Source organism: Indicator indicator, chromosome 3, assembly GCF_027791375.1.
Source record: "Indicator indicator isolate 239-I01 chromosome 3, UM_Iind_1.1, whole genome shotgun sequence".
Lineage (NCBI taxonomy): Eukaryota > Metazoa > Chordata > Aves > Piciformes > Indicatoridae > Indicator > Indicator indicator.
The window spans coordinates 852,899-996,217 of record NC_072012.1 but is presented as its reverse complement, the minus strand read 5'-3'; the positions used below and the strand labels follow the sequence as shown (position 1 = coordinate 996,217).

General features: G+C 47.4%; 2 protein-coding genes across 2 annotated transcripts; one reads left to right on the top strand and one right to left on the bottom strand.

Moving 5' to 3' along the window:
• The first annotated feature begins 1,026 nt into the window (after positions 1 to 1,026).
• Positions 1,027 to 2,444, top strand: MYF5 (myogenic factor 5). The gene is made up of 3 exons (XM_054399831.1): positions 1,027 to 1,533; positions 2,022 to 2,097; positions 2,251 to 2,444. Exons 1-3 carry the CDS (start codon positions 1,027 to 1,029, stop codon positions 2,442 to 2,444), a joined length of 777 nt encoding a protein of 258 aa, XP_054255806.1.
• A 30,061-nt stretch (positions 2,445 to 32,505) lies between these two features.
• Positions 32,506 to 106,577, bottom strand: LIN7A (lin-7 homolog A, crumbs cell polarity complex component). Its single transcript, XM_054399812.1, has 6 exons — positions 106,298 to 106,577; positions 78,893 to 79,011; positions 51,472 to 51,543; positions 47,495 to 47,704; positions 35,409 to 35,620; positions 32,506 to 32,548 (listed from the first exon to the last, which is right to left on the bottom strand). Exons 1-6 carry the CDS (start codon positions 106,575 to 106,577, stop codon positions 32,506 to 32,508), a joined length of 936 nt encoding a protein of 311 aa, XP_054255787.1.
• Positions 106,578 to 143,319: the final 36,742 nt, after the last annotated feature.

Sequence of the window (143,319 nt, the reverse complement as noted above, 5' to 3'; positions counted from 1 at the left end):
GCAAAGCTTTTGTCCCCGGCTTGTGTAAAGTTACTTAGGGATTGTGGGGTTAGAAATTTTACACTTCCAGGAGGGGTTTGTTGCACTGGCAGCTGGGACGCATCTGTAACGGTACAAGTTTGCCTGAAAGCAGAAAATTAGCAAGCCCAAAGCAGTGCTTGACTGTTGTGTCTCTAGCAGGACCGGGTCACACGAACAGGACAAAGAATGGGAAGGGGATTTGTGTGGGAGCAAACACACACGCTTTTCTTTTGTGACTGCCTTTCCCTGCGATGGGATCCGATAGCACTAAAAACTGGGTCTCCCCACTCCTTACCTTTCCTTGCCACACATAGCTGTGCATTTTTGTCCCCCGGTTTGTAAATCTAAAGGGTTAGTGACACAGCTTTAATCGCAGGACTCAAGATAAATTAACAAATATTAAGTCTGCAAAGAGGAATAAATCGTTTGAGGCTAGACCTGGACCATGGGCCACGGGGAACAAAGCTACACAAGTAGACGCTGTAGATGCTGTGCGGGACTCTTACGGTAAACCCCCACAGAGAGAGCTGGCGTCCCTCCCGCTGCAGCGTGCGATGGGAGATGGGGAGAGAGGGACAAGGAACGACTCTGCAGGAAATGTCAGTGGGCCATGCGTATCTGCTGCCTCTCTTTCTCTTTTCATACCTAAACTGCAAATTCCCGGATTTGGTTTAAACTTAGGAGATATCTCAGTCAGTTCTGGGAAGGTCGTTCATAAGAGATTTGCCCAGCTCAAAGCTCTCTAAAAGAGCGATGCGGAGCAATTTGTCTCCTGGGGACTGGAAGGGGTTTGCCCAGACAGCCCCCGGCAGGGGATGTGGTGGGATATGCTAATAAAGAGTGGCCGCTGCGGACCAGCCTCCCTTTACATGTGTATATAAGGGCCTCCTGCATCAGCCAAAGGACACTTCATCTCAGGTCGCTAATTACTGGGGAAATTGCCCCAGAGCGCTACGGAGCGCCTCGCCGAGAGCCGGTGGCTGCACTGACGCCTCCGCTACAGGGATGGAGGTGATGGACAGCTGCCAGTTCTCTCCGTCCGAGCTCTTCTATGACAGCTCCTGCCTCTCCTCCCCGGAGGGTGAGTTCCCCGAGGATTTTGAGCCCAGGGATTTGCCTCCTTTCGGAGGCCCCGAGCCCCCCGAGCCCGCCTGCTCCGAGGAAGAGGAGCATGTCCGAGCTCCCACCGGACACCACCAGGCTGGCCACTGCCTCATGTGGGCTTGCAAAGCCTGCAAGAGAAAATCTACCACAATGGACCGTCGAAAGGCGGCCACCATGAGGGAGAGGAGGAGGCTGAAGAAAGTGAACCAGGCTTTTGAGACCCTGAAGAGATGCACCACTGCCAACCCCAACCAAAGACTCCCCAAAGTAGAGATCTTGAGAAACGCCATCAGATACATCGAGAGCCTCCAGGAGCTCTTGAGGGAACAGGTAGAAAACTACTATCACCTGCCAGGACAGAGCTGTTCCGAACCGACCAGCCCCACTTCTAGCTGCTCAGATGGGATGGTAAGAGAGGGGCAGCAGCAATGGTGTTGTGGGGGAATCCAGGAAGGCCCGGGGCAGGTCCATCCCGACGTCGTGGGACCGGTGCCATGGGTGTGGGATGGGCCGAAAACAATCGGACCTCAGGGAAAGGTGGATGGTTTGCTTTTAACCAGGCCCCTTTCCAGATCTAATGCTGGATGTGCACATGGGCTTTCGGGGAACGCGTGGGGGAACGGTAACGCTGCCAGTGGGCATCCAGCAAGCACCCCGGCCCCCGGGGGCTCGCCTTCCCACTCCACTCAGCTTAGCGCGGTGCAGCAGAGGGGTTAGGTGTGGAACTGGGGGGAGAAGGGGAGATGGGGAAAGGTCTGCCTATCAGGCAGTCTGCCCGCAGCGTTGCCGCTCGTTCCTTGCCGGGCTTTAAGGCCCTTTCCATCCGGGGAGAAAATTCCACTGGCCCCGAGATGGGAATGGCCGTGCCTACACCTTCTCCCCTCGCTGTCTTGCAGGCCGACTGCGGCAGCCCCGTCTGGTCGGCGAGAGGCAGCAGCTTCGACGCCGTTTACTGCTCCGACATAGCCCACGGTAAGCTCGGTCCGCCAGCAGACCAGGGCGGGGGGGTGGAGGAGGGGTCCGAGGGGGCCGCCCTGCTCTCCTGGGCACTCGGGGGATGCAGCGCAGGGCCCCGCTGTAACGCGCTGCCCTCCTCGCCCCCGTCCATCCCCTCCCCGGCCGCAGGGTATGCCACCGAGCAGACCAGCGCCTTGTCCAGCCTGGACTGCCTCTCAAGCATCGTGGACCGCCTCTCTCCGGCGGAGGAGCCGGGCTTGCCCCGTCGCGACGCCGACTCCCTCTCGTCTAGCGCCAGCATCGACTCGGGGCCGGGTACGCCTGGGACACCGCCTCCCCGACGGACCTACCAGGCGCTATGAGAGGCCCGAGGGGGCCAGCACCTCACGCCTGCCACCGCCTCCGGGGCCGCCGTGCTCCCGCCGGGGCCGCCGGGGCCGCCTTCCTCGCTCAGCCGCATCCTGTAAACGTTTCTCGGGGCGAGAGGGGCGGCCCCAGCGCCGCTTGTCCTGCCGCTTCCCTCCGGGGCTCGGGTCAAAGCGCCCCGTCTGGCCCTTCCTGGGACCCCCCGCCCCGGCCCAGGGCAGACAGACCCTGGGGCTCGGGACGAGCGCTCCCCTGACACCCCGCTGCAAATAAAGCGTGCTGTGAGAGAGCTGTCTGGCCTGCTGCTTCTTTAAAGGCATTTCCTGGTATTGCGGAGTGCAGCGAGACCCTGCTGCCGGCTGTCCGCCAGCGTCCGTGTTCAGCCGCAGCCCAGGCGAGGGCACTCCTGACCTCTGCGTGCGTGGGGACCTGCCTCCTCACGACCGTCTTGGGAGCGTCTTGCTGGGCTGGGGTCTGGGAGCTTGTTTCTCCCATCACCAGTGGGTATTACTCCGAGCCGGCTCATGAAGGAGCAAAACCGTGGAGGGTCCATTCCTCTCCTGCTGTGGGAGTGGTTTACTTTATTTTCTGCAAGAGTGAAATATTTTGTCGCTATTTTTCTTTCCTGTTCCTGCCTTTCACCCCAGGAAAGCCTTTGTTTCTTCCCCTGAGCATGAAGACTGAAGATGTATTTAGGACTTGGTCCTAAATTTGCATGGTGACTCCTCTGTAAAAAAAAAAAAAAGAAGCACGATCTTGCTCTGGTATCCTGCCAGGGAATTGTACTCTGTCACTCCCAATGCTCTGGCAAAACAAATTTAGTAAAGTTAGTAAGAACAAACCACAAGTATCTCTGTCACAATCCAGGAGGAGCATTTCACAATATCCATTAAGCAACAGGCATCTGTTTGCTCCTAAAGCCTTCAGTCCCACCAGTCAGGATGAAAATTCATTCCTCTTATTGACATGGGTCTAGAAATAGCTGGGTGAAGCCTTCAGGAGTTTCAGAGTTAAAAAGTTTTTCCAAGTCTTTCCACCATGAAAAATGTCCATCTCTTTGCACTGCTTTAACTGTAATCCAAAACGTTTCTATCCCCCTCCTCCCTTAAAAAAGGCAGAGATAGGGCCCTTCAGTGCATCCAGAAATGTCCCCTGTGTTAAGCATTCTGACTGGACAGGGATATGCACCTCACTGGCATGGAATGAAGATGCATTTGTCACTTGTGTTTATGTTGTTAGCACTGGGTGGCCAAGCGACCTGGAAGTGATATTTCACCTCTGATAAATCTTTCACTTGAACCCAACCCAGTGTCGTCATGCCACCAAAAGTTACCACCTGATTGCTCTTTGGCAGTGTCTAGGAGTTGTGGATGAAGGAAATGTTCTCCAGGCATGGCCCTATCCTGGCAGCACCCTGAGGGGCCACATGCCCCATGAAGGGCTGCAGGGGGATATTGAGGTGGCACCTAACTGCTCCTCTATCTGGGCAGCAGGCGGCTTGCCCACTCCTGTGCAGCCACTTCCCTCAAAATCCCTTTCTGCCCTTGCTGTGTAATTTTGAGGTAAGATTTTTTTCTTTCCCACAGAATAATTCATGAGAAGGACTTTCCTGAACTGTCTGTATGTATAGGTAGGTCCCAAGTAATCACTGAGGAGAAAAAGTGGTTTGAAAACCAGAGGTACAAGTGAGGTAACCACTTCCTGAGCCTTTCTGTTCATAAAAATCCCTGTGCAAGACTGTGGAATATCACTGCTTTTGTTCATGATCTCTCACACCTTGCTGCAGTGCTCGCTCCTCTCCACTAAAAAATCTCTTCCCAAGGATGCTGGTCATGGCCAGCTGATGATTTTAAATGATGGTTTGAAATGAGCTAAGCAGGAGAACTTTCAGCATTTTGCTCTGCTGCTTTGTGCTGACCTTGGCAAGGGATCGCCAGCGAAGTATGCAGAGCAACACCAGCAAATCACATGTTGGTAATGTACACCTCTCTTTGGCTGGCAGACATTTTAAGAGCTGCAAAAAGGTCAATACGTCTGAGAAGTGGCTTTTCAGAGAGTGGGAAGAAGTGTGCCATCTGTGGCATGTTTGTCTGCAGTCGCCTCAGTCCTACTAGACTCCATTAGAGTCTAAGGGTTTCGCTGTGCATGCCGAGGAAACAAACAAAAGTTAATTAAAGGACCTCTGTAAGCAAAGCTCCTGTGAGCTGAAACATGCCTGTAGTCCTCAGAAGAAGTGGAAGTTAACACCTTTAGCTCATGGGTTGGGAAGAATAAGATGCAACAGGCTGTTGTTTTGGGAGGCACAGCGTTAGGGTCAGATTTTGCATATTCAGTCATAAGTGTGACTGAAAAGACAGATTTGCATTCTATGCAAATCACGTTCATTTAAGGAAGGCTGTGCCCACAGATACCTGAGATGATGGTCTAGAAAACCTGAGCTCCACCTCCCTCAACTCCTGCTACCTGTGGCTGAGTGCTGTAGGCTCTTCAATGTCATGCAGGGATCATGTGGGCAGGCAGGCAGGTGGAGGGGTGCCTCATAGTGTCATAATTAAACACAGAAGTTGCAAGTTTTCTCTCACTCACTGCAATGAAAGGCATAATTCTGTGCAATTAACTCACTCCCCTCCCTCCACCCCCCCAATTAAGTTTTGTTTTAATTTTACCTCTGAAAATTCATGCTTTCTTGGCTTAGATTCTGATCGATGGAGGTAGCTGTGCTTTGTGTGTGTGTGTGTGTGTGTGCTTGTGAAGAGCTTCTTGTGTCTCTTTTCTTTTGTTGAGAAACCAAGCAGACATTTTCAGTGAAATGCATATTTTCATCTCAGATCAAAGGGCCCACTGTACATGACAAAAATAACCTAAGGACCTAGCAAATGTCTCTTAAATACAGCATCTGCTTGTCCTGTGTTTGTATTTCTGAGCTGCTGGTGTGGAAAAACACTTGTTTCTCCTGTAGGAAACAACACCTCTTTCTTCTCCTGGGCTAAAGCTTAAAAATGATAAGCCTTTAGTCATTAATTGTTGTAGAATGAAGGGGTCTGGACTCACACTGCTCATCAAAACGTGCCCAGGTACACTCCAAATTCATGGCTGTGTCTGGGGGGAATTTCAGTATCTTTGCCTTCCCAGGTCAGCCTGCTTGTCAGGACCAGTCAGACTTAACCACAGCAGGCAACTGATTTTTCCCCACTCTAGACCTCTTCCCTCCCCTCACCTTCCTCTGTGGAGCCCTTGACTCGCTCATCACTTCTCCTTACTCCTCTCAGCCAGTCCTTGGGGTCCCACAGGAGAATCCACAGCTGGCCAGCTGATGATTGCTGACCTTTGGCAGGTACTGACTTGTGTATCAGTCTTACAGCTGGCCACAACTGCATCCCTGGCAGCTAAAGACCTAATGAGCTTGGTCAGCTGGAGACTGGGCTGGGATCCTGCTAGCTAATTTGACCCTGTTTGAGTGATAGAGGAGTTCACCCCCGAATATAAAGGGGTGAGTGGTGCATCTGTCCACGTGTTGCCCTGGGACATCAAGGCCAGGCTCCTCCTGCAGCCAACTGGCTTAGTGGAATAAGTGAAAAAAGAGGCTTTTTGTTTGATTGGTTGGTTGGTTTTGTTTTTTTGTTTTGTTGGGGGTTTTTTGTTTGTTTTGTTTTGGTTTTTTTTTGTTTTGTTTTGTTTTGGTTTGGTTTTTTTTGTTTTGGTTTGGTTTGGTTTGGTTTTTTTGTGCTGTATTTGAGTTTCCTGTTGAGTATTAGCTTAGGCTTCACTGGTGGCCTTCTTTGCCCTGACTATGTCATACAGCTTTCTCCATTCAGCTCAAGAGATGCACCCATCCACCAGAGCAGGGCTGAACTCAGGGAGTCTCAAACACAGCATGATGCATTTCCTCTTCATTCAGCAAGTACCCCACTTTTCTTCCTCCAGAAGATAATGCATCCTGGATGCTCATGGACCTCATGCTAAATCCTCTGTACTATGGAGTATCACAGTACCACAGTACATTAGAAGTTGGAAGGGACCTCCAGAGATCATCAGGTTCAACCCCCCTGCCAGAACAGCATCACCCAGGGGAGTCTGCACAGGAATGCAGCCAGGTGGGGTTTGAATGGGTCCAGAGAAGGAGACTCCACAACCTCTCTGGGCAGCCTGTTCCAGGGCTCTCTCACCCTCACTCCAAAGAAGTTTCTCCTTATCTTGAGCTGAAACCTTCTTTGTTCAAGTTTGTCTCCATTGTTCCTTGGCTTATTCCTGTGCACCACCCAAAAGAGCCTGGCCCCCTCCCCCCTCAGCTCTTGAGAGACATTGATCAGATCCCCTCTCAGCCTTCTCTTCTCCAGACTAAACAGCCCCAGGGCTCTCAGTCTCTCTTCACAGGGGAGATGCTCAAGTCCCCTAAGCATCCTCCTGGCTCTCCCTTGGACTCCTTCCAGCAGGTCTCTGTCTCTCTTGACCTGGGGAGCCCCAAACTGGACACAGGATTGCAGCTGTGGTCTGAGCAGGGCAGAGCAGAGGGGGAGAAGAACCTCCCTAGCCCTGCTGGCCACAATTTTCTTGCTGCACCCCATGTGCATAAAAAACCCAGGTGCTTTTTCAAAGGTCTTCTGCTTTCTGCTCACCAGACCAGCTGATAGTCACCTTCCAGTCCTGGTGTCATTTGGAGCATTAGTAAGACTGAGGAACTGCCTGTCAGTCTGATGGAAGATGCTGGTGGCTGTGGAGCCAAAGGCATTGCTCACCTTGAATAAGGTGGTAATGGGCATGGTCTCTTCCAGCCTAAACAATTCTATGGTTCTATGATATATGGGGGTCAGCAAACTCCTTGAGAAGTCAGAATGGTAGCCAAGTGTCTGCTTTAAACCAAGTGCATCTGAATCTGATACTTTCTGAGCAGCCCTTAAACTTGGAGTAGTAGTAGAAGAATAAATGTGTGATTTTTCTCTTTATTTCTAGGAATATATGCTTCTGAACTGATTTTATATTCTGCTTTTAAAATCCTTTTAACATGTTTGCTGAGCAAAAATTAAATCTTACAAAGAAGACCTAAAAGATTTACTTCTGATTTTCTTTTTTTTCTTTTTTTTTTCTTTTGAAGTGCCAAATCCTACTGCTTGGAGTGGGACTCAGTTACATAGCAGGAACTCAGGAACCCAGCACAGTTCTGGCTGTAATGTGAAACTCAAGGCTTATAATACATTACAGGGTGCCAAACTGTGGATTAAATCAAGTTTGAATTCAAGTCCATTGCTATAAGTGGTTTGATTCTAGATAATATATTAAATTAATAAATACCTACTTAATTAATGACAAGCAAACACTGACTATAACTTCAGCCACACTTGTGTATATCTCAGGGCAAAGACCTTGTTAGCAAAGGCATCACTGCTCCAGTTATAAAGTCCATTTCCAAAATTATTTGAAGCATTTGATCTTGCTGAAATCTTCTCCTGCTCCTCTCATGTCTGTATTTTAAGAAGCTGTACATGGAGGGTGTTTTGAGCTTCATTATTTCACCAACATGAAAAAATAATAGATTGTTTGTCTTCCTGTCCACTTTGTGACTCTTTCAAGAATCATAGAATGGTCCAGGCCAGAAGGGACCTCCAAAGCTCATCCAGTCCAACCTCTTGCAGTCAGCAGGGACATCCCCAACTAGATCAGGCTGCCCAGGGCCTCCTCCAGCCTCACCTTCAATATCTCCAGGGAAGAAGCCTCAACCACCTCCCTGGGAAACCTCTTCCAGTGTTCCACCACCCTCATAGTGAAGAACTTGTTCCTCACATCCAATCTCAATCTGCTCTGCTCTAGTTTGAAGCCATTGTCCCTCATCCTGTCCCTGCAGCCCTCTGCAGTCTCTCTGCAGCCTTCCTGTAGCCCCCTTCAGGTACTGGCAGGCTGCTCTTAGGTCTCCCTGCAGCCTTCTCTTCTCCACGCTGAACACCCCCAGCTCCCTCAGCCTGCCCTCATAGCAGAGCTGCTCCAACCCCCGATCATTTTCATGTCCTTCCTCTGGCCCCTCTCCATCAGCTCCATGTCCTTCCTGTGTTGAGGGCTCCAGAGCTGCACACAGCACTCCAGGTGAGGTCTCAGGAGAGAAAAAGTGGAAAGACAAATGGTGTTTCTGTTTTGAGAAGTATTTATTTCCACACTTGCTCTTTTGGAGCATGTTCCCATTGAGCTAATAGTGCAATTCTCAATCTTCCTGCCCATGTGCTTTGAAAAAACAGAGGAGCAAACATTTCAGCTGGCCATGCTAAGTATACATAACAAAGCATAGATATGAAATCCCTCCCCTCAAATTCAAGTCTTGTGTGTAGATCTGTGGCAAATGCCTTTACAAACATAATTCTTTTTTAGATTGAAATGAATTATCTCTGTGACCTGAAAAGGTTGCTTTAAAACATCAAAAACCCTGAGAGGCTGCTGGAGTAGAGTCTGTCAGGTATCTGGGTGTAACAGTGTGAGAGCTGAAATCCCCATCCCACACAGACAATGACCAGGCTAGCTCAGTCTGGAAGCAAATGCAAGCTGTATTTACAAGAAAAACTACAATCTATGATGAAATGCAGTGAATATGTATAAATAGACACTATTCACGACAGTTACAAATAGGTACAATCAACAGAAAAGCACAACCAAGCTCCCTTTGGGCCCTCCAAAAGAGGGGGGGGGGGATGCTTCTTTTTCCTCCCCCACCCAGAACAGGCAAAAGGGAAGAGAGCCAAGAAGCAGAGAGGCTGTTAGACTTAGCTTGCCAAGGTCAGTGTCTTATCTTCAGCCAGAAGAAGCAGACAAAAGCCCAGCAAGCAAGCTGAGACTGCCCAACTCCCCAACCTTGTTTTGAGTAGTGATTCTTAAATATTTCTCTCTCTCTCCAGCCAGAAGGAATCCCCCCAGACTCCACTGGCAGAAGACAGACAGCCAAGAGAGGTTGTTAGACTTAGCTTGTCAAGGTCAGTGTCTTATCTTCAGCCGGAAAAGAATCAGCAGCAGCCAGACAGAAGCCCAGCAAGCAAGCTGAGACTGCCCAACTCCCCAACCTTGTTTTGAGTAGAGATTCTTAAACATTTCTACCTCCCCAATGGAAGTGTTTAGAACAATCATTGTTTTGCCTTCTTACACCCAATAGTGACTTATTTACATCCTTTCACTTTCTCTGCTCCAACTTTGTGAGAAGAAAAATTAAAGACAGTCTTAAAACCATCACAGTGGGAGATGGGTGTCTTTGCTCTGGTTGTCTTCTCTCTTTTGTTGGGTAGTATTACATTGTTAGTAGGAGCAGGTGACCAAACTCCCTTCTGCCCTGAGTGTCCACATGTCAAAGACTGCCATTGTGATCCTATGACTCATAAATTTCATTAAAGCTCTGTCTCAGATTAGCAGCTAGGGGTCCTTCAGGCCTCTTTTATTCTCAGGTGTCTATAACATTGTGAACTCCTAAATGTGAACTGTTTGCTGCAAAGCTTCTGCAAAGAACAGAGCACCATGCTGCTGGGTGCAGGACTTCAGTAGTGAAGAGTTGAGCAGCACCTAAGCATAGTAAAATTTGAGATTTTAATCTCCACATAACTAAATGGAGAGGTTTGAATGGAGTGTATGAATCCACTGTCACTTTCCTTGCCAAACTCTGAGACTGTTTGGTCATGGTGTCGTGTTGGAGTTCACTCCTGCCATGCAACTGGCCAAAGAGGACACATCCTATGCAAGGGTCTCATGCAGTGGGAAGGGAGACAGCCTGGTAATCTGAAACTGGAAATATGAGTGGCCTAACACCCAGGCTGGGGGACAGTTGCTATCATGTGTAATGGGAATTCCCCTTGGAATTCCAAAGGCTCACAGGATGTTAGGGGTTGGAAGGGACCTCCAGAGATCATGGAGTCCAAACCTCTGCCACAGCAGCATCATAGAATCCAGCACAGGTCACACAGGAATGCATCCAGATGGAGCTGGAAAGTCTCCAGAGAAGGAGACTCCACAACCTCTCTGGGCAGCCTGTTCCAGTGCTCTGTCACCCTCCCAGTGAAGAAGTTCCTCCTCATGTTGAGGTGGAACCTCCTGGGCTGGAGTTTCTATCCATTGCCCCTTGTTCTATCCCAGGGTGCAAGTGAGCAGAGCCTGTCCCTATCCCTTCCTTCCTGACCCCCAGCCCTCAGATATTGATAAACATTTTTTAGATCCCCTCTCAGTCTTCTCCTCTCCAGACTAAACAGCCCCAGGGCTCTCAACCTGTTGAGATAGGAGAAAGGGCTCCTGCCAAGGGCAGGAAGGTAAGCTGGGAGGGCAGGTGTCACAATCAGCTACTTAGTATGGAGTAAAGGGATGGTGATTCTGGGCAGCTGGCAGAAAGACATCTTCCATGCTGTGCATGAAGCAGTAGGGGAAAAAAAAAAGAGTAAACAAGGGCTGAGACAGCTGTATCCCACCAGTGCCTGAAATGCACATTTTTCACAGGGTGTAGATTTCTCACATATTTATCTCCTGGGTGAATTACAACAATGACAGATCTTTGGAATATGAAGCTTGTGATTTTTGAACTCCCTGAGATGTAAGGCAGTGAAAGCTTCTTTCAGATAGCTTCTCCTGAAACTGGACTTCTCAAGCAGAAGTGGTCTGCACTGAGGGGTGTCCTGACCATGTCTGCATGCCACAACCCATGTCCCCAACTCTCTCTTTTTGTGGAGAAAAAGGCTGTGAGGGAAAAAAAAGTAAATTACTTTTGGTAAAATCTTTTTGGTAAAAAAATTTTGTTAAAAAAATCTTTCAGTGCATAGGCTTGCTTTAATACATTGTTTCAGCAGCAGGGAGTGATAGGACTGGGGGGAATGGATCAAAACTAGAAATGGGGAGATTCAGATTGGATGTTAGGAAGAAATTCTTCCCCATGAGGGTGGTGAGACACTGGAAGAGGTTCCCCAGGAGGTGGTGGAAGCCTCATCCCTGGAGGTTTTTGCAGCCAGGCTGGATGTGGCTGTGAGCAACCTGCTGTAGTGTGAGGTGTCCCTATTCATGGCAGGGCGTTTGGAACTGGATGATCCTTGAGGTCCCTTCCAACCCTGACAATTCTGTGATTCTTCCTTACATTCCAATTTATAAACTTGATATCCTTGTTTTTGTTACTGCTTTTTGTTCTCCATGTTTCCCTTCCCAAGGCACTTGGCTACATGAATAAGCTTTTGGATCTAATATGTCTGGAAGCAAATGTTTATCTTCATCTTTTAATCAGCAATAGTGTATTGCAAAGTACAGCTAGACCAGGAGTTTGCTCTTGCTGCAAGACCACTGACAAACCCCTGGAGTTTCACCAGAAAGAGATTTGGGCCAGAAGGCCTAGAATATAGTTACAATAGATTTCATTTTCTCATGCCCCAGAAACAGTCTGTTTATGTGCCAAGCTGTAAAGTGATATTCATGATGAGTGAAGCCTGAACAGTGCTAAAATATCCAGAACCTCTGCTCCAAATACTCTGGTATCTGAAACTGTTCTTTCCCTTCCAAAAGGAGGGGGCCACTGCTGCTGAGGGTAAACAAGGGCAGGGACACAGCTTTAGTACTCAAGCTGAAATAAAGACTAGCCTGAGGCTTAACTGCACAGAGCAATGGCACAGAGTCAACTTGGAGGCCTGTGGCCAGTGGTGCTCCCCAGGGATCAGTACTGGGTCCAGTTTTGTTCAATATCTTTATCAATGACCTGGCTGAGGGCATTGAGAGTACCCTCAACAAGTTCTGATGATACAAAAATGGGGGGGGGCTGACACCTCTCAGGCTGTGCTGCCATCCAGTGTGACCTGGACAGGCTGAGAGCTGGCTGCAGGCAAACCTCATGAAGGTCAATAAGGACAAGCGCAGGGTCCTGCATCTGGGGAGGAATAAACAGCAGGCACCAGGACAGGATTGAGACTGCCCTGCTGGAAAGCAGCTCCACAGAGAAAGACCTTGGAGTGCTGGTGGACAGCAAGTTCTGCATGGGACAGCAATGTGCTCTTGTGGCCAAGAGAGCCAATGGGATTCTGGGGTGCAGCAAGAAAGGTGTCCAGCAGGGCTAGGGAAGTTCTTCTACCTCTCTTCTCTGCCCTGCTGAGACCACACCTCCAATTCTGTGTCCAGTTTTGGGCTCCCCAGGTCAAGAGAGACAGAGATCTGGTGGAGAGAGTCCAAGGGAGAGCCAGGAGGATGCTTAGGGGACTTGAGCATCTCCCCTGTGAAGAGAGACTGAGAGCCCTGGGGCTGTTTAGTCTGGAGAAGAGAAGGCTGAGAGGGGATCTGATCAATGCCTCTCAAGAGCTGAGGGGTGGGTGTCAAGTGGACGGGGCCAGGCTCTTTTGGGTGGTGAACAGGAATAAGCCAAGGAACAATGGAGACAAATTTGAACAGAGAAGGTTTCAGCTCGACATGAGGAGAAACTTCTTTGGAGTGAGGATGACAGAGCCCTGGAGCAGGCTGCCCAGGGGGGTTGTGGAGTCTCCTTCTCTGGAGACTTTCAGACCCCACTTGGCATCATTCCTGTGCAGACTCCCCTGGGTGCTCCTGCTCTGGCAGGGGGGTTGGACCTGATGATCTCTGGAGGTCCCTTCCAACCTCTAATGTCCTGTGATACTGTGATACTCTGAGCCTGCTGTCCCAGCCCTGAAGGATGCCCAGAGCTCTCTCTCACAGCAAGCTCCACCTTCCTGCTCCTGTGGCAGAATCCTCCCAGACTGATCCTTTCATGCTCAGCCATTCTTGGGAGATTTGCTGCAATCCTCCATAAAATCAAAACCAGAAAAATGGTGATGAGTTGTGGTTTGGTTTTGTTGTTTCATGGGGAGTCCTGTGGATAGTTGTTTTCCATTACAATTGTAATGGATGCAGCGGTTCACACATCTTGCAGGGTTCTGAAGAACTTACATTCTGTTCACACACTGTGGAATATCAACTGCAATGATGTTTTCTGATTTATTTGGCTGTGATTTCCAGAAGCAGGAGCTTGCAGTTTCATTTGCAGTAACTGCCAGCGGTGTCCCCAATGTGGCAAAGAAGGCCAATGGCATCCTGGCCTGTATCAGCAATAGTGTGGCCAGCAGGAGCAGGGAAGTCATTCTGCCCTGTGCTCAGCACTGGTTAGACCACACCTTGAGTCCTTGTCCAGTTCTGGGCCCCTCAATTTAAGAAGGACATTGAGATACTTGAAGGTGTCCACAGAAGGGCAATGAGGCTGGGGAGGGGTCTGGAGCACAGCCCTGTGAGGAGAGGCTGAGGGAGCTGGGGGTGTTTAGCCTGGAGAAGGGGAGGCTCAGGGGAGACCTCATTGCTGTCTGCAACTACCTGAAGGGAGGTTGTAGCCAGGTGGGGGTTGGTCTCTTCTCCCAGGCAACCAGCACCAGAACAAGAGGACACAATCTCAAGCTTCACCAGGGGAGGTTTAGGCTGGAGGTGAGGAGAAAGTTCTTCCCAGAAAGAGTAATTGGCCATTGGAATGTGCTGCCCAGGGAGGTGGTGGAGTCACCATCCCTGGAGGTGTTCAAAAAAAGCTTGGCTGTGGCACTTGGAGCCATGGTTTAGTTGTCATGAGGTCTTAGGTATTAGGTAACAGGTTGGACTTGATGATCTCTGAGGTCTTTTCCAACCTGGTTGATTCTATGATTTTCAGCCTGGTTGATTCTGTGATTCTGTGCCTTTGTGACTCTGTCTGTGACTCTGTGATTCTGTGACTCTGACTGTGACTCTGTGCCTCTGTGACTGATTCTGTGACTCTGAATCTGTGATTCTGTGACTCTGTGATTTTGTGCCTTTATGATTCGGATTCTGTGACTCTGACTCTGTGCCTCTGTGACTCTGAGTCTGTGACTCTGTGACTCTGTGACTCTCTGTGACTCTGACTCTGTGACTCTGTGACTCTGACTCTGTGACTCTGTGACTCTGAGTCTGTGACTCTGTGACTCTCTGTGACTCTGTGACTCTGAGTCTGTGACTCTGTGACTCTGACTCTGTGCCTCTGTGACTCTGAGTCTGTGACTCTGTGACTCTGAACTCTGTGACTCTGTGACTCTGAGTCTGTGACTCTCTGTGACTCTGACTCTGTGACTCTGTGACTCTGAGTCTGTGACTCTGTGACTCTGTGACTCTGAGTCTGTGACTCTGTGACTGATTTTGTGACTCTGTGACTCTGAGTCTGTGACTCTGTGACTCTCTGTGACTCTGACTCTGTGACTCTGTGACTCTGTGACTCTGACTCTGTGACTCTGTGACTCTGACTCTCTGTGACTCTGATTCTGTGACTCTGTGACTCTGAGTCTGTGACTGTGACTGAGTCTGTGACTCTGTGACTCTGTGACTCTGATTCTGTGACTCTGACTCTGAGTCTGTGACTCTGTGACTCCGATTCTGTGACTCTCTGACTCTGACTCTGAGCCTGTGACTCTGACTCTGACTCTGTGACTCTGAGTCTGTGACTCTGTGACTCTGAGTTCGTGACTGTGACTGTGGTTCTGTGACTCTGTGACTCTGAGTGTGACTCTGTGACTCTGACTCTCTGTGACTCTGATTCTGTGACTCTGTGACTCTGTGACTCTGAGTCTGTGACTGTGACTGAGTCTGTGACTCTGTGATTCTGTGACTCTGTGACTCTGATTCTGTGACTCTGATTCTGTGACTCTGTGACTCTGATTCTGTGACTCTGACTGATTCTGTGACTCTGTGGCTCTGAGTCTGTGACTCTGACTCTGAATCTGTGACTCTGACTCTGTGACTCTGAGTCTGTGACTCTGACTCTGAGTCTGTGACTCTGTGACTGAGTCTGTGAGTCTGTGACTCTCTGTGACTCTGCCTCTGTGACTCTGTGACTGATTTTGTGACTCTGTGACTCTGAGTCTGTGACTCTGACTCTGAGTCTGTGACTCTGACTCTGAGTCTGTGACTGTGACTCTCTGTGACTCTGACTCTGTGCCTCTGTGACTCTGTGACTGATTCTGTGACTCTGTGACTCTGAGTCTGTGACTCTGTGACTCTCTGTGACTCTGACTCTGTGCCTCTGTGATTCTGTGAATTGCAGTGAGGTTTTTTTTTGGTTGGTTGGTTGGTTTTTTGGGTGGTCTTGAATGCCAATCAGCTCTTACTGAATACCAAGCTAGGTAGCAAATGCAAGGAATTCTTGAAGAGCTCTTGCTCTAGAGTCTAACATTAAAGACAAATCAAATTAAAAATTACCCACCTGTGTAGTTAAAAACAGAACACAGTGAGAAAATGTTGCTGAGCATATACCAAAGGCATTCACTTTTAAAAATCAATACTCATTAAAGAGAAATCAGTGTGTAGGAGATCTTAGAATAAAATGCAATCAAATTTGGTTTTCCATCCATCTGACCCAGAGGAAATGCTTATGCACAGGCACACTTCTTATGGGCAAGTCTGAACAAGTTCAAGGTCTTAAAAAGAAAGGCAAGGAAGTCCTGCTTTATGATAGAGGGGAAGGGAGAAAAACTGCATGCAAGCATTGCCAGATTATTTATGTAAGGTGACATAGGGCTGCTTTGTTTGGAGATTGGTCATCCTTTGCTTAATTGAGTCTTCAGCCCTCCAATTCATTTTTATTATGTATAATCCTGGCATGTCAGATGTAGATGTCCACAGGGCCTCTGACAAAGCCTTTCCACAATAGTTTTATCATCCAGCTGCTGCAGGAAATTGTTCTGGAAAGCTCAGGAACTTCACTAGAGAATTTCGAGGTTCATAGCAGACTGTAGCTCTGCAAGGGTGAGGGTCTGCATTTTTCAGCCACCTGAAGAGCTTTGTTGGGTTCTGAACTTGAAGGCTGATTGATCAACAGGTGTGAACAACATCCACAACTCTTCTTGCTCTGATTCCAGGAAGAAATATGCTTGACAAATCTCAGTATCACAGTACCACAGGACATTAGAGGTTGGAAGGGACCTCCAGAGATCATCAGGTCCAACCCCCCTGCCAGAGCAGCATCACCCAGGGGAGTCTGCACAGGAATGCATCCAGCTGGGGTTTGAAAATCTCCAGAGAAGGAGACTCCACAACCCCCCTGGGCAGCCTGCTCCAGGGCTCTGTCATCCTCACTTTAAAGAAGTTTCTCCTCGTGTTGGGCTGAAACCTTCTCTGTTCAAGTTTGTCTCCACTGACCTTGGCTTATTCCTGTGCACCACCCAAAAGAGCCTGGCCCCCTCCACTTGACACCCACCCCTCAGCTCTTGAGAGGCATTGATCAGATCCCCTCTCAGCCTTCTCTTCTCCAGACTAAACAGCCCCAGGGCTCTCAGGCTCTCTTCACAGGGGAGATGCTCAAGTCCCCTAAGCATCCTCCTGGCTCTCCCTTGGACTCTCTCCAGCAGGTCTCTGTCTCTCTTGACCTGGGGAGCCCCACACTGGACACAGGATTGCAGGTGTGGGCAGAGCAGAGGGGCAGCAGAACCTCTCTAGCCCTGCTGGCCACACTTTTCTTGCTGCAGCCCAGGCTGCCATTGGCTCTCTTGGCCACAAGAGCACATTGCTGTCCCATGCAGAACTTGCTGCCCACCAGCACTCCAAGGTCTTTCTCTGTGGAGCTGCTTTGCATCAGGGCAGCCTCTAACCTGTCCTGGTGCCTGTTGTTATTCCTCCCCAGATGCAGGACCCTGCACTTGTCCTTATTGAACTCCATGAGGTTTGCCTTATATTTTGTATTATGAATGCTTTTCAGTTTCTCTTTGTTTTTTTTCTTCAGGAAAAACAAGAGAAAAGCAGTGGTTAATCTGGATGAAGATGGGGGTTATCTGGGAACTCCCTGTGCTGCAGGAATTACAGCAGCAAATGAGCATTGCTCTAACATGAAACAGTCCTGGAGGTTATCAGAGTTGTGTGTTGTATAACATAAGGTTGCTGAGGTGCTTCACACAGGTGGTCTTCCCTGCTGTCACCCTGTAGCCAGCATGTAGCTAGGATGGGGGCTTCAGGTTGCAGCATTTCAGTCTGTTGGGAATTCTGCTGTTGTGCCTCTGAAAATATCCCAGGAGACCTCCAAAATCCTGTGGATCACAGATCACAGAATTAGCCAGGTTGGAAAAGACCTTTGAGGTCATCAAGTCAAACCTATCACTCAACACCTTCTAACCAACTAACCCATGACACTGAGTGCCTCATCCAGTCTTATTTTAAACACTTCCAGGGATGGTGACTCCACCACCTCCCTGGGCAGCACATTCCAATGGCCAATCTCTCTGTCTATGAAGAATTTCTTCCTCACATCCAGGCTCAATGCAGTTCTAAGATGATAAGCTCCATCATGAGGATTCATGCAGTGGGGTTTTCTGCCCAGATAGTTAAACATTTTCTGAAGGCCTGCATACTCAGGCTGTGAGCTGACATCAGTGTTGCTGAGCATGGCAGACTGACACACCTGGGCTGTAACTTAGAGCTGGAAGAGGGGAGAAAGGCTTCTGGATTAATTTTGACAGTGTAATTCTCCCATTGTAATTAAATGAAGTGAAGCGATTAGTCAGAGAATGATGGGGGAAGGTGTGGGGGGGAGAGGGAATAACCACAAAATCAACAACCCATAGAATCATAGACCCATAGACTCACAGAATGGTCCAGGCCAGAAGGGACCTCCAAAGCTCATCCAGTCTGACCTCCCTGCACTCAGCAGGGACATCCCCAACTAGATCAGGCTGCCCAGGGCCTCTTCCAGCCTCACCTTCAGTATCTCTAGTGAAGGAGCCTCAACCACCTCCCTGGGAAACCTCTTCCAGTGTTCCACCACCCTCATAATGAAGAATTCGTTCCTCACATCCAATCTCAATCTGCTCTGCTCTAGTTTGAAGCCATTGTCCCTCGTCCTGTCCCTGCAGGCCTTTGCAAACAGTCTCTCTGCAGCCTTCCTGTAGCCCCCTTCAGGTCCTGGCAGGCTGCTGTTAGGTCTCCCTGCAGCCTTCTCGTCTCCAGGCTGAACACCCCCAGCTCCCTCAGCCTGTCCTCATAGCAGAGCTGCTCCAACCCCCTGAGCATTCTCATGGCCCTCCCTGGCCCCTCTCCATCAGCTCCATGTCCTTCCTGTGTTGAGGGCTCCAGAGCTGCACACAGCACTCCAGGTGAGGTCTCAGCAGAGCAAAGTGGCAGAATCACCTCTCTGGCTCTGCTGGCAATGCTGCTTTGGATGCAGCCCAGGCTGTGATTTGCCTTCTGTGTTGCAAGCTCACCCTGCCTGCTCCTGTCCAGCTTCTCATCCATCAGCACCCCCAAGTCCGTTTCCTCAGGGCTGCTTTCTAACATCTCATCCCCCAGGCTCATCCCCCAACCAAACAGCTGTAGAGTGAAAAGTGGAATTTCTAAGCATAGCAGTGGTCCATCAGGAGGCATAATGCACCAAGACTTCTGTAATCAATTAAACAGCACCCAGACAGAAGAGTACTGTCATATGTTTTCTTTTTGTCTTAACAGAGTTTCCTACCTTCCAGTGACAGCTTACACTGAACCAGAGAGTGTCAGGGGATGGAAAGGACCTCGAAGGCTCATCCAGTCCAACCCCCCGGCCAGAGCAGGAGCACCTAGAGCAGGTCACACAGGAACACATCCAGGCAGCTCTTGAATATCTCTAGAGAGGGAGACTCCACAACCCCCCTGGGCAGCCTGTTCCAGGGTTCTGTCACCCTCCCAGGGAAAAAAAATTTCCTCCTGTTTGCATGGAATTTCGTATGCCTCACAACTTGCATGAGATTTCACTCCCCTTGGCTTCTCCAGAGGAGGCTGCTGCCTGCAGCTGAGGCTTTTTTGAGTGCAGGAGAGTCCAAGGGAGAGCTACAAGGATACTGAAGGGACTGGAGCACTGCCTGGGGAGAAGAGGCTGAGAGCCCTGGGGTGGTTAGTTTGGAGAGGAGAAGACTGAGAGGGGATTTAATCAATGTTTATCAATATCTGTGGGCTGAGGGTCAAGAGGGAGGGGACAGGCTCTGCTCACTTGCACCCTGGGATAGGCCAAGGGGCAATGGATAGAAACTTCTGCCCAGGAGGTTCCACCCCAACATGAGGAGGAACTTCTTCACTGGGAGGGTGACAGAGCACTGGAACAGGCTGCCCAGAGAGGTTGTGGAGTCTCCTTCCCTGGAGACTTTCAAGCCCCATCTGGATGCATTCCTGACCTGTGCTGGATTCTATGGTCCTGCTGTGGCAGAGGGGTTGGACTTGATGATCTCTGGAGGTCCCTTCCAACCCCTTCCATCCTGTGAGCTGAGCAATCCTTTTTCCAATGGGATTACTCTTTTTATGAAGCTCTCTGTGTGTGTGCTGGAGAAAGCAATTTATTTTGTCACTAACATGGGATAAAGCATCATTATGCTTCCAAGCTGTCCCTGGGGAATATTTGGAAATGGGAATCTATTTTGGGCCTGGTAGTCATTCTAGTCATGGCAAAAGGGTTTCAAATATGGATAAAAGCAAATAAGGAAGTACAGGCTAAGGTCTGGATTTTTTACTTATTTTTAGTTTACTTCAAAAGTTCTGAAATTTAAGGGACAGGTTTTCTAAAGGAGGAAAGATTTGCAAAGAAAAAGAAAAAAAAAAGAAATGAAAAATCAGTTTCTCTAAGAGGGAAAATTTTCCATCTGTGCCTTTCAAGCCCAGGTCAGCTGTACTATTTAAAGCACTGAAATCTACAGGAGTTAAGCACTTTTCAAAATCCTGCCACAGGCAAAGGCTCAAATTCCTCACTGGGATTAGGTGTTTAAAGAGACTTGAGAATCAGGCTCCAGAGCCATGAAGGGGAGGGTGAGGCACCCCCCAGTGCCAAGAGTTTTGTCTGGCTTTCCAGAAAGCTGCAAATGAGGGACATTCAAAACATAGAGTATGCAAAGCTGTGCTCTGCCAAGCAGCAAGAAGTGTGGCCAGCAGGGCAAGGGAGGTGATTCTCCCCCTCTACTCAGCTCTGGTGAGACCCCACTGGAGTACTGTGTCCAGTTCTGGAGCCTCTATTACAAGAGGGATATGGACATGCTGGAAGGTGTCCAGAGAAGGGCCATGAGGATGAGCAGAGGGCTGGAGCACCTCTCCCATGAGGACAGACTGAAAGAGTTGGGGCTGTTCAGTCTGGAGAAAAGAAGGCTCCAAGGTGACCTTATTGTGGTGAGAGCCTGGAATGGGTTGTCCAGGGAGGTGGTTGAGGCCCCATCCCTGGAGGTGTTTAAGGCCAGGCTGGATGAGGCTCTGGCCAGCCTGCTGTAGTGTGAGGTGTCCCTGGCCATGGCAGGGGGGTTGGAACTGGATGATCCTTGTGGTCCCTTCCAACCCTGACTGATTCTATGATTCTGTGATTCTACGATTCTATCTTGATGAGGAACAAGTCTTACTTAAAGCTTTTGATCTGGGTTGGCACCTGGTGTCTTCACCAGCCAAGTCCAGCTGGAGAGCTGTAACCAATGGAGTCCCCCAGGAATCAGTGTTGGGTCTGGTTCTGTTTAACATCTTCATCAATGACACTGATGAGGACACACACAGACAGACAGAACCTGCTCAGCAAGTTTGCTGAAGATACCAAACTGGGAGGCTTGGCTGAGACTCCTGAAGGCTGTGAGGCCATTCAGTGAGACTTGGGCAGGCTGAGAGCTGGGCAGAGAGGAACCTAATGAGGTTCAACAAGGATGAGTGTAGAGTCCTGCACCTGGGCAGGAAGAATAAACTGCAGCAGGACAGGTTGGGAGGGGATCTGCTGGAGAGCAGCCCCAAGGAGAAGGACCTGGGAGTGCTGGTGGGCAACAAGTTCTGCATGGGACAGCAATGTGCCCTGGGGGCCAAGAAGGCCAATGGGGTCCTGGGGGGCATTCAGAGGAGTGTGTCCAGCAGACCCAGGGAGGTTCTCCTCCCCCTCTACTGTGCCCTGGGGAGACCTCACCTGGAATATTGCATCCAGTTCTGGGTTCCCCAGTTCAGGAGGGAGAGAGATCTGCTGGAGAGAGCCCAAGGAATGCTGAAGGGACTAGAGCCCTGCCTGGGGAGGAGAGGCTGAGTGCCCTGGGGCTGTTTAGTCTGGAGAGGAGAAGACTGAGAGGGGATTTAATAAATGTTTATCAATATCTGAGGGCTGAAGGTGAAGAGGGAGGGGACAGGCTCTGCTTGGTTGTGCCCTGGGATAGGCCAAGGGGCAAAGGATAGAAACTGCAGCACAGGAGGTTCCACCTCAACATGAGGAGGAACTTCTTCACTGGGAAGGTCCCAGAGCACTGGAACAGGCTGCCCAGAGAGGTTGTGGAGTTTCCTTCTCTGGAGACTTTCAAGATCCATCTGAATGTGTTCCTGTGTGACCTGTGCTGGATTCTCTGGTCCTGCTCTGGCAGGGGGTTGGACTCTATGATCTCTGGAGGTCCCTTCCAACCCCTGACATCCTGGATTCTGTGATCTTCCTCCAGTCAAGATTTTTCTTTCCTGTGCCTGAGCCCTGAATTTCATGGTCTAAGCAGGAATAAAGAGATGATGATAAGGTGGAATAGGCTATCACTGACAGCACTCAGTCAGTGCCCTTTTCTGCCTGAGCAGGATCACCTAGAGCAGATCACACAGGAACACATCCAGGCAGCTCTTGAATATCTCCAGAGAGGGAGACTCCATGACCCCCCTGGGCAGCCTCTTCCAGTGTTCTGTCACCCTTACAGGGAAAAAAAATTTCCTCCTGTTTCCATGGAACTTCCTATGTCTCAGCTTCCACCACTGCCCCTTGTGCTGGCATTGGGCATCACCCAGCAGAGCCTGGCTCCAGCCTCTGGGCACTCCCCCTGCACATCTTTAGCACCAGCAATGAGGTCACCTCTCAGGCTCCTCCTCTCCAAGCTACAGAGCCCTCAGCTCCTTCAGATTCTTCTCATAAGGAAGATGTTCCAGTTCCTTAATCATCTTTGTGGCTCTGTGCTGGACTCTCTCAAGCAGTTCCCTGAGGTCCTTCCTGGACTGAGGGGCCCAGAACTGGACACAATTCTCCAGATGTGGCCTCAGCAGGGCAGAGTAGAGGGGGAGGAGAACCTCTCTTGACCTACTGACCACAGCCCTTCTAACCCACCCCAGGATGCCATTGGCCTTCTTGGCCACCAGAGCACATTGCTGGCTCATGGTCAACCTCCCACCCACCAGGACCCCCAGGGCCTTTTCTCCTTCACTGCTCTCCAATAGGTCATTCCCCAGTTTCTACTGCTCCATGGGGTTGTTCTTTCCTAGGTGCAAGATTTTCCCCTTGTCCTTGTTGACTTTCATTCCATTTCTCCCTGCCCAGCTCTCAGCCTGTCTCAGTCTGGCTGAATGGCAGCACAACCTCTCTGTTAGGTTACTGAGATCACTCAGCTGCACAGGACAGCGTTGCTGGAACAGGCTATAACGACTGCGGAGCACCCTGGGATCCTACGGCACAGCAAGGAGTGGATTCCCCCCTGCCATGCTCAAGTGGTTGCTGGCTTGGATACCCTCAGAATAAATGTGTGTATGGGCAGACCCTCGTGGGATCACACTGAAGGCTGCAGCAATGGCCAGGTGGATTTCTTTTGTCTTCTCTCTATACCATAAGCAGGACAACTCTCTACATGCCTGTACTTTTCTGGCACCACTGTCAGGTTTATTTATTTATTTGATCCTGTGCCTAACTGATGAGAGGGCTTAAAGAGGTGGCAGTGCCAGTACCAGATTTCTGGGCTTTTGTTGCAGGATGTTGCAGGATGCCAAAGCAGCAAGGTCTGTCTTGCAGTACCCAGCATGCCTTGACTTGTTTCTCCTGCCTGTCTCTGCTCCTCTCTTCCCCCAAAGACAAAGAGAAAACAAACCAAACCATGTTTGAGAAGTCTAGCCTGCCTTAATCAATCCATCTGCTACTACTGATGCATGACAGAAAGCCAGGCTGCTGCCTATGCTTTTCAGAAGCTGTGCGGATGTGGAGTGGTAGGAAATGCACAAAGCAATTTTCCATCTGGATTAATGAATGTGGATGCTGTCCTCATGCATTTAAGCTAAGCCTTTTTTGGTTTCCTGTTGCTTCCCAGTCTTCTCAATTGCAAATGATGCTGACACCCCAGATTGTACTACCTCTTCAGATTGGGTCACCTCCACACTCCTACTTGGAAATGTTTGGCTTCATCAGATTAAACTGTCCTTGACTCTCATCCTCACATTCTCCAGGGCTTTGTTCTGCAAGTATGGTTTAGCTAGTCATGAGGTGCTGGGTGATAGGTTGGGCTTGATGATCTCTGAGATCTCTTTCAACCTTGTTAATTCTGCGATTCTATTAGGAATTATGCTGGAGTAATTTCATGATGTGATCCACTCTAGCTAGGAAATGTCTGCATCTACAAGGAACCTCCCAGGCAAAAGTCAACCCCAGAAGTGACAGAAATATTTGAAACAGCAACAAAACAAAAAATAAACACCAAACAACCAACAAAACAAACAAACATCAGCCAACAAAACAAACAAACACCAAACAACCAACAAAACAAACAAACCAACCACCCACAAACAAATAAGCAAAACCACAGAAACAAAACCAAAACCAAACCCTAAACCTGGCTGTTTAGATTGTGGTTTAAAACTGCAAACAGGGAATCAGTTAATAAGGGACTGAAGGAATTACTTAAAGCACAGGAACATTTTTAAAGGTGGCAAATTAAAGGGCAAAGTGTTAAACCCCACCCTTGGACCCAGATGGTCCTGAGAGCTTGGCTTGCTGCAGTCCATTGCATTGTAATGCAGTGATTTAAGAATTGATATTTGTAACTTGACCCCAGCACTGATAAAGCTGTGGTCATCTGGAAATTGCCATCCCTCCACAGAAGCACAGAATCACAGATCACAGAATGTTAGGGACTGGAAGGGCCCTCCAAAGCTCATCCAGTCCAACCCCACTGCCAGAGCAGGATCACCTAGAGCAGGTCACACAGGAACACATCCAGAAAGGTTCTGAATATCTCCAGACAGGGAGACTCCACAACCCCCCTGGGCAGCCTCTTCCAGTCTTCTGTCACCCTCACAGGGAAAAAATTCTTCCTTCTGTTTCCAGGGAACTTCCTATGGCTCAACTTCCACCACTGCCCCTTGTGCTGGCATTGGGCATCACCCAGCAGAGCCTGGCTCCAGCCTCTGGGCACTCCCCCTGCACATCTTTAGCACCAGCAATGAGGTCACCTCTCAGGCTCCTCCTCTCCAAGCTACAGAGCCCTCAGCTCCCTCAGCCTCTCCTCATAAGGAAGATGTTCCTCTCCCTTCATCAGTTGCCATGCTGGAGGGAATGGATGCCATCCAGAAGGACTCTGGCAGGCTTGAGTGGTGGACCCATGCCAACCTCATGAAGCTCAACAAAGCCAACTACAAGGTTCTGTACCTAGGTCAGGGCAACCCCAACAACAAACACAGACTGGGTGGAGAATTAGTTGAGAGCAGTCCTGAGGAAAATGACTTGGGGTGATGGTTGATGAGAAGCTCAACATGAGCTGGCAATGTGCACTTGAAGCCCCAAAAGCCAACTGAGTCCTGGGCTGCATCAAGAGAAGTGTGGCCAGCAGGGCCTGGGAGGTGATTCTCCCCCTCTGCTCCACTCTGCTGAGACCCCACCTGGAGCTCTGTGTCTAACTCTGGAGCCTCCAATAACCCCAGGTCAGAGGTCTGCTGAGCAGCTTTTCAATCACTCTCCACCAAGCCTTTAGCACTGCATGGGGGTGTTGCAGCTCAAGTGCAGGACTCAGCACCTGGCCTTGTTTGAGCCGATAGGATTGGCCTCAGCCCACCCAAGGCAGCCTGTCCCAGGGGTCCCTCTGCAGAGCCTTCCTACCCTGCAGCAGATCAGCACTCCCACCTAATTTGGTGTCCTCTGCAAATTTCCTGAGGGTGCTCTCAATCTCCCCGGAGTCAGGATCATTGATAAAGATATCAAACAGGAGTGGCTCCAGCACTGAGCCCTGGGGAACACCATTCATGATCAGCAGCCAACTGGATTGAACTCCATTCCCTGCCATCTCTGACCCTGACCACCCAGCCTATGTTTGATGCAGCAGCAGAGTGTACACTCCTGCAGGCTTAGGAGAGCCAATCTCCCCATGAGGATGCTGTGGGGAACAGCAGCAAAGCTTTACTGAAATCTGGGTGAACAACATCCACAGCCTTTCCCTCATCCACCAAGCAGGTTACACAGTCATAGGAGGAGATGAGGTTTGTTAAGCAGGACCTGCCCTTCATGAACCCATGCTGGCTGGGACTGATCACCTGGTTGTCCTTTAAATGGCATGTGACTGCACTCAGCATGCTTTGTCCCATGACCTTCCCTGGCACCCAGGTCAGAATGACTGGGCTGTAGTACCCTGGATCCTCCTTCCAGGCTCTCTCCATCCTTCCTGTAGCCCCCTTTAGGTACTGGCAGGTTGTTATTAGGTCTCCCTGGAGTCTCCTCGTCTCCAGGCTGAACACCCCCAGCTCCCTCAGTCTGTCTTCATAGCAGAGCTGCTCCAATCCCCTGATAATTTTTGTGGCCCTCCCCTGGACTCTCTCCATCAGCTCCATGTCCTTCCTGTGTGGAAGGCTCCAGAGCTGCACACAGTCCTCCAGGTGAGGTCTCAGCAGAGCAAAGTGGCAGAATCACCTCTCTGGCTCTGCTGGCAATGCTGCTTTGGATGCAGCCCAGGCTGTGATTTGCCTTCTGTGCTGCAAGCTCACCCTGCCTGCTCCTGTCCAGCTTCTCATCCATCAGCACCCCCAAGTCCTTTTCCTCAGGGCTGCTTTCTATCCCCTCCTCCCTCAGGCTGTATTGATAGTGAGGATTGTTCAGCCCAGGTGCAGAACCCTGCGTTTGCTCTTGTTGAACCTCATGAGGTTCACCTGATTCCACGTCTGCACTTGTCCAGGTCCCTCTGGATGCCATCCTGTCCCTCTGGTGTATCAACAGCACCACCCAGCTTGCTGTCATCTGCACACTGCTGATGGTGGACTCGATCCCTTCAGCAAGGCATGGAGATGTGCTTCATGCTTCATTTACTTCAGCATGATTTGTTCCATGACCTTCCCTGGCACCCAGGACAGAATGACTGGGCTGTCGTACCCTGAATCCTCCTTCCAGCTCTTCTTGTAGAGGGACAACATATTTGCTAATCTCCAGCTGGGACCTCCATGGTTAGCCAGGGCTGCTGGTAAGTCATGAAGAGTGGCTTGGTGAGAGCACATCAACAACTGCTTCAGCACTCTTGTGTGTAACACATCTGGCCCCATAGACTTGTATGTCTAAGTGTTCAGCAGGGGACTCTTCCTTTCCTCTTGGATTACGGAGGCATCTCCCTCTGTTCCCCATCTCTGCCTTCCAGCTAGAGGGCCTGGCTTCCCAGGAAACAACTGGGAGAGCCTGATGTTAAAGACTGAGGCAAAGGCAGCATGAAGTACCTCAGCCTTTTCCTCATCCTTACTCATTATGCTATACACAATATATGCATGTTCAGAAGAAACTCAGTCTTGAGTGGAGTAAGTAGCAACAGCCTTGAGTAGATCATCTGAACCTCCTCTAGTTTTTGTCCAGGGGGGTTCTTGTCCTGTTTATAAATTGCAAATACCTGTAAATATTGTACATTTTGTACATATTCACCGCATTCCATATTCTAGATTGTAGTTTTGCTTGTAAATAGAGCTTCAGTTGCTTCCAGCTGAGCTGGTCTGGAAATTTTGTGTTGGGGGGAATTTCAACTCTGCACACAAATGCCTTCCAGGCAGGTCACACAGGAACACATCCAGATGGGGCTGGAAAGTCTCCAGAGGAGACTCCACAACCTTTCTGGGCAGTCTGGTCCAGTGCTCTGGGACCCTCTTAGTGAAGAAATTCCTCCTCATGTTGAGGTGGAACCTCCTGTGCTGGAGTTTCTATCCACTGCCCCTTGTTCTATCCCAGGGTGCAAGTGAGCAGAGCCTGTTCCCTCCCTCCTGACCCCCAGCCTTCACATATTGGTAAACATTGATTAAATCTCCTCTCAGTCTTCTGCAGACTAAACACCCCCAGGGCTCTCAGCCTCTCCTCCCCAGGCAGTGCTCCAGTGCCTTCAGCATCCTTGTAGCCCTACCTGGGACTTTCTCCGGCAGATCCCTGTCCCTCTTGACCTGGGGAGACCAAACCTCTCCATTCACTGTAAAATGTGTGGAGATCTGCTGAGGGAGCAGCAACACACCTGCCTGTGCCTGCTTCTCAGTGCCAGCAGAGAGCGAGCTGCGCAGCGGCGTCGGTACAGGAAGGAGCAGCCAGAGGTGCTATGAGCATCGCTTCACACCAGGCGTCCCCCTCAGCGTTTTTGTTCCAGGGAAAGCTGCGCCGTACCGCTGCCCAGCTCCGTGCCGCTGCCCAGCTCCGTGTCTCTGCCCAGCTCCGTGTCTCTGCCCAGCTCCGTGCCGCTGCTCAGCTCCGTGCCGCTGCCAAGCTCCGTGCCGCTGCCCAGCTCCGTGCCGCTGCCCAGCTCCGTGTCGCTGCTCAGCTCTGTGCCTCTGCTCAGCTCCGTGTCGCTTCCCAGATCATGCCCAGCTCCGTGTCTCTGCCCAGCTCCGTGTCGCTGCCCAGCTCCGTGCCGCTGCCCAGCTCCGTGCCACTTCCCAGCTCCGTGCCACTTCCCAGCTCCGTGCCTCTGCCCAGCTCCGTGCCGCTTCCCAGGCACAGCTGAACGCCGCCGGATGCGCAGTGGAGCTGCAGACTTACCGTGCAGACGAAGGAAACAAAGCTAACATCTTCTGGAGCTAACTGTAGTGGTTTGAACCCTAAGTAGTGGCTTGCCCCCAGGCACCACATTTTTACTTCTGGTATGTAAATACCTGCAGCGATGGTGACTCCACTTCCCCGAGCAGCCAGTTCCAGTGCTTTAAAACCCATTCTGGGAAGAAATTCTTTCCTAATATCCATTTTTCCCCCCTCATATCCAACCTAAACCTTCCCTGGCACAACTTGAAGCTGTTCCCTCTTGTCCTATCATCTGTTAGTTGGGAGAACACATCAATGCTCACCTCTTGACAACCTCCTTTCAGGTAGTTGTAGAGAGCAATGAGGTCTTCTCTTGGCCATCTCTTCTCCAGACTAAACAATTCCCCTCAGCTGCTCCTCATAAGACTTGCTCCTAGACCCTTCACCAGCTTCATTGCCCTTCCCTGGACATGCTCCAGCACCTCAGTGTTTTTCTTGTAGTAAGGGGCCCATGACTGAACACAGTAGGTGAGGTGTGGCCTCACCAGTGCTGAGTACAGGAACATGATCACTTCCCTACTCCTGCTGGCCGCACTATTTCTGATGCAAGCCAGGATGCTGTTGGCCTTCTTGGCCCCCTGGGTACACTGCTGGCTCATATTTAGCCAGCTGTCCACCAAATACTGCCAGTTCCTTTCCCAGTGGGCATCTCCCCATCCACTTTTCCTCAAGTTCGTAGCACTGTATGGAGTTGTTGTGACCCAAGTGTAAGACCAGGCAAGTGGCCTTGTAGAACCTATTTGGTGCAATATGAAACAGTGGAGACAAATCTTGCATTCTCTGTGTACCCATGACAAATTATTGTTTCAAGATTTATCTACTGTTTTTCTACCCCTTCGATGTATTAATTTATTTTTTCCTTGTATTCCTCATGAGTTAAATTATTTTCTGTGGGGTCAAAAGAAAGCTGGCAATGGCAGCCATGAAAGGGCAGCTCGTGGATATGGGAGTGCAAGTGAAGTAGCAAAGCACTCCAGAAGCTAGAACTGGCAGAGCCTAAACACCATAGCTGACTGAGGAGATTGCATGTGGTCAAGAAATGTCACTGCTCAGCTAAGAAGTAACTCCTGTGAAAGAAAAGGAGGGCAACACTGGTGGAGGGTGTCCAGAGAAGGGCCATGAGGATGATCAGGGGGCTGGAGCTGCTCTGCTCTGGAGACAGACTGAGAGTTGGGGTTCTTCAGTCTGGAGAAGAGAAGGCTCTGAGGAGACCTTCTTGTGGCCTTCCAGGATCTGAACAGGGCTACAAGAAAGCTGAGGAGAGACTTTCGGGGGTGTCAGGGAGTGATAGGACTGAGGGGAATTAATCCAAGATAGAGGAGGGGACAGTTAGATTAGACGTTAGGAAGAAGTTCTTCCCCATGAGGGTGGTGAGACACTGGCACAGGTTGCCCAGGGAGGTGGTGGAAGCCTCATCCCTGGAGGTTTTTGCAGCCAGGCTGGATGTGACTGTGAGCAACCTGCTGTAGTGTGAGGTGTCCCTGCCCATGGCAGCGGGGTTGGAACTGGATGATCCTTGAGGTCCCTTCCAACCCTGACAATTCTATGATTCTATGATTTAGGGACCCAGATTATGCTGTGATTAAGCGGCTGGATGTTTTATTGATCAGTAAAGGGCATGAAAAGTGACCCTTACAAAGCTGCTTCTTCCTGCTTCCTCTTCCACCACTTCATTAACATTTGTGCTTTACTTACACTTTTCTTTCATCTTATTGTTAAATGTTGTCAAAGACTAGAATGTTAATTTTTAGGATGTATAAATGATTTATGAATAATAATCATGGAATCATAGAATCAGTCAGGGTTGGAAGGGACCACAAGAATCATCCAGTGCCAACCCCCCTGCCATGGGCAGGGACACCTCACACTACAGCAGGCTGGCCAGAGCCTCATCCAGCCTGGCCTTAAACACCTCCAGGGATGGGGCCTCAACCACCTCCCTGGACAACCCATTCCAGGCTCTCACCACTCTCATGGGGAAGAACTTCCTCATGTCCAACCTGAATCTCCCCACTTCCAGCTTTATTCCATTCTCCCCAGTCCTGTCACTCCCTGACACCCTCAAAAGTCCCTCCCCAGCTTTCTTGTAGCCCTCTTCAGATCCTGGAAGGCCACAAGAAGGTCACCTTGGAGCCTTCTCTTCTCCAGACTGCACAACCCCAACTCTCTCAGTCTGTCTCCAGAGCAGAGCAGCTCCAGCCCTCTGCTCATCCTCGTGGCCCTTCTCTGGACAACTTCCAGCACCTCCAGATCCCTCTTGTGACAGGGGCTCCAGAGCTGGATGCAGTACTCCAGGTGGGGTCTCAGCAGAGTGCAGTAGAGGGTGAGAATAATAATAATATATGGAAATGAATTTGATAAAACTTCTCTGTATGAATGACATTCTATCACTGCAATTTTTTAATGAACACATTCCACTCCATTTTTGGAGGAAGAGGAGGGGAGGAGGTGGAAAGGCAGTTTGGAAAAATGCAGTGCAGTGGGCTGACTAGATCTTGAATAACTGGTCTCAGCAAAATGCAGTTATCAGTGCAATTCAAATCACACTGAGGAGACAGAAGAGTTATGTGCAGTCACCATAACATTTTATATACCAGCAGCAGCAGCAGCAGTGCTGTTTGAGAGTACAGTTTTAAAATAGGTAGGTACAATTTTATTAAGGTATAAAAAGACACCGTGCAGATACAATATAATTAGTCTTTCATCCTGGTAGTTCTCAAACTCCACTGTCTTAATGAACACTGTCATCAATGACCACTAGATAGAATTACTTCTCTGTATAAAATGAGGCTTCTCTGGATGAATTCATGCTGTTTGGTTTTAAAAATACAATGATTTCCTTTCAATGGATATTTACACTAATCAAACACTGTCAAGACTGTTGGCTGGGCTTGCATTTGGTTTCTAACATGTGCTCTGATACTGCCAGTTGCCCCTGGTTTGGTTTGCCTCTCTCTCTCTATATTTGAGAACAGATCCTTCAAAACATTAAGTGCTTCTTTGTTCCAAGTTCACAACCAGAACACTGGTTCAGACCATTCCCACATTCTTCAGGTTGCTAAACTTCCACTGACATCAGCTGGAGCCTTCAACATGCAAGGGTTCTTCCCTGAATTGCTTTTCTCCCCCACTCTTTTCTCCTGGAGCACAGAAGGCATGTTGAAACTGATTTATTTTTGGACTTTGAATGGTTGGAAGTAGCTGGCATTTCTGAGCCTTCCAGCTTTGACTTTGTTTTCTTTGGAAAAGCAGACATGTCAACTTATAGAACTTAAGTCACAGATTTTGTTTACACATTCCAATTTGGTTTGATTGAAAACAAAATACCAAAATAAATAAAGCAGAAGTCTAACTTCAAATTGATTTAGATGATAGCTTGTTGAGCCTTAACAGAAACAACTTATCCTCCCTTCTCACTAAAATATATTAACATTAGGCTGGGGAAAATAACTTAAGGAATAGAGAAAAGCTGAGATTACGCTGTCACAGTAATAGCTGCCAAACAAAGCTTGGTCTTTTGCTAACATTAGCTTACTACATTTGCAACACATGCTAAGCAAAGACCCTACTTCTCTAACAGGTACATTCAGACAATATATATATATATTATGGCATAAATATAGAATATATCCAAGTTATAGAATTCTGAATAGTTGCTAGAAGAGATACAAGCAATACCTATGTTCAAAAATACAGCTCTAGGATTCCCTAACTTTACTACTAACAAAATTAAAATGTACCCAAAAACTTCCCTCACTCTGTTTGATGCATAATAAAATATATGGGGAACACCAAGAGTAAAAAGCCAATTGCTTCTACAAATGGAATACTTTATAAATATAGTAAATTGCTATTTCCAGAGGGAAAAATTGGAAATTATAAACAGTAAGTTAGGTTAAAACAGCTCTACAATATAGAGTACAAAGTGGCTATCAAGCAGGATGTATGCATTTGATGTGGTAAAACTTTTCAACTGATGGAGTTGTTGGTGTCTGGAGATAACTACAGAGAAAGATCCTGTTCCCAAAAGCAGCCAATCTTGATCTCCTTAAGCCAAATTTTACACTGACTAGAGAAAGCCAACTGGCCAGGCTGTCAGAGTAAGGAGTGCAAGATTAGATCAAACAGAAGCCCTGGGCACCTCTGGTTTCATAGGGTTTGTCCATCATGATCTTCTCCTTAGGAAGAGTCACAGAAGTCCTATGAGTCTGTGACAGCTGGGTGCTGAAAAGCCTTATCATGAAAGGTACCTTCCCTGTGGCTGCCCTAACAACACTGTTCATGTACTGCACGTTCTCCAGATGAATTCTGTTTCCTCTTCCTGTAGTTGTTTCCTTTTGCTGGAATACTGAAGTACAGCTCTGGTTGCTTGATCACTGAGCTCTTGATCGAGGCTTTTTTTTCCTTGAGAATAACCTAGAAGTAAAGAGACATTTCTCAGAGCAACCACAAGGAATTAAGGAACTGAGTTGCTGTTCTGTCTCTGCCTGCACTTTCCTCCCTAGCAGTTTAAAGGAATAAAATAAAATGAAATCAGTAAAAACATCTTACCTGCTAATGCAAAGATTTAGGGAACTGAAACAAATTAAAACCTTCATAGAATCATAGAATCAGTCAGGGTTGGAAGGGACCTCAAGGATCATCCAGTTCCAACCCCCCTGCCATGGGCAGGGACACCTCACACTACAGCAGGTTGCTCACAGCCACATCCAGCCTGGCTGCAAAAACCTCCAGGGATGAGGCTTCCACCACCTCCCTGGGCAACCTGTGCCAGTCTCTCACCACTCTCATGGGGAAGAACTTCTTCCTCACATCCAGTCTGAATCTCCCCACTTCCAGCTTTATTCCATTCCTCCGAGTCCTATTACTACCTGAGATCCTAAAAAGCCCCTCCCCAGCTTTCTTGTAGCCCCCTTCAGATACTGCAAGGCCACAAGAAGGTCACCTGGGAGCCTCCTCTTCTCCAGACTGAGCAGCCCCAACTCTCTCAGTCTGTCCTCATAGCTTCATGTGAGTCTGTGTTGTGTATCTGTCTCCTGCAATGCTTTACAAAGGAACCCAAAACTGACTTCATGAAATACTCCTGCTTACACATCCTGACTGACTCCAGGCCCTGAGGAGGGGTTCAGACCACCCTTAGAAACCTTCTTTCTATCAATAAAGCCAAAAATTTTGGTGGGCACAGGACAGGGAATCTACAAGGTGGGTATTTTCCCCTAAATATCAGCAGAAGTCAGTTTCAACATCAGTAATGATGAAACCATCACCAGGAGCTTCAGTTCTGACCATCTGGGGACTTTCTGAGTCACCTGTAGACTCTTCCTGGTACAAACATCCTGATTTGGGAACAGCTGGTGTGAGCTGTGGAGAACTGAGGTGTTAGTCATTGCTTCCTACTTACTTGATTTCATCTGGGCAAATGGAGCATATCTCTAAATGTATTCAGCCCACCACAAACTCTCAGTGCATTTGGAGAACCTCTGTACCTCTGTGCTTTGACTACACTGTAAAACTTGCAAGCCTCTTGCAAATTCCAAAACTGAATGTCACTCAAGAATGAATTAAATGCTTCCTAGCAAAGCAGAGATGAAAGGCAGGCATTTGTAGGTTTCCTGTAGAGGAACCTGCAGGAACCACAGAGTGAAGTTTGGCTTCCCTGTAACCATGAAGGACTAGGAAGACTTTTCACATACCAGCAGCAAATCAGAACTCTTATGAAGTCTTGCTGGCAGACAAGCTGGAGCGGCACAGTGGCTATTCTCTGGGGGTTATTAGCTGGAAATTGGCTCCAGAATTTGTTAGGCCCTTTCAGCTGGTTTCAAAATACATTTTTACTGGGACAGATCATGTGGAAATGTACAGAAGAATAAACTCTCCTCATCCTCACGGCAGCAAGTGCTTGTCAGGGCACAGAAGGTACTTTCAGCTCCCTGGGGCTCCACTTACCCTGTGCACAGCCCAGGATCCCACGTCAGTCCCCCAGGGACATCAGCCCTTGTCCCAGCAGCACTGCAGTAGGACAAGTCTCCAACTCCCCACAGCCCTGCCCTGCCTAGCCAGGGGCCCCACTGAGCCAGTGTTACAGTCTGAAGGGGGGACTTGAGCCTAGATCCTGATTGCAAAGACTGAAAGTAAAATTAATTACCACTGGATGCAAAAGGAAAATTATGATAATTCATTCAATTCACTGTCTTGCTAATGGGATATAGAGCAGAGACAGAAACAGTTCTTGCTCTCTTTCTTCTCCTGTTGATTCTGCTTGCAACTTTCCTTTCACTCTCCCATGGCCTTGCCAGGGGATCTCCGTTTTGACTACTGTGTGAGGTAGCAGGAAGGAGAGCAGGAGAGGGGGAGGAAGTGAACAGTCGCCCTTGGATCTCTCCAGGGGGGGTTGAGAAGTTTCTGTGTTGTTTACAAATTGTAAATATCCTATATTGTACATCTATTGTATATTTGGTACATATTCATTGCATTTCATATTTCTAGATTGTAGTTTGCTTGTAAATAGAGCTTCATTTGCTTCCATCCCAAACTGGGCTTGTCTGGTGATCTGTTTTTGAGGATAGTTCTTCTCCAGATTAGCTGGGGGTGTGTGTGTAATTTAGAATCATAGAATCATAGAATTGTCAGGGTTGGAGGGGACCATAAGGATCAGCCAGTTCCAACCCCCCCTGCCATGGGCAAGGACACCTCACACTACAGCAGGTTGCTCACAGCCACATCCAGCCTGGCTGCAAAAACCTCCAGGGATGAGGCTTCCACTACCTCCCTGGGCAACCTGTGCCAGTCTCTCACCACCCTCATGGGGAAGAACTTCTTCCTAACATTCAATCTGAATCTACCCATTTCTAGTTTTGCTCCATTCCCCCCAGTCCTATCACTCCCTGACACCTTAAAAAATCCCTCCCCAGCTTTCTTGGAGCCCCCTTCAGGTACTGGCAGGCCACAAGAAGGTCTTCTGGGAGCCTTCTCTTCTCCAGACTGAACAGCCCCAACTCTCTCAGTCTGTCCTCGTAGGAGAGGTGTTCCAGCCCTCTGATCATCCTCATAATGTCAACCCAGTACAGCCAGTCCAACCTGCTGGCCACATCCTGCCCTGCCCCCAGGGAGGTGCCCTGATGCTCAGGACCTGGGGCTGTCTCAGAGCCCCCCACACAGCTGCCTTGCTTCTGCCTGGGGCTGGGCTGGGTGCTGCCCTGGCAGCTCCCTGGGGGTTTCTGAAAGCCGCAGGGCCAGGTGGGTGCCTTAGGGACCACCACTGAATGCTCTCACCTACGACATGTGGTTCTGCTGTGTGGTTTGCTGCTGCTGCTGCTGCTGCTGGAGGAGCAGCTGCTGCTGCTGGCGGCGCCGTGCTGTTCGCAGCTTCTCGAAGCGAGCCTCCATCTCCTCCAGCACCTTGGGCGTGTAGCGCACCACCAGCTTGACGCTGTCCTTCGCCGCCTTCAGCAGCTCCACCGCCTTCTCATGATGCTCTCCTTCCACGCTCTGGCAGCAGGGACAAGATGATGTCATAAGAAAAATGCTGCTTTGGTTTGCAGCTCTATCCTCTCCACTTTCTTCTTCCCCCCCGCCCCCTTTTTTTTTTTCATGTAGAAAAGGTGTTGGGGTTTTTAGGAAGTAACCACACCTTACATTTCTCGAGGGATCACAGGATGTTAGGGGTTGGAAGGGACCTCCAGAGATCATCAAGTCCAACCCCCCCTGCCAGAGCAGCACCATAGAATCCAGGATAGGTCACACAGGAACACATCCAGATGGGGCTTGAAAGGCTCCAGAGAAGGAGACTCCACAACCTCTCTGGGCAACCTGTTCCAGTGCTCTCTGACCCATTAAAGGGAAGTGTTGAGCTCAGTGAGATTGATGCAAGCTGGGGATGTATCCAGATTTGTATTTTAAATAACCCAGATCTGGTTTCGGGGTGCATTACAGACCAGATCCATGTGAAATGAAGGGGAGATATTCAACAAGCTTTAGGGCACACAAACAAAACCACCCAGATCCCACAGGAAACAACCAAACAGTTTCCAGGGTGCAAAAATAAAATCTTATTTAAATGTGGTAAGAAATTAAGAAATTGCCAAGTTTAAAATGACAAATTCCTTTTTTATGCCCTGGCCATGGTTTGGATCCTCCAGGGCATGATGTGTAGAATAGCAGCCTGCCAGTACCTGAAGGGGGCTACAGGAAGGCTGCAGAGAGACTGTTTGCAAAGGCCTGCAGGGACAGGACGAGGGACAATGGCCTCAAACTAGAGCAGAGCAGATTGAGATTGGATGTGAAGAAGTTCTTCACTATGAGGGTGGAACACTGGAGGAGGTTGCCCAGGGAGGTAGTTGAGTCTCCTTCCCTGGAGATATTGAAGGTGAGGCTGGAGGAGGCCCTGGGCAGCCTGGTCTAGTTGGGGATGTCCCTGGGGAGTGCAGGGAGGTTGGACTGGATGAGCTTTGGAGGTCCCTGCTGGCCTGGGCCATTCTATGATTCTGTGATTCTATGATAAAGCAGAGGCCAAGTTGCAGGCGAAGGAAGATGCCTGCTGCTGCTGGGGACAAGCCCCATTTCAGAGAGCTGATGGCATTGTCTCTGCTGGAGACAAACTGGTCTTTAGCTGGTTAGTTGTAGGCAATGGAACACTAACAACTGAAACACTGCACAGCCCTGCTGAAGGACTATTTTTTTTCCCTCCCTTTCCGTAAAGTGTTTTATAGTATCACAGAATCACAGAACATTAGAGGTTGGAAGAGACATCCAGAGATCATCCATTCCAACACCCCTGCCAGAGCAGCATCACCCTGGGGAGTCTGCACAGGAATGCATCCAAGTGGGGTTTGAAAGTCTCCACAGAAGGAGACTCCATAACCTCTCTGGGCAGCCTGTGCCAGGGCTCTGTCACCCTCACTCTAAAGAAGTTTCTCCTCACAGAATCATAGAATCAAGAAGGCTGGAAGAGACCTCATAGATCATCATGTCCAACCTGTCACCCTAAACCTAATGACTATCTAAACCATGGCACCAAGTGCCACGTCCAATCCCCTCTTGAACACCTCCAGGGATGGTGACTCCACCACCTCCCTGGGCAGCACATTCCAATGGCTAACAACTCTCTCTGTGAAGAACTTTCTCCTCACCTCCAGCCTAAACCTCCCCTGGCACAACTTGAGACTGTGTCCTCTTGTTCTGGTGCTGGTTGCCTGGGAGAAGAGACCAACCCCCACCTGGCTACAACCTCCCTTCAGGTAGTTGTAGACAGCAATGAGGTCACCCCTGACCCTCCTCTTCTCCAGGCTAAACACCCCCAGCTCCCTCAGCCTCTCCTCATAGGGCTGTGCTCAAGGCCTCTCACCAGCCTCGTTGCCCTTCTCTGGACATGCTCCAGCAATTCAACATCTTTCCTAAACTGAGGGGCCCAGAACTGGACACAGGACTCAAGGTGTGGCCTAACCAGTGCTGTGTCCAGGGTTACAATGACCTCCCTGCTCCTGCTGGCCACACTATTGCTGATGCAGGCCAGGATGCCATTGGCTCTCTTGGCCACCTGGGCACACTGCTGGCTCATGTTCAGCTGCTGTCAACCAGTACCTCCAGGTCCCTTTCCACCTGGCTGCTCTCCAGCCACTCTGACCCCAGCCTGTAGCTCTGCATGGGGTTGTTGTGGCCAAAGTGCAGCACCCGGCACTTGGATTTGTTGAATGCCATCCTGTTGGACTCTGCCCATCTGTCTAGATGGTCAAGGTCCCTCTGCAGAGCCCTTCTACCTTCTAACAGATCAACACCTGCTCCCAGCTTGGTGTCATCTGCAAATTTACTGATGATGGACTCAATCCTCTCATCCAGATCATCAATAAAGATATTGAACAGGATAGGGCCCAGCACTGATCCCTGGGGGACACCACTAGTGACAGGCTGCCAGCTGGATGTGGCACCATTCACCACCACTCTCTGGGCTCGGCCCTCCAGCCAGTTCCTAACCCAGCGCAGAGTGCTGCTGTCCAAGCCACAAGCTGCCAGTTTGGCCAAGAGTTTGCTGTGGGGGACAGTGTCAAAGGCCTTGCTGAAGTCCAGGTAGACTACATCCACAGCCTTTCCCACGTCCACCAGGCGGGTCACCTGATCATAGAAGGAGATCAGGTTGGTGAGGCAGGACCTGCCCTTCCTAAATCCATGTTGGCTGGGCCTGATTCCTTGGCCATCCTTCAGGTGTGCAGTGATTGCCCCTAAGACAATCTGCTCCATGATTTTCCCTGGCACTGAGGTCAGGCTGACAGGCCTGTAGTTCCCAGGTTCTTCTGTTCAGCCCTTCTTGTGGATGGGTGTCACATTGGCCAGTTTCCAGTCTTCTGGGACCTCTCCAGTGAGCCAGGACTGGTGGAAAATGATGGAGAGAGGCTTGGCCAGCTCATCTGCCAGCTCTTTCAGCACCCTAGGATGAATCCCATCGGGTCCCATGGACTTGTGAATATCCAAGTGACTCAACAAGTCTCGAACTAATTCCACATGGATTTCAGGAGTACAACACTGCTCCTTGACCCCATCTACCAGTTCAGGAGGCCAGTTATCCTGAAGTCCTCCTGCCCTACGGTTGAAAATGGAGGCAAAGAAGGTATTTAGAACCTCAGCCTTCTCCTCATCCTTAGTTACAATGTTACCCTCCACATCCAATAAAGAGTGGAGGCTCCTCTTGCCCCTCTTTTTAGCATTAATATATTTATAAAAATGCTTTTTGTTGTCCTTCACGGAAGCGGCCAGTTTAATTTCTAACTGTGCTTTTGCCTCTCTAATTTTTTTTCTACATGATCTAACAACATCCTTAAACATATCACTAGTTGCCTCTCCCCCTTTCCAAAGGCGATAAACCCTCTTTTTTTTCCCTTAAATCCTTCAGGAGCTCCTTGCTCATCCAGGCCGGTCGTCTTCCCCGCCGGCTCGTCTTACGGCATGTGGGAACTGCCAGTTCCTGTGCCTTTAGGAGCTCCTGTTTGAAGTAGGTCCAACCATCCTGGACCCCTTTCTTCTTAAGGGCTGTTACCCAGGGAACTTTCTGAATAATTTGCCTTAACAACCTGAAGTTTGCCCTCCGGAAGCCCAAAGTGAGGGTTCTGTTACTGCTCCTCCCTATTTCCCTGCATATTGAAAACTCCACTATCTCATGGTCGCTGCACCCTAGACAGCCTCCGACTGTCACATCTCCCACCAGCCCTTCTCTATTTGAGAACATCTCATCTTGAGCTGATATCTTCTCTGTTCGTCTCCATAGTTCCTTGGCTTATTACTGTGCACCATCCAAAGAGCCTGGCCCCCTCCCCTTGACACCCAGCCCTCAGCTGTTGATAGACATTGATCAGATCCCCTCTCAGCCTTCTCTTCTCCAGACAAAGTAAGATGATATTTGCTATGAAGGGGCCAAAGATCTGACTTCATGTTAATGTTGTTTGAAACAGTCAATTTCCCAAAGGGGATGGAGAGAGGGATTTGGCTGTGAAGAGTATTTAATTTCTCCCATTAACTGAATTGACTGGAGGGCTTTTCAGGCATGTGGACTGTTCCACATCTTAAGAGAAAGGAAGAATTTTTCTACTGATGTATGACTTCCCTTATGTATTGTAGGACATACTCCAACAAACAGAAGTATCTTTGCACAGAAAAAAACCCCAACCTTGAAAAACTGAGATCTTCACCATTTAAAAATAAGTAATTTTTTTCCCACACATAAAAAAAATCAAAATTTATTATGTGCTATATTTTAAAACACTTAATGTATCCTGTGCTATTTTAAATGAAACTATACTACAGGCTTCCAAAGAGAAGCAGCAGCATTCAAAATATCTGAAGTTCAAATCATGCTAAAAAAATAACTTAAGCATCGTTATAGCAACTGCCAGAAGAAAATTATTTCTATTCTCACTTCTCCCATTTGACTGAGCAGCAGCACAGTGCAAGAAGAGTGAACAAGAATCAATTGTACTGTGGCACAGTATGAGCTAGGAATCATGATTTGTGAGTTTCAAAAAGCAGATGCAAAACACCTCCAGATGGCACCAAGCTGTGGTGCTGTTGATACACCAGAGGGACAGGATGGCATCCAGAGGGACCTGGACAAGTGCAGAGGTGGTGCCCAGGTGAGCCTCATGAGGTTCAACAAGAGCAAGTGCAGGGTTCTGCACCTGGGCTGAACAATCCTCACTATCAATACAGACTGGGGGAGGAGGGGATAGAAAGCAGCCCTGAGGAAAAGCACTTGGGGGTGCTGATGGATGAGAAGCTGGACAGGAGCAGGCAGGGTGAGCTTGCAGCACAGAAGGCAAATCACAGCCTGGGCTGCATCCAAAGCAGCATTGCCAGCAGAGCCAGAGAGGTGATTCTGCCACTTTGCTCTGCTCTTCTGAGACCTCACCTGGAGTACTCTGTGCAGCTCTGGAGCACTCAACACAGGAAGGACATGGAGCTGATGGAGAGGGTCCGGAGGAGGTCATGAAAATGCTCAGGGGGTTGGAGCACAGGCTGAGGGAGCTGGGGGTGTTCAGCCTGGAGAAGAGAAGGCTGCAGGGAGACCTAAGAGCAGCCTGCCAGGGTCTGAAGGGGTAGGATGGAGAGAGGAAGGCTGGAGAGAGACTGTTCGCAAAGGCCTGCAGGGACAGGACAAGGGACAATGGCTTCAAACTAGAGAAGAATGGATTTAGATTGGATGTTAGGAGGCCCTGGACAGCCTGATCTAGTTGGGGATGTCCCTGCTGAGTGCTGGGAGGTTGGACTGGATGAGCTTTGGAGGTCCCTTCCAGCCTTGACCATTCTGTGATTCTATGATACTGCTGGTGGAGTTAATCATTTCCCAGATCCTGATCTTTAAACTCTTTGTACCCCTTCCTGTATCCTAGGATATTTTTCCAAGTGAGCAGCGAGCCTGTAAACAGTATCTTGCTGACTCTGTATAAGTTATGCAGGTGGCAGGATTGTTAAATTAATAAATAATTTCTATTTTCATTAATTCTCCCCTTTCACCCCTTTCATTCATAACACTCCCCTGTGCCTACTCACTGTTAGAAGAGGCAATCATAACTACCACATTCTGTAACCAGGCTGTCCTTCATAATTCACTCCTCTGTGCCTGGCTTTGACACTGGTTTTGGTTAACACAGTTCTTGCCTGGAGAGGAACTGTACAAAATTTGACTCTGTTTTATATTTGATGTTTTTCTTGTGAATCATGGTCAGTATGATGTGGCCTGGCCACTCAAGAGGAAACCACAGTGCATTAAGGGTTGTCATGATCAGCTTGGCTGTGGAACAGTATGAACAGGCTATGAGCAAAAACTGTAATCTCCCAAGCTACACCAAGCAGCTAAAATATTCATTTGCTTGCAGAGTTGGCTGCTTGGTCCCAACACCAACAAGCAACTGTGATTGTATCTGTTCTGTTCAGAATAAAGAGATGGTGGATTTTCATACTTCATGGAGAGAGAAAGGCTGGCCCAGACCATTCTGTGATTCCATGTTTGTATTCTTATGCCTCTGCAAACCTCTGAGGCTGTGCTGGTGAAGGACTCCTACAGGTATCAATCAGACCTGTACAAGGAATATTACTGACTGGATTACACTGGTTGAGGATATTTTGAGGATGTGACACTGATGCTACTTTGAACTGACCTCCAAGCATAGAATCACAGAATTGTTTGGGTTGGGAAAGAACTCTGAGATCATTGAGTCCAACCACCATGGTTGAGTCCAACCATCAACACCTCTGATCCAAGCCAGAAACGACCTCCAAGATCATGAAGTGCAGAGATCACCAAGAACAAGTTCATTCTTTTGTAGGTACATGAGTTTTAATAAACTTGTTTGGGAATGTGTCTATGTTTTTAATGTGCACTTTTTGCTTGCCTATGTTTACATATTACCTACATCTGTATACTTCCATTGCTGGGAAAAAGAAATCAAAAAGAAGCATACTGTAGAGATAAAACATATATATATATATATAAAATATATATCTATGAAAACTATATATAAATATGTAACATAAAATACTGTAGAGATAAGAAGAGATGAACAAACCTGCAGATAACAGAAAACATCAACCATTACTGTATGAGGTCCTAAGTATAAAAGATGTCATAAATATAAAAGAATTAAAAATAAATCCCACTTTTCCTCCAGACAAAAAAGGGAATCTTGACTCTTAACACACAAGCTGAGAAACAGGAGAATGTTTCCATCAGGGTTGTAAACAAATGCTTGGGTGACAAATTAGCCAAATTTTGCATCTGCCTCACATCAGGTATCTGCCCAAATGCAGAGTCTTTGCCAGATATCAACAGCCACCAAGAAATGTCTGTGCTAAGCCATCTGCAGGGCTAACTGCTTTCAATTTCTTTTCCTTTAGGGGGTGTGGGACCAAAGCATGCACCCAAATCCCCAGCAGAGTAAGAAAAGACTTTTTTCCCCCCACACTTAATGAAAGTGCTCAAGGAAAAGCGATCCCAGTCACACTGGGATAATGAATCTGGATTCTGAACACAGAGCTCTAGTTTTATATTGGTAATTATGAAGTTGGATAACCACCAACTTCTGAGCACAAACAAGTCAGAGATATTTCATTTCCACCTCCTGTTCCGCTGCTGAGCCGTCTGCTGCCTTTGCACATACTGTATGCTATTGGCTTTTCTTGAGCTAAATTAGGAGAAGCAGAGAGTGAACAGGTCCCAGTGAACAATGGCAAATTTAGACTTTTCTCCTCCTGTCTCAAGCTGTCTGCAAACAAATTGCCACTTCTCTCATTCCTGCCTTTTTACAAATTATATCCTGTGGGTTTAGTTGGGCCCAAGTTGTTCACTCCCAGGCAATGGATCAAGTGTGCAACTGCAGCTACAAAACCTTTTATTGAGACTCTGAGCTCTGTTGCATCTCTCAATCAACTCTCTCATGTGCCTACATGGAATTGGGAATTTTATGCGGTGAGGTTTCGTTGGGTTTTTTCTTTTTTGTGTGTGTGTGTTAGCTTAATATATATTAGCACATTCATGAAGAGTTTTGAACACAGTATCACAGAAGAGAGGTGAGAACAGAGTTAAATTCACAGAATCATAGAATCGTAGATTTGTTAGGATCAGAAGGGACCTCAAGGCTCAGCCAGTCCCAACCCCCCTGCCATGGGCAGGGACACCTCACACTACAGCAGGTTGCTCACAGCCACATCCAGCCTGGCTGCAAAAACCTCCAGGGAAGAGGCTTCCACCACCTCCCTGGGCAACCTGTGCCAGTGTCTCATCACCCTCATGGGGAAGAACTTCTTCCTAACATCCAATCTGAATCTCCCCATTTCTAGTTTTGCTCCATTCCCCCCCAGTCCTATCACTCCCTGACACCCTCAAAAGTCCCTCCCCAGCTTTCTTGTAGCCCCCTTCAGATACCGCAAGGCCACAAGAAGGTCTCCTGGGAGCCTTCTCCTCTCCAGACTGAACAGCCCCAACTCTCTCAGTCTGTCTCCTGGCCCTTCTCTGGACACCTTCCAGCACCTCCAGGTCCTTCCTGTAACAGAGGCTCCAGAACTGGACCCAGAGCTCCAGGTGGGGTCTGAGCAGAGTGGAGCAGAGGGGGAGAATCCCCTCCCTGGCCCTGCTGGCCACACTTCTCTTGCTGCAGCCCAGGCTCTGCTTGGCTCTCTGGGCTGCAAGTGCTCACTGCTGGCTCCTGTTGAGCTTCTCCTCCCCCAGCACCCCCAAGGCCTTTTCTTCAGGGCTGCTCTCCAGCCAGTCCCTGCCCAGCCTATATCAGTGCTTGGGATTGCCCTGACCCAGCTGCAGGACCTTGCACTTGGTCTTGTTGAACCTCCTGAGGTTGTCATGGGCCCAGCTCTGCAGCCTGTCCAGGTGCCTCTGGATGGATCCTTTCCCTCCAGCTGTCAGCTGCACCACACAGCTTTTGGTGTCATCAGCAAACCTGCTGAGGGAGCCTCAATGCCACTCTCCATGTTGCCAACAAAGATGTTGAACAATACTGGTCCCAGTGCTGATCCCTGAGGCATCTTGTCACCTGAAGGTTCACTACTTTCCTATCTGGTATTTGGCTGAACATGGTTGGATTTTTCAGGAACCATCCATCAATTAGTGAATATAAAATCTTTCTTTATTTGTCTTTTTATTCACCTGTTTGAAGTGGTGTTGAACAACAACAAAATTATTTCATTTACTTCCAATCAGTGAAGAAGTTCTTCCCCATAAGGGTGGTGAGACACTGGCACAGGTTGCCCAGGGAGGTGGTGGAAGCCTCTTCCCTGGAGGTTTTTGCAGCCAGGCTGGATGTGGCTGTGAGCAACCTGCTGTAGTGTGAGGTGTCCCTGCCCATGGCAGGGGGGTTGGAACTGGATGACCCTCAAGGTCTCTTCCAACCCTAACAATTCTGTGAATCTAAGTTCAGGCAATTTACTTTATTCAATGTCTTTAGGGTTAGTATATTTTCTTTCTCTATGTGTTCTGGGGCAAACAAGCTTCTAGATCAATTATTTCCTCTTTTGAGAAGTGGTAAAATGTCTGTCTGAGGTGCTGCACTGGTATTTTGTTTCAAGAGAAAGGGAATACCCATTGCTGAGAGAAACAGAGGGCAGTATGAAAGCATGGAGAAAACAGCCTTTTTTTTTCATTCTTTATAGGCTTGCACCAAAGAAGAAATTGAAGTTGGAAAGTCTTATATTTATGGCTTATATTTATATATTGCTCCTACATGCCTTTGGTGCATTTAAATCTGAGGTTTAGTTGGAGATTTTGCATGAAAATGGATTCTGGTTTCACTAAGAGAGGTGTAAGTCTGTATAAATGAGCATGGTTACCTTTCAGTACTCTACAGCCCCTTGTAAAAAAGGAACAAAAAGCAAAATGAAAGGCAGAATTTCACTACGTATTACAGTCAGAGCCTGTTTTACCTCTCTTCCCCATCCCTGGAGGTTTTTAAGGTCAGGCTGGATGCGGCTCTGTGCAACCTGAGGTAGTGTGAAGTGTCCCTGCCCATGGCAGGGGGTTGGAAGTGGATGAGTCTTGAGGTCCCTTCCAACCCTGACAACTCTATGATTCTATGATTCTCTCTATTCCAACAGCCCCTTTACTATTACCTCCATATTGATGTTCCCAGTGAAACAATAGCAAGACACTCCACCCTGAAGTATTGACTCATCTGAAATCCCCAGCAATGCTACAGGCTTGGGGCAGTGTGGCTGGAAAGCTGCTGGCAGAAAGGGACCTGGGGGTGCTGATGGACAAGCAGCTGAAGAGGAGCCAGCAGTGTGCCCAGGTGGCCAAGAAAGCCAAAGGCTTCCTGGCTGGGATCAGCAATGCTGTGTCCAGCAGGAGCAGGGAGGGGATTGTCCCCTGGGACTCAGCTCTGGGGAGGCCACACCTCCAGTGTTGTGTCCAGTTTGGGGCACCTCAACCCAAGAGAGATGTGGAGGTGCTGGAGCCAGGGCAGAGGAGGGCAAGGAAGCTGGGAAGGGCCTGGAGAAGAAATCTGATGAAGAGCAACTGAAGTAGCTGGGGATGGTTAGTGTGGAACAGAGGAGGCTGAGGGGAGACCTCATTGCTGTCTACAACCACCTGAAAGGACCTTGTGGAGAGGCTGCTGCTGGTCTCTTCTGACAAGGAATTAGTGACAGAACAAGAGGGAATGGCCTCAAGCTGCCACTGCGTAGGTTTAGACCGGAGAGTAGGAAACATTTTTTCAGGGCAAGAGTTGTCAGGGATTGGAATGAGCTGCCCAGGGTGACCAAGCCTGGCTGTGTTTCAAGGTGGTTTGGATGTGGTGCTTGGGGCTATGGTTTGGGGTTGAGCCTTGTAGAATAGGGTTTGGGGTTGGACTTGGTGATCCTGAGGGTCTGTTCCAACCTGAATGTTTCTGTGATTCTGTGAGTCTGTGAAAAATGACTGTACAAAATGTCCCTTTTCATCGAGGATACATGCCCCCTCTATGTGTGTATTTCTACATTTCATTTCTGTGACAAAAATACCATATCTGGATGACTGTCACTGAAAGAAATCTGGAATGTACCTCCTTCCATTGCAAATCAGTGCCAAATGTACTTACCAAATTTTGTTTGATTTTTTTATCACAGAATTGTCAGGGTTGGAAGGCACCCCAAGGATCATCTAGCTCCAACCCCCCTGCCATGATCTAAAGCTCATTGTGCTTTTGTCTGTGCAAGAACAACAAGGTCTGTGATGATGGTACTGCAAAAAGGAGTTTGCAGAATTATCAAAAAGGGCATAGCTTCCTTGAAAATAAGGCACATGGTGTGGATTTGGAATGAAACTCTTCAAGGACCCTCCACTGCAGCTGAAATTGTGGTGGCATGTTGTTGTTGATAGAGCTTTGCCTTGCTGCACCACAGAATCACAGAATTACTGAGGCTGGAAAAGATATCTGAGCTCATCAAGCCCAGCCTGTGACCCAACACCACCACATCAGCTAAACCCTGCCACCAAGTGCCACAGCCAAGCTTTTCTTAAAGACCTCCAGGGATGGTGACTCCACCACCTCCCTGGGCAGTCCATCCCAGTGCCTAATTAACCTTTCTGTGAGGAAGTGCTTCCTGATATAGAATCATAGAATCAACCAGGTTGGAAGAGACCTCCAAGATCATCAAGTCCAACCTATCACCCAGTCCTATCCAATCAACCAGACCATGGCACTAAGTGCCTCATCCAGGCTTCTCTTGAACATCTCCAGGGATGGAGACACCACCACCTCCCAGGGCAGCACATCCCAATGGGCAATCACCCTCTCTGTGAAGAACTTCCTCCTAACACCCAGCCTGTACCTCCCCTGGCACAACCTGAGACTGTGTCCTCTTGTTCTGGTGCTGGTTGCCTGGGAGAAGAGACCAACCCCCACCTGGCTACAACCTCCCTTCAGGTAGTTGTAGACAGCAATGAGGTCTCCCCTGACCCTCCTCTTCTCCAGGCTAAACACCCCCAGCTCCCTCAGCCTCTCCTCACAGGGCTGTGCTCCAGACCTCTCCCCAGCTTCGCTGCCCTTCTCTGGACACCTTCCAGTCCCTCAACATCTCTCTTGAATTGAGGAGCCCAGAACTGGACACAGGGCTCAAGGTGTGGCCTGACCAGGGCTGAGTACAGGGGAAGAATAACCTCCCTTGTCCTGCTGGCTGCACTATTCCTGATCCAGGCCAGGATGCCATTGGCTCTCCTGGCTGCCTGGGCACACTGCTGGCTCACGTTCATATCTAACCTAAACCTCCCACAAATACACACAGGTTCTCTCACAGAGCTCATTCTTGTTGTTTCATCTGGCTGCATCTTGAATCAGAGGATTGGAAGAGCAATGAAAAGCCAGCTGAAAGGGGAAGCTTGGTCCAACTCCCACATACCACTCCATTAACCGAGAGCAGCTGGTCCCCCCGCTTGAGCCCTCCGTGCCTTTCCGCCACGCCGCCGGGAATGATACGAGAAATATAAATAGGTGAGTTCTGCTCCTTTCCTCCCATGACATTAAAGCCCAGGCCTTCATCAGTCTTTGGCAGCTCTACCACTCGTGGGTGGGAATGGCCTTCACTTGCAGCAAAAGCAGCAACTGTTGCCTGGAAGGAAAAAAACCACAAAAAAGTCAATTGACTGTGTAGGGAGAACAGTGATGAACACTCTGTTGTCCATTTGTAGGAAGAACTCATTCCTGTGACAACAATTTAGTGTTTTACTCTGACTCTGACTAGCTGAAAGCATTAGGAAAAAAAATCTTAAGCTCCATGCCAATGCTTTTGAAATAAAGAGGTAAGCAGAGGAACAGAGAGTTTACGTGACTGTTCGAAAACAAGGCAGGAAGTTAGCAGCAGAGCCAGAAGTAGGCACCAGGAAGCCTGACTGTGTGGTGGGAAACGTTTAGGATCACTACTGCGGCTCTCCTCTGCCTTTGCACAGTGACAGAATTAGTTAATGAGGGACATACAGTGACCTCTGCTGTGCTCCCACTTGAAATAAAACCAAGCAGAGCCTGAGCTGCAGCAAGAGAAGTGTGGCCAGCAGGGCCAGGGAGGGGATTCTCCTCCTCTGCTCCACTCTGCTCAGACCCCACCTGGAGCTCTGGGTCCAGTTCTGGAGCCTCTGTTACAAGAAGGATCTGGAGGTGCTGGAAGGTGTCCAGAGAAGGGCCACGAGGATGAGCAGAGGGCTGGAGCTGCTCTGCTCTGGAGACAGACTGAGAGAGTTGGGGCTGTTCAGTCTAGAGAGAAGGCTCCCAGGAGACCTTCTTGTGGCCTTCCAGGATCTGAAGAGGGCTACAAGAAAGCTGGGGAGGGACTTTTGAGGGTGTCAGGGAGTGATAGGACTGGGGGGAATGGAGCAAAACTAGAAGTGGGGAGATTCAGATTGGATGTTAGGAAGAAGTTCTTCCCCATGAGGGTGGTGAGACACTGGCACAGGTTGCCCAGGGAGGTGGTGGAAGCCTCATCCCTGGAGGTTTTTGTCAGCCAGGCTGGATGCGGCTGTGAGCAACCTGCTGTAGTGTGAGGTGTCCCTGCCCATGGCAGGGGGGTTGGAACTGGATGATCCTTGAGGTCCCTTCCAACCCTGACAGTTCTATGAACTGAATTGTTAACTCTCTGCTCTGCTTTCAGAGGTACTGAATTCTTTATTTTATTCTTTGGGCACAGAAAAAAAAAATCTTTAAGGGATATTCTTATCTTAAAAAGTTTAATTCATCATCTTTATGAAATCTTGAAAAATAAGTAACTCCTAAACCAGGTACATGAGGTTTTGTAACAGAATTGGATCAAAACTTTTACTGAAAATTAAATCTTAAGGAAATGGATTTATGACTCAATTAGATTTCTAAATCAGTTAGGAAGATTGTTCATGTTACACTAGCAAAAAAAAAAAAAAAAAAAAAAAAAAAAAACCCAATGTAACAAAGTGCAAAGCTTGCATCCAGAAAAATATTACCTCTCTTATTTAATTTTTGACTACAAGCATTTTCCTACTTATAGATCTCAGTAAATTATTCAATAAACATCCAGAAGCTTTTCCAACATTTGTCATCCAAACTGCTTGAATGCTTCTGCATTTTGCTTGCATGTTTAGCACCCTCCTAAGGCTTAATGCTGAACAGAAGCTAGTGGATGATGTGACACAATGGCTCATTCTCAGTTACATGGTTGTTTTTGCACATGCAGACCTTGTCATCATGCATACATTTTATGTCAGACATGAAGGCACTAGGGGAAATGCAATGCAGACAGCCCAGAAATAACCAGGAAATATTGCAGGATTGAAACATTGCTCTCTAACCCTGCTGTTCTATATGGATAAGAAATGAGAATGGCAAACACTAATTGGCTTTCTCCCCATTTACTACCACAACACAGCCAATATTTTTCTATCTTTAGAGAAATCAGGATTTCACACACACATTTCTTACCATAGAACCTCACAATTTTACATTGTCCATCAACTTTCAATTAGGCAAAGGTTAAAGGTCATATGAACAGCCTACAGAAAGGAAGATTCTAACTAGTAAGGAAAATATACTACAACTTAAGTGCCTGTTAGGCCATTTGGTGGCCACTACACAGCTTGCTTCTCTAAAATACTGAAGAAAAAAATCCTCTAACACACTCCCAACCTTCATCATCTGATATATCTTTAAATGAAAAATTTCTTAGCAGAAATATCTAATGGTAAGAGCTTAGTTCCATTAGGATTCCAGGGAGTTTTGTCACTAACTTCACAGGAGTGGGAGCATAAAGAAGTATCAGAAGGCTGAGAGGGGATTTAATAAATGTCTATAAATGTCTGAGGGCTGGGGGTCGAGAGGGAAGGGACAGGCTCTGCTCACTTGCACCCTGGGATAGGACAAGGGGCAATGGATAGGAACTCCAGCACAGGAGGTTCTACCTCCACATGAGGAGGAACTTCTTCACTGGGAGGGTCCCAGAGCACTGGAACAGGCTGCCCAGAGAGGTTGTGGAGTCTCCTTCTCTGGAGACTTTCAAGATCCATCTGAATGTGTTCCTGTGTGACCTGTGCTGGATTCTATGGTCCTGCTCTGGCAGGGGGGTTGGACTCCCTATCTCCAAAGGTCCCTTCCAAGCCCTAACATCCTGTGAGCCTGTGATCTATGGAAAAGATTTCTGGCTTATGCAGGTTTACCTGGTTTGCATAGTATCTGCTATACCACCCAGAAGGTAGTGCTGAGTGCACAATGATAATGCAAACAAGAAAGCCTGGGTGCACCTCCTTGTCTGGAAGCATCTCTCTTTGTGCCTGTTCTGGAAATACAGAACATATTTCAGACTGGCTCACAGACTGGATTCTTTCATGGTTGGGTGAATTCCCTTAGAAAATTACCATTTTAGTAGTAGCAGTAATGAGAATGTAGTGGTAGTGGTACACTGGAACAGGTTGCCTGGGGAGGTTGTTGGGGCCCCATCCTTGGAGATATTCAAGGTGAGGCTCAGCAGGGCTCTGGGCAAAATGATCTAGTTGAGGATGCCTCTGCTTATTGCAGAGGGGGTTGGACTGGATGATCTCTGGAGGTCCCTTCCCACCCAGACCATTCTGTGATTCAGGCAAGCCCACATGGACAAACAGGCAACAGATTTTATTAAAAGAGGAAATGCATTAGGCAAAATGGGCTTGCAATTGGCTGTGGAGTCTCTTGATTGAGCCATTTTTGAGGAGGAACCTGATGAGGTTCAACAAGGATAAGTGCAGAGTCCTGCACCTGGGAAGGAAGAATAAACTGCACCAGTACAGGTTAGGAGGTGATCTGCTGGAGAGCAGCCCCCATGGAGAAGGACCTGTGAGTGCTGGTGGATAACAAGTTCTGCATGGGAGAGCATGGGGAAAAATAGGCTTGCAATTGGCTGTGGAGTCTCTTGAGCAAGGTATTTTTGGCACTGTTCATCCTTACCATTTACTCAGTACCTACAGTTCCCATTAGCTAAAAGTGGACCTTAGCAAACAGTGGACTGTTAAGTACCTACCACCTCCCAAATCACTGTGTCCTCCCTGGATGAGCTGTATGAGGAACACAGCCCATTAAACTGTTGGTTGCTGCAGGCAGACTTGCACAGACCGAACCAGGAGGCTTTGCTTTGGCCAAAGCAATCTCTCAGAAAGCATCAAACCCCATTAAAAATCATTCTCTTTTCTTAAGCTACAGAAGCAGCAGAAAGGTGGAAATTTTCCATTATGATTGTTACCTGGGAAGTAGCACTGGTTCTAGACTCTGGGCTGCCACTGATGTCTAATTTTTCTTACAGTGTACACACGAATACCTGAAACACACACGCGCACAGTCAATTCCTGGTCACTTGGGGAAGGTTGCCTTCAGCAGCTGCAGGTGGCCTACCTTTGCAGTGGCCCTGGCTCGGAATTCGGGGCAGCCAGTAACAGTTATGGTTTCATGCATGTATTGATACACCTAAAATGTTCACGGAAATAAAATGAAAGTTAATCAACAGCAGCAAAGCAAGGACTTCACACAAACCAACCCAGCCAGGAGAGGCTCTCTCCCTCACACACACCGCGCTGCCTCAAGACTCTGTCGATGCCATCACTCCGGCAAGTGGCTGCTAACCGTGCACCAGGCTTAGCTTTACAGAGAGCACAGAATCATAGAGTGTTAGAGGCTGGAAGGGACCTCCAGAGATCATCCAGTCCAACCCCTCTGCCAGAGCAGCATCACCCAGGGGAGTCTGCACAGGAATGCATCCAGGTGGGTTTGAAAGTCTTCAGAGCAGGAGACTCCACAACCTCTCTGGGCAGCCTGCTCCAGGGCTCTGGCACCCTCACTCTAAAGAAGTTTTTCCTCATATTGAGCTGAAGCCTTCTAAGTTCAAGTTTGTCTCCATTGTTCCTTGGCTTATTCCTGTGCACCACCCAAAAGAGCCTGGCCCCCTCCACTTGACACCCACTCCTCAGCTCTTGAGAGACATTGACCAGATCCCCTATCAGCCTTCTCTTCTCCAGACTAAACAGCCCCAGGGCTCTCAGGCTCTCTTCACAGGGAGATGCTCAAGTCCCCTAAGCAACCTCCTGGCTCTTCCTTGGACTCTCTCCAGCAGGTCTTTGTCTCTCTTGAAATGAGGAGCCCAAAACTGGACACATTGGTCTCCCCAGGGCAGAGTAGAGGGGGAGAAAAACCTCCTAGCCCTCACTCTGTATTTCTCATGACACTTTGCAAACTTAACTGTACATCTTCCAGCATGATTCCCTTCCCATCTGTAGAACATAATTTCCCAAAGCCAGGACAGTTAGGTAATACCTAATCAAAATTGATGTCTCCAGGGCAATTGATTTGAATGCAAATGAACTGATTTGAGTGGTGTCTTAGCCTCCAACAATAGCTTCTTTGTTCTCTGAACTTTCTTATGAACTAAAGATTTAGAAGACTGATGTTAAAAAAATCTGTAAGTTGCTCAGAATACAGATGCTGAAAATGGCAGCAAAAATTAAATTCCTGAGAAAGGTCATAGTGCTTGTTCTCATCAACCACAGCTAGGAAAGGTGAAAAGGACGCGGTCTGGTATGTCAGAGGTGGAAAATCATCATCCTTTAGAAAGGAAGTCTACATTAACACAAATGGCCGAAGAACAACACTTCCAAGAAGTACAACTTTCTGCCTGCTGCTTTATGCTGGTATACACTCATGGCCCACTTCTCAATGACACAGAGACTGAGACTGAGGCACCAGCAGCAGTGTGCAGATTGCACCAAACTGAGTGGTGCTGTCGATACACCAGAGGGACAGGATGGTATCCAGAGGGACCTGGACAAGCTGCAGAGGTGGAACCAGGGGAACCTCATAAGGCTCAACAAGAGCAAGTGCAGGGTTCTGCACCTGGGCTGTCAATACAGCCTGGGGGAGGAGGGGATAGAAAGCAGCCCTGAGGAAAAGCACTTGGGGGTGCTGATGGATGAGAAGCTGGACAGGAGCAGGCAGGGTGAGCTTGCAGCACAGAAGGCAAATCACAGCCTGGGCTGCATCCAAAGCAGCATTGCCAGCAGAGCCAGAGAGGTGATTCTGCCACTTTGCTCTGCTCTGCTGAGACCTCACCTGGAGTACTGTGTGCAGCTCTGGAGCCCTCAACACAGGAAGGACACAGGAGCTGATGGAGAGGGTCCAGAGGAGGGACATGAAAATGCTCAGGGGTTTGGAGCAGCTCTGCTCTGAGGACAGGCTGAGGGAGCTGAGGGTGTTCAGACTGGAGAAAAGAAGGCTCCAGGCAGACCTAAGAGCAGCCTGCCAAGACCTGAAGGGGGCTACAGGAAGGCTGCAGAGAGACTGTTTGCAAAGGCCTGCAGGGACAGGACGAGGGACAATGGCTTCAAACTAGAGCAGAGCAGATTGAGATTGGATGTGAGGAACAAGTTCTTTCCTATGAGGGTGGTGGAACACTGGAAGAGGTTTCCCAGGGAGGTCATTGAGGCTCCTTCCCTGGAGATATTGAAGGTGAGGCTGGAGGAGGCCCTGGGCAGCCTGATCTAGTTGGGGATGTCCCTGCTCAGTGCAGGGAGGTTGGACTGGATGAGCTTTGGAGGTCCCTTCCAGCCCAGACCATGCTCTGATTCTCTGGTCCTTAACTCTCCCTTTTAAACATCTTCAGGATTTTTACAAACAAAGGACAAAAACTCTTACACTGCCTTTAGTCTCTGGATTTGTGATATTCTCAGATGAAAAATATCCAAAAAGGCAGCCAGGTATATTGAAGCACACTGAAAAATACACATCATATGGAAGGGTTTTTTTGAAAGGCAAAGGTGAATGCAAACAGACAAAACATTTTATTTAATGTTCTTATAAAACCATCAAAGCCACAAACATAAAAATGTTCCTCCACGTTGTTCCTACATCCTGTGCATTTTCTTGACCTACTTCCTTGGGAATTTTTGTCTTTTCAGGTGCTTTACGTCTCAAGCTTCCTTTCTCAGAGAGAATCTTTGCAGGCAATGTATGTCAGGTTTTATAACAATCTATTCCTTAAGGTCCTCCAGGACAGCAGAACCAATTTACTTTCCAAAACATGTTTCCCTTTCAGTGATTTGGTGAGTCTGGAGCAGGAGTGCCAAAACTTCTCTTTTTTTCTAAAAGCAAATGATGCTTTGCCAGAGAGGTGTCAGATCCTGCACTCTATTGATCTATCCCTTCAGGTACTTCAAAGAGATTGAGAGGTGGTGCTTAGGGACATGGTTTAGTGGTGGTCTTGGAAGTGTTAGGTTTGTGGCTGGACTTGATGACCTTAAATATCTTTTCCAATGTAAATGATTCTATGATTCTACAAACAATGGCCTGTTCCACTGACAGGGAAAACTTCCCCATCCCCCTGTCCTGATGACTTGCTTTGCAGTATCACAAGGATGTATCTCTCCACACAGAGCCTGTTCCTATGAAACTTAGCTCATTGATGAACATATGGCTACAAAGACCTCCTTTCTGGTCACAGGGGACAGAGAAAGTGGTAATCAAACTTCCCTGAACAATAAAATGTTTGGGATGACTGAACCCAAAAACTTTTGTGACCTCACTGCTGCTGATAAAGATGTGCAGGGGGAGTGCCCAGAGGCTGGAGCCAGGCTCTGCTGGGTGATGCCCAATGCCAGCACAAGGGGCAGTGGTGGAAGCTGAGGCATAGGAAGTTCCATGGAAAGAGGAGGAAGGATTTTTTCCCTGTGAGGGTGACAGAGCCCTAGAACAGGCTGCCCAGGGGGGTTGTGGAGTCTCCGTCTCTGGAGATATTCAAGACCCACCTGGATGTGTTCCTGCTCTGGCAGGGGGTTGGACTGAATGATCTTCCAAGGTGCCTTCTAGCCCCTAACATTCTGGCATTCTGTGTGGTATCATACACATGGGAAAGGCAAAAAAAGAATGCAAATGCAATCCATTTTAGAGAACTAAAATAGTGTACTTTCAAAGTACAGCAAAAATATTATTTGTCTTGAGCATCATCATCACTTAAGTCATTCTAGGATTTAATTCAAAAAAGCTTAGGTCAGTAAAGAAAACTGAGACAAGGGGAGCACACCAAAAGCCTCTTGCTTTGTCTGTTGGAAACGAAGTCTTGCCTACAAGAAAGCTGGGGAGGGACTTTTTAGCATCTCAGGTAGTGACAGGACTAGGGGGAATGGAATGAAGCTGGAAGTGGGGAGATTCAGACTGGATGTCAGGAAGAAATTCTTCCCCATGAGAGTGGTGAGAGCCTGGAATGGGTTGTCCAGGGAGGTGGCTGAGGCCCCATCCCTGGAGGTGTTTAAGGCCAGGCTGGATGAGGCTCTGGCCAGCCTGATCTGGTGTGAGGTGTCCCTGCCCATGGCAGGGGGGTTGGAACTGGATGATCCTTGTGGTCCCTTCCAACCCTGACTGATTCTATGATTCTATGATTTTACTGGTAAAACATTAACATAGACCACAGCAGAGGCCAGGATTTCACCCTGCTTTAAAAAATAAGGAAAAAGAACCTCCCCCAACTCCCCTTATAGTCTCTATAGCATCTCTAGTGTGCTCTATCTGTGTACAGGATGATGATCATGATGGATCCTAAACATGGGTTGGTTCTACACACTCAGTGTCATCCTGCACAGATGAGCTCAGTGTTCCTTGCATGAAGTCATAGGTCACTCTTACATAAGAACAACTAGCACATTATGTAACAATACTACTGTGTAATTGCAGAAATGAATCACTGAATAATTGTAACTTCAAAACCCATCAGGTATTGAAGCAGTGGCAATGCTCTGTTTGCCTGGTAACTGCAGGATCCCTTTCATCTTAAAGCATGAGAGCAGACTCTCCACACTGGGTCTGCTGGCATGGCTGTGTCAGTGTGAGCCATTATGATGCTGTAAATGCTGTGGCTGGCTACAGCATCTGAAAGCACCTGCCATCCAGAGGGGCCTGCACAGGCTGCAGAGCTGGGCACTAGCCAGCCTCAGGAGGTTCAACAAGACCAAGGGCAAGGTCCTGCAGCTGGGTCAGGGCAATCCCAAGCACTGATATAGGCTGGGCAGGGACTGGCTGGAGAACAGCCCTGAAGAAAAGGCCTTGGGGGTGCTGGGGGAGGAGAAGCTCAACAGGAGCCAGCAGTGAGCACTTGCAGCCCAGAGAGCCAAGCAGAGCCTGGGCTGCAGCAGGAGAAGTGTGGCCAGCAGGGCCAGGGAGGGGATTCTCCCCCTCTGCTCCACTCTGCTCAGACCCCACCTGGAGCTCTGGGTCCAGTTCTGGAGCCTCTGTTACAAGAAGGATCTGGAGATGCTGGAAGGTGTCCAGAGAAGGGCCATGAGGATGAGCAGAGGGCTGGAGCTGCTTTGTTCTGGAGACAGACTGAGAGAGTTGGGGCTGTTCAGTCTGGAGAAGAGAAGGCTCCAGGAGACCTTCTGGTGGACTTCCAATAACTGAAAGGACCTCAAGGATCAGCCAGTTCCAACCCCCCCTGCCATGGGCAGACACACCTCACACTCCAGCAGGTTGCTCACAGCCACATCCAGCCTGGCTGCAAAAACCTCCAGGGATGAGGCTTCCACCACCTCCTTGGGCAACCTGTGCCAGTGTCTCACCACTCTCATGAGGAAGAACTTCTTCCTAACATCCAATCTGTATCTCCCCACTTCTAGTTTTGCTCCATTCCCCCCAGTCCTGTCACTACCTGACAGACTAAAATAATTGTTGTTTGCCTGTACCACTCTAACCTCTTTGTCTGTGCTCTTCTTAGCATCACCTTAGCTGTGATTTGTACACAACAAATCTGTTCTGCTGCCTCTTCTATGTACACAGAACAGATGAACTGAAAATCTCTTTGTTCTCAAACTAAATAAGGTACCATTTAAATCCTCCCAGAGCAGAATATAGCTTCTTGTTCAATCCATTTTACACAAGTAATTGAAGTGGTTTTATAAAATCTTTTCTTTCAGTGCCTACTATTGTCTGACCATCTGATCACATTTTTAATGTATAGAGAGTCTCCTGAATCTAACAATGTCATCCTAAAGTTGCCCTCATAAGGTCTGTAATTTGTGTCCAGCAGATCCAGGGAGGTTCTCCTTCCTCTCTGCTCTGCCCTGGTGAGACCTCACCTGCAATATTGCATTCAGTTCTGGGCTGCCCAGTTCAGGAGGGACAGGGATCTGTGGGTGAGAGTCCAAGGGAGGACTAAAAGGATGCTGAAGGGACGGGAGCAGTGCCTGGGGAGGAGAGGCTGAGAGCCCTGGGGCTGTTTAGTCTGAAGAGGAGAAGACTGAGAGGGGATTTCAGAAAGGTTTGTCAATATCTGAGGGCTGGGGGTCAAGAGGGAGGGGACAGGCTCTGCTCAGTTGCACCCTGGGATAGGACAAGGGGCAGTGGAGAGAAACTGCAGCACAGGAGGTTCCACCTCAACATGAGGAGGAACTTCTTCACTGGGAGGGTCCCAGAGCACTGGAACAGGCTGCCCAGAGAGGTTGTGGAGTCTCCTTCTCTGGAGACTTTCAAGATCCATCTGGATGTGTTCCTGTGTGACCTGTGCTGGATTCTATGGTCCTGCTCTGGCAGGGGGCTTGGACTCCATGATTTCCAAAGGTCCCTTCCAAGCCCTAACATCCTGTGAGTCTGTAATTTCCTTATTTGGGCAAAATATCATTCATGAGAAAGGAAGACAAAAGTGTAGGATTTAATTTTCAGTATTTGAAAAGCTGCTTTAGGACATTTACTGGAGAAGTCTTCTAAAACAATGATCTTTCTTGACCAGGACTGGTGCATAATTTTGAAAGACATCATTGTGCAACACAAATGAGATGAACAAAGACAGGTCTTCCACCTGGGCCACAACCACCCCTTGGTAACCTACAGACCTGGGGATGTGTGGTTGGAAAGCTGTAACTTGGAGAAGCACCTGGGGGTATTGGCTGATAGTCGACTGAACATGAGCCAGCAGTGTGCCCAGGTGGCCAAGAAGGCCAATGGCATCCTGGCTGGGATTAGAACAGCACAAACAGGGAGGGGATCACCCCCTGTGCTCAGCTCTGGTGAGGCTACATCTTGAGTATATATGGTAAGGACGCTGAGGTGCTGGAGCATGTCCAGGGAAGTGCAGAGAAGCTAGAGAAGGGCCTGGAGCACCTGGCCCATGAGGAGTGTCTGAGAGAGCTGGGGGTGTTCAGTCTGGAGAGGAGGCTGAGAGGAGACCTCATCATTCTCTACAATAACCTGAAGGGAGGCTGGGGAGAGGAGGGGACAGCCTCTTCTATTTGGTGGCATGTGACAGGACCAGAGGAAATGGTTTCAAGCTGCACCAGGGGAGGTTCATGCTGGATATGTTTCTGCACTGGAAGGTTTCTCAGACATTGGAATGGTCTGCCCAGGGCAGTGCTGGAGTCACCACCCCTGGAGGTGTTTAAGCAGCACGTGGGCCTGGAGCTTAGAAATGTTGTTTTGTGTTGACCCTTCAGTGCTGGGTTGGACTGGGTGATCTTTGAGGACTCTTCCAACCAGATGTATTCTGTGATGCTGTGAATTAAGTTAATTACAAACCACAGTCTGGTCAAGGTTGGAAAGGATGTCTAGGGGTCACCTGGTCCAGCTTCCTTGCCCAAGCAGGGCCACCTAGAGCTGGTTGCCCAGGACAGTATCCAGATGGTTACTGGATGCTATTACTTGACAAAGAGTATTTGGTAGGTACAGCTAATTTTAGAGTGCCTCAAAGACTACACGGGTGTTTAGCAATATGATTTACTGACAGACTCCACAGAGAGTCTGATGGTCTAGCGCCCAGGGAAAAGAGTTTCCACAACACATTAATACCAGAGATTGAATTACAGGTGAAACGTCAGTGTTGGAGGGTGCAAAGCTGCAGTTGTAAGGCAAATGGTAGTGTTTCAGATCATTTCCCCCCACGGTGACTTCTACCGAGACTGTCAGTGTCTGTGAGCTGACCATCCATTGGGTAAAAGTGTGCTGCAGGGAGGGGGGTTGGTCACACAGCTCTCATTTGTGCTGTGGAGCTAAATGTACTTGACTGTGTTTGCTCCTCCCTGTGGAGCAGTAAATACAAGACTCTCACCAAGGAAGACTCGTGAAAACATGAATATAGATCTCAAACTTTCCCAGCTTCCGCAGGTAGCCTCCTCAGACACTCACCATCTAAAATTATTCTCCCACAGAAATCAAAAGGAACAAAAAGAGTGAGGGAGGAAAATTACAACTGGAAAACCTGAACTTGGGAGTGAATCTTGCTGAAAGGCACATTCTATGCCTTGTCCCAGCAGGAGTTGCAGTGAGTCAGATGCAGCAGGTGTAATTGTTATGGCGATGGTCCTTGTCCCCACGCTTTCAGCTGGGAGGCAGAGCAGCTGCTTTAGCATTACTGAAGCATGGGAGAGGGGACTGCCTTATAGGTACTTTTACAAGCAAGCTTAATGAAAATTATTCCATGCAGACCCATAAAAAAAGGAGAACATACTGGTCTGGCCTACTTAAATCAATGTGAAGCTTTAGGAGAAGGTCCAGGAGTAAGAGCGCACTTTGCAGCCTATTTTATTAAGGTGGCTACAAAGCAGCATTCTGTGTACAACCTGAATAATGCAGCATCTTTACCACTGACTTCTCAAAGTTACAATTTAATTAAACAGATTTTGTTCCATTAATTTCTGTAAGAGGCATTAAATGCATCATCCCCTGACCAACTATGTAATATGCTGAGCTTCAACAAGGCCAAGTGCCAGACCCTGCACTTGGGGCACAACAACCCCAAGCAATGCTACAGGCTTGGGGCAGTGTGGCTGGAAAGCTGCTGGCAGAAAGGGACCTGGGGGTGCTGAGGGACAAGCAGCTGAAGAGGAGCCAGCAGTGTGCCCAGGTGGCCAAGAAAGCCAAAGGCATCCTGGCTGGGATCAGCAATGCTGTGTCTAGCAGGAGCAGGGAGGGGATTGTCCCCTGGGACTCAGCTCTGGGGAGGCCACACCTCCAGTGTTGTGTCCAGTTTGGGGCACCTCAATCCAAGAGAGATGTGGAGGTGCTGGAGCCAGGGCAGAGGAGGGCAAGGAAGCTGGGAAGGGCCTGGAAAAGAAATCTGATGAGGAGAGACTGAAGGAGCTGGGGATGGTTCGTGTGGAACAGAGGCAGCTAAGGGAGACCTCATTGCTGTCTACAACTACCTGAAAGGACCTTGTGGAGAGGCTGCTGCTGGTCTCTTCTGACAGGGAATTAGAACAAGAGGGAATGGCCTCAAGCTGCCACTGGGTAGGTTTAGACTGGACAGTAGGAAACATTTTTTCAGGGACAGAGTGGTGAGGGATTGGAATGTGCTGCCCAGGGAGGTGGTGGAGTCCCCAAGCCTGGCTGTGTTTCAAGGTGGTTTGGATGTGGTGCTTGGGGCTATGGTTTAGGGGTGAGCCTTGTAGAGTAGGGTTCTGGGTTGGACTTGGTGATGCTGAGGGTCTCTTCCAACCTGAATGTTTCTGTGATTCCATGATGCTAAGTGCAACTGTACTTACAATAATGATGCTCAACTGACTTTTGAACAACTTAGTCTGAACGTCAGGAAGAAGCACAAGGGCAGAAATCATTTTACAGTAATGAATTCAAGAAAGCCTAAAAACCAAACCCAGGAGAGAGCACACTGCAGTTCAGGTTTGAGAAGTAGCAGGCCCAGATAAAGTTATTTCCTGCTGCTACTGCATTTGGCCAACTCATAGAAAAAAAGCTGCTTTGTGACAACTAGTCTGTATCAATGAGCTATTTATAGCTGACAGAATGTGGTCATTCAAGGTTGCTGGCAGTCCAAATATTTTTACATGGTAAGCTTTCAGTAGCCTGGGAGCAGTCCTATATATGCACCAGGTGTCTATTTGCAAAACCAAACATCTGTATCATTTGCAAAAGTGTCCTAACAATCTCCTTTCAGGAAGTAACACTGCATGGATGTTGCCACATGCAGCAGTAGACTATATAAAAGCTCCAGCCTGTAGATGAAATTCAGGCTTGTGTAACAACCTGAGGGAACGAAGGAGTTTTCATTTCAGAGTATGTGGAGGAAATGTTATGAATCTTGGCTTTTGCATTTTCATTGAGGAGTTACCCAGTTGGAGCTGGGTGCTTTAAGGAAGACCACAAAGTTACAGACCTGCAGTGTGCAGTGCCCAGCCCAGTGGGTGGACACAGGAAATTAGGTATTTCCTCCCCAAAATCCTACATCATTATGAAGCTGGCTGAGAAGTCAGTTGCTCTCTCTTTCCTCCTCTGCACATCCCTGGATGCAGTGAGCTCCCTTACCTGGTGTGGGGGGAGGATGCTTCCACTCTTATCTGTGGCCTTCAATATTGCCTGAACAACCTTGGCCTCCTTGGTCCTAGTCCCAGGGACTGAGGGAAGGAAATTTCAGACCTGGCCAGCCTGAACCCAGCCTAGCAATTGGGGGAAAGAAAGAGCCCTGGGGCTCAACCCTCAATAAAATCTCTGATCTTAAGATCTCTTGTCTGCAGGTACCTACCATGGTAGCAACTCGGACAAAGGGTGTTAAACATGCAGTAGGTTCTCAGACTGAGTTTCTCTGCAAGCATGCTGGTGTTCAGGCTTCTGGCTGCAGTGAGTGTTCAAGCCTGGCACTTGGTGTGGAGGGTGAAGGAGACACCTGTGTCAGGTGTGACCAGGTGAATTTTCTCATAAATTTGGTAGCTGAGCTGAAGGATGAAGTGGCTGAGCTGAAAGCAGAAGTAGCAAGGCTCAGGACCATACGAGAATGTGAAAGGGAGTTGGGTATGTGGGAACAGGCTTTGAAACCCTCTCCAGTTGAGGGGAGCAGTGGAGGGTGGATACGGGTCCCTGTCAGGGGAAGCAAAGGGAATGCACCCCGACCCTCTTCCCCTCCCCCGCTGCCCTTGAGCAATAACTATGAGACTCTGCAGGCTGAGGGCAATGTGGATGAGAGTATTGTAGAGGAACCGATCAAGGAGATACCAAAGACGAAGCAGCCCCCCCAAACCTTAAGGACCAGTGCTACAAAGAAAAAGAGAAAGGCTATAGTTATTGGAGACTCTCTCTTGAGGGGAACAGAGGGACCCATATGTCGTCCTGACCCATCCCTTAGGGAGGTGTATTGCCTACCTGGGGCCCAGGTGAAGGACATCACCCAGAGGTTACCTAAACTAATCCAGCCCTCTGACTATTACCCATTGCTGGTAATCCAGGCTGGAAGTGAAGAAATTGAAAAGAGCAGCACCAGGGAGATTAAAAAGGAAATTAAGGCCCTTGGGAAATCGATTGACGGGGCAGGAGCTCAAGTGGTGTTCTGCTCAGTTCCCTCAGCAGCAGTGGTGTACACTGAGAGGAACAGGAAAACCCACACCATCAACAGTTGGCTTAGGAGATGGTGCCAGCAGCGGAATTTTGGCTTCTTTGATCACGGGGCAACTCTTACTGCACCTGACCTGCTGGACCAAGATGGGTTGAATTTATCTAGAAAGGGTAAGAGGGTGCTGGCACTGGGGTTGGCAGGACTCATTGGGAGGGCTTTAAACTAGGTCTGAAGGGGGCGGGTGTGGAAACCAGTCTCCCTGGAAAGGAGGGAGGACCATACAAACTGGTGAAATCAGCAGCCCAGCTGAAGTGCATGTACACCAATGCACGCAGCATGGGCAACAAACAAGAGGAACTGGAACTCTTGGTTCACCAGCAGAACTATGATGTAGTTGCCATTACAGAAATGTGGTGGGACGATTCTCACAATTGGAGTACTGCACTGGGGGGTTATAAGCTCTTTAGGAGAGACAGGCAAGGGAGAAGAGGAGGAGGGGTGGCCCTGTATATTAGGGAATCTTTTGATGCCTCAGAACTCGAGGTTGCAGATGAAAGGATTGAATGCTTATGGGTTAAAATCAGAGGGAGGCCACACAAAACTGACATCCTGGTTGGAGTCTGTTATAGACCACCCAACCAGGATGAGGAGGCCGATGAGATATTCTATAAGCAGATGGAAGCTGTCTCAAGATCATCAGACCTTGTCCTTGTGGGGGACTTTAACCTACCAGACATCTGCTGGGAACTTAATTCAGCAGAGAGGAGACAGTCCAGAAGGTTCCTAGAGTGCATGGATGACAACTTCCTGATGCAGCCCTTAGGTGAACCTACCAGGGGCAAGGCTCTGCTTGATCTGCTGTTCTCAAATAGAGAAGGGCTGGTGGGAGATGTGACAGTCGGAGGCTGTCTAGGGTGCAGCGACCATGAGATAGTGGAGTTTTCAATATGCAGGGAAATAGGGAGGAGCAGTAACAGAACCCTCACTTTGGGCTTCCGGAGGGCAAACTTCAGGTTGTTCAGGCAACTTATTCGGAAAGTTCCCTGGGTAACAGCCCTTAAGAAGAAAGGGGTCCAGGATGGTTGGACCTACTTCAAACAGGAGCTCCTAAAGGCACAGGAACTGGCAGTTCCCACATGCCGTAAGACGAGCCGGCGGGGAAGACGACCGGCCTGGATGAGCAAGGAGCTCCTGAAGGATTTAAGGGAAAAAAAGAGGGTTTATCGCCTTTGGAAAGGGGGAGAGGCAACTAGTGATATGTTTAAGGATGTTGTTAGATCATGTAGAAAAAAAATTAGAGAGGCAAAAGCACAGTTAGAAATTAAACTGGCCGCTTCCGTGAAGGACAACAAAAAGCATTTTTATAAATATATTAATGCTAAAAAGAGGGGCAAGAGGAGCCTCCACTCTTTATTGGATGTGGAGGGTAACATTGTAACTAAGGATGAGGCGAAGGCTGAGATTCTAAATACCTTCTTTGCCTCCATTTTCAACAGTAAGGCAGGAGGACTTCAGGATAACTGGCCTCCTGAGCTGGTTGATGGGGTCAAGGAGAAGTGTTGTACTCCTGAAATCCATGTGGAATTAGTTCGAGACTTGTTGAGTCACTTGGATATTCACAAGTCCATGGGACCTGATGGGATTCATCCTAGGGTGCTGAAAGAGCTGGCAGATGAGCTGGCCAAGCCTCTCTCCATCATTTTCCACCAGTCCTGGCTCACTGGAGAGGTCCCAGAAGACTGGAAACTGGCCAATGTGACACCCATCCACAAGAAGGGACGGACAGAAGAACCTGGGAACTACAGGCCTGTCAGCCTGACCTCAGTGCCAGGGAAAATCATGGAGCAGATTGTCTTGGGGGCAATCACTGCATACCTGAAGGATAGCCAAGGAATCAGGCCCAGCCAACATGGATTTAGGAAGGGCAGGTCCTGCCTCACCAACCTGATCTCCTTCTATGATCAGGTGACCCGCCTGGTGGACGTGGGAAAGGCTGTGGATGTAGTCTACCTGGACTTCAGCAAGGCCTTTGACACTGTCCCCCACAGCAAACTCTTGGCCAAACTGGCAGCTTGTGGCTTGGACAGCAGCACTCTGTGCTGGGTTAGGAACTGGCTGGAGGGCCGAGCCCAGAGAGTGGTGGTGAATGGTGCCACATCCAGCTGGCAGCCTGTCACTAGTGGTGTCCCCCAGGGATCAGTGCTGGGCCCCATCCTGTTCAATATCTTTATTGATGATCTGGATGAGAGGATTGAGTCCATCATCAGTAAATTTGCAGATGACACCAAGCTGGGAGCAGGTGTTGATCTGTTAGAAGGTAGAAGGGCTCTGCAGAGGGACCTTGACCATCTAGACAGATGGGCAGAGTCCAACAGGATGGCATTCAACAAATCCAAGTGCCGGGTGCTGCACTTTGGCCACAACAACCCCATGCAGAGCTACAGGCTGGGGTCAGAGTGGCTGGAGAGCAGCCAGGTGGAAAGGGACCTGGGGGTGCTGGGTGACAGCCGCTGAACATGAGCCAGCAGTGTGCCCAGGTGGCCAAGAGAGCCAATGGCATCCTGGCCTGCATCAGCAATAGTGTGGCCAGCAGGAGCAGGGAGGTCATTGTACCCCTGGACACAGCACTGGTTAGGCCACACCTTGAGTCCTGTGTCCAGTTCTGGGCCCCTCAGTTTAGGAAAGATGTTGAATTGCTGGAGCATGTCCAGAGAAGGGCAACGAGGCTGGGGAGAGGCCTTGAGCACAAGCCCTATGAGGAGAGGCTGAGGGAGCTGGGACTGTTTAGCCTGGAGAAGAGAAGGCTCAGGGGAGACCTCATTGCTCTCTACAACTACCTGAAGGGAGGTTGTAGCCAGGAGGGGTTTGGTCTCTTCTCCCAGGCAACCAGCACCAGAACAAGAGGACACAGTCTCAAGCTGTGCCAGGGGAGGTTTAGGCTGGAGGTGAGGAGAAAGTTCTTCACAGAGAGAGTGGTTGGCCATTGGAATGTGCTGCCCAGGGAGGTGGTGGAGTCACCATTCCTGGAGGTGTTCAAGAGGGGATTGGACGTGGCACTTGGTGCCATGGTTTAGATAGGCATGAGGTGTAGGGTGACAGGTTGGACTCGATGATCCTTGAGGTCTCTTCCAACCTTCTTGATTCTATTCTATTCTGTTCTATTTATGTTGAACCCCATGTGGGGAGAGGAGTCCTGGGGTTGGGTTTGATTTGGTGGAGGGTTTTGTGTGAAGCTTTTGGCTTAATGAGCTTCTGTGTTAAACCCAGACCCTGCATTCCTTTGTATTTCCTGTGCTTTGCTGTGCTCACCACTGTGCATTGTAACATTGCAGAACTGTAGCTTGTGAAAAGCTTTGCCACTGAAACTTCCCAATACTCCAATCCTGTGTGTGGAGAGGTCTGCTCTTGCCCCCAGAGCAACCTACCCTGCTCTGAACCACAACAAGGATAAACACAGCCATAAGACACCTGCAGAGTCCTCATGGGACAAATGGGGTTGGTACCAAAGAATGATGGAACTGGTTGGAAGAGACCTTTGGGATCAGCTCATCCAAGCAAGAGTTCATCTCTGGGGCAGTTCCTGGTTGTTGGGTGGCAGTGGTGTCATCTGCCTGGGGGTTCATGCATGTGGACCTCAGGAGCTGCTGGGCCAGCCCTGTTCCTCTTGCTGGGTGCATTGCAGCCTAAGGAGAAGGTGACACAGCAGGGGTCCCTGGGGCTGCTGGTGGCCTCATCCACCCCTGCCACCCCATTGCCAAAGGGATCAGCCACAGGAGGTTCCTCAGGTGTCAGCAGGGTGTCCCCATGCTTGCTGGTGGCCTCATCCCTGCCAAAGGGATCAGCCACAGCCTTTGTGCTGGGTCAGGTCTCAGGGCTTGTCTGCAGACCTTTGGTGGCCACCTCAGGGGAAGCAGCTGTCCAGCTGAGTTTAGGCTGCTGGCCAAGTTTAGCAATGGAGATGGAACTTCTGCCACCAAAGCCTCAGGGCTGAGGTGTGATCACAGAGCTGGAGAAGCAGCTGGAGGGAACAGCAGAAGACCAAATGATGCAGGTTTAAAAATAGAGCCCACGTCAGCCTCTCCTTCAGCTGCTGGCCAGGGGCTTGCTGGGAGCTGAGGAATCCAGCTGGGAGTCTCCTCTCTGCCAGGGACTGCTGATGGCTCCTCAAGTTCCAAAGCCAAGTCCCAAGACATCCTGGGGGAACTTCTGAATGGTAGGGGGCTTGTTTGAAGATCTCCTTATCCGGGTGGTGGTGCAGGGTGTTAGGTCAAAGGTTGGACTCCAGGATCCTGGGACACTGCAAGAGGTTACCCAGGGAGGTGGTTGAGGTCCCATCTCTGGAGATGCTCAAGGTGAGGCTGGACAAGGCTCTGGGCAACCTGATCTCGTGAAGGATGTCCCTGCTGACTGCAGAGAAGGTTGGACTGGATGACCTCTGGAGGTCCCTTCCACCCCAAACCATTCTATGATTCTAAAAATTTCTGGTTTTGGTGGGGGGTTCTGAAGGAAACTAGGTCAGTTTTAACAGAGTGAAAAAAAAACAATCTGAATCTTGATGCATTATTAAGCTGTCCTTAGGCAGTAGGGGGACAAAAAATCACAAACAGCACAGACCTGAAACATTGTTAAAAATAAATTAAGTATAATCACTGCGAGGATATAAGATCTTAATTTAGGGTGGAATATTTCATGGAGGTGCCAGTTAAAATGCCAAAGTCCTACTTGCTCTCATACTTATTCTTCTTTGTGTGTGTGGAAAAGGGTGATGCTTACTCAGCTTTGACAGTATCTGTGTTGCTGTCTGAAAGCTGAACCAAGTTTTGGTCCCCAAGTTCTTGCCATCTGAGGCTGCGCCTGTCCAAGAAACAACCCAACAGGGGTTCCAGGCTCCAGCCAGAATCTCTCTCCACCCTTCTGCGCAAGCAGAAGAGCACAGCAGATGTACCAGGAAATTCATGCTGTCACATCCTCTGTACAGATTGGGTGAGTCAGTTGAAACCCTCCTGGTGTTGCTGTTAGGACACGCAAGACCTCCGTGTGCCCTCTTTTCTTCCCTCCAACATTGATACTGCCTGGAAACACCACTCTGACACTATGAAGTCAATAGGAAGCTGCTTGGCACCCTCGCAAGTGTAATGAAAAATTGACTTTTGTTTTATTAAATAAAGAGAATGAAATTAATAAATACCTTTTATTACATAAAAATGACTTACATAAGGGACAAAACCAAAAAAGACAATGATTGAATCATTTAGGTTATCTTCATGGTGCTTACACACTGCTCTGTACTTGGTCCTAAGTCAACAGCAACTCTGATCTGGCATCTTTGAAGGCAATGTTACAGGTGGCTTAGAAATTGCATCCTTTGCCATCACTAAACCTAGCAAAACACAGTCCTAAAAAAAGTCTCTTTTGGTCCTTCTACTGCAATACTCAGGGATAAAAAGAAATAGCAAGATGTGTGATTAGTTCATTCCCCTAAAATCACTTCAAAACTGTAGTTTATAATTGAAAACTTCCTCAGACCTCAATGCCAGTTACTTTTGAATTCAGATATATGCCAAGCATTAATAAACACTAATTTTCTCCACTTGATCAGCAAGTCTGTAATTGCTATTAGGGCAGAAGTAGGCAAAAGGTGTATTTAAGAACTTTAAAGGATTTGGTAAAAACCTTACCAAAATCAGCACCTTGATGAAATCTGACACAACCTGAGCCTGTCATGAAGGGACTACAGGAAAGATGGAGAGAGACTGTTTGCAAAGGCCTGCAGGGACAGGACAAGAGGCAATGGCTTCAAACTACAGCAGAGCAGATTGAGATTGGATGTGAGGAACAAGTTCTTCACTATGATGGTGGTGGAACACTGGAAGAGGTTTCCCAGGGAGGTGGTTGAGCCTCCTTCCCTGGAGATCTTCAAGGTGAGGCTGGATGAGGCCCTGGGCAGCCTGATCTAGTTGGGGATGTCCCTGCTCAGTGCAGGGAGGTTGGACTGGATGAGCTTTGGAGGTCCCTTCCAGCATGGACCATTCTGTGATTCTATGAAGTTCATCTCAAATGTTCCTGTCAAGCTGAGAATGCAGGGAGAAGGAAGGACACTGTTGATGTTTCTTGTTTTAAACACCAAGAAGAAACATAGCTAAAATGGAGTATTAAAACACTGCACAAGTTTTCTTTTCTGAATGCACAATGGAAAAATGGAGATTGAGTATCAGTGCTCAAGAGTCATCATCAGTGACATCAGCTGAGTGGAAACAGGGGTTCCATGAAGGCAGACACAATGGTGCAGTGGCTTCCAACAACCTGTCAGCAAAAATATTTCCCAGTACTTCACCTTTCTGCTGATTTCTCTTTAGAGGAAGCAGGTTGAGGTGAACTGCACCAGAGGCTGCTCTGTTTATTCTTAAGAGTTTTATGTAATCAAATACAACACTGCAGCAACAAACTAAAATGATAATGTGAGGAAAACAAAAGAGATGCTGAGATCTGGCACCCATGTTCCACTGGAGTCACCTTCTGCAGAACATGCAGCTACAGTCATGTGCAGAACTAAGCACCACCTGAGCACCACTCTTCAGGAAGTTTTAGTAACTATGATAAAGCTCCTCAGATAAACTGCACCACAAACAAGCTAGGTCACTGCACTGCTTTTATACATTACAGGACTCTTGCAGTACTAAAATATTTCACTTCAGTGAGAGGCAGAGCACAAATGTGAGCTATGTAGACATCAGCCAACTCTGAGAATTGATCTTTAATCAAAACTAATGGGAGAAAGCACTGATTAAAGATCAGTGACACAGCCTGGCCCCACATTCTGGGGTACTCCATCTGTTAAATCAATGTATTTAGCTCTAGGCAGCTTAAAGGAAAGTGACAACAGCAGCTGTTTTAAATATCCTGCAGTGAAGCCATGAAAGTCATAGGGGTTAGTAGCTATTCAGAGACTTCATAATGCATTCTCTCAGACAAAGCTTGCACAGCTTAGTAAATTCATGTAAGTGCCATTAATGAAGGTCATCTGCTGAGTGACAAGGTAATAATTCCAAAAGTTCTCACTCAGGCCATCCAGGGCTTGCAAGCCACAGCAATGCTTCAATCACTTAAGGTGAAGTAGTAAATGAAACTTCACTTTTTTTTCTGGAATTTATGTTATTTCTGATTACATTCACCCTAAAAAACAGCACTCACTTTAACAATCACTTCATTTAAAAAATATCCTTTCTGGATTTACTGCTAACTTAAGCTCTTCTGTTGAACTTTCTTACTGCCTAGACACAGCTTGATGGAAAGACAAAAAGCAGGCAGCCTGTCTTTTGAAGTGTAATTTTTCTTTCTGCCCTCATTTACACACATTACAAATCCTTTTCCCAGATGATTTTTATAGACTTTTAACCAAAAGAGGGAAAGCAAAATTCTGCAAAGCCTGCCTGAAAACATTACTACTTTGCCATAGCTTCACCTTTGGATGAAGCCAAGTAATGCCTTTTCCAAACAGTGAGTGGATTTTTTTTAATCATTACTTTATGTGGCTTTTTGTTGCTGGGACAATGGCAATGGAAAAGGGATGGAAGAGTACAGCAAAAGATTCTTGCAGATGCTGCACAGCCCCAGAATCCAGGCAAGCTGGACTGGTTCAGATGATATTATAACCCTCCCCAGTTCCTAAAAAAAAAAAAAGGTAAAATGTTGAAACATTTACAATTGTCATCTAGGAATCAAATTTTAATGAAGAGGTACAAATCAATCCCTGCATAAGCATGTGAATAACTGAAGGAATTGGGTCAGTCTGCACAATTCTGTCCTTGCTGCTGCAGGAGTGTTACTGCTAAATCAATGCTGCAGTAATTCTGAATGAACTGTCTTCAATACTAGAACAAGGTATAACAAGGTGTCATAGAATCATAGAATTGTCAGGGTTGGAAGGGACCTCAAGGATCATCCACTTCCAACCACCCTGCCATGGCCAGGGACACCTCACACTAGAGCAGGTTGCTCACAGCCACATCCAGTCTGGCCTTCAAAACCTCCAGGAACGAGGCTTCCACCACCTCCATGGACAACCTAAGGAGAACTTTGCTTCCCAGACTATGTAATGTGCCATCATGCTAATATAACTGCACTACTTGCTGTACTCCCCTGCTTCAGGGGCCACTGGCTGACAAATGAAGGCAGGAACCCTGTTGCCCTATAGCAACAAGATTCCAGAAATGCAGAGAGCAGAGAATCTCAGAGGTCCTCCCAGAAGTCACAGAATCACAGAAACATTCAGGTTGGGAAAGACCCTCAGGATCACCAAGCCCAACCTATAACTCTACTCTACAAAGTTCACCCCTAAACCATAGCCCCAAGCACCACATCCAAATGACCTTTAAACACATCCTGGGTTGGTGACTCAACCACCTCCCTGGGCAGCTCATTCCAATGCCTGACCACTCTTGCTGGGAATTTTTTTTCCTTTATTACTGTGTTGTGGAAGCCTCAACATGACAGAGTCTCAGAATGTCCTTAACAGCAGAAGTCCTGGAAGCCCTGAACAGAGGAAGCAGCTAACAGAAGTCCTGAGCAGATCCCTAGCAGCATCCCTGCCACAAAGCCCTACCCAGAAGTAGCTCACTGACAGAAGCAGAAGTCCCTAGAAGCCCTAACCCCCCAAGCTGTTCCTACCCTAAGTCCCTAACCAAAGGGTAACTCTTGCTCAGAGTGGCTGTTTCTATTCTCTTTGTTATCAATCCCTTAACCAGTGAAACCCAACCACATCTATAAGCTCCAATCTTCTCCCAGTGAGAGTTGCCAGCATGTCAAGGAGGTGGCTTCTGCAGCATGTTCCGATCCAAGCATGCCAATGTGAGGATGTTGCTCTTGGCACCCATGGAATGTGATTGTTTGGCTCTAGGCAGCTAAGGAATTGGTCTGCTAAAGAATTCTGCACTCTGCAGGTGTCCATCAGCTGCCCTCAGCACAGTGGCTGCAACAGTGCTGTTATGACCTGAGTTACAAATCTGAGCTGGTAAATTTCTCTTGCTTTACTCATATGAGTTGCCCTATTACCCTTATTAGTAAGCTCAACACACCACTTTTGTTTAATCTTGACCAATACCTCCTTTTGCATTGGCAAATGGGACTTCTGGTGTCAGGCTTCCTGCTTAATCACAGTTCTGTGCTGTGAATTATGGAATTATGGTTCTAAATCTTGATACATATATATTTTCTTTTTTTTCCCCCGAAGTTGCATCTTAAAATGTAAAAATTTCAAAACAGGTGGGGATCACCCCGTGGAGATGAGAGACTATCTGGAATTACATTTTTCCTCCTCAAATATTCAGCTCTCAGTGAAAAGAAAGTAATGCAGGGCAGGATTTGAATTCTGGGGCTGCCCTTGGTGCCAACCAAAAGAGTTTGGTCTGGTGAATCTCTATTTTTACAAGGAATGAGATTCATCAGGTAGAAGGAAATGAAACTCTGCTTTTAAAGGCAAGGTCTGGAAGGGGGAGGAAGGAATGAGATTCATCAGGTAGAAGGGAATGGAATTCTGCTTTTAAATGCTAGGTCTGGAAGGGGGAGGAAGGAATTAAATTCATCAGGTAGAAGGGAATGGAACTCTGCTTTTAAAGGTCTGGAAGGGGGAGGAAGGAATGAGATTCATCAGGTAGAAGGGAATGGAACTCTGCTTTTAAAGGTCTGGAAGGGGGAGGAACAAGACAATACTGCAAGCTGAACAAATAAATTCTGAGATTCTTGAAACAAGGACTTGAAATAACTCCTACATTACATCCCTTAAATGAATCATTTTAATAAATGAATTAATGAGAAGTTTTGCATGAGGCCACCTCACACCTAGACCTAGATGTTTAGCACAGCCCTTCAAAATGGAGTACACCAGTGGACTGGGATATCTGAAGTGAAAAGATCAGGGTCCCAGCCAGCCTCCTGCTGTCACACACTGCATCACAGTAAAGTAATGAGCAGAGCACCACCAGGTTTAGCTTTCACCACCTAGCAGCCTTCTTCTGGTTCCCCAATATTTGCAAAAGGCATTTATCAGGGTTAGTGATGAAAAGCACAGGTAGGCAGCTTGAGGAGCTGACCACACAGTGACTCATTGCCTAGCAGCAGCACTGGGATTCCAGGCATTCAATCAGCTCAGGAATGAAAATGAAAATTACTAATTAAAGGAAATCATTCCAACATACCAATTAGTCTTGTTAAGCTATCCTACCTAGTATATAGTGAAACTATGTTTTTAATATGGAGGGAGGAGGAGGGGCAACCAGACCTCATCTGGATGTGTCCTGCCACTGACATTTTTTTGCCTGTTAAGTCACTACTGGTCTTTAAATGTTGAGGATGCTCCATCCATTAAAATAATTTTTAAGTGTTTTAAACTACTGAAAGAGAAACTAAACTATTTTGGAAGACAATACACTGTTACACTGACCGGTTTCACACAAAACACACAACTGATCAGGGGCTTGGAGCAGCTCTGCTCTGAGGACAGGCTGAGGGAGATGGGGGTGCTCAGACTGGAGAAGAGAAGGCTCCAGGCAGACCTAAGAGCAGCCTGCCAGGACCTGAAGGGGGCTACAGGAAGGCTGCAGAGAGACTGTTTGCAAAGGCCTGCAGGGACAGGACGAGGGACAATGGCTTCAAACTAGAGCAGAGCAGATTGAGATTGGATGTGAGGAACAAGTTCTTTCCTACGAGGGTGGTGGAACACTGGAAGAGGTTGCCCAGGGAGGTGGTGGAGGCTCCTTTCCTGGAGGTCTTCAGGGTGAGGCTGGACAAGGTGCTGGGCAGCCTGATCTAGTTGGGGATGTCCCTGCTGAGTGCAGGGAGGTTGGACTGGATGAGCTTTGGAGGTCCTTCCAGCCCAGCCCATTCTATGATTCTATGATTTCCGTGCTGATGACCACTGTGGTTTTTCTCAACTATTTATTCTACCTTCTGTGCCTACAGCTCTTTTCAGGTTTCTTGCCAGATGAGAATTTCACCTTGTCTTACACTTCCATTTTACTTACAACAATTAAAGTCATTTTATCAATTCAAGTTGCCTGGTTGCATGTGAAGTTATCTTCCCAGTACCTCATTTATGCATTTACATTCACAGCCTTGGAATAAGAAGGACACAGAGCTGCTGGAGTGAGTCCAGAGGAGGCCACAAAGATGACACAAGGGCTGGAGCACCTCTGCTATGAGGATAGGCTGAGGGAGCTGGGGTTGTGCAGCCTAGAGAGGAGAAGACTCTGGGGGGACCTTACAGCTGCCTTCCAATACCTGAAAGGATTCTACAAAAAGGCTGCAGAGACTTTTCCTGAGGGTGTCTAGAGACAGGACAAGGGGGAATGGTTTGAAGCTGAGGGAGAGCAGGGTCAGAGTAGAGCTGAGGAAGAAGTTCTTCAGTACAAGGGTAGTGGGACTCTAGAATGGATTGCCCATGGAGGCTGTGGCTGCCTCCTCCCTAGGGGTCTTCATGGCCAGATTGGATGAGGCCTTGAGCAGCTGAGTCTATTTGAGAGGGGTCCCTGCCCACAGTGGGGAGGTTGGAGTAGATGAGCTCTTCTATGATCTTTCCAGCAACCCCAAGGGAACCAGATGACTATGACACAGCAGCAGCTTTAAATAAACAGCAAAAACACGTAGAAAGGGAAAGCACTTAATGGTATATTAGACAAGATTCATGCATCTTTTGTCAGGTGAGAAGGTTGTAGAATGTTAATCAATCTTCATGTAGGTAGGGAGCTTTTGAAACAAATAATTTGAAAACACAATTACTTTTTAAAAAAAAAATCTCAATTTGAATGTGACCAGACTTTGGTTAACTTGCTTTCTGATCTAGGGGTCCTGAGGTGAAAGGGAAATATTGAGGCCATTACATACTTTCAATTATTTCCATTATTTCCAGAGCCAACACGTATTCTTGCCTAGTGCCAGACAGAATATTTCAGTTAGTGGTACTTATATTTAGCTAAGTGAGAACCATTAATCACTGTTTCCTGACATAGCATCCTAGAAAAACACCAAAGTACTTCTATTTAAATTTCATTCACTCAGTCACTTTGAAAAGATTTTATCTCTATGGGATATTCGTGTGGGGATTTGAACTGGTGGACGGATTTACTCAATATGTTCCCATAAATACAATTCAGCAATTTAATAGCTTCCTGCAGATTAGATTAGAATGTATGTCATCTAATAAAAGATCTCATTCTTTTAAAAGCTAATTGATCATACAAATGGCCTCCTGCTTCTGTCGTTAAAGGACTCATAGAGGGGCCAAGTCATGTTTTATCACTCACTCAGCCCAATACTGAGTTTCTCAGGGCCATATTTTAACAATCAAGCTCACTGGATAGTCCATAATTTCTTAAACTGGGAATGAAAATGTTAATTTTCCAAGACTCCTTTGTTGTAAAGCTTATAGGATTCCAAGAGCCAGCTGTAACCTCTTTTATTAGATTTTCTGATAGAAGAATGTCAGGCTCAGATCTTGCATTACAAAGTGAACACACCACAGTGCAGATCTGAATCTCTGTATACATTTAACAAGCAGCCTCTCCCGGAATGTGCATACTAACACAAAGCCTGCCACTGCTCCTCATCCCCTTTCGATTGCTCCCACCTACTGCTCACATATGATCTGCTTCTCCAGGAAGGCTCTTGTATTCCAAACAACTCCCACTTTCCCTTTTAGTTCCAACTGACTGATGTGCTTTCTCTTGTAATGGCAAGAATTTTTCTCCTCCAGACTATGTAGGTGTTCATAAAAGGAATTAAAAACACTCTTGCATACTGCACTTGGGGTAGGAGAAGACAAACAATGGGAGGGAAGATTTACATGGATGTTTCTGCCTAGCCCCAGCTAGCTCAAAAACCCTGTTCTGTTCAAGGAAGTAGCTATCAGTCTTTCACAAACTCCAGTGTACATGAAGGACATGCAAGAAGGGCAACCCTGACTAATGGCAAGACCCAGCCAAAACATCCTACGAGCTCCAGCTGCAGTGCTTGGAGATGTCTAGCAATGTAATGTGACCAAAATATTCCATGCTTTTCTTCTCCTTTTTTTTTTTGTTAATGGGAGGAATTATTTTCTACAATTCTCCATCACCTCTTCAATCAGTGGAAAAAAGAAAAGTCTCAGCCTAAATGTTTGCCAAGGGCTTAATCTAAATAAAGTGAGGAGCTGCATGCTGAACAGCCTTAAGTACTAGCAATGTATATATATCACTTCTCCCTTTCTTCCTAAATGAAAAGATTTCTTACTGAGCCTTTTATACCTGAAGATTTCTCCTAATAATTTACATACATGAATGACATTAATAATTTTTTTTGGTGTAGAAATTTCGTTCTCTGTTAGTGATAGTTAGATAATAGTTAAGATCTAGTTTAACATATAGACAGTTAAACATGTAATGTATTAAATATTTTCAAAGAAAAAGTGTTTTTGTTTCTAGAATCATAGAATAGAATGGTCCAGGCCAGAAGAGATCTCCAAAGGTCATCTAGTCCGATGAAGTTGGTAGAACATTCATCACCACTCAGTTCTTGTGCAACAACTAGCTCCAGGCAACTTGAAGTGACTCTCAGAATCATAGAATTGTCAGGGTTGGAAGGGACCTCAAGGATCATCCAGTTCCAACCCCCTTGCCATGGGCAGGGACACCTCACACTACAGCAGGTTGCTCACAACCACATCCAGCCTGGCTGCAAAAACCTCCAGGGATGAGGCTTCCACCATGTCCCTGGGCAACCTCTTCCAGTGTCTCACCACCCTCATGGGGAAGAACTTCTTCCTAATATCCAATCTGAATCTCCCCATTTCTAGTTTTGATCCATTCCCCCCAGTCCTATCACTCCCTGACACCATCAAAAGTCCCTCCCCAGCTTTCTTGTAGCCCCCTTCAGATCCTGGAAGGCCACAATAAGGTAGCTTTGGTTTTAAGAATCTAACAGTAATTAGATTAGTCTGTCATGTTGTTATAGGTTGAGGACTATGTCCTAACCACAGAGATGGTTCCTACAGAGTACCATAGGGTCCAAGGAGCTATTAAATAGTCCATCCCCAGAGGGTGGACACAGGAAGTTATGTTTAGAGAATCACAGAAACATTCAGGTTGGAAGAGACCCTCAGCATCACCAAGTCCAACCCAGAACCCTACTCTACAAGGCTCACCTCTAAACCATAGCCCCAAGCACCACATCCAAATCACCTTGAAACACATCCAGGCTTGGGGACTCCACCACCTCCCTGGGCAGCACATTCCAATCCCTCACCACTCTGTCCCTGAAAAAATGTTTCCTACTGTGCAGTCTAAACTTACCCAGTCGCAGCTTGAGGCCATTCCCTCTTGTTCTGTCACTAATTCCCTGTGAGAAGAGACCAGCAGCAGCCTCTCCACAAGGTCCTATCAGGTAGTTGTAGACAGCAATGAGGTCTCCCCTCAGCCTCCTTTGTTTCACACTAACATTGATCAGATCCCCTATCAGCCTTCTCTTCTCCAGACTGAACAGCCCCAGGGCTCTCAGTCTCTCTTCACAGGGGAGATGCTCAAGTCCCCTAAGCAGCCTCCTGGCTCTCCCTTGGACTCTCTCCAGCAGGTCTCTGTCTCTCTTGACCTGGGGAGCCCAAAACTGGACACAGGATTGCAGGTGTGGTCTGAGCAGGGCAGAGTAGAGAGGTAGAAGAACCTCCCTAGCCCTGCTGGCCACACTTTTCTTGCTGCACCCCAGGCTGCCATTGGCTCTCTTGGCCACAAGAGCACATTGCTGTCCCATGCAGAACTTGCTGTCCACCAGCACTCCAAGGTCTTTCTCCATGGAGCTGCTTTGCAGCCCCTAACCTGTCCTGGTGCCTGTTGTTTTTTCTCCCCAGATGCAGGACCTTGCACTTGCCTTATTGAGCTTCATGAGGTTTGCCTGCATCCAGCTCTCTTTCTGTTTATATTTTTGAACAGTATTCTGTGAGAGCATTTTTGGTTCACTCCTTTTGGGGGGTAAAATAGCTTTCTGTCTGCTCAACCCAAGACACACGTGTAAATTGATTTTACTCAACACACTGTGAAGACCTTTTGTGCCACTGAGATGTGTTTGTCAAAATCTACTTTCAGTTCCATTGAGAGGGCATTTGTCTAAGCCCTTTTACCACTTTCTACGCTCCATACCTGTTTCAACAACCTTTACGTTTGCTTCTGCGAAGACTGTTTTTCAGAGATGAACCTAAATTTGGTAATATTTCACTGATAATGCTGCAAAGACTGAAAGTTCCCTTTAACAATCAGAGTACCAGGCTCTGTTATTTGAAAAAAACCTACCACAAACCCAGCTGCACAACTTTTCAATATTCTGTGGTCAATTAAAGAAGCATTTAATTAGTTAAATGAAAGGAACAATCAGAACATCAGCTTCTCAGGGTACATAGTGGCATTATTTATTGTCATGGAACACTATTCCCTTTAAAAAGCCTTGAAAACTGCCATTTCATGAAGTGGAAGCCTCTCTCTTGTTTCTCACATGGACAATATACTCCATAAAACAAAGAGTGTTTTACATTTTGCTTATTAAACTAATGTCTGTTCCTTTCTTTCTTCTTTCTAGCTACCCAGCAGGCCACTCAATCAATGCACTACTGTTGCCTAGTTATCAGGAGTTAAATTCTGCTGCTGTTGAGGGGACATTAGATTCCCCATTGATTTAATCGGGGAGGATTAGTTCCAGGCAACAGACAGATAAACTGAAACAGAAGTTCTTACAGATTTTCTTAATGGGCATTTAGAGCTCCTTCTGTTTTGGTAGACTAACAGCACTGTTTTATTAACTCAGGGTTTCTGTCTAAAAGACTTCTAACATAAGTACTTGTAATTTACCTGCTTCGAAGATAACTGTGTGCACGTAGGAAGTGAGATGCTTCTTTTTTAGCTTGACTAAAATAAAACAGTCATAGTTTATCCAATGTTGAGCAGAGCTCAGGAAGGCCCTGCCCATGGCTGGCAGGGTAATGATCACAGTTCTTAGCAATCTGAAAAGGGTTTCTGACACGTGGAGCAAGGCCCCCTAGGACTCAACCACTGACCAACAGCAAGACTCCAGTCGGCTTCAGTTAACTTCAGCACATGCACAGCTTGTCTCCCAGAGCACTCTGATTTTATCAGCACATCCCTATCACACACACCTGAGCTCAAAGGAGAGGCATTTAAGCTTGCACTGACCCAACTTGGCCTGTCCCCATGTACCAGCACAGACCCTGAAACAGCATGAGCAGAATACTAAAGCTCTAATTAATCTCCCTTTCTCCCTAGCAAGGCTAATTGTCTCAGGCCTTGTGTAGGTCTAACAGTTCTGTGCCTGCTTTTCAGTAACTTCAGCATTCAGCATGGGAACAGGCAGCTACAGACACATCTCATCCATCACCCTTTACACAAGGTACTCCTGCTTCTCCAGCACTGAAAGGCAAATAAGCTTTTTTTTTTCCAGAAGTGTGATGTTACTCTGAGAAATAATAAAAAATCTGTTTCATACCTCTCTGATAGCTGTACAAAACTCACTCTGCAGCACCTTCTTTAGGGACTGTAGCTTGTGTACTGGTACTTGCCCAGATTCTTGCAGTTTCTCCAGTAACTCAATTGCTCTTGCAACATCTGAGTGGGGAAAAAAAAAAGGAACACAGATCAGTGTAAACAGTGACTAATAAGTGTTTAAAAGGGCCACACTGACGCTAATTTTAAATTTAAAATCATCTTTACCAACACATGCTGTATTAATCTTGTGTTAGACCAGCCTCAGCTAGGCAACAACAACACTGCTGTTCTGAGATCCAAATCCCAAAGTATGGACAAACCCTGTGATGCACACATACAAGAGACACAGAGGTTCAGTGTTAGTTGCAAACATTCTTTGTAACAAAGCTACATCTAATCCATGTCAGCAGACCTAAAATATTTCTTACTTTCTGCACTGGAGAAAGTAGTACAGGAACAGAATGGGGCCTCCTTTCAGACAATCTCAGAGAAAGAATCTGAGTCCTTATGCAAACATCCTCAGGATGACAACATCTAAGGAAAATATTTCATCTTTTCTTCTCATAAAACTAAATGTAAATATCAACTACTAATAAAAAGTCCTCCAGGCACAAGCAAAATCTGCTAGGCAAGAATGAGAAGCCTGCTAGAAAGGAGTAAATGTATGAGGCTCTGGTCAAAGTCCTCAAAGATCTGCTCTGCCACAGGAAAGCTCCTATGATCCACAGAAATACACAGAATGTTTTTCATGGCTTGTTTTCCTCAAGCACCTGTGTAGTGTCCAGGGTAGGATCAAATTGTCTCTGAAGAGCCTGAGAATCAGGTCCAGTTGAACAGTGCCCATACCCTCACTCTGATGATGCCTTTTCTCTTTAACACCAGTTCCTAATCTACAGAGTTATTACCAAGATACGAAACAGAACCAACCCCCAGTCCATGCCATGCACACCAGTCCTTAATGGCTGGGGACAAAGGGGCACAAGAAATAGTGGCCAGCCTCATGAAGGCTATGCTGCCCAAGCAAGGGACACAGCAACTTGCACACAGGAGTGAAGAGTATCTGAAGGGGCCTACAGGAAAGCTGGGGAGGGACTTTTGAGGGTGTCAGGGAGTGATAGAACTGGGGGGGACGGAGCAAAACTAGAAATGGGGAGATTCAGATTGGATGTTAGGAAGAAATTCTTCCCCATGAGGGTGGTGAGACACTGGCACAGGTTGCCCAGAGAGGTGCTGGAAGCCTCATCCCTGGAGGTTTTTGCAGCCAGGCTGGATGTGGTTGTGAGCAACCTGCTGTAGTGTGAGGTGTCCCTGCCCATGGCAGGGGGGTTGGAACTGGATGATCCTTGAGGTCCCTTCCAACCCTGACTCTATGACTCTGATTCTATGAACTGAGTGATACTTATCTTGGTCATTCTTCAGGATGAGGATTTTCTCCTCCTGTGTCATTTAATGCTCCCTTATAGCTTTTGCTGTGAATGTCCAGGTATAGTTGGACATGGTCATGCTGTTGTCTTGACTCCCGTGGTCATTCTCACATCTTCCAGCATCTTTGGCATAGGCACCTGAGCCACTCCTGTCCAGTTACACCACTGTACTAAATATAGGTCTGTATCCTAGTGATGGAATGAATGTAGAGCACTAAATTGTTAAAACAGGATCTGAGGCATTTTCATTCTGTGCTTGCCCAGAAACACCCTCTCTCCAAGCACACAACTGCAAAATGAACACAATGCCAGAAGCAACCTTAGAAATCCTCCATTTCAGTGACAAAGTTTGTCCTGTTTGTGACTGGGAGATGATGCTACTTGAAACAGTCCTTACAACCCTTGGCTTGTCACTGAGCTATGCTGACCAGAAGTCTTCTACAACAGAGGCAGGAGAAGCTTTCTGGAACTAGAAGGGGTGACAGTAGATGAGCTGCTTTTAGGAATAAAATCATAACCATATATTTGCATTTATGAGAAAGGAATTGTTATCAGTGGCAGGAAAAGAGAAGACAAGACCTCAAAACATGTACAATTTAAGAGTCAGGCACTGGTGAGCACATCATGAGGCTGGCCACTATTTCTTTTGCCCCTGTGTCCCCAGTCATTAAGGACTGGTGTGCATGTCCTGGACTGGGGTTTGGTCTGGTTATATATCTTGGTAAGAGCTGTGTAAATTAACAACAAGTGTTAAACAGAAGAAATATCAGCAGAGTCAGGCTGACATCCAAGTAATTATCAAGCTTTCTTTGCAGACAGGTGCCAAAGAATAGCTCTAAATGTGAGAGGAGGCAGGGTAGAAGGCACACAGTGTTTCTCTCAGAGGGATGTTTCCATTTCCTAGGCTGTAGTTTGCATCACAGACCAGTCTTGGAGCTCAGATGAAGCTCACCCTAATCCCATATTCAAGGACCCCACCTGTGCTCTTGCAACAAGCAAAGCTTTAATTACAAGTTGGCATCTAGTCCATGTTCCTGATCACTGCTGCTCTGACATTACCTCTCTGCACAACGCACACAAGGTAGGCATCATTTTGCTTTCCTGGTCTGCCCCTGTTTCTCCACTCCACATCACCTGTTGGTGGAGACAGCCATTCAAAAGGGATCAACTGAGAGACAGAGACCTTGGGGCGATGGGAGGGAGAAGGTCTGGATTAATGAAGCAGGTTTGTGAGCTGCATGTAAAGAGAGAGCAGTTGGAGCTCCATTTGCAAATAAAAAGGGAAGAGATGATGCAGAGGTGTACCAAGAAAGATGCCTCTAAAGCACTCACTGAAGTGGTGATGAGAGAGCTAAGAGAAGATCAGGGACACAAGGCAGCCATGGAAACCAAGGGGAAAAAAGAGAATCTAGAAAGAAGAATACAGCTGATGGCAGCTACAACATCAAAGAGGATGGTTGTGAGAATGAAGAAGAGGTTAAGTACACTCCATGGGGTGCAAAGAATGGCAATCCATGAACTAAAATATGATGCCATGGACAAATATGAATGTTCATCTTCTTGGGAACGATCATCTTACAATGATTTTCTACTGAAACTATCAAATCATATCCCCTAGAATTTTCCTTTTGAAGTCTGTATCTGTCACTGAGACTTCAGGTAGCTAAAGGCTAAACCCACACTCCCCAGTTAGAACAAGCTGGGCCACATAGCACACAGCAAAGAGATGACTTCTTAACAAGCTTCCACAGCCTACCCTAAGAGATCAGATAAGGTCTCTGGGATTGTGGCAGTTTCAGGCTGATGCCTAGGAAAATTTTCCATAGGTTGAGTAGAAACGTATAATGTAAATGAATTGCCATTGGATGTAAAAGGGGAATAATGATAAGCTCTAAATGATTCCATTGGTCTGATAAATAACAGAAAGTTGGTTGTAGAAACTAACTCTCTTCTCATTCTCAGCTGCTTCTCTCCAGCAGATACCAGCTGGTAGCTTTTGCTTGGCTGTTGCTGACCTTGGCTGCGTTCTTGCTCTGGCTAAGTACTAACAAGTTACTCTCTGCTCTGGCTCTGCTCTTCTCTCTCTTTTAACTTGTATAGGGTGGGGGAAGGGAGCAGGGAGGGGCAAGCTGTTGGTAACCCCCTGGTTTTGTCCAGGTGGGTTCTTGTGCTGTTTATAAATTGTAAATACCTGTAAATGTTGTACATTTTGTACATATTCATTGCATTCAGTATTTCCAGACTGTAGTCTGCTTGTAAACAGAGCTTCCTTTGCTTTCAACTGAGCTGGTCTGGCAATTTTATTCTGGGTAATTTCAACCCACCACAGGAATTCACATGAGACACAACAGCTATTCAGATACTCTAAAGGAGACTGGGGTCTTTTCCAATGTGAGGTCAGGTACGTTTTGAAGAGTCTTTCCCTCTCAGCAGTTTTATTTCCAGAAGATCAGAACCACAGATCACAGACTGGTTGGCATTTGGCAGGAATTTGGAAGTTACATCAGCACATCTGAAACTTCTGTGAATCACCTCTGGTCCTGAACTAAAGGACATTCAATGAAATAAGTGAGAAATATGTTCTGATCCAGAAGGAAAGAGAAAGAGCTTGAATTATAACAAATTCATCAATCCAAAAGAGTTAAGTAGAGGTCTAAACATCTCCCTAGGCTATGGACTAGACTCTAGATGATAATGATGCTCTGTGATAGGACAGGGGGCAATGGAGAGAAACTGGGTAGGAGGTTCCACAACAACATGAGGAGGAACTTCTACACTGGGAGGGTCCCAGAGCACTGGAACAGGCTGCCCAGAGAGGTTGTGGAGTCTCCTTCTCTGGAGACTTTCCAGCCCCATCTGGATGCATTCCTGTGTGACCTGTGCTGGATTCTATGGTCCTGCTGTGGCAGGGGGGTTGGACTCCATATCTCTGGAGGTCCATTCCAACTCCTAACATCCTGTGAGGCTCTGATCCTATGAGTAATCACATTTAAAGTGATGAGTGTTCTAATACACATGGTGAACTTGTGTTCTGCTTGAAAGCCTGCCATGGATGTTTAATATGTAGTCTTCTAGGCAAAACTGGGCAAGAAGGCTTTGCCAGGACTCCATTATTTAACTTGGTGACTAAGACGTGGTTGGGGGGAAGAAAAAGCGGAGTATGATATGAGCATTTTGATTGCCCACACTTCAAATTCATCCATGCTAAAATACGTCAGTGATGTTGCCTAAGCTCACAGAATCACAGAATCACAGAACATTAGAGGTTGGAAGGAACCTCCAGAGATCATCCAGTCCAACCCCCTGCCAGGGCAGCATCACCCAGGGGAGTCTGCACAGGAATGCATCCAGGTGGATCTGGAATGCTTCCAGAGAAGAAGACTCCACAACCCCCCTGGGCAGCCTGCTCCAGGGCTCTGTCATCCTCACTTTAAAGAAGTTTCTCCTCGTGTTGGGCTGAAACCTTCTCTGTTCAAGTTTGTCTCCACTGACCTTGGCTTATTCCTGTGCACCACCCAAAAGAGCCTGGCCCCCTCCACTTGACACCCACCCCTCAGCTATTGATAGACATTGATCAGATCCCCTCTCAGTCTTCTCTTCTCCAGACTAAACTGCCCCAGGGCTCTCAGTCTCTCTTCACAGGGGAGATGCTCAAGTCCCCTAAGCAGCCTCCTGGCTCTCCCTTGGACTCTCCAGCAGGTCTCTGTCTCTCTTGACCTGGGGAGCCCAAAACTGGACACAGGATTGCAAGTGTGGGCAGAGCAGGGCAGAGCAGAGGGGGAAAAGAACCTCCCTAGCCCTGCTGGCCACACTTTCCTTGCTGCACCCCAGGCTGCCATTGGCTCTCTTGGCCACAAGAGCACATTGCTGTCCCATGCAGAACTTGCTGTCCACCAGCACTCCAAGGTCTTTCTCTGTGGAGCTGCTTTCCAGCAGGGCAGCCTCTAACCTGTCCTGGTGCCTGCTGTTATTCCTCCCCAAATGCATTGTCCTTATTGAACTTCATGAGGTTGGCTTTATATTTTGTGTTATGAAAGCTTTTCAGTTTCTGTTTGTTTTTTTCTTTAGGAAAAAAAGAGAAAAGCAGTGGTTAATCTGGATGAAGATGGGGTGTACCCCAGGATGTCATTGGCTCTCTTGATAAAGTTCTGTCTTTGGTTTCTTATTCACCTATCTGTTATCAGCAAACACTCTTCTTTCTCTTTTCATAATTAGGCCCACAGCTTGCTCAGTTTGGCAATGACTTGTGGGATAATGCTCAGGGCAGAGAGAACACAGAATAATGAAGAGCATTGTGGGATGAAAGTACAGAAGGAAAATGATCGATGTGTTCAGGGCCAAAGCTGTTTATTACTAGCTGATGGTTTGTCAGGTACAAAATATGACACTTGGTACAAAATAGAAGATTTTGAGCAGACTAAAGATGTATAAACATGAGTGCATAAAATACGACCTCATGAAACAGGCTGTATTTCCTTCCATTAATAACTCTGAAGAGGAGAGCTGAATGAACAACTGCTGTAGGACAAGCTAAAAAGTAAAATTCATAAGTGCATGAGAACTTCAATGATGTATGGGCTTTTTGCTGATAGATAAGTCAAGGTGAATCCCAGTTAAAACTAAAGTACTTGCTCAAAGTAATGATGTGACTGGCAATGAGGAAGGTTTTAAAGGTATGTTTAAAAAACATCATGTAACAGAGAATCTATCCTGTTGAAGCCAATTAAGGGTACTGATATATGTTTGAGAAAGAGTGGCAGGTATGGCACCCAGGGTCTTGATTTTGATTTAAGCAGAAGAGAAAGACATCTCTGCTGGATAAAGCACTGGCTGGACAGATGGGCCCAAAGAGTGGTGGTCAATGGCGTGAAATCCAGCTGGTGGCCAGGCACCAGTGGTGTTCCTCAGGGCTCAGTATTGGGACCACTTCTGTTCAACATCTTTTTGATGACCTTGATGAAGACTCAGAGTGTGTCAGAAGTAAATTCACAGATGACACCAAGTTGGGTGTCAGTGTTGATCTGCACCAGGGTAGGGAGGCTCTGCAGAGGGACTTGGATAGATTGGATCCATGGCCAACAAGGCCAAGTGCCAGGTCCTGCACTTGGTGCTCAACAACCCCAAGCAATGCTACAGGCTTGGGGCAGTGTGGCTGGAATGCTGCTGGCAGAAAGGGACCTGGGGGTGCTCATGGACAAGCAGCTGAAGAGGAGCCAGCAGTGTGCCCAGGTGGCCAAGAAAGCCAAAGGCATCCTGGCTGGGATCAGAAATGCTGTGCCCAGAAAGAGCAGGAGGGGGACTGTCACAGGATCACAGGATGTTAGGGATTGGAAGGGACCCAAAGAGATTATCAAGTTCAACCTCCCTGCCAGAGCAGGACCAGACAGTCTAGCTCAGGTCACACAGGAAGGCATCCAGATGGGCCTTCAAAGTCTCCAGAGAAGGAGACTCCACAACCTCTCTGGGCAGCCTGTTCCAGTGCTCTGTGATCCTTACAGTAAAGAAGTTTCTCCTCATGTTGAGGTGGAACCTCCTGTGCTGCAGCTTACATCCATTACCCCTTGTCTTATCACAGGAGCAAGTGAGCAGAGCCTGTCCCCTCCCTCCCGACCCACAGCCCTCAGATATTGATAAACATTTATTAAATCTTCTCTCAGTCTTCTCCAGACTAAACAGCCCCAGGGCTCTCAGCCTCTCCTCCCCAGGCAGTGCTCCAGGCCCTTCAGCACCCTTGTAGCCCTCCCTTGGACTCTCTCCAGCAGGTCCCTGTCCTTCCTAAACCGGGGAGCCCAAAACTGAGTGCAGTACTCAAGATGATTGTCCCCTGGGACTCAGCTCTGGGGAGGCCACACCTCCAGTGTTGTGTCCAGTTTGGGGCACCTCAATCCAAGAGAGATGTGGAGGTGCTGGAGCCAGGGCAGAGGAGGGCAAGGAAGCTGGGAAGGGCCTGGAGAAGAAATCTGATGAAGAGCAACTGAAGCAGCTGGGGATGGTTCGTGTGGAACAGAGGAGGCTGAGAGGAGACCTCATTGCTGTCTACAACTACCTGAAAGGAAATGGTGGAGAGGCTGCTGCTGGTCTCTTCTGACAGGGAATTAGTGATAGAACAAGAGGGAACAACTTCAAGCTGACACTGTGTAGGTTTAGACTGGAGAGTAGGAAACGTTTTTTCAGGGCAAGAGTGGTCAGGGATTGGCCCAGGGAGGTGGTAGAGTCCCCAAGCCTGGCTGTGTTTCAAGGTGGTTTGGATGTGGTGCTTGGGGCTATGGTTTAGGGGTGAGCCTTGTAGGGTAGGGTTCTGGGTTGGACTTGGGGATCCTGAGGGTCTTTTCCAAGCTCAATGTTGCTGTCATTCAGTGATATTCCTCTATGGGGATGATCTTCTTATCCCCAACCCTCCTTTGATTACAAATCTAAGTAGCTTTGCTTATAAACTTTATCACCAAGAAACTGTTCTTAAACTCCATTTTCTTATATTCCTTACAAGGAAAGTGCAAAGAGGTGAACAGAGAGTGTGTGTGTCTGTGCCTGTGTGTCTGTGTGTGTGTGCATTTATATAGATCTGTGTTAGAAGAACTCCTGGAACTATGCTGAAACCAGTTAATTGCAATGTAAATAAAATATTCTTGCATTTGTGATACTTTTAAACACAACTTCTGGAAAAGATTGTTTTGCTTACTCAGAATCACAGAATCAACCAGGTTGGAAGAGACCTCCAAGATCATCAAGTCCAACCAATCATCCAACCCTAACTAATCAACCAGACCATGGCACCAAGTGCCTCATTCAGTCTCTTCTTAAACACCTCTAGGGACGTTGACCCCACCACTTCCCTGGGCAGCCATTCCAATGCAAATCTCTCTGTCTGTGAAGAACTTCTTTCTAAGCTCAAGTGTAAACTTTCCCCTGTACAGCTTGAGACTGTCCTCTTGTTCTGTCACTGGTTGTAGTATATGAACTCCATTACACAGGCATTAAAGTCATGCTGGTGTCACTGAAATCTGTCTTCAGTTTCCACATCCACACCTCAGAGAAACTGGTGGGAATCTTGAGTTTGTTACATGCATGGGTAGAATTATTCCTCTGTTATTCTGTGATGCACACAGTTTAAAAGGAATATGTACTTATTTCCTCCTTATTACATCCAACTCCATCCACATCTTTTTCTTCTGATTTCCTCATACATATGCACAATTCCCTTCTGTCCCATTCTGTTCCACACTCACTTGTATTTTTGTCTTCTCATCATCATTCTTGCCTACAGCCTTTCAGGAAATAATGCTGTTTCAGTATGATGGGTCACGTTATCAGTGAAACACAGAGAAGGCAGGGGACTGGAGGTGGGTGGAACACATTTTACCAAGTACACTCATCCACAGAAAAGCATGACTCTCAGAAAAAGAAAAAACCCCATCATTCCAATTTCAAGTATTCTTTCTGTATTTCTTTCTGGAGCCCCTATTACAAGAAGGATCTGGAGGTGCTGGAAGGTGTCCAGAGAAGGGCCACGAGGATGCTCACAGGGCTGGAGTTGCTCTGGAGACAGACTGAGAGTTGGGGTTCTTCAGTCTGGAGAAGAGAAGGCTCCCAGGAGACCTTCTTGTGGCCTTCCAGGATCTGAAGGGTGCTACAAGAAAGCTGAGGAGGGACTTTTGAGGGTGTCAGGGAGTGATAGGACTGGGGGGAACAGATCCAAGCTAGAGGAGGGGAGATTTACATTAGACGTTAGGAAGAAGTTCTTCCCCATGAGGGTGGTGAGACACTGGCACAGGTTGCCCAGGGAGGTGGTGGAAGCCTCACCCTTGGAGGTTTTTGCAGCCAGGCTGGATGTGGCTGTGAGCAACCTGCTGTAGTGTGAGGTGTCCCTGCCCATGGCAGGGGGGTTGGAACTGGATGATCCTTGAGGTCCCTTCCAACCCTGACAATTTTGTGATTCTATGAACTGAGTGATACTTATCTTGGTCACTCTTCAGGATGAGGGTTTTCTCCTCCTGTGTCATTTAATGAGGAGGGCCATGAAAATGATCAGGGGGTTGGAGCAGCTCTGCTACAAGGACAGGCTGAGGGAGCTGGGGGTGTTCAGCCTGCAGAAGAGAAGGCTCCAGGCAGACCTAAGAGCAGCCTGCCAGTACCTAAAGGGGGCTACAGGAAGGCTGCAGAGAGACTGTTTGCAAAGGCCTGCAGGGACAGGATGAGGGACAATGGCTTCAAACTAGAGCAGAGCAGATTGAGATTGGATGTGAGGAACAAGTTCTTTCCTATGGGGGTGGTGGAACACTGGCACAGGTTGCCCAGGGAAGTGGTGGAGGCTGCCTGATCTAGTTGGGGATGTCCCTGCTGAGTGTGGGGAGGTTGGACTGGATGAGCTTTGGAGGTCCCTTCTGGCCTGGACCATTCTACGATTCTATGATTGTATGAATTCTGTATCCCTTCACTGCATTAGTATGCTGCTTACCAGGAAAAATAAATTTGCTGCATAAACACCACTCTGGTACCTCAAGGAGGTGGAACATCACTACAAATTGACAGCAAGGATACTCAGTAAGTCTCCAAAATACTCACTAGCTTCACCATGGCATTACAGAATAATAATCCTCCCGATTTTCAAGTTCTGTTCTGTCGTGCTTGAAGACCTTTAATCAGGCTGAAGGTGAAGAATTTGCATAACATAACAAGTCCTTGTAGTTATTCCTCTAAGCCAGAGGAGACATTTCAGAATTCATAATGTTATTCTGTCAACTTTATATCCTAGCTCCCAAAGCCTTCGTGGGATTCTTTATTATATTTAGCAATCTTCTTCAAACACTATTAAATGGTAGCAGGGAATCACTGTCTGGGCAATCAAGAGTTCCATGGTGATGAGCAAAGTTAATTTGTAACTCCTAGATGGTAGCCCTTGTATCAAACGATTTATGTGACTTCCTGGTTAAAACAGCAGCTCTGGAAAGTTTCCACTGTGTATAGTTTGAAAATATTCTGTATTATTTGAGTTCTGCTGTCAGTCACTGCTTTGTACAACACAGATTTCTTACTCTGGTGCCAAAATGCCTCCATTCACCTCTTTGGCTTCTAGAATACAAAAGCTCTTCCATTGATGTAATACATGTATTTAATCTGGACAGAAAGGCAAAGAGCAGCCTTTTTTCCTCATTTAAACTGGCATGTTTGTCTTGCCCATCAGCTTGTTATGCTCATCAGTAAGCCTACAGGGGTACTGCACCAGGGTAAATCAGGCTGGATGTGCAGGAAGCAATGAGCTAAGCTGTTAGTAACGTTACTCAACCCTTCATACTCTCTGTCGGTGAGGCCTGTTTGAATTAATTATAGCAAGTATAATACCACCATCTAGTTTAGATGATACAGGCAGCAGCAGTTACAGATTTGATGCAGTGTCACTTTACACTCCTGTAGTTAAATGTTACTATGAATGCACAAATAAATACAACAAAGGGCAATCATACAGAGCTCTCATGAGTCATCTTATGGTGAAGGTTTCAAGCTGTCATAATTCTGACACAGACATCAACTGCTCAGACACTCACTGTCAATGAGAAAAAACAGACACTTTGAGGCTAAAATCCATCTGACCTATTTTACATGAGATGAATCATACTCTGCCTATTCCCTTTGTTGACTATGAAGAGAGCCTCGATAATTAGCTTAGATGTAAATGCCTGCGTCCTACATATGAGACATCTACATCAGCATGATGAAACCCACTCTTACTGTCCAGATCTCCAGTGAATGACTCATGCAAATTGATCTTCATGTGATCCAAGAGACACCATACCTCAGAACAGTTACAGCTGACAAGAACAGTATTATTAGCAGGCAGGCCAAGGCAGCCCTTAGTTAAAGCTTTTTTAAAAAAGCTTTAACCAATAATGGTATGGATTTTTTTTTCAATCTTTTCTTTCCCCTTAATGGATGAGAAAAATCAGCCTTGAAATATGATTGAGTATATCTCTGTCTGTCTCATTTTGCCTGATGGGAGATCACTGCCCCCAGCGACATTCATAGCATATCCCCATGGATTTCTACACACATTCCCCCACTGCCTGGGGTAGGTTCATCTTCTTTGGCTGCTCATCCAGTCATGTTCTGGTCTATACATTTCTGTATGTTTGAGGTGCACCAAATTCTGTCTGGGTGCAGCTTCTCAGGCACACCACAAGCATCCAAGGTCTCCACTTCGCTCCATTTCTCAGCCATGGAGCCTGTGACCGAGCCATGGCACACCCCAAGGCAGCATTACACACCACAGCTGTATACCAGCAGCTTTGGCAGGAACACTTGAACATGACAGCAAAGGTCTAAGACATTTTGCAAAGCAACTTTCAAAAAGGACAGAGTTGTGTATTTGCAGGGAAAGCAGTGCTACCTGTGATCCTAATACTGCCAGCAAACTGCGTGCAGACCCCTCCTGCATGCAGCATCCTGAACACCACAAAAGCCCTTCAGGGCTCTCTTCAGCAATTTCAGACACTTTTCCTGTTTCAGGCATTCTGCCTGAAATACTGAAATATGTCACTTTAGGTACACTGCTCCTGAATACTCTGCTTAACTTCTTCAAATGCAACATTCAAAAGGTTCCCTCAAATGAAAAAATACTCTTCCCTCTCTTCTCTGAACCTCACGTGTCTACAATGTCTTGAGCAATCTCCCCCCTCCTCTTCCCGCTCTCCTAAATTTTAATTAATAGTGGCTTCTGTTCTTCTCCTCAGCTAGGAATTTTCATAGTCTTAACTTACTATGAAGGCCAACTGGAAGAACTGGATTTGTTCTTTGTCAGCCTTCTTAGCATAATCATTATTGAACATAGACAGAGCCAGACCTCAATATTTTCCTTGAAGCTTTCACATCACTGATGTAAGTCACTGTCTTTGTCAACAGCTTTCAGATTTTATTTGCTTTTGTCTCTGTGTGGGTGAGACTCATCTGTAGAGTTCTTAAAGTTATCAGACACTTAAGAGCAAGTGGCTTGGTACTGCTGCATTTTGATTGTTAGCCTTTAAATGAATAACAATAAATGACAAACCACTAAAGACTGAATTAATAGGTAATTCAGGATTGTTTCAATAAGATTAGGCCTAAGCTGAGCCCTGAAGAGTAACAATGCAATTCAGAATTTCAAAGGTGGCCATTTAAAATTTAATTGAAAGCCTAATCATTTTTAAACCCCAATTATTAGTTTCGTTGCCGTTTCTAACATGATCAGGAGGAGGAGGTTCATAAATATGCACATTTCAGCAGAAGATTCTTGCCATCTGTGAGAAATCAAGGAATTACAGATACATCAATCTTTTGACAGCACCTACACACAAGGCATTAAACATAGTATCAGTGTGAAAACAAGTTACCAAATTATCCTTTAAGAGAAAAGATTAAAAAATAAGGCTAAAAGAGACTCGAAGAGCATTGAAAGCTATGGTATTTGCTAACACAATACTTAAACCAGAATGCCATCATTTTTCCCCAGCATTAGCTGTAGACAAAAAGGAATGTAAATTTTTTTTTCCCTTTGTATACAGTTTTGACTTTATATTGTTTAACCACCACCGCCTCTTTTCTTTGTGACCATACCAATGATTCATAGCTAGCCACTCAATGATGAATAGAACAGAGAAGAGAAGATTCTGGTCCTTTTTTTCACTGGGGACAGAAGGCAACAAATATGATACAAAAGGACAACCACTTTTTAAAAAAAAAAATTGATTTGGTAGTAAAATAAGTATGCATTTTATATGGATATATGAAAGTACATACTCATTCCTTAGAAAGAAAGAGAAAGAAAGAAAGAAAAAGAAAGAAAGAAAGAAAGAAAGAAAGAAAGAAAGAAAGAAAGAAAGAAAGAAAGAAAGAAAGAAAGAAAGAAAGAAAGAAAGAAAGAAAGAAAGAAAGAAAGAAAGAAAGAAAGAAAGAAAGAAAAAGAAAGAAAGAAAGAAAGAAAGAAAGAAAGAAAGAAAGAAAGAAAGAAAGAAAGAAAGAAAGAAAGAAAGAAAGAAAGAAAGAAAGAAAGAAAGAAAGAAAGAAAGAAAGAAAGAAAGAAAGAAAGAAAGAAAGAAAGAAAGAAAGAAAGAAAAAGAAAGAAAGAAAGAAAGAAAGAAAGAAAGAAAGAAAGAAAGAAAGAAAGAAAGAAAGAAAGAAAGAAAGAAAGAAAGAAAGAAAGAAAGAAAGAAAGAAAGAAAGAAAGAAAGAAAGAAAGAAAGAAAGAAAGAAAGAAAAAGAAAGAAAGAGGAAGGGAGGGAGGGAGGGAGGGAGGGAGGAAGGAAGGAAGGGAGGGAGGGAGGGAGGAAGGAAGGGAGGGAGGAAGGAAGGAAGGGAGGGAGGGAGGGAGGGAGGAAGGAAGGAAAGAAGGAAGGAAGGAAGGAAGGAAGGAAGGAAGGAAGGAAGGAAGGAAGGAAGGAAGGAAGGAAGGAAGGAAGGAAGGAAGGAAGGAAGGAAGGAAGGAAGGAAGGAAGGAAGGAAGGAAGGAAGGAAGGAAGGAAGGAAGGAAGGAAGGAAGGAAGGAAGGAAGGAAGGAAGGAAGGAAGGAAGGGAGGCAGGGAGGGAGGGAGGGAGGGAGAGAGGGAGGGAGAGAGGGAGGGAGGGAAGAAGGAAACACAACAAAAAACCCAAACCAAGCAAAACAAAATCAAACCAACAAAAAAAAAAAAAAAACCCACACCAAAAAAAACCCAACCCCTTGTGTCTTGCAGAAGGCAGAATATTTTGTAGTTCCAGAGTTTGTTTAGTCTGGAGAAGAAAAGGCTGAGAGGGATCTGATCAATGTCTATCGATAGCTGAGGGGTGGGTGTCAAGGGGAGGGGGCCAGGCTCTTTTGGGTGGTGCACAGCAATAAGCCAAGGAACAATGGAAACAAAGTTGAACAGAGAAGGTTTCACCTCAACATGAGAAGAAACTTGCATACAGTGAGGGTGCCAGAGCCCTGGAGCAGGCTGCCCAGAGAGGTTGTGGAGTCTCCTACTCTGGACACGTTCCAAACCCACCTGGATGAATTCCTGTGCAGACTCCCTTGGATGATCCTGCTCTTGCAGGGGGGTTGGACTGGATGATCTCTGGAGGTCCCTACCGACCTCTAATCTACTGTGATACTATGGTACTGCAAGCAGTTTAAAGCAAGGAGATCTCAGGTGTTTAAAGCAGGTATTTCCCTACACAGAACATGTACAACAGTGGACTTTCTGACTTCCTAAAAGTGTAACACGGCAAGAAAATCCTTTGAAGAAAAGCTGTGAAGTTCAGTATGGTGAACAGCTCTGGCCTTACTGAATTAAGTTCCCACAGGCTGAACTATATGAAAGCAAGGAAGCTGCCTACTGCCTCCTGTAGCCATAGATATTTTACCAAGAGATGTCTTACTAACCTCTCCACCAGCCTCATCTGTCTCCTGATCACATCATCACTCAATCTTGTAGGATCAGTTCTGCCTCAGCCGACACTGCTCACTGTGCTGGAGTGAAGCTGCTTTAAAAGCACCCTGGATGCTTCAGTGAAACTGTGAACAAACTCACTTTGGAGGTTCTGATCCTTGATTACAACAAATATAGGCTGGCACATTAACATACCCAAGAGACTCCAGTTAACAGAATCCTCAGGCTTGCCTTTGAAACCACAAGCATACAGAGAAAAACACTAAAATGAGTGAAGGAATAAAAAAAATCCACTGAGCTAGAGAAGCAAAAAAAAAAAAAAAAACAAAAAAACAAAACCCAGAAATAATTACAAGCACTAAGCCTGCCTGAACAAAGAAGAGCAGGCTGAAGAACAATACACTTTTCTCCTAGCTGCAATCCATTTTCTAGCTCCCCTGCCTAAGCAAAAGCAAGTATTGATGAGTCCTACGATCACAATACCAAACAGAAGCACTGGCCATATGGGCAACCTTGTCCCTTTTTTCCACTCTGATAGTTTCAGCATGCGTTTTTACCCTTGCATCAGAGAGATTTTGTTGGCAGGGGAGAAAACAGGAAGAGGGGAAAAAAAGGCCCTAACAGGTGTCTCACAAAGGGAGGTAAGGTTAACTTAGGGATGCCAATTCTCCTTCACAACAGGCACTGTGTTTGAGCCAAAGCAGGAACTCTCTTCCTCTGCTCACATGTCATTACTAGAGGCTCCTGCTGCCTCCCCTTAGTTCTTATCTCTACAGCTAATCCTCGTTTTAAATATTTTTCTGGTATTACCAGAAAGATGAGAAAGATGGCTGTAGGCTAGTGGCAACTGTAGACAGTGACAATACAAATTGTCACTCCAAGTCTAGCATCATGTTTTTATCTTCTGTTTTCCTAGGTGGATTGAGGCTCTGGTGAGACACCAGTGAATAGATGGCAGTTGTGCAATACAATGGATGCAACATGGTTGTGATGCACACGACTTTATCTGTAGGCTCAGGTAGTAAGAGGAGACTTAATATTCTCTCTTCAATTTTAATGGATTTAAGGATGCTGCTTTCCAAATTGAATCCCTCTGGTAGCTGGCTACATACTAGTAATTTCTCAGGAAAGGAAAAAACCCTGTTCTTCCAAAGGGTGCACGTGAAAAGCCACAACAGCAAGAAGAAAGCAATACAAATAAAATTCCTTATTAATAAATCTCTGCAAAACTAGGCAGTACAGGTATGCTGCTGGTATGTGTTAACAACTGACCACTGTTACCTTGCAACTTGGAAACAAATACAGAATCACAGATCTGTCAGGGTTGGAAGGGACCTCAAGGATCATCCAGTTCCAACCCCCCTGCCATGGGCAGGGACACCTCACACTACAGCAGGTTGCTCACAGCCACATCCAGCCTGGCTGCAAAAACCTCCAGGGATGAGGCTTCCACCACCTCCCTAGGCAACCTGTGCCACTGTCTCATCACGCTCATGAGGAGGAATTTCTTCCTAATATCCAATCTGCATTTCCCCATTTCTAGTTTTGCTCCATTCCCCCCAGTCCTATCACTCCCTGACACCCTAAAAAGTACTTCCCCAGCTTTCTTGTAGCCCCCTTCAAATACTGGAAGGCCACAAAAAGGTCTTCAGTTGCTGTTGCAAGTGAGGACCCAAAGCTTTGAATCAGAAAACCTCTGTGAGAAAGAGAGAGCTCAGGCCATGTGTGCGGTGCGGTTGCTTGGTGTCCTACATGTCAAATGATGTTGAGGAGAGGAACAGGAGAACTGGTGCTCACCTCACACCAGCTGCAGTCTGATTTCCCAAGGTATCTACCTAAGACAGGAGAGGCACACTTGGCATACCTTGACATGTTAGGATGCAAAAGGTGCTGTATAAATTAGTAGAAACTCTCCCAAGCTGTTACTCTTGGGTTACAACACTATCAAGCTACAGAGAAACTCAGACATATAACCACCCCTTTTCCAAAGACTGCTTCACAGATTTGAATGTCATCGTTCCCCCCGGCCTCGCTCTGTGTAACAAAGAGCAGCTCTATGATCCTTTTGTTCCTGACCGCTTGACAAAAACACTGCTGCCAAGCCTACTGAAAAGTGAAAAGACATAAATCTCTGCAGACTGAAACTGCTTGTGCTGGCCATGCTCAATCCATCTAATCTACTTCATGTACATCTTCTCCCAATGCCTAACTGATTGTAGAGGCGTTGATACTTTAAGGTCTAGGAGATTTACTCTTTTGCAAAAAGAAAATTAAAGAGTTAGTGGATCTGAAAGATTAGTGGTTAAACCATGGGCTTTTCTTGAACCAGTAAATATGCAATTTTGTTTCAGAAGAAATAAATTGAGAGTCTATTTTTGGGCAATGCTCTTACACAATTAGCCAAGGCTGATGGAGCTGAGGGTGCTCAGACTGGAGAAGAGGAAGCTTCAGGCAGACCTAAGAGCAGCCTGCCAGTACCTGATGGGGGCTACAGGAAGGCTGCAGAGAGACTGTTTGCAAAGGCCTGCAGGGACAGGACCAGGAGCAGTGGCTTCAAACTAGAGCAGAGAAGATTGAGATTGGATATGAGGGACAAGTTCTTCACTATGAGGGTGGTGGAACACTGGCACAGGTTTCCCAGGGAGGTGGTTGAGGCTCCTTCCCTGGAGATATTGAAGGTAAGGCTGGAGGAGGCCCTGGGCAGCCTGATCTAGCTGGGGATGTCCCTGCTGAGTGCAGGGAGGTCGGACTGGGTGAACTTTGGAGGTCCCTTCTGGCCTGGACCTTTCTATAATTCTACAAAGAAACAATTTACATCCAGGCTTGACTGCTCTGTGTATTCAGGAAGGCTTAATTGATCCATTTTTTAAGTAATAAAGAATGATCCCCTTCTGATCTCTCCTTGAGACAGTTTTCTAACAAAGCAAGATTTTTTTCTCTCCTTTTCTTCTGTTTATCAGTAAAGTAGCACTTCATGAGGAGTTGTATGCATTTTTTGTAATTTAGATGAGTGGCATTTGAGAATTTGGGGCTTTGGACTCTGGTAAAACAATTTCTCCAATAGGTACAGACACCTCCCTCAGTATTTCACCTATCTAAGGTCCAAGCCTGTGGTTTAAATATTCAGGAAAACTTTGTTAGTATATAAATGCATTTCTGAATCAAATCCTCTCATCTGAATAGAGAATTGACAGTTGAATGTTTCTCACTCAGAGACTGACTCTCTGGCAAATATCTCTCAAGAAGATTAAGAGACTGAGCTTACCTTTGAAAATGCCTGGATTTATTCATACATGTGCAGTTCACAGCACAACAGCATCATTTTTAAAATGTCAAACAAATTAACTGTGTGTGGTGAAAGACAGACTTCTAATTTTACAGTTATGTACTTCTCAAAGCACTATCTGCTCTTTAGCCTTAAATCCTCAACTCATGCTCATTATTTGTGCTTCTACTGAGTAACTAAAATCAGCAGTTTTACAGCATTCATATTTCAAATTCTATTGCACTGCTTACAGGAACAGTATTTTATATATCTGAATAACTAAGATCAGCCAAAAGCTTGTATTAATCTTTTTGCATTTGCATGAGTGTCATCTATGCTGAGAGATGGGCATGCAACGTGTCCAGGACCAGCAAACTCAAAGGACAAATAATTCTTTGTGCAAAGCTGATGACTTCAATAATTTGTCATCCTTTCTTTTAAAAGAAGGTTTCTGTCTGCTAAAATCATTGGAGGGGTCCAGTTTAAGCCATAGGATATAATTAAGCAGATTGTTTACTTAAAATTACAGTAAGAGCTTAAATCTTTTTTTTTCTTTTTGTAGTTACAAAAATGTCTCTTGGACAGCAGTGTGAAACTGGAAGTTTGTAGGATCCAGTACAGAGATGTTATTCATAAAACAAATCCTTCTTCTCCAACATCATCTGCAGATAAGAGAGCATGCCTTTACTACATACAAAACCAGCATCCCTTCTGCTTTCTATCATTCACATTCTTGCAGCTTGTGGCAAACACTGAATCCCAGCCCTGTGCAGGGGCTTGTCAAAAGCTTCCATCCACTTCACACAGCTGGCACAAGCAGGTCCCCTTTGAGACATCAGAAGCAGAACACATACAGGTAAGATTACCTTACTTTGCTCTGCACAGAATAAATTCAGACAGGCTGAAATGCTTACTTCACTGCTGCCACGTCTACAGAACATTGCCAGCCTGACAAGGTCCCTGCACAGCATTGGTTGGACATGAGCCTGGCTGCTCTTTCAAAGGTGCCTCTCCAACATTTCCTGACCACCCATCCAGCTTCTGCAGAGATCCTCCTTATTACCAGTCACATGTTTCTGCACTCCACAAGGGTGACTTAATGTTAAAAGACGCCAAAGGAGCTTTGAAGAAGCCGTTTCCATGTGTGTGTAGAAATGCAGCTCTCTGGATTTCTGCACCACCATGAGTCACTCTGGGCCACAGAACAGGGCATGCTCTGGGAGGGTGATGCTTGCTGAAGGGCTGTGCTGGCATGGGTGCCTGGCCCATCTCAAGTGCATGCAAAGTGGCACAGAGCTCCCATGCCACCATGTGCCCCAAGCCCTCCTCAGGTCAGGCGCATAGTGCCAGAGACATTTAAGCCAGACATGTGCCTTTAACTTTACCAACTAGGTTTGGGTTTTTTACCACTTATGGAAACCTATAACAGTGTGAGAGATGAAATCCCCATCCCACACCAACAGTGACCAGGCTTGCTCAGTCTGGAAGCAAATGAAAGCTGTATTTACAGGCAAAACTACAATCCATGATGAAATGCAATGAATATGTATAAATAGACACAATTCACAACATTTACAAATATATACAATCAACAGAAAAGCACAACCAAGCTCCCTTTGCTTCTCCCAAAGAGGGGACCTCCCAAGGGGCCTCTCCCCCCAGACCAGAAGTAATCCCCAGACTCCCCTGGCAGAAGGCAGAGAGTCAAGAAGTAGAGAGGCTGTTAGACTTAGCTCGTCAAGGTCAGCGTCTTCAGCCAGAAAAGAAGCAGCAGCCAGACAGAAGCCCAGCAAGCAAGCTGAGACTGGCCCAAAACTCTCCAACCTTGTTTTGAATAATAGTTCTTACACATTTCTATCTCTCCAATGGAAGTGTTTAGAACAATCATTATTTTGTTTTCTTACACCCAATAGTGACTTATTTACATTCCTTCACCTTCTCTGCTTGAGCTTTGTAAAGAAAAATTAAAAAGACAGTTTTTAAAACCATCACAAAACCAAACATGACCTGTACATGTTCCAGGAAGCAGAGCTACTGCACACTTAACTGTCCAGCATTTCAACTGGATGGATCCCCCCAAAACATCCCAGTCACAAGCCATAAATCACCAGCTCAATCCACTTCCCTCAATCCATCCCTTCAGAAAAATTCATTAATAAAAGAAATAATCAAATAAACATCAACACAGTGATGTGATGAAAAAACCCAAATATGTCAGCCTGTGACCAGAACTGTCACTTTTTCTGTTCCTACAAACAATAGGCTTTTTTTTTTTTTTGGTTATTTGTATGTTCTCAGCTGGCACACCAAACAAAGAAATCCTGGACTTAAAGTGTGCCCCACTTGCAGAAGTACCACAGGAGGGCTCTCCAGAGATCATCTAGTCATAGAATCATAGAATTGTCAGGGTTGGAAGGGACCTCAAGGATCATCCAGTTCCAAACCCCCTGCCATGGGCAGGGACACCTCACACTACAGCAGGTTGCTCACAGCCACATCCAGCCTGGCTGCAAAAACCTCCAGGGATGAGGCTTCCACCACCTCCTTGGGCAACCTGTGCCAGTCTCTCACCACCCTCATGGGGAAGAATTTCTTCCTAACATCCAATCTGAATCTCCCCACTTCTAGTTTTGCTCCATTTCCCCCAGTCCTATCACTCCCTGACACCCTCAAAAGTCCTTCCCCAGCTTTCTTGTAGCCTCCTTCAGACACTGGAAGGCCACAAGAAGGTCTCCTGGGAGCCTTCTCTTCTCCAGACTGAACAGCCCCAACTCTCTCAATCTGTCTTTATAGGAGAGGAGCTCCAGCCCTCTGACCATCCTTGTGGCTCTTCTCTGAGCACTTTCCAAGCCCCCTGCCAGAGCAGGACCACAGAATCTAGGCAGGTATCACAGGAATTCATCCAGATGGGTTTTGAAAGTCTCCAGAGAAGGAGACTCCACAACCACTGAAGAGCAAGAGAAGACATCCCTGTGACAGACAGGGAGCCAGGCAGGGAGCAACACATGGCTTAGCACTGCTCCCCACGGCTTCACCCCTGTGACAGACATCTGGCCTTGTGCTACTCCTCTGTTTTTCACACTTTATGCATATCATTTTCTCTTCCCAATGAGTATGTTATGTATTTTTTTCCCAAAATAATATGCATTATACTAATATATGCACAGTCTACCACAAATTCTCTTTGATACAGTTTCTGTTATATACATACATGTGAGCACAGATGGGGAAAAAACTCCCCATTTATGTAGGCTAAGATGATGAAATGAGAAGAAAACTGACAAGAGGAGGAAAGGAGGAAGGAGGAATACTCTAGCAAGTACCAATGGTCAGGCATCATCTGGTGCCACAACTGACTGAGTTTGTCTACCACATCTAACAGCTGAAGGCAATGCCAAGCCCATTCGTGTTCTTATTTATCATCACTGAACACATAAAGGATTTTCAGGAAGTTTTGGGGCACCCCCAACACTCGAAAAGTATTTAATTGAATTCACAGAAAAAATAACAGAACTCAATTGTGCATTACAGCCAAACAGTAAGAAGTCTTTCCAGTTTCCAAGGGTGTATTTGAAAGCAGGAGCAATTTGGTTGTCAATAGCCAATAGCTATGGCCTTGTTACGAAGCTTCACAAGGATTAAAACATCAGCACTGTATATTCAGTCTATTCAAATGTCTTCTTTTATCCTCAGTCACATGAAGAAGTGAAACCATCAGTGACATGAATAGCAACTATATAAGGAAAAGCATAATGGGACATGGATTAATAACAGAAGACAGTTGAAAGGTCCCCCCTCACATGAAGGATATTCTCTTGTGCTTAATCACAAGACAGCCTCTGCACAGGCTAATTGTATAGTATCTTCAAAACCAAAACTTCTGAGAAGAACTCTTTTCATGGTCCCATGCTGAAAGGAAATGGCACTGAGATTTTGAAGCAATCCAGGTAAATTACCTGATGGGTTTTCTTTCAAAGCAGATTTCCACCTTGGAAGGATGAGCAGAAGAAAAATTTCAAAGTAAGATAAGCTTTATGAAAAAATCTGCCAGATGGTTACCAAAAGAAAAAATGTTCAGAGAGGTACATTTATTATCATAGAATCATAGAATCAACCAGGTTGGAAGAGACCTCCAAGATCATCAAGTCCAACCTAGCCCTACCCAATCAACCAGACCATGGTGCTAAGTGCCTCATCCAGGCTTCTCTTGAACATCTCCAGGGACAGCCACTCCACCACCTCCCAGGGCAGCACATTCCAATGGCAAATCTCTCTCTCTGTGAAGAACTTCTTCCTAATGTTCAGCCCAAACCTTCCCTGGCACAACCTGAGACTGTGTCCTCTTGTTCTGCTGCTGGTTGCCTGGGAGAAGAGCCCAACCCCCACCTGGATACAACCTCCCTTCAGGTAGTTGTAGACAGCAATGAGGTCTCCCCTGAGCCTCCTCTTCTCCAGGCTAAACACCCCCAGCTCCCTCAGCCTCTCCTCACAGGGCTGTGCTCCAGACCTCTCCCCAGCTTCGCTGCCCTTCTCTGGACACCTTCCAGTCCCTCAACATCTCTCTTGAATTGAGGAGCCCAGAACTGGACACAGGACTCAAGGTGTGGCCTGACCAGTGCTGAGTACAGTGGAAGAATAAACTCCCTTGTCCTGCTGGCTGCACTATTCCTGATGCAGGCCAGGATGCCATTGGCTCTCCTGGCCACCTGGGCACACCGCTGGCTCATGTTCAGCTACTATCACCCAGCACCCCCAGGTCCCTCTCTGCCTGGCTGCTCTCCAGCCACTCTGTCCCCAGCCTGCAGCACTGCTTGGGGTTGTTGTGGCCAAAGTGTAGAACCCTGCACTTAGTCTTGTTAAATCTCATCCCATCGGCCTCTGCCCACCCAGCCAGCCTGGCAATTATGCACAGCTAGAAAAATGCTTGCTTCAATTTGCAGACCTCCATATGACCCCTCCTAAAATAAGTGCCACGGGAAACACAGAAATGTCTCTCTCCCAACGTATTTTGGGAAGCTTAATGGTACTTGCAGAAAATGCTTCCATCAGACTGTGCTAACACACACTTTAAGTGATCCTACCCACAACAAGCTCACCATGTGTACCTGTGGCACAGAGGAACCCACAGGACATACTCAGAGCAGCGTGAGGAGGCTAAGGTGGCCGTGGGAGGAGACTCCGCATGTGGAGAGAAGCAGGACGCTGCCGCTGGAGGTGTATGCAGCATGTGAGACAACGTCAAGCTGGTGCTGACTGTCATGGGGATTAGAGGAAGAAATTGGGTAGCTGACAGTGAAAATGGGCAGTGCAGAGAGTGATGGGGTTAAGTGCTCTAAGGCTTTGAGAAGAGCAGGGAAGTGATCATGCCCCTGTACTTGGTACTGGTGAGGTCACACATGGAATACTGTGTTCAGTTTTGGGCCTCTCACTCCAAGAAGGTCATTGAGGTGCTGAAGCATGTCCAAAGAAGGGCAACAAAGCTGGGGAAGGGTCTAGAGAACAAGTCTTATGAGGAGTGTCTGAGGGAGCTGGGATTGTTCAGTCTGGACAAAAGGATGCTGAGGGGACACCTCACTGCTGTCTGCAAGTAGCTGAAAGGAGGCTGCAGTGAGGTGAAGTCTGTCTCCTCTCTCTAGTATTAGATGATAGGATGAGAAGACACAGCCTGGAATTGTGCCAGGGAAGGTTTAGATTGGGCATTAGGAAAAATGTATTTAAGGAAAGAGTGGCCAGGTATTGGAACAGGCTGCCCAGTAAGGCGGTGGAGTCACTGTTCTTGAAGGCATTTAAGAAACACGTGGACATGGCACCTTGGGATATGGTTTAATGGCCACATTGGTGTTAGGTTGGTGGCTGGACTAGATGATTAACTTAGAGATCTTCTGCAATCAAAACACTTCTATGATTCTGTGATTCTAAGGCAACAGAAGACAGTATGCGGGGGAGACATGGAGCTCTGTATATAAAGTGGAAAGCAGCAGCTGATGATGATAGGGGAAGCTGTAAAACGTGATGAGTGGTACACTAATACAAAGAAACACTGCTGGAAAATGCCAACTAACTGCAACCAGAGCTCTCTGTCCCCAAAGACATACCTGTGGAAGAAGTGAAAAATAATTGTATTGGTGTTTTTAAACATTTCCCTTTTGGTTTGGAGTGACTACTTTGGGTTTTTCAATGGAGGTGAATTAAGGTGAGAATGTACTGAAAAATCTGTAACCTTGAACATAAAACAAAACAACAAAATACATTATAATCCCCATTACAAAAACAAACAAACTTTTTTTTGCTTGTCATTTTATGAAAGCCAGCATTGTAACCTTCTGCCTCAACCTGCACAAAGGTATGGTTCCAAATACATTCGGGGTTTAAGCTTTGAACTGGCCCAGAAAGTTCCCAGGGTTGGCTCTGATGGACACTGGAGATAACTGATGGAGTGGTACTGATTTTTGACGTAAGACATTTGCAACAAAGATAAGAAGGGTGCACTTTTTTACACAAAAGACTTGGCTGCACCTGGCAGACAAGCTCTTCCCCTTCCCAAGGCTCCCAAATGCTGGGACCACCTTTCCTAAGTAGCATCCACATGTAGTTCCACTGCTTTGAATTTCTTCCCTCAAAGAATTGCTGATCCCTCCCCCTCCTCCCAGCAGAGCACCACACAAAGGTCAGACAAAAGCCTTTGAGATTAAACTGTAAGTGATTAAAATTTCCATTATTTTGTGAACTTGCTTCACATATTAAAGAGCCCTAATGGAACCTGCACACATTTGTGCAGGTAGAAAGGCACATGATGACAGGAATTAAGGAAATTAATTCCTGTGCTTTGGACTGAAGTAATCTTCCAGAATGTAATTGGCTTTCAATCATTCACACACAACATGCCCTTCACCTTTAAATGGCAATTCATTTCATCACACAAATTTTGAATCCCATTTATGTCAGGCTTTAAGAAAGCTCTCATCTTTGTACTAGAATACAGTTCTGTTCAGTAGATGTTTGTCCAGAAGGAGACCATGGCAGAGTATAATTCAGATTTCTGATGTATGACTGATGTTTTACAATTTCAGCAAACTCTTAGCAAGGGGAAATGCAGAACATTTCCTGACCAGAGATCAAGCAGCAATTTCCCCAGCAATGCGAGATTATTAATGCCATCTCTCCTGAAGCACTATTTCCTTACTGTTCTGAGCTCTCTGTGGGACATGGCAAAGTGGATATGAGACTTTCCAGGGCTGTGCCTAGATCACAGCAGAGCTGTGCAAAGCACAGTGACAGTAAACATAGCTGCGTCTGCTTTAATAAAGGTAACAGGAATCTGGAAAACTTCACCACATAGCACCTCTCCCATCGCTGTGAAAGGCAGACTGGAGAGGAAATATCTGGAAGCACTGTGCATCCTTTAGTTGATTCTGGGGTTGCTTCAGCCCACCCCCTCCAGCTGATGTAGCAGCAACATGTTGTATGTGGCAAAGTGTATTTGCCTGATGAAATGGGCTTCTGCAGGCCAGGTGCTTCATGCAAATCCAGTTCTTGTCTGCACTTTTCCTTTTGCACGTCATATCCTATCATTCTGTGATGTTTTATCTCATTTGCACTATTAGCAGCCCTGGCTGACAACCAGGGAGACTGTAACATTGGCACTGCAGCCAAACAGTTCAGCATATCCTGGATACAGACAGCAGATTCTTATATTTAAATTGGGACTAATTTGCATTTTTGTGGATTGTGGATTTTTTTTAAAGCACAGTTTTAGTAATGAAAAGGAATGTGTAATTCTGAAATAGTAATACTTTCCTTTGAAAAGCCAGGTTTGCTAATGGATTGCCATCTGTTCAACCCTTTGCCAGGAAATAGATTTGCCCTGCTTACTGAAAACAGCATTAGGGTGAAACTGTAGATTACACTGTGGATTTCTGAGCAGTTTAATTTAAAGTGCATGCTAGCACTTTGTTATTTCAGTACAAATAACTTCAGCTTCTCCTTTTCTACTTATGCTGGAATTTAAGCCATCTAGCAAACTGTATTCAGAGTACTTCATGAGCTGTTTTGCTCTCTGTCGGGTTCCAGAAAAGCTGCCTACCTCTGGTTTCTCATTTGGAAACCGAGTTCATCAGGTTTCTTTTGCACAGGATTTACAGAAAGAAGCTCGCTATCTTGCTTCAAAGGCTCCACCTTAATCCTCGGGAGGGGGGGGGGGGGGCGGGGGGGGGCGGGGAAGAAACCCAATATTTAAAAATCCAAGGCACCAGCTTCAATCATGCTTTCAATCATGTGTAGCTGTGAGGAGCCTCACAGAGCCTCTGGATGCAAGTTAGGAACAAGGACACCTCGGCAATGCTGGATGCTGTATTGAGAGCCATTGGATCTCTTGAACTGATGGAGCCAAAGAAGCAAAACAAATCCGAATGGCAAGTTACGCTCCTCTGCAACCCACAGAAATCTAATAATGGCTCTGCTGAGCTTTATTACGGGGACAAATGTACCGCGAGGGAGAAGGCCACTTTTACAACCTGGAGGCGAAAGCTGAATTTTAACATAACTTTAACATTTCAGCACCCTATTACGTTACCTCGGTAAGGTCACAGGCACAGCCAACGAACTCCCAGCCGCTCTCCCTACCCGGGCCGCTGATTAGCTGCCTACAGGAATACGCAGCCGCCCTGGTTTGCAGGGCAACGCTACCAGCGCCCGCCAAGAGCGAAGCTACGAGCACTGATACCTACCCTGCACACCACCCACCGCGATAGACCCCTAAACCGCCACATTTTGCCAGCAAACGACCGCCCTCACGGCAGGTGAGAGCTCCCAACTCGCTGCCAGGAGGGGCCCGCCGGAGCCGCTGCCCGCCACGGAGCGCCCCTCCACGGAGCGCCCCCTCCACAGAACCACCCGCGGGGGCGGCGGCGCCGGGGCCCTAGAAGCGGAGGTACGGGGGCGTGCGCCCGGGAGAGCGCTCCGAAGGGCGGAGGCGGCGGAGCGTCCCCGATGGAACGGCGCCAGGGGGTGCGCTGGTCGCGGAACCGCATCCCGCGCCTGCGGAACCGCCGGTGGGATGCCAGCCCTACCCCCGCCTCCCTGCCGGGACAAAGTTTTATATCCTCCGTTTCGGCCCTTCTCCTGGCACCCACCTGAGCCCCGCCAAGGAAGCGCCTCCTCACGGCTCTCCGCCTCAGCCGGCGCCGCCGACCCCACGCACCGCGGGGCCGAGAGAGGCGGCGCGGCAGTGCCCGCCGTCTGTCGCTCTGGCCCTGCAGGGGAAGACCTGGCGCTCCGTCGCGGCGGCCCCTCGGGCAGGGTGCGGGGCGGCGGGGGCGGCGGGGAGCCGCGGAAGCGGCGCTTACCTCTGTCCAGCGTGAGCGGCTGGACCGCTGTCAGCGTCGCCATGTCTGCGGCGGGGCTGGAGCCCGAGTGACGCGCGGCTCCGGCACCGGCGTGGAGTGCGGGGAAGGGCGGGGAGGAGGCTGGCAAGGAGAGGGGGCGGAGGAGGAGGGTGGCTCCGTGGGAGGAGGAGGCGAGCGGGGCGGAGAAGGTGCCCAGCGCAGGGCGGCTCAGCACAGACGGGGCGCCGCGATGTTGCGGGCGCAGGGCGGCCCGGCGGGGCCCGGCGCGGGCTGCCGGCATCGCTGCGGCGGCGAAGCAGGGTCTGGCGGAAGGCCCTGGCCTCAGCGCGCTCGCTTCGAGACGGAGTCCTGGGCCTGCGGGGCCTGTGCGGCCGAGCTGCGCGCGGGGGTGGGGGGCGGACCGCCGCCGGTTCCGCCGCCCCGGGGATGCCGCAGCGGCAGAGGGCGAGAGAACGCTGAGAGGCTCCGCAGCGCCGCGGGGCGGGCAGGACGGGCGGAGGCCGGATCTGGCAGCCCTGCCTCGCCGGGGCCGGAGGCGGTGGGGCGGGACGTGCGTCCTCGTCGGGGAGACGGGGGCCTTGGCGGCGGCAGGACAGGACGGTGTGTCTAGGCGAGGCAGCGCTTCAAAGGCTGGCCGCAGGGATGGAAATCCGCGCCCGAAGGCAGGAGAAGATGTACCTGGTTCCTGTGCTGGGCCTTGGCCCGATAGCGGCCCTTTGGGACGTAGCAAACTGTCGGCCACGCTGCCGATATGACCATCACCGCAAGAAACCCAAACATCCTAAATAACCCCCATATCGTCTTCTAAAGCACACCCAGCGTGTCTCCACACGGGGAGCCCTCGTGTTTGAAGAGCAAGAGGTTGGTCACAGAGGTGCCTTGGCCACCTGTAGCAGATCAGCTGCAGCTTAGGCAAGCTTGGAGGCCTTTGCAGAAGACCATCCACGGAGGTGTACTTCCACGCTGGAGCTCTGGGAGGTTTGCCTGCAGCCCTCTGGTTGTCTACACTGAGCGTTCACACGAAGTCAGAGGAACAGCTGCTCTCTGAGAAAAGGGTGGCAGAGTCCCACATGAGTGTCTGCTGCCGTCCTTGTGGTTGACAACTGTAGAGGAAGGACTCAGTGCAGAGTGAAGTCCCTTTTAACTATTGCCCTGTGCGGTACCTGCGGTCTTGTGTTTGCCCAAGGAGCAACATTCCTGGGGGGAAGGTAGCTCTCTTCTCACCCACTGGGATTCGACAAACCACAGACTTGAAAAGCACAGCAGTTTCAAGGTTGCACATCAATAAAAGCTTTCAACTGCAGCAGTATTTAAGCACTAGCATAGATCGTGAGGGAAGCTGTGGAAATTTTGTCATTAAAAGTTTTCAGAGCAGATTAAAAATATATTAGGTTGTTTTAAAATTACAGAGAAGTTTTGATTAAAATAGCTGAACAACCCACTTCTGATGAACTGAATTCAGCACAGATGTCTCTAACTAATAAGCAATAAACACTAGCCCATGTGGATATCTTGACAAGACAATGTTTCAATTGGCTGAAGTACCAAAGCTGAGAAATCAGTTCCTGGCAAACAGTCTTTCTTTTCTTTCTTTTTTTTTTAATAAAAATTAACATAAGGATTATTATGATGCAGATTTTATGTACTTGCATAGCAGATGGCTTGATGTAAAGCTTTAGCAGCTCCTCTTAAATAGTCACATTACTGTATATGGGATTCATAGTCCTGAACAGAGGTGAAGTACACATTTGGAGCTGTAACAACCTGATGTGACAACTCTCCAAACTGTTGTGACACTTGGAAAAATAAAATCTTTTACAGATATCAAAATGTGTTTAAATAATATGAAAAGCAAGTTAATTAGCTAACCAAGTTGCTTTCCATATAGGACTTCATAGCCCCTCAGGCTTGCTCTTTTCAGCTGCCATCTTGTGAACAGATGATTTGAATCAAAATACAGTTGTAACAGAAAACTTTCTGTCAATAAATATGTAGTGTTCATGACAGATAACTTTTTAGAAGCACCTAGCTTTAGGCAAATCAATGTTGAGGCTTGAGCTGGCTGCCTGTGGAAAGAAATAAGCTTATTTTGGGCTTATCTTTTTTTACCTCGCACTGGTCAGATTTGATGTGCTCTGCCACGGGGTCTAACTGGCACTTGGATGAGAGACTTGAGTAGGAACATTGGCTGTGCTCAAGAGAAATGAAAAGCAGCATTTGCTAAAATGAAACGTTGCCTGATCAGCATAGCTGCGAAGGTAATGCTCAAGAATGACAAAACAGGTAGCTGAGGATTACTTCAAGCAGCTGAACTGGGGCAATTGTAAGAGTCATAGACTCATAGAATGGTCCAGGCCAGAAGGGACCTCCAAAACTCATCCAGTCCAACCTCCCTGCAGTCAGGCTGCCCAGGGCCTCCTCCAGCCTCACCTTGAACATCTCCAGGGAAGGAGCCTCAACCACCTCCCTGGGAAACCTCTTCCAGTGTTTCACCACCCTCATAGTGAAGAACTTGTTCCTCACATCCAATCTCAATCTGCTCTGCTCTAGTTTGAAGCCATTGTCCCTTGTCCTGTCCCTGCAGGCCTTTGCAAACAGTCTCTCTGCAGCCCTCCTGTAGCCCCCTTCAGTTACTGGCAAGTTGCTATTAGGTCTCCCTGGAGCCTCCTCTTCTCCAGGCTGAACACCCTCAGCTCTCTCAGCCTGTCCTCATAGCAGAGGTGCTCCAACTCCTTGATCATTCTCATGGCCCTCCTCTGGACCCTCTCCATCAGATCCATCAGTCATCCAGCTGAATTCAGCAACCGGAGAAAGAGGATGAAATGAGGCCAGGAGCTGTGCTCTGCTCTTGCATTGCCAGCTCCTAGGAGAAATAATGGCAGAAATTAACAATCAAGGAGGGTCAGTGCTGACTAGGTTGCTGTCTTGGAAGGTGGATCTTTTTTTTTTTAGACTGATGCAGCTAGTATGACTCTCAGTCTTCTCGTTGATTCCTTGGGCTATAGCCAAGCTTTTAATTCCATATTTTTGTTTATGTTTACCAAACCAGTGAAACTAGCCTCAATTAACAGTATCATGTGGGTGGGTGTCTTGGGTTAACATGGCCCACCCTCACAAGCCCCTCCTCTCTAGCCACACAGACAGGAGGGAAAGTAACACAAAAAAGCAGAGCCTTGATAAGAAGGAACTGAATCACTGAGTGTAGGTCCATGTATATGGAAGAGTCATAGAATATCTTAGATTGGAAGGGACCTTAGAGATATCTACTCCAATGTCCCTGCCACAGGCAGAGACACCTCTAAACTAGACTCTGCTGCTTAAGGTCTCACCTGACCTGGCCTTAAATACCCTCAGGGAGGAGGCAGCCTCAACCTCCCTGGACAGCCTATTCCAGAGTCTCATCACCCTTGTAGTGAAGAACTTCCTCAGCTCCAGTCTAACCCTGCTCTGCCTCAGCTTCAAACCATTTCCCCTTGTCCTGTCACTAGACACCCTCAGGAACAGTCCCTCTGCAGCCTTCCTGTAGGATACCTTCAGGTGCTGGAAGGCAGCTCTAAGGTTCCCCTCAGAGTATTCTCTTCTCCAGGCTGAACAACCCCAGCTCTTCAGCCTTATTGTCATAGCAGAGGTGCTCCAGCCCTTGGATCATTGTGGTGATAAGGCCATGACACATGGCCAGTACAGATCCAGACAGGCCTCAAGATGTCTAGACAGGTCCTTTCTCTCCCCTCCTTCCTGCCACAACTACAGGGCAAGGCAGGAAAAGGAAGACAGGGGACAGGCCCTTGCCTGTCTGGTAAACAAGATGCCAGCTGGGGTCAGAGCATGAAAGCTCCCCCAGATATGAGGTCCTGCCCTCTGCCTGTTACGGTCATAGCCTGGCAGAAGGCTTTGCATTGGGTGGCTGCATGTTGGCTTTAGTGCCCATTGGACCAAGTGACCTCTGGCATTTTGTGTATCTGCAAGTGGCTGGGGAGCCTGGGGACTCCTGCTCAGATCAGCTTTTTGCTCAGATCCCCCTTGCTCAGATAGGCTCCTGCTCAGAATCTCTTCGCTCAAGTCTGCCTTGCTCAAGCCCTGCTCACATCTGCTGAAGCCTCTCCTCACTTCCAGCCTTGTCGTCTCGAGTGTCCTGCCTTGCTCCGAGTGCCTGCTCCAGAGCCCTGGGATAAAGCCTGAGCCTCCAACTGGATTACAAACCGACAGTTTCTGGAGCCTGTCAGCAGTGAGAGCGAGCCAGGGACCATCTTCAAATTCCCACTCTAATCCTCGTGAGTAAATCCTACCCTGCTCATATCTTCCTAAGGGTTATTGATTGGCCTTTGGTTTATTAGCGGGTGAAGCTATTTGTGTCATAGCTTTTCCAGTCTCTGAACTCTCTAAATTGTGTCAAAATTGCCATTAAGTATCCTGGAAGAATTCACGACCCAATAGAACCAGTAACTAATTCTATCAGGTTTTGTACATAGTTTTGGGGTGGGGTTTTTGGGAAAATAAAAATAAGTATATTTTATAATTCCCTCCTCGTTAATTTAACCCAAAACTAATACAATTATCTTTGTGGCCCTCCTCTAGACTTGTTCCAACAGCTCTGTGTCTTTCTTATACTGGGGACACCAGACCTGGAGGCAGGATTTGAGGTGAGGTCTCACAAGAGCAGAGCAAAGGGGCAGAATCCCCTCTTCTGCCCTGCTGCCCACACTCCTCTGGCTACAGCCCAGGATACGATTTGCCTTCTGTGCTGCCTGGACACACTGCTGGCTCATGGTGAGCTTCTCATCAATCAACACAACCAAGTCTCTTTCTTCTGTCATAATAGTGCAGGGATTTCTATTTTTTAAAGTCTGATGACATGAGGTGATCCTATGACCTGAAATTTCACAAGTTTAACCTTGAGTAAGACACTGTTCTAGCAATTAGGATAACAGAGACCAATTGCTTTAAGTGGTTCTGCTTTGCAGGGGAGTTGCACTCAATGATCTCTGGAGGTCCCTTCCAACCCCTAGCATGCTATGATTCTGTGATTCTATGAATTGCTCACTATTGCTTGAAATCTTAACAAAAATCAGAGGTCTTTTTATAGGCTTGCTTTTATCTATTTTCTGAAGCAAAATGGAATGGTTGAGGTATTCAGGAGATAATGCTTGCAGTCTGTTACTCTCCTGAATTTTATGAAGGGCTGTGGTGAGTAGGTCAAGAGAGGTTCTCCTCCCCCTCTGCTCTGCCTTGCTGAGGCCACATCTAGAGTATTGTGTCTAGTTCTGGGCCCCTCAGGTCAGGAAGGACCTCAGGGAACTGCTTGAAAAAGTCCAGCACAGAGCCACAAAAACGATGAAAGGAGTGGGACATCTTCCTTATGAGGAGAGGCTGAGGGAGCTGAGGGCTCTGTAGCTTGGAGAGGAGGAGCCTGAGAGGTGACCTCATTGCTGGTGCTAAAGATGTGCAGGGGGAGTGCCCAGAGGCTGGAGCCAGGCTCTGCTGGGTGATGCCCAATGCCAGCACAAGGGGCAGTGGTGGAAGCTGAGGCATAGGAAGTTCCATGGAAACAGGAGGAAAAATTTTTTCCTTCTGAGGGTGACAGAACACTGGCAGAGGCTGCCCAGGGGGGTTGTGGAGTCTCCCTGTCTGGAGATATTCAAGAGCTGCCTGGATGTGTTCCTGTGTGATCTGGTCTAGGTGACCCTGCTCTGGCAGGGGGCTTGGACTGGATGAGCTTTTGAGGTCCCTTCCAACCTCTAACATTCTGTGATTCTGTGAAGATCTTTTTTTTTTTTTTTTTTAATGGAGGCTGATACCTTGAAGAACAGCTCTACAGAAGTGGAAATTACTCTGAAGAAACTTCAGCAGCTCTTGGCTTCCCTCAAGAGTTGGTGCTACAAGGGCCAGAAAAATTATTTCTCACAGCACAGTGCAATACAATGTTTACAGACAAGACCAGCACCACTCTGAACACACTTGGCTGCTAGAGTAGGACATGCTTCCTAAGCTTTCAAGACCCGTCTGGATGTGTTCCTGTGTGACCTGTGCTGAATTCTATGGTCCTGCTCTGGCAGGGGGTTTGGACTTGATGACCTTCAGAGGTCACTTCCAACCCCTGACATCCTGTGAGCCTGTGACATTGTTTTAAAACAGTGGTGGACTACTAGTAGTAGTTACAAGGAGGTGCATAGTTAAGTCTGCAGGCATAGGGAAAGGGAAAAAAAACTGCAAGGACAAACCCCAAATTCATAAAATTGCCACAGTTAATTAATTTGGGAGTCTTTGACAGTACATCAGGTAACACTGACTGTCAGCCTTCTGGCTCCTGAAACTGTTAGTCCTGTGTTAATTTTCCTGTGAAATCAGTGACATTCTGATGTGCATCTGAAACTGGGTGCAATCCTGATTGCAAGGACTTGTAATTAACTCTGATTTTAGCATGCTCTGTAAGTACCTTTTTGAGCCATAAAAATTAAAATATGATTAAAAAGCCCTTTTGGGATCCTGAAGTGCATTTTCAGTTTTTAATTGAGGAGTGAGGAAAAGCCAACTGCTTGCAAAGCTGATATGTTTACAGATGTATGATTTTTTCACAGAATGCCAGGGGCTGGAAGGGACCTCAAAGGCTCATCCAGTCCAATGCCCCTGCTAGAGCAGGATCACCCAGGGCAGGTCACACAGGAACACATCCAGAATGATTCTGAATATCTCCAGAGAGGGAGACTCCACAACCCCCTGGGCAGCCTCTTCCAGTCTTCTGTCACCCTCAGAGGGAAAAAATTCTTCCTCCTGTTTCCATGGAACTTCCTATGCCTCAGCTTCCACCACTGCCCCTTGTGCTGGCATTGGGCATCACCCAGCAGAGCCTGGCTCCAGCCTCTGGGCACTCCCCCTGCACATCTTTAGCACCAGCAATGAGGTCACCTCTCAGGCTCCTCCTCTCCAAGCTACAGAGCCCTCAGCTCCCTCAGCCTCTCCTCATAAGGAAGATGTTCCACTCCCTAACTCATTTTTGTGGCTCTGTGCTGGACGCTTCCAAGCAGTTCCCTGAGGTCCTTCCTGACCTGAGGGCCCCAGAACTGGACACAATACTCCAGATGTGGCCTCAGCAGAGCAGAGGAGAGAGGGATGAGAACCTCTCTCGATGAGAACCACAGCCCTTCTCATCCACCCCAGGATGCCACTGGCCTTCGTGGCCACAAGAGCACATTGCTGGCTCATGGTCAGCCTCCCACCCACCAGGACCCCCAGGGCCTTTTCCCCTTCACTCCTCTCCAGCAGGTCAGATCCAAACCTGTACTGCTCCATGGGGTTGTTCTTTCCCAGGTGCAAGACTCAAGTCAGTTCAGAGTCTAAATAAATGGCATATATATATATATATATAGGGAGAGAGAGGCCTTCAGGGAACCCTGAAATGTACAGATTTAAGGTTCTTGGCTGATTTGTTTGGATAAATTATTTTTAATATTCAGAGGAACCTTTCCTTTTGGCACTATACTAACAGTATGCTCCAACACACACTGTTGTCCATCTGCTGGGAGCCCTCAGATGACACCATTCTGGGAAATTTGTTTTTCATTCACATTCAAAGCCATCAAATTTGCCTTGAGGTTGACCCATGTTCCCATCTAGGCCAGAGAAACAATTCTTATTTTTTTCCACTCTGATGGCTGCAGCTTTGTTAACAATTTACATCTGCTGCTGCTGAACAAGATCCACTGTAACAGGACTCCTGTCACATCAGCAGCTACCACCAAATAATGAGCCTCCAGCTGTTCTCCAGGTCTGTCTTAGTCACTGCAGTGATGGTCAGAACTGTCTCACCTGCAATGAGCCTGTAAGTGCTTCATAATGAAGCTGTTTGATGGTCCTGGCTCCCTATGTCAGCACAAGTCACCTTTTGTTGCCTCTCTTTACCTAGTCAAGCAAATTCCCCTTATGGATGTATGGTTAATTGTGCCCTGTGAGCAGCCCTGGGCAGAGCCCTGTATCTCTGAGCACAGTGACCACTGGACACTTAGCAGTTTGTTCCTGATGATAATTCATGTCAGGGCATCCTAGGCTCCAAACTGTGTTGCCCCCAAGTACACACTCGTTGTGGCAGTGATTCTCAGGCCTCTTTAGCATCTTTCCAGGAATGCCCTTCTGCTTGGCTCCAGCAGCTGTACCTCTTGCCTCCAGATTCTGTCCAGTTATGGGCCCCTCATGTCAAGAAGAACCTCAGGGAACTGCTTGGAAGACTCCAGGACAGAGCCAAAGAAATGATTAGGGGAGTTGAACATCTTCCTTATGAGGAGAGGCTGAGGGAGCTGAGGGCTCTGTAGCTTGGAGAGGAGGAGCCTGAGAGGTGACCTCATTGCTGGTGCTAAAGATGTGCAGGGGGAGTGCCCAGAGGCTGGAGCCAGGCTCTGCTGGGTGATGCCCAATGCCAGCACAAGGGGCAGTGGTGGAAGCTGAGCCATAGGAAGTTCCATGGAAACAGGAGGAAGAATTTTTTCCCTCTGAGGGTGACAGAACACTGGCAGAGGCTGCCCAGGGGGGTTGTGGAGTCTCCCTCTCTGGAGATATTCAAGAGCTGCCTGGATGTGTTCCTGTGTGATCTGGTCTAGGTGATCCTGCTCTGGCAGTGGGGTTGGACTGGATGAACTTTTGAGGTCCCTTGCAGCCCTGAAAATTCTGTGATTGTGTGGTTCTGTGATTGTGTGATTCATTTCAGCCATGCCAACTAGGAATTGTCCCCTGACCTTCCCTATTGTTCTGAGTTACCAAACAGAACGGAGCATGAGACCTACATAATTCACAGACTGCATCATGTTGGCAGGGATTCTTAAAGGCCATCTTGCCCAAACCCCCTTCAGTGAGCAGGGACACCTCCAACCAGATCAGGCTTCCCATGGACCACATCAAGTCTGATCTTGAATGTCTCCATGGACAGGGACTCAACCACATCCCTGGGTGACCTGTTCCATTATTTCACCACTCTCATTGTAAAGAACTTCCTCCTGATGTCTAACCTAATTCTACCCTGCTCCAGTTTAAAACCACTGTCACATCCTATCACTCCAAGCCCTTCTAAACAGTCCCTCCCCAGCATTCCTGTAGGTCCCCTTCAGATACTGAAATGTAATTACAAGGTCTCCCTGGAGCCTTCTCTCCAGGTTGAACAGCCCCAACTCTCTTCAGCCTGTCTTCACAGCAGAGATGCTGAAGCCCTCTGATCGTCTTTGTGGCCCTCCTCTGGACCCACTCCAGGAGGTCCATGAGTTTCTTGTGCTGGGGGCTCCAGAGCTGGACACGGTAGTCCAGGTGAGGTGTCACCAGAGCAAAGTGGCAGAATCTCCTCTCTTGACCTGCTGGCCATGCTTTTTTGGTGCAGCCCAGGCTGCCATTGGCTTTCTGGGCTACAAGTGCACATTATTGGCTCATGTCTGGATTCTCATCCACCAGTACCCCCAAGTCCTTTTCTGCAGGGCTGCTTTCATCCCTCAGCATGTATTGATATGGAGGATTACCCCACCCTAAGTGCAAGAAGACCTCACACATGGTCTTATTGAACCTCATGAGATTCTCCTCAGCCCACCTCTCCAGCATGTCCAGGTCCCTCTGGATGGCATCCTGTCCTTCAGGCTTCTCAGCTGCATCACTCAGGTTGATATCATCTGCAAATCTGCTGAGGGTTCACTCAGTCTCACTGTCTGTGTAATTGATGAAGGTATTGAACAGCACTGGTCCCAGTACAAACCCCTGAGGGACACCACTTGTCACCCATCTCCTTCTGGAGATGAGCCACTGACCACTACCCTTTGTATGAGATCATCCAACCAATTCCTTATCCACTGGACAGGACACCCATCAAATCCTTATCTCTTTAGCTTAGAAAGAGAGAAGCCTGGAGAATAAATCTTATGAGGAGTGACTGAGGGAGCTGGGACTGTTTAGTTTGAAAAAGAGGAGACTGAGGGGAGACCTCATTGCTCTTTACAGCTACCTGAAAGGAGGTTGTAGAGAGGCTGCTGCTGGTCTCTTCTCACAGGGAATTAGTGATAGAACAAGAGGGAATGGCCTCAAACTGCCACTGGGTAGGTTTAGACTGGACAGTAGGAAACATTTTTTCAGGGCAAGAGTGGTCACGGACTGGAATGTGCTGCCCAGGGAGGTGGTGGAGTCCCCAAGCCTGGCTGTGTTTCAAGGTGGTTTGGATGTGGTGCTTGGGGCTATGGTTTAGGGGTGAGCCTTGTAGAGCAGGGTTCTGGTTTGGACTTGGTGATCCTGAGGGTCTCTTCCAACCTGAATGTTTCTGAATGAATGTCCTGGGGGACTCTGTCAATGGCTTTACAAAGGTCCTGATAGATGACATCTGTTGGTCTTCCCTTGTCCACTGATGTAGACTCCTTTCCCATGGGCTCCTACTGACTAACTTTGTAAGGAGCTGCAAGTTTGCCTTCCTAAAATGTACAGTCCTGACTCTGCTCCTTGCCTGTCCCAACCCCTTAGGACTGTGAATTCCACCAGTGCATGATCACTGCAGCCCAATGTCTGTCATTGGCTAAGACTGAATTAAATAAGTGAACCCAAGAGGACTTTACAGGGTTGAATACAAGTGGACAACAAGTTCTGCATGGGACAGCAATGTGCCCTGGTGGCCAGGAAGGCCAATGGGGTCCTGGGGGGCATTCAGAGGAGTGTGTCCAGCACATCCAGGGAGGTTCTCCTCCCCCTCTACTCTCTCCTGCTGAGACCTCACCTGGAATATTGCATCCAGTTCTGGGCTCCCCAGTTAAGGAGGGACAGGGATCTGCTGGAGAGAGTCCAAGGGAGGGCTCAAAGGATGCTGAAGGGACTGGAGCCCTGCCTGGTGAGGAGAGGCTGAGAGCCCTGGGGCTGTTTAGTCTGGAGAGGAGAAGACTGAGAGGGATTTAATAAATGTTTATCAATATCTGAGGGCTGGGGGTCAAGAGGGAGGGGACAGGCTCTGCTCAGTTGTGCCCTGGGATAGAACAAGGGGCAATGGATAGAAACTCCAGCCCAGGAGGTTCCACCTCAACATGAGGAGGAACTTCTTCACTGGGAGGGTGACAGAGCACTGGAGCAGGCTTCCCAGAGAGGTTGTGGAGTCTCCTTCTCTGCAGACTTTCCAGCCCCATCTGGATGTGTTCCTGTGTGACCTGTGCTGGATTCTATGGTCCTGCTCTGGCAGGAGTTTGGACTCAATGATCTCTGGAGGTCTCTTCCAAACCCTAACATCTTGTGAGCCTCTGATCCTATGACAGAACAGCACTGTGGACAAGAAAAGAAGGGCAATTAGCCTTTGTGCTGAGCACAGCAAGCACTATTTGAGACATAATTATCGATTCCATTCATTAGTTTATAGGGTTAATGCTATTAGTAATGGATTAGATTATTAGCATCCTCAAGGACCTTCTTGTGGCCTTCCAGTATCTGAAGGGGCTACAAGAAAGCTGGGGAGGGACTTTTAATGGGTGTCAGGGAGTGATAGGACTGGGGGGAATGGAGCAAAACTAGAAGTGGGGAGATTCAGATTGGATGTTAAGAAGAAGTTCTTCACCATGAGGTGAACTGGAACAGATTGCCCAGGGAGGTGGTGAAAGCCTCATTCCTGGAGGTTTTGAAGGCCAGGCTTGATGTGTCTGTGAGCAACCTGATGTAGTGTGAGGTGTTGGAACTGGATGATCCTTGAGGTCCCTTCCAACCCTGGCAATGTAATTCTATCTTCTTAGCTCTTTATGATGGCAGCTTTTCACTTCCTGGGCCCATGCTGCTCAACATTCATGTGTTGACTGGTCTTCCCCTTGGGAAGGGATTCCCAGCAGCAGGGATAGAGCTATTATCTAGTGCTGTAGAAGGCTATAACCCTGTCTTTCTGCTGAAGCACATTTCTGGGCTGAGGAGTAGGATGGTCTACAGCTGGTCTGGGCATTTGGTATGGAGTTTGATAAAACAGGTACCTGTTAAACCTTGAAATGTTTTTGAAGGTTGGAAGGCAGCTATAGTTTATAAAGTCTGGCAACAGAAAGTAGGTTTACAAACAAATGTTTTTGTATAAAGGTGTCAATTTTAATCTGTTTTTTCTGCCACAATAAATATCCCATATTTTTTCTGTCAGGTCTGACAACTTGATGCAGTAAGACAGGCTCTCTGGAGACAGAGTATGAAAGTTTGACCTCCCCTCAGTTTCTGTGATTGTCATGCTGGTGTTCCTTACTCCCCCCACTTCAGTTGAAAGTCCATGTTTGATGTACCAAGAGATCCCTAAGCTTCCCTTCCTAATGCCTGTGTTGGTATTCCTGACAGAAGCTAAAGGCTATTTACCTCCATAGATCTACTACAGCCTGTTCAGCAGAGCATGGGAGTGGGTTTTGTGCAGGGAGACTGGCCTGCTCAGGGACTTGCTTAATAGTAAGTGCAGGAAATGCTTTTTAACTGTGTTTCTGTGGTGTTCAGGTGTCTGAGGAATGGAGTTACTTTGAGTCCCACATGCAGGGACTGAGGCTCTGTGTACACAACACACTCTGAGGAACTGCGGTGAGGCATGAAGGGTATTGTAGGATCCAGGGCTGCAAGATACTGAGCTGTGCTAATTCCCTGGAAAGCTGAGGGAGGGAATGGAGAACTCTTGGGCTTTTGGACTTGCATTATTCAAAGCTACTTCTCCTGTTCCCCCATACCAATGACATTGAGTGCAGCTAAAGAAAATACAACAGGCATTATTTTACAGCCTAGCCAAACAGAACAGCACTGTGGACAGGAAAAGAAGAACAATTAGCTTTTGTGCTGAGCATAGCAAGCACTATTGCAGACATAGTTATCAATTCCATTCATTAGTTTATAGGGTTAATTATTAGTAGTAATAGATTAGATTATTAGCATCCACAAGGCCCTTCTTCTGGCCTTCCAGGATCTGAAGGGGGCTACAAGAAAGCTGGGGAAGGACTTTTGAGGGTGTCAGGGAGTGATAGGAGTGGGGGGAATGGAACAAAACTAGAAGTGGGGAGATTCAGATTGGATGTTAGGAAGAAGTTCTTCCCCATGAGGGTGGTGAGACACTGGCACAGGTTGCCCAAGGAGGTGATGGAAGCCTCATCCCTGGAGGATTTTGCAGCCAGGCTGGATGTGGCTGTGAGCAACCTGCTGTAGTGTGAGGTGTCCCTGCCCATGGCAGGGGGTTTGGAACTGGATGATCCTTGAGGTTCCTTCCAACCCTGACAATTCTGTGATTCAATGAAGGACAGAACAAGTGAAGAAATCCAAGAGACTAAGTAAAGCAAAGATGTGTTTTGCTCACCAGAGTCTTGGTTAAATATTTCAATATAGAGACAGTGACTAGTCTTGGGCAAAGCAGAACTGCAGGTGTTGAGAGGCTTCCATCACCAGCTGCTAGGCATTTTGAAGGCATTACTTTATTTTTTCACTAACCCCCAAACAAAATGTGGCTGGCACTGGAATGCATTTTAGCTTTGCATCAGAATTTAAAATAAAAAGAGAGAGAAATGATTGTTTTGTTCAGACCCAAATGAATGTTGTGAAGCCCATTTAAGCCAAGCTTCAATTATCTCAGAAATGGGAATTTAAATATTTCTACCAGAGCAATGTCAGGATACTGCAGGCATTTAACAATATTCATTAGGGATTCATTTTCAGTCATCTAGAACAGCATAAACAGACAGGCACATTCCAGATGTTAGATACAGCAATTTCAAAGGGAAAGGGTTCCCAGTCCCATTTTTATTAAGACTGCTTTTCTAATCCAATGAAGTATTTTCAGGGAGTGGTATTATGAGTCAGCTACAAAGCTGGCCTTGGTGCCTAGGCATCTGCAGAATATCAGCTCTCTGCTTTGGACTGCTTAGTGTCAGCCCTAGAGGTCACATTTAACGCTGTTTGGAGTTTTCCTGCAGTATTTGGCTCTAGCATGATTCTTCAGTCTCACAGGGGTAAGGATCCATCCATCCTTGCTCACTTGGCAGTCCAACAGAGTGTCACGACTATCTAGTTACAGCTACCTGAAGGGAGGTTGTGGCCAGCTGACGGTTGGTCTCTTCTCCCAGGCAGCCAGCACCAGAACAAGAGGACACAGTCTCAGGCTGTGCAGGGGGAAGTTTAGGCTGATCTTAGAAAGAACTTCTCCACAGAAAGTGAGATTGGCCTTGGAAAGGGCTGCCAGGGAGGTGGTGGGGTCAGGGTCCTTAGAGGTGTTTAAGAAAGGACTGGATGAGGCACTTGGTGCCATGGTCTGGTTGATTAGATAGGGTTGAGTGATAGGTTGAACTTGATGATCTTGGAGGTCTCTTCCAACCTGGTTGATTCTGTGATTCTGTGAATGCATTGCTGCAGAGAGTTCACAGAATCACAAAATCAACAAGGTTGGAAAAGACCAACCTCTCACCCAAGACCTCATGACTATCTAAACCATGGCACCAGGTGCCACATACAATCCCCTCTTGAACACCTCCAGGGATGGTGACTCCACCACCTCCATGGGCAGCACATTCCAATGGCCAACCACTCTCTCTGTGAAGAACTTTCTCCTCACCTCCAGCCTAAACCTCCCCTGGTGCAGCTTGAGACTGTGTCCTCTTGTTCTGGTGCTGGTTGCCTGGGAGAAGAGACCAAACCCCTCCTGGCTACAACCTCCCTTCAGGTAGTGAGGTTCCAGCACATCATGAGGAGGAACTTCTTCACTGGGAGGATCTCAGAGCACTTGAACAGTCTGCCCAGAGAGGCTGTGGAATCTCCATTTCTGGAGACTTTCCAGCCCCATCTGGATGCATTCCTGTGTGACTTGTGCTGGATTCTATGACCCTGCTCTGGCAGGGGGTTGGACTCAATGATCCCCAGAGGTCCCTTCCAACCCTGAACATCCTGTGAGCTGTGATCAATAACAAATGAATGCAATAGCTGCACCAATAGAAATTTTGTTTACTTTGGGGCTTTGGTTCTATCTGGGATGCAGGGATGAGGCTTGGTTATCTTGACTCTTGCCATCACTGTGTTCATGATAGATCACACCTTGATTTTTTTTTTTTGCTTTTTTTCCCCTGACTGATATTAGGGGATCAAAAAACTTTGAATGAATCCATAGGGATTTTTTTGAGTGCTGACTGAAAATATGATAGGATAGATCATCGATAGGTGAAGATGTTACAAAGGAACCAAATTCTTCAGAACCTTTTCCTCTTCTTATACTCCTCTCTGAACACAGTGGAGCTTCACTTTTAACCAATTGCTGTACCATTTGAAACTGTCAGGCTTTGTGATGTATCAAGAAACATGAATTGTGCTGCTGTCTTCACATAGCTTCTGGGAAGCAAAGAATGTCTGTGTGAAGTGCTACATATATCAACCTGTCAGCAGTCCAACGAGGTTCAAAAAACATGAGATTGGTTGGGGAAAAGTTGATCAAAGGTTTATAAATTCCCTGGGTAACAGATTTTGAAGTAAAGGGATCATTCAGAAAGTATTTGAGTGAATTCACAGAGAAAAAAAGAAGTATCTTAGAATCATAGAATGGTCCAGGCCAGAAGGGACCTCCAAAGCTCATCCAGTCCAACCTCCCCACACTCAGCAGGGACATCCCCAGGGCCTCCTCCAGCCTCACCTTGAAGATCTCTAGTGAAGGAGCCTCAACCACCTCCTTGGACAACCTGTGCCAGTGTTCCACCACCCTCATAGTGAAGAACTTGTTCCTCACATCCAATCTCAATCTGCTCTGCTCTAGTTTGAAGCCATTGTCCCTCGTCCTGTCCCTGCAGGCCTTTGCAAACAGTCTCTCTGCAGCCTTCCTGTAGCCCCCTTCAGGTCCTGGCAGGCTGCTCTTAGGTCTCCCTGCAGCCTTCTCTTCTCCAGTCTGAACACCCTCAGCTCCCTCAGCCTGTCCTCAGAGCAGAGCTGCTCCAACCCCTGAGCATTTTCATGTCCCTCCTCTGGACCCTCTCCATCAGCTCCACGTCCTTCCTGTGTTGAGGGCTCCAGAGCTGCATACAGTGCTCCAGGTGAGGTCTCAGCAGAGCAGAGCAAAGTGGCAGAATCACCTCTCTGGCTCTGCTGGCAATGCTGCTTGGGATGCAGCCCAGGCTGTGATTTGCCTTCTGTGCTGCAAGCTCACCCTGCCTGCTCCTGTCCAGCTTCTCATCCATCAGCACCCCCAAGTGCTTTTCCTCAGGGCTGCTTTCTATCCCCTCCTCCCCCAGGCAGTATTGACTGTCTTGTGACATGTTACAGCAAAAATTGCTGGGAAACACTTGTGGGGCTCTCTCTAAATATCTTTGAAGTATCTATCAGCAACACACATGCCCACAGTCTCAGGCAATGACTGGTTTGGTCTATGCACCTTTAAAGCATATTTTGTGGTTGTAGCCTTTCAGCACTGTCATCCAGATGATATCCCCTGCCATGTCACATGCAGCTATGACACCAGCTCTGATTTCTTTCATGTTCTGTTTCTTTTTCCACAGGCAAAACAGATTCATCATAATTAGAAAGTTATGTCACTGCTCTCACTAACCACTCCCAGGACTAGAAAAGATGGTAATAAAGACATCTCTTATTCAACCATAGTTTACCTTATTGTGTCCAGAAGGGCTAACTACAAAGAAAATGCCATTTGTTTTTTTCATTAACACACAGAATCATTTATGCATTGCCTCTTAAATCTGACAACTACAGTGATGTGTAGTTCTCTTTAGTTAACAGAAAGCTTTAGTTAACAGAAAGCTTCAGCATTTGAGGAGCCAGGAATCCCAGCAAAGGAACAAACTCTTTGTCCTTACCTTTCACTGCCTGTAATCAATTCTCCTCGCTAGGTGACTGCAACTGTTGGTGGTGATTGGCAGAGCAGGCTGTGAGGCTGACTGTCAGCAAAATTACATGAATTATATCATCACTGCTGCCTGTCTTACACACCTCTTCATCATTTAGAACTACATTTGTTCAGGGAAGGAGTGGTCAGGGGTTGGAATGTGCTGCCCAGGGAGGTGGTGGAGTCCCCAAGCCTGGCTGTGTTTCAAGGTGGTTCGGATGTTGTGCTTGATGCTATGGTTTAGGGGGTGAGCCTTGTAGAGTAGGGTTCTGGGTTGGACTTGGTGATGCTGAGGGTCTTTTCCAACCTGAATGTTCCTGTGATTCTGGGATTTTGAATGTGGTTATTAGGCCTTCTGTTTTCCTCTTCTCCTTGAAGAAAGGGGTACCTGGTTGTTGCAGCCACTGTGCTGAGGGCAGCTGCTGGCCACATGCACTGTGCAGGATTCCTCAGCTGAGCAGTTCCTTAGCTGCCTAGAGCCAAACAATCACATTCCATGGGTGCCCAGAAAAACATCCTCAGGTTGGCACCCTTGGATTGAAACATGCTGCAGAAGCCACCTCCTTGACATGCTGGCAACTCTCACTGGGAGAAGATTGGAGCTTATAGATGTGGTTGGGTTTCACTGGTTAAGGGATTGATAACAAAGAGAATAGAAACAGCCACTCTGAGCAAGAGTTACCCTTTGGTTAGGGACTTAGGGTAGGAACAGCTTGGGGGGCTCTAGGGACCTTCTGCTTCTGTCAGTGAGCTACTTCTGGCTAGAGCTTTGGTGCAGGGATGCTGCTAGGGATCTGCTCCGGACTTCTGTTAGCTGCTTCCTCTGTTCAGGGCTTTTGGGACTTCTGCTGTTAAGGACACTGAGACTCTGTCATGTTGGGGATTCTACAATGCAGAAATAAAGGACTTCTGGGAGGCCTTCTGAGATTCTCTGAAATGCTCTCTGCGTTTCTGGAATCTCCTTGCTACATGGCAACAGGGTTCCTGCCTTCATTCCTCACCCAATGGCCCCTGAACTGAGGAGGGTACAACCCCTGACACCTTGGCACATTGTACAAAGGTCTCTCTCCTTAATCTAAGGATATTTATTTTAAAAGTCTTTAAACTACATTTATATAAGAATTAAAAGTTGTGTCTGTGAGTTTGAAAATGGCAACTGTACTTTTCTTCCTTTTAATCTATGGTCATGCAATTTACTTTTCTTCCAACCACTGACTCCTCTGCAATCTCAAACTGTCTTGGTCTGCTCTGATGCAACTATCTGTTGCATCAGAGTTACAGAATAGGTGCTTGAAGTCCCACCCACTCCTCACACTCAATATCTTCTGGGGAAAAGGAGGGGGAACCTCACTGAATTCTCAACAGTGTAATCTGCAAGGTAGCAGCAGCCAGGTCTTTTTGTGGGATGAGTATGATGCTGGTATTAGTGAATCATAGAATCATAGAATTGTTTCAGTCAGGGAAGACCTTTAAGATCATCGAGCCCAACCATTCCCCAGCTGTACAATATCTGAGAGGTGGGTAGGGTTGAGACTAATATGTGAGCCACAGAAGATGAAGATCTTAATTTAAAGCTTCAGGAAGGAGGCTTTCAGGTGCAATTGGTGAAGTGTAAAATATAACTCAGATTTGAGGCAACCTTGCTTGTGCTGGTCACTAACCTTTTCCTTTGAGAACAAGAAGAGAATGATAAAGTTAGGTGCAAGAAGGAAACCATTTAGTTAAGCAATCATAGAAACAGAATTGGCAGGGCTGGAAGGGACCTCAAGGATCATCCAGTTCCAACCTTCCTGCCACAGGCAGGGACACCTCACACTACATCACGTTGCTCACAGCCACATCCAACCTCCAGGGATGAGGCTTCCACCAGCTCCCTGGGCAACCTGTTCCAGTGTCTTCACCCTCATGAGTAAGAAATTCTTCCTAACATCCAATCTGATAGACTCATAGAATACATTCTTTCTCCTCAATCCTGGACTCTTTTTCCTGTGTTTGCTAACAGATGCTCCACTTATCTTTTTCTTCTTTATATCTAGGCTTACAGTGTATATTGTGGAGTACATATGTTGGTTATGCTTAGGTTTTGTTCACCCCAATGCTGTTTTGGTGCCCTGATCTTATTCTTTCAATGACCAACACTTGACTGCTGAGAAGTTGTTTATAGACCTATATATCTGTACAGGCCTCCTATATCACTGAGCTCATGGTTTCAAGAACCTTGCTCTCATCTTACAGTATCACAGCATCACAGTACATTAGAGGTTGGAAGGGACCTCCAGAGATCATCCAGTCCAACCCCTCTGCCAGAGCAGCATGACCCAGGGGAGTCTGCACAGGAATGCATCCAGCTGAGTTTGGAATGTGTCCTGAGAAGGAGACTCCACAACCTCTCTGGGCAGCCTGCTCCAGGGCTCTGTCACCCTCACTCTAAAGAAGTTTCTCCTCATCTTGAGCTGAAACCTTCTCTGTTCAGGTTTGTCTCCATTGTTCCTTGGCTTATTCCTGTGCACCACCCAAAAGAGCCTGGCCCCCTCCACTTGACACCCAGCCCTCAGCTCTTGATAGACATTGATCAGATCCCCTCTCAGCCTTCTCTTCTCCAGACTAAACAGCCCCGGGGCTCTCAGTCTCTCTTCACAGGGGAGATGCTCAAGTCCCCTAAGCATCCTCATGGTTCTCCCTTGGACTCTCTCCAGCAGGTCTCTGTCTCTCTTGACCTGGGGAGCCCCACACTGGACACAGGATTGCAGGTGTGGGCAGAGCAGGGCAGAGCAGAGGGTGAGAAGAACCTCCCTAGTGCTACTTGCCACACTTTTCTTGATGCACCCCAGGACTCTGTGCCACTGATGACAGCCCTCTGAACTCTGTTGTTGAGCCAGTTTTCAATCTCATCCTTGTATTCCTCCATCCTATATTATTTTAGTATATTAGTAATTCACCTCCTACAGTACCTCTTTGTTGTTATCATCTATTAGTTACAGAAATACATGAGAAATAGGTGAGAGTGCTTTATCACACAGCTGCACAATTGCTGTGCCAGAACAGTTTTATTTTAGATATCAGGAAAGATTTCTTTAATGAAAATATTGTCCAGCATTCACAGAATCATAGACTAGCAGGTTGGAAGGGAACTCAAGCATCATCTGCTCCAGTCTTTCCAGTTCCACCCTGCTTCCCATGCCTCTGGTCTGGGCTTTGCCACAGATGCCTCAGAGCCCAAGACTGGCACAGAAACACCCAAGGCACTGGGAGACTGTCCTGCTGCTGGAATGATGGTACTGAGACATCCAGCCCAGGACACATTCATGATGCCCCACATCTGCTCTCCTCTCCCAGAGCAGGGTCAGGCAGTGCAGTTTAGAAACACAGCAGAGTCAGAGCAACCACAGAGGAGAGGGACATGGAAGATGTGGGGGCAAGGAGGGTGTCCCCCCTTTACAAGCTGCTCTGTGCTTGTAGTCTGCAGCTTCTGCACTACCCTCAGCACTGGAAAAGACTGGGTTTAGGGTTAGGGTTAGTGTTTGGGTTAGGGATAGGGTTAGGGGTTAGATTTAGGGTTAGCTTTAGGGTTGGGGTTAGGGGTTAAGATTAGGGATAGGGGTAGGGATAAGGATAGGGATAGGAATAGGTTTAGTGTTTGGGTTAGGGATAGGGTTAGGGGTGAGATTTAGGGTTAGATTTAGGGCTGGGGTTAGGGATAGGGTTAGGGGTGAGATTTAGGGCTGGGGTTAGGGGGTAGGGTTAGGGGTTAGGGATAGGATTAGGGTTAGGATTAGTTTTAGGATTACTGCTAGGATTAGGGATAGCATTGGGGTTAGGATTACTGTTAGGGTTATGTTATGGTTCATGTTTGCACTCAATGATCTCATGAGCTTTTCCCATTCTAAATGCTTCTATGATTCTTAGTTCTATAGTTTTATGCTTGATACCTTTCTCTGTATGTTTCAGGATTACAGTCCCCAATACCTATATGATTTGAATTCCCATCTAAACTGCTGTTCATGACCTCGTGCATGACTGTGGAAGCCTTTTATAACCATGATCTCAGCTGTTTTGAAATTCTTGCATCACAAAATTATTCAGATCCCTTGTGCTGCGGTCGAGGGGAGGCTTATCTATTAATTACCCTCACAACAATAATTAATAAACGATAACGGGTAAGGCTGCTTTTCACGTTTCATTTTCAGAGGTGCCTGGCACGGGCGCGTGTCATGCGTTGTCGGCAAGGTCGCTTTTAAGCGGCTGTTCGATCGCAGGGACCGGCGGTCGGGGAGCAGCTTCCCTCGGAGCGGTCTCCGTGCCGCTCTTGCTTTCAGTTTCAGGCAGTGCGGTCTGAGGCGAAAGCGATTTAAAATCTTTTTCCCGCGGACTGCTCTGCTGCGGCAGGGACAAAATTTCTTTCTGCCTCCGTGCATCCTCTTAATTATGCATTCGCCTTCATTTGCAGCTCTAATAATTTGAAAAGCCTTTGGTTCTAAGTCTCCAGAATTTTTCGTTCTCTTCTCAGACGAAAAATCTTTTCGTCATCATTTTTAAATTCCTCCAGCATCTCTACCATGCCTGTGCCCATTATGGCAGCATGGACTCTGCTCGATTCACTCGCATTCTCAGCGAGTTTCTGCGAGATGCATTCTGGGTTTTTGCATATCCCAATTTTTGTAAAACGCTTCTCATTGTACAATCCTGCCTGACTACGCCAATTGTTACGGTCGAGGGGAGGCTTATCTATTAATTACCCTCACAACAATAATTAATAAACAATATGGCAAACAGGTATTAATAAAAATAGCAACCATTTATTAATGAAATACGCCAAAACTCATTAAAAGAATCGTTTGTATGGTTGGAAGATATATTTACAGAGGGAATTATGCAGTCTCAGGGCAAATACAAACTATTCTATGCAAATTAGGAGGCAACAACTTGGAAAGAGGAGGTCCCCGAGAGCAGTTAGTGCTCAGTCAGAGCGGGGAGGAGGCTCGATAAGAACTGTTAAACCCAAAGGGCAGTGAATGAGTTACTCACAGCTATTTTCACCCACATGAGGGATGCTGCTGCTGCAGTGGCTTTAGGGGCGCTCTCGCAGGCGCAGCACAGCTGATTGCCGGCAGGAGAGGTTCCCTGCGCGGTCCCAGGCTGGTCTGACTGCAGCGGACGGCAGGCAGTGAACGACGCTCTTGGCTGGCTTGGCTCCTGGGGAAACTGAAGCACGGCATGAGGCTGGTGGCAAGGGGAAGCAGGCTAAGGTGACTCTGGCTACTAGGCGACTCTGGCTTCTCCGGCTTGCATGTGTATGGCTCATGGCTTTATCTCAGGCTCTGGACCAGGCACTCGAGGCAGGGCAGGGCAACTCGAGGCAGTGAGGCTTGAAGCAAGGCGAGGCTTCAGCAAGCTCGAGCGAGGCTTGGAGCAAGGCTTGGAGCAAGGCTTGAAGCAAGGTGAGGCTTCAGCAAGCTCGAGCAAGGCTTGGAGCAAGGCTTGGAGCAAGGCTTGAAGCAAGGTGAGGCTTCAGCAAGCTTGAGCAAGGCTTGAGCAAGGCTTGGAGCAAGGCTTCAGCAGATTTGAGCAAGGCAAGGCAAGGCTCCCTCGCCACTTGTATATATACAAAATGCCAGCGGTCACTTGGTCCATCGGGGCACTGAAGCTAAGGTGTAGCTGCTCAATAGAAAAGCCTTCTGCCAGGCTATGACCATAAAATGCAGAAGCAAGGACCTTGTATCTGGGGGAGCAGTGGTCAGCTACGTGTTCTGACCCCGGATAAGCATCTTGTTTACCAGACAGGCAGGGGTCCTGTCCCCTGTGTTCCTTTTCCCACGTTGCCTTGTTTTCCTGCAGGAAGGAGGGGAGAGACAGGACCTGTCTAGACATCTCAAGGCCTGTCTGGGTTTGTACTGGGCCATGTGTCATGGCCCCACCATCACACCTTGCAGAGTGTATTGGGGTACTTGCCACAGTCTAAGGTGGATCTTGCATGAAGTTTAAACTAGGTTAACATGCAGGCAAGTCTGTTTTTCCTCTAGTGAACAAAGTACAAAAGACTGGAATTGGTTTGAATCTTCTGTCAAATGTAAATTAGTCATGATAGATAGATTTCTAAACATTAATAACATATTTAAGTTTTACAGCTTGCTAACTTTTCCTCAGCTTTCTATATGTCTTACTTTTAGGATCAAAGTTATTGCTTTTCCTTTTATTGTCAGTTCTGGAAATGGCACTTTGGTAGCTTTATGTTTTCTGTATTCATTGAGTATAGGTTCCTCTGAGTCCTGATTGTCAGCTGATTTCTTGTTATGCGGGAGCAAAAATATCATCTCCTTATTGGTCCTATTTAGATTATATCCTATGAAAAAATCATTGTATTAATCAAATGCTTCGTTGAACTATTCCATTACCAAAGCATTGAATTTTTAAAAGTAAAGGAACTTGGAATATAAAATCTCTTAACATTCAGATCCTGCCTGATCATTTCCTGGCAGAATTTACAATGATATAAAAAATGAGTGCTTTTTTTAAGTTATTTTATTAATATAATCAAAGCAAAGTGGCAAACATCTGAAGAAATTCCCTTCTGGTAACACGGAATTTTCTGGAATTAGGATGAGGCCTATGTATACTTGCATGACCCTGAAATCAATATGAATAAATTGATTAGAAGCTTGTCTCCTGAATAGATCAAAATGTTGTGTTCCATCAGACTTTTGCCTCATATAGAACTGATGCAACAGAGAACATCAGTTCACCACAGACAGGTTGGATGCAGTACCTATTTCAACAGAAAACATTGACACTTAGAAGTAATTACAGGCTGAGAGCTGGGTGCAGGCAAACCTCATGGAGTTCAATAAGGACAAGTGCAGGGTCCTGCATCTGGGGTGGAATAACAACAGGCACCAGGACAGGTTAGAGGCTGCCCTGCTGGAGAGCAGCTCCATGGAGAAAGACCTTGGAGTGCTGGTGGGCACCAAGTTCTGCATGGGACAGCAATGTGCTCTTGTGGCCAAGAGAGCCAATGGGATCCTGGGCTGCAGCAAGGAAAGTGTGGCCAGCAGGGCTAGGGAGGTTCTTCTCCTCCTCTACTCTTGCCCTGCTCAGACCACAGCTGCAATCCTGTGTCCAGTTTGGGGCTCCTCAGTTCAAGAGAGACAGAGACCTGCTGGAGAGAGTCCAAGGGAGAGCCAGGAGGATGCTTAGGGGACTTGAGCATCTCCCCTGTGAAGAGAGACTGAGAGCCCTGGGGCTGTTTAGTCTGGAGAAGAGAAGGCTGAGAGGGGATCTGATCAATGCGTCTCAAGAGCTGAGGGGTGGGTGTCAAGTGGAGGGGGCCAGGCTCTTTTGGGTGGTGCACAGGAATAAGCCAAGGAACAATGGAGACAAACTTGAACAGAGAAGGTTTCAGCTCGACATGAGGAGAAACTTCTTTAGAGTGAGGGTGACAGAGCCCTGGAGCAGGCTGCCCAGAGAGGTTGTGGAGTCTCCTTCTCTGGAGACTTTCCAAATCCACTTGGATGCATTCCTGTGTGACCTGCCCTGGGTGTATATATATATATATGTATGTGTAATTTGAAATATATACATAATTCCATTGCTCCATTTACTGACACATAACTCATGAAGATTTCTCTTGGTGATCTAAATGTGCCAAACACCAGCAAGGCATTTGTGAGAGTTCTGAAAGTACCTGTCAGCTTAAGTGTTTGCTGGTGGCAGGGGGCTGATGAAACCCTGATTCATCATTTGATGATGATGCAAATTTCAGTGCATATCATGACCATTTGCCTGGAAACCCATTACATGACTGTGGTAGTTTTAGACTACGCCTTTAAAAACAGATCTTGAGCAGAAAAGTAGTAAAAATGTAAATAAATCACTATTGGGTGTAAAAAGGAGAATAATGATTGTTCTAAACAATGCCATTGGAAGGATATCTCCCATAAGATTTGTTTCCCAAAACAATTTTTCTTCTCCTCTCATTTCTTCACTGGTGAGATACTAACTGGCTTTGCTGACCTTGGCTGCATCACTTTTATTTTGTCTAAGTTTAATATATCTCTGCTTCTTTCTCTCTGCCCCTTGTACAGGGCAGCTAGGGGGAGGCAGGGAAGGAGAAGCTGTTACAGCTTTCCTGGTCTTTACCGAGGGAGGTCCTAGTGCTGTTTGTTAATTGTAAATGACTGTAAATATTGTAAATCCTGTTGTTGTGGTAGGGCCATGACATGACTCAGTACAAACCCAGACAGGCCTTAAGATGTCTAGACAGGTCCCTTTCTCTCCCCTCCTTCCAGCAGAAAAACAGGGCAACATGCGAAAAGGAACACAGGGGACAGGACCCCTGCCTGTCTGGTAAACAAGATGCTTATCTGGGGTCAGAGCACGTAGCTGACCACTGCTCCCCCAGATACAAGGTCTTTGTTTCTGCCTTTTATGGCTATAGCCTGGCAGAAGGCCATTGGGCAGCTACACCTTAGCTTCAGTGCCCCATTGGGCCAATTGATCACTGGCCAGATCTATATAGATGTTGACTTTATAGTTGCCTTTGCCTTGCTTCAAACCTTGCTTCAAACCTTGCTTCAAACCTTGCTCAAACCTTGCTTCAAGCCTTGCTTCACCTTGCTTAAACCTTGCTTCAAGCCTACTTGGACCTGTCTCATAGAAGCTGCCTCGAGTTGCCCTGCCCTGCCTCGAGTGCCTGGTGCAGAGCCTGGGATATAGCCATGAGCCATACCCAGGAAGCTGCAGAAGCCAGGAACCTAGAAGCCAGCTCTGCCCAGCCTGCTTCCCCATGCCACCAGCCTCCTGCTGTGCCTCAGTTTCCCCAGAAGCCAAGCCAGCTCCCGTCAAGCAGAGCGTCGTTAACTGCCTGCTGTCCCCTGCAGCCAGAGCAGCCTGGGACCAGGCAGGGAACTCTCCTTGCAGGCAATCTGCTGTGCCAGCACCCTATGAGAGCACCCCAAAGCTAACACAGCAGCAGCAGCATCCCCCACCTGGGTAAAACCAGCTGTGAGTAATTAATTCACTGCCCTTTGGGTTTAAAGGTTCTCATCGAGCCTCCCCCCGCTGTAATCAAGCACTGCCTGCTCTCAGGGACCTTCTCTTACCAAGTTGTTGCCTCCTACTTTGCATTGAATTGTTTGTATGTTGCCCAGAGACTGCACACTGCCATTGTAAATCTATATTCCAACCCCACAACCATCCTAGTTCACAAGTTTTGGCAATTCTCATTAATGAAGGGTTACTAATATTCTTATTAACACCCATTTGCCATATCGTTTATTATTGTTCTAAGGGTAATTAACAATTCCCCTTCAAGACACCTGTGATTTTGTACATATTCATTGCATTACAGTGTAGATTGTAGTTTGGCTTCCATTTGCTTCCAAACTGAGCTGGTCTGGAAAAGTTAATGTTTGGGGAGGTGGAATTTTCAACCCACCACAATGACACAGACACCCGACAGCAGAGAATTGCATAACTCTCACAGGGCTTCCTTTGGTGGTTGTTTGTGGAAAGGGTTAAGCTTTCTTTGTGTACAAGCCATGTATTATGTTACATATTTATTTGCATTTCACTCTTGCAAACCTTTTAAAATTATGCCTGAGAATTTCTAAGAAGCCTCTGCTGGGCTGTGGAAGTATGAAAGAGAAGATATTCAAACTCAAGCATGTGATTTTATGGATCAACAGGGGAAAAGATCTTAGAGACCTCTCATAGATCATTCTTTGAAGTTCAAGAAGCATGGTTAAGTAGAAGGAGCCACTGTGTGAATGTATATACCTGAAGATGCTTTCAGTAGATAACTGGCCAGGGTCTTCTCTAAAATTAAGAAATCCAAGAGGTAAATATCAGGAAAAATGTCTTTAGAGTAGAAGAGATAAGGGAAATTGTATGCATGGTTGGCATGAGCACTGGGTAAGAAAATAAAATTCCTTCTCCAGATAAGAAGAGAGTTACAAGGACCATGGTTATATGTCAGCTGGGAACCTAATAGCATAAATGAGAGTTCCAAGAGCGGCAATATATTGTTGAATTATTCAACAAAGACTTAAACCCTGTGGAAACATAGAGGAAGCTCAGACTCTGCATAAAATGACACTACAGTGGGCAAAACTGGGGGTTTCCTGATTATCTCTTCCCTATGTGAAATATGGATGTGCCCCTGTGTGCAGTTACACCTCATAGGTGACTACACCACACAGTTTGGTTTATTAAAATAATTGCTGTCATTGTAGCTAGTACAGGAGTTGAAAAAGAAATGTAGAAATACTTGTCCTGAGAGCTGGAAGCACCAAAACAACTTTGGAAAGTTCTGGGATGTGTTTGAAGGGTGAAGTACTATATAGCAGAACATTTCTCCTCTGTTCAGTACTGGTGAATCATAGAATTGTAGAATCACAGAACTGTCAGGGTTGGAAGGGACCTCAAGGATCATCCAGTTCCAAACCCCTGCCATGGGCAGGGACACCTCACACTACAGCAGGTTGCTCACAGCCACATCCAGCCTGGCTGCAAAAACCTCCAGGGAAGAGGCTTCCACCACCTCCCTGGGCAACCTGTGCCAGTCTCTCACCACACTTACGGGAAAGAATTTTTTCCTCACATCCAATCTGAATCTCCCCACTTCTAGTTTTGCTCCATTCCCCCCAGTCCTATCACTCCCTGACACCCTCAAAAGTCCCTCCCCAGCTTTCTTGTAGCCCCCTTCAGATCCTGGAAGGCCACAAGAAGGTCTCCTGGGAGCCTTCTCCTCTCCAGACTGCACAACCCCAACTCTCTCAGTCTGTCTCCAGAGCAGAGCAGCTCCAGCCCTCTGCTCATCCTGGTGGCCCTTCTCTGGACACCTTCCAGCACCTCCAGATCCTTCTTGTACTGGGGGCTCCAGAACTGGGCACCCAGCCTATATTGGTGCCACCTGAACTACTGTGTTGAGTTCTGGGCTTCCTGGTACAAAAGAAAAGAAGAGTCCAGCAAAGAGCTACTAAGATGGGGCCCACTAAGGGGCGGGAGCATCTATCCTAGATAGATCTATCCTGTGCTAGATTCTATGGTCCTGCTCTGGCAGGGGGTTGGACTGGATGATCTCCAGAGGTCCCTTCCAACCTCTAACATCCTGGGAGCCTGTAAAGGGAAAAGCTGAGGCTGTTCACACTGGAGAATGGTGACCTCTTCACAATGGAAAGGGATCTCTTCACAATGGGAGGTTATAAAGAAGATGGCACCAGGCTCTTTTCAGTGATGTCTGGTGGCGAGAACAGAGGCAATGGACACAAACTGAAACACAAGAGGCTCCCTCTGAGGCCTCAGAAAACTCTGTTTTACTGTGAGGGTGATGGAGCACTGGCACAGACTGCACAGAGAGGTGGAGATACTAACAAGCCTGGACATGGCCTGGGGCACCTGGCTCAGGTGGCCCTGGTGAAACAGAGGATTTGGACCAGATCCCCTCCAGAGGTCCCTTCCAATCTCAACCACTCTGTGATTCTACCAGTTAAGTATACCTATAGGTGGGTATCTGTGTGTGAATCTGTATTCTCACCCCCTGCTGAGGATGAGAATATGGCTGCTCATGCCACTTCCACTAGTTTTGTACTGTCAAAGACACAAAGAGCATTCAAAGGAAGTCTTTGCAACTGGTTGTCATGAATTATAAAGAGAAAGTAGTGGAGAAAAATACATACACTGGTGGGAGTGCTTTGAAGAATTTTTGTGTGCTTACGTGAGAGAACAAGGAAGAAGAGAGGTCTGACATTTTGTAACTTTCTAAATAAGGCAAACCAAGAAATTATATTACAAGATGATGATAATGAAATCACTGTCTTAAAAGACATCTATTTGGAAAAAAAAATACTCTTCATCCAGCCAACTGTCTCACTGATTTGTCATCTAACCTTTAACTAACAAGATTATGGTATAGTCAGCAACAGGCTTCTAAAGGGAACCGTGGTAATTTTCATGAGCTGTGATGGAGACACACCTACCTGTCTTGGTTATCAGTAGGCATTGGCATGCCTAATCTGCCTTGTATTGTGCTGAGATCTCACCCTACTGGAGTGCCAACTTGTCTTGGGTTTAGGGAGCAGACAGATGCTTTTTACCCCTCCCCAAAGCAGTAAAAGAAAACACTCCAGGCAGGATTGGAAAGGATTGGAAATGTAAATGGAAGGACTGTTCACAACTACATACAACAATACAAAAAACATACAAAATACACCAATTTGTGTTTAGCCTCGGCTCAGTTCTCTCCAGTCTGAGCTTTACCAAGATCTCACTAGTCCAGAACTTCCCAAAAATCGTCCTTCCAATCAGGCCTTAAACACCCCAGGCCTCTGTATTAATTTGGGTTAAATTAACGAGGAGGGAATTATAAAATATACTTATTTTTATTTTCCAAAAAACCCCACCCCAAAACTATGTACAAAACCTGATAGAATTATTGACAGGTTCTATTGGGTTGTGAATTCTTCCAGGATGCTTGATGGCAATTTTGACACAATTTAGAGAGTTCAGATACTGGAAAAGCTATGACACAAATAGCTTCACCCACTGATATACCAAAGGCCAATCAATAACCCTTAGGAAGATATGAGCAGGGTAGGATTTACTCACGAGGATTAGAGTGGGAATTTGGAGATGGTCCCTGGCTCGCTCTCACTGCTGACAGGCTCCAGAAACTGTCGGTTTGTAATCCAAGGCTCAGAGTTTATCCCAGGGCTCTGGAGCAGGCACTCGGAGCAAGGCAGGACACTCGAGACGACAAGGGTGGAAGTGAGGAGAGGCTTCAGCAGATGTGAGCAGGGCTTGAGCAAGGCAGATTTCAGCGAGGAGGATCTGAGCAGGAGCCTATCTGAGCAAGGGGGAATCTGAGCAAACAGCTGATCTGAGCAGGAGCTGATCTGAGCAAATAGCCGATCCGAGCAAACAGCTGATCTGAGCAGGAGCCCCCAGGCTCCCCAGCCACTTGCAGATACACAAAATGCCAGAGGTCACTTGGTCCAATGGGCACTAAAGCTAACATGCAGCCACCCAATGCAAAGCCTTCTGCCAGGCTATGACCATAACAGGCAGAGGGCAGGACCTCATATCTGGGGGAGCTTTCGTGCTCTGACCCCAGCTGGCATCTTGTTTACCAGACAGGCAAGGGCCTGTCCCCTGTGTTCCTTTTCCTGCCTTGCCCTGTAGTTGTGGCAGGAAGGAGGGGAGAGAAAGGACCTGTCTAGACATCTTGAGGCCTTATCTGGATCTGTACTGGCCGTGTGTCATGGCCTTATCACCACAGCCTCAAACACACACACACACTCCCAACCCCATACCTTCCTACCCAGGCCTGAATGATGCAGCTAAAAATCAGTTTGCCAGCACCAGCCCCCACTTCCCCACATGGCAAGAGATACAGTCCGTGTCAGTAAGGGAGCAGGGAGAGGAGAAGGGGGAACTGAGCAGCCTGTGCTGTTTGTTTATAAAGGGGAGATGCAGGCATTATGGGAATGAAATAACAAAAGGTTACACTTTTTGGTGTCCACTTCCTGGGTGACCTAGTCCCTCTGGAGGGCTGTACCCACAACACAACTTTATTCTGGAAGAAAGATTCTAAGGTTGGTCTGGCAACCCAACTAAATTCATTCAGCTCAGTAATAGGCTCAGCCTGATCCCAAAGGCTGCACTTCAATCTTTTGATTAGCAGAGCTTGAGAGCACTTCTTTACTGGCAAATTAAGCCACCATGGAGCAAACTTTGCATTCTGACTCATAAAGGCTTTTTGCAAGGATCATTAACAGGTTAGGGAATAAATCCTGCCTTCATCTTTTTGTTGCATTTCTTTAACCCTAAAAAGGATTTCATAGAATCATAGAATCAGTCAGGGTTGGAAGGGACCACAAGGATCATCCAGTGCCAACCCCCCTGCCATGGGCAGGGACACCTCACACTACATCAGGCTGGCCAGAGCCTCATCCAGCCTGGCCTTAAACACCTCCAGGGATGGGGCCTCAACCACCTCCCTGGACAACCCATTCCAGGCTCTCACCACTCTCATGGGGAAGAACTTCTTCCTAACATCCAGTCTGAATCTCCCCACTTCCAGCTTTGTTCCATTCCCCCCAGTCCTGTCACTACCTGATAGTTTAAAAAGTCCCTCCCCAGCTTTCTTGTAGCCCCCTTCAGATACTGGAAGGCCACAAGAAGGTCACCTCAGAGCCTTCTTTTTCTCCAGACTGCACAGCCTCAACTCTCTCAGTCTGTCCTCATAGCAGAGCAGCTCCAGCCCTCTGCTCATCCTGGTGGCCCTTCTCTGGACACCTTCCAGCACATCCATATCCTTCTTGCAACAGAGGCTGCAGAACTGGATGCAGAGCTCCAGGTGGGGTCTCACCAGACAGAGCAGAGGGGGAGAATCACCTACCTTGACCTGCTGGCCACACTTCTCTTGCTGCAGCCCAGGCTCTGCTTGGCTCTCTGGGCTGCAAGGGCTCACTGCTGGCTCCTGTTGAGCTCCTCCTCCCCCAGCACCCGCAAGTCCCTCTCCTCAGGGCTGCTCTCCAGCCAGTCCCTGCCCAGCCTGGATTTGTGCTTGGGATTGCCCTGACCCAGCTGCAGGACCTTGCACTTGGTCTTGTTGAACCTCCTGAGGTTGGCTTTTGCCCAGCTCTGCAGCCTGTCCAGGTCCCTCTGGATGGATCCCTTCCCTCCAGCCTGTCTGCTGCACCACACAGCTTGGTGTCGTCAGCAAACCTGCTGAGGGTGCACTCAATGCCACTGTCCATGTCACCAACAAAGATGTTGAACAAGCCTGGTCCCAGGACTGATCCCTGAGGGACTCCGCTTGTCCCTGGCCTCCACTTAACATAGCAAGACATTTTGTACACATATACATCACCACTTGGTTGGTGTGGATAACACCTAATGGGACACAATTACTCTGCTATATCTAGTCTTTTGGGGAATAAATGTCTAAATTTATAACAATTATGTGCACGAGAAAGGTTAGTTTTCAATGTCTTGGTTGTTTCTTTTTTTTCTCCTTCCATTTATGGTACAGGACAACTGCAAATCTGCTGACCTGAGTACTGCAGGGAGATGTGAATATGGCACAGGAGACCTGTGCCATGGGCAACACTATTTAAGGCACATACTAAGTTTAGAAACCTAACAGGATCAAACATAATCAAACTATCTAATGAGCACAGTTAAAGGTGAATGCTGTAGGACTTTGCAGGTTCGTTAGACTTAATTAAATACATGCAGATTCCTGCCTGCTTCACTATGTTCTGTACAACTGTGAAGTCATCAGGGAAAATACAATTCTGCTTACAAGCACTCCACTGCAAATCCAAGGATAATCTTGCAAATTCTGGGTGACAGAGAATGAAGCACTTGTATAGATAAACACCATAATTAACATTTATTTAATGAAGAAAGAATAAAGTAGTAAATGAAAAGAAGAAATGCACTCTCGAAAATAAAGCACTACTTTTGTGCTGGGACTTATGAATTTCATTAATTTCCTGTCAGGACTTTATTTTTGTAGCAGTCATTTTCACTCATGAGTGGGTGGCTCTTAAGATGAACAGCTGAAACAATTCAACTGAGAAGCTTGAGCTAGAAATTTCAGCTTCTAAAGGGGTTTATAGGGAAAAGGAGTTCATTGGAAGTGCTGCTCTGACACACAACCTCTCTGAATTCAGGGTGGCCAAGATTTTTATCTGCAGTGAATGGTTTGTTTCTAAAGGAAAAACAAGGGGGAAAGAAATCACCTGGAGATGGTAGTTGAGTACAGGTTCAGGCTCTAGCTGCTTTTGACATTGTCAGTGTTGATGGTCCCTCATGAGGGGTACTGTGAATGTTATGCACTTGAGCTGAGTGACTGTAGCAGGTAAATTACACTTCTGATCCGTACCCAAAGAAAAACAAACAAAACAACCAGACCAAAAAAAAAAAAAAAAAAAAAAAGGCTGTTATGGTTTGAAGGTGGAACTTTTCCCTGTTTCTAACCGCAAAAACAAGAAGAGGAACTTTCTAGGCTTTTTTGATAAAAGTTAAATAAGTTACCACTGGACACAGAACAATAACATAGGTAGGAATATAGCATTCCATTAGCTTGCTAATGTGATATAGAATCAGAATCAGGCATGGTTGGAAGGGACCGCAAGGATCATCCAATTCCAACCTCCCTGCCATGGGCAGGGACACCTCAAATTACATCAGGCTGGTCAGAGCCTCATCCAGCCTGGCCTTAAACACCTCCAGGGATGAAGCCGCCACCACCTCCCTGGGCAACCCCTTCCAGTGTCTCACCACCCTCATGGGGAAGAACTTCTTCCTTACGTCCAGTCTGAATCTCCCCACTTCCAGCTTTGTTCCATTCCCCCCAGTCCTGTCCGCACCTGAGATCCTCAAAAGTCTCTCCCCAGCTTTCTTGTAGCCCCATTCAGATACTGGAAGGCCACAAGAAGGTTTCCTCGGAGCCTTCTCTTCTCCAGACTGAACAGCCCCAACTCTCTCAGTCTCTCCTCGTAAGAGAGGTACTCCAGCCCTCTGCTCATCCTCGTGGCCCTTCTCTGGACAGCTTCCAGCACCTCCAGATCCTTCTTGCAACAGAGGCTCCAGAACTGAACCCAGAGCTCCAGGTGTGGTCTCAGCAGAGTGGAGCAGAGAGGGAGAATCCCCTCCCTGGCCCTGCTGGCCACACTTCTCTTGCTGCAGCCCAGGCTCTGCTTGGCTTTCTGGGCTGCAAGTGCTCACTGCTGGTTCATATTGAGCTTCTCCTCCACCAGCACCCCCAAGTCTCTCTCCTCAGGGCTGCTCTCCAGCCAGTCCCTGCCCAGCCTGGATTTGTGCTTGGGATTGCCCTGACCCAGCTGCAGGACCTTGCACTTGGTCTTGTTGAACCTCCTGAGGTTGTCATGGGCCCAGCTCTGCAGCCTGTCCAGGTCCCTCTGGATGGATCCCTTCCCTCCAGCTGTCAGCTGCACCACACAGCTTGGTGTCATCAGCAAACTTGCTGAGGGTGCACTCAACACCATTCTCCATGTCACAGACAAAGATGTGGTGGGTTGAAATATCCCCCCAACATTAAATTTGCCAGACCAGCTCAGTTGGAAGCAAATGAAGCTGTATTTACAAACAAAACTACAATCTACCATGAAGTGCAATGACTATGTACAAAATACACAATATTTACAGGTATTTACAATTAATAAACAGCACAAGGACCCCCCTGGCCAAAGACCAGGGGAGCTGCAACAGCTTCTCCCACCCTGCTTCCCCCTTGCCCCCCTTTACACAAAGGGACAAGAGAAAGCAGAGACAGAGAAGTCAATACCAGTCACGACAAAGCAGTGCAGCCAAGGTCAGGCAGAAGCCAGTCAGTATTTCCCAACCCAAGGAAAGGGAGAGAGAGAGAGATTGTTTTGCACAACTACTTTAAGTCTGTTCTCTCTTCCAATGGGATTGTTTAGAACTATCATTTTTTTTCCTTTTCACACCCAGTAGTGATTTATTTACATTTTACTACTTTCTGTTCAAGATCTGTGAAAAATTTTAAAGGCATAGGCTAAAACTACCACAGATAAAAAGTAGTTGCATAAACAATTCTGTCTCTTTTTGCTTCTTCTCTCTCTGTGATCTCTGCTTTTGCATTGCTTCCTTATCCCTTTTCCTGACCTACAGTGGCTGTGTCTGAGAGGTACTGAGAAGAGAAGGAGAGGGAGGGGGAAGAGGGGAAGCTGCAAGCAGCCACCCTGGTTTTGTCCAGAGGGGTATCTATACTGTTTATTAATTGAAAATATATGTAAAGATAGGTAGATAGAGATAGAGATAGAGATATAGCTATAAATATATAGATAGTACATATCCATATGGGTGGAGCACTAGATGGACAAAGAACTGGCTTGATGGCCACACCCAAAGAGTGGCTGTCAATGGCTCCATGTCCCAGTGGAGGCCAGGGACAAGTGGAGTCCCTCAGGGATCAGTCCTGGGACTGACACCAAGTTGGGAGCAGGAGTTGATCTGTTGGAGGGTAGAAGGGCTCTGCAGAGGGACCTTGCCAGGATGGACAGATGGGCAGAGTCCAACAGGATGGCATTCAACAAGTCCAAGTGCCAAGTTCTGCACTTTGGCCACAACAACCCCATGCAGTGCTACAGGCTGGGGTCAGAGTGGCTGGAGAGCAGCCAGGCAGAAAGGGACCTGGGGGTGCTGGTTGACAGCAGCTGAACATGAGCCAGCAGTGTGCCCAGGTGGCCAAGAAGGCCAATGGCATCCTGGACTGCATCAGGAATAGTGTGGCCAGCAGGAGCAGGGAAGTCATTCTGCCCTGTGCTCAGCACTGGTTAGACCACACCTTGAGAGCTGTGTCCAGTTCTGGGCTCCCCAGTTTAAGAAGGACATTGAGATGCTGGAACATGTCCAGAGAAGGGCATCGAGGCTGGGGAGGGGTCTTGGAGCACAGCCCTGTGAGGAGAGGCTCAGGGAGCTGGGGGTGTTTAGCCTGGAGAAGAGGAGGCTCAGGGGAGACCTCATTGCTGTCTACAACTACCTGAAGGGAGGTTGTAGGCAGGTGGGGGTTAGTCTCTTCTCCCAGGTAACCAGTGGCAGAACAAGAGGACACAGTCTCAAGCTGCACCAGGGGGAGTTTAGGCTGGAGGTGAGGAGAAAGTTCCTCCCAGAAAGTGAGATTAGCCATTGGAATGTGCTGCCCAGGGAGGTGGTGGAGTCACTGTTCCTGGAGGTGTTCAAAAAAGGATTAGATGTGGCACTTGGAGCCATGGTTTAGTTGTCATGAGGTGCTGGGTGATAGGTTGGACTTGATGATCTCTGAGGTCTTTTCCAACCTGGTTGATTCTGTGATTTCTATGATTCTAAAATTTCCCTGGCGTCAGCCTAAAACTAGCACGTTTTGAAGCTTTTTACTCTGAAACAATCTTCAGAAATACTAGAAATTAAATAATTTGATGAATTGAAGAGACCCAATGGGATCCTGGGATGAATCAGGACTAGGGAAATTCTTCTCCCCCTCTACTCTGCCCTGCTCAGACCACACCTGCACTCCTGTGTCCAGTTTTGGGCTCCCCAGGCCAAGAGAGACAGAGACCTGGTGGAGAGAGTCCAAGGAAGAGCCAGGAGGATGCTTAGGGGACTTGAGCATCTCCCCTGTGAAGAGAGCCTGAGAGCCCTGGGGCTGTTTAGTCTGGAGAAGAGAAGGCTGAGAGGGGATCTGATCAATGTCTCTCAAGAGCTGAGGGGTGGGTGTCAAGTGGAGGGGGCCAGGCTCTTTTGGGTGGTGCACAGGAATAAGCCAAGGAACAATGGAGACAAACTTGAACAGAGAAGGTTTCAGCTCAACATGAGGAGAAACTTCTTTAGAGTGAGGGTGACAGAGCCCTGGAGCAGGCTGCCCAGAGAGGTTGTGGAGTCTCCTTCTCTGGAGACTTTCAAACCCCACCTGGATGCATTCCTGTGCAGACTCCCCTGGGTGATGCTGCTCTGTCAGGGGGGTTGGACTGGATGATCTCTGAAGGTTCTGTCCAGCCTCTAATGTTCTGTGATGCTGTAATAGGAACATCTAAATAACCTACTTCCACTATCCATTCTCTTCTGTAGTTCTGTTTTCTTCCTTTCCTTTCTTCCAGTTTTCTTTGGGGAGACCTAAGAGCAGCCTGCCAGTACCTGAAGGGGGCTACAGGAAGGCTAGAGAGAGACCGTTTGCAAAGGCCTGCAGGGACAGGACGAGGGACAATGGCTTCAAACTAGAGCAGAGCAGATTGAGATTGGATGTGAGGAGCAAGTTCTTCACTATGAGGGTGGTGGAACCCTGGACCGGGTTGCCCAGGGAGATGGTTGAGGCTCCTTCCCTGGAGATATTGAAGGTGAGGCTGGAGGAGGCCCTGGGCAGCCTGATCTAGTTGGGGATGTCCCTGCTGAGTGCAGGGAGGTTGGACTGGATGAGCTTTGGAGGTCCCTTGCAGCCCAGCCCATTCTGTGAGTCTATGGCAGAGAAATGACATCTGCTTGCTGTTTTACTGATGGCTGTCAATAAAGCTTTGCAGACACTCATCTCTGTAGAAAGAAAATGGCAAGAGTTGAGTGTGGAAGTTTCTCATTAGGACTAACAATTTGTAAGCAGGACATAATAACACATAAATTAGCCAAGTCATCAGCAAGATATAATAATATATAAATTATAGAAACAAAGATAAGTTTGTCCAATAGCACTGAATAGAAATGAATGTAGCAT

Bases quoted from the DNA above. Each gene is read 5' to 3' on its own strand.
- LIN7A (XM_054399812.1), bottom strand. From the start codon at position 106,577: ATGCCGGCAGCCCGCGCCGGGCCCCGCCGGGCCGCCCTGCGCCCGCAA. The intron at 47,705-51,471 runs GTAGGCCACCTG...TTTTCCTTCCAG, and splicing joins GAGCCAGGGCCACTGCAAAG to GCAACAGTTGCTGCTTTTGC. The intron at 35,621-47,494 runs GTATGTGGGAGT...CCCTGCTGCCAG, and splicing joins TGCTCTCGGTTAATGGAGTG to AGCGTGGAAGGAGAGCATCA.
- MYF5 (XM_054399831.1), top strand. From the start codon at position 1,027: ATGGAGGTGATGGACAGCTGCCAGTTCTCTCCGTCCGAGCTCTTCTAT. The intron at 1,534-2,021 runs GTAAGAGAGGGG...GCTGTCTTGCAG, and splicing joins CTAGCTGCTCAGATGGGATG to GCCGACTGCGGCAGCCCCGT. The intron at 2,098-2,250 runs GTAAGCTCGGTC...CCCCGGCCGCAG, and splicing joins CTGCTCCGACATAGCCCACG to GGTATGCCACCGAGCAGACC.